The following is a 144179-nucleotide window of genomic DNA, read 5'->3' on the forward strand; positions in this document are numbered from 1 at the left end:
CTGTTGCACATGTTACTTTTCGGATGTGAGTCTATATGTAGCTACTTACCCACATAATATTTTAGGTTTATCTTGTATGTTTGGTCAAGGAAAGGATAATTGAAACAAATAATATAAAAAGTATAAATTGATTACCAGAAAAGGTTAAGATTTTGCAACTGTTTCACTTGTTCAATTTTTACACAATGCTGTCTGTGCGGCAAGCTACTTTCCATGACACCTAAGACTAATCAACATAGCATTCTTGGATATGTTTTTTTTTGTTGGGGGATAATAGTGTTTGAAAAAAACGAATACATAAAAGTAATAATAATTAGAAAACATTATACACTTTCTACTTTCTTACCTGTTGGATTTTACTACATTTTATTGCCATTTTCCTATGTCCTGGAACTTGTTAGTGCCTAGTCTTTTTTTGGCAAGGGAAATTAATCTGCTTAAACCAAAAATCTGAAAATAAATTATTGCACAAAATTAGGAAATTTACAATATATTGTGGACTATCAGACGCCTCGGACCATAAGACATAAGTCAAATTTTGGGATGTAAATAGAAAAAAAAGTTTTTAATAAAATTGGGTTCATCTTATAGTCCGAATTTACGTTAGTTTAACAGACGGAAGGCAGCGGTGGAGAGAGGTCACATGAGGTAGAGTCGTTGCTGCAGTAAGTCAGCAGCAAGAGTGGGGCAATGCTGCGGACCCCGGGCTCGGCACTGCCTCAGACAGTGTCGGACTGGGGTGCCAAGGGCCCACCAGTAGCACTAACTTTAGGGGCCCACCTGCATACAAATATTACACTTCCCTCGTTCACAAATGTATCTATGTCTCTGTATAATAATAAACTGGGTAGTTTGAGTAATGAATAAGATGTTGCCCTTTTCTATACAAAATCAATTGAATTATGCCAAGTACTTCTCATACAGTGGGGTTGGGGGCCCAGATCTGCCCAAGGGCCCACCGGGGGATTCTCCTGTTACCCTATGGACCAGTCCGAGCCTGGCCTCAGATGTTTTCTTGAAGCCCAAGGTCCATAGCCTCACACTGCCGGGACACTCCCTCAACCCAACCTGGGGCCATTATCACCCCATTCCTGATGCCGCCGCTGGCTTCCTGCAGCAGTGACCCATCCTCCTGTGACCCTGCTCCACCACTTCCCTGACTCACTGGTAAGCTACATTCGGATTCTAAGACACACTCTCATTTTCTTCCCAAATGCTGGGGGGGAAAAAATTATGATCTGAAAAATACGGTAACTATGCAAGTCTATTTAAATTGTCAAATTGAAGACACAAACATGAGACATAGATATTCTGGGCAGGCTGTTGTTAAATTAGCCTTTTTGGCCATCGCATGTATCGCGTGCATTTCTGACTGATGCATATTTTTTTCGGACTTCGATAAGTGTGATAAAATTATTTTTCAAACAATGTGAACATTATAATTGTGTCACAAATGTATTTTAAATTAAAGAGTGGCTCTGGCAAAAATCATAACAGTGTGTGAGAGAAAAAAATATACCAAGGAAAAAAATATGGTAGCCACTAACAGCATCAACACAACTGCTGACAGCAACTCTTCCAGAAATATTAGTACAAAATGCAGGTCATACTTGGCCTCCTTGACTTCTGGTAGGGGTACTGGCAGTGCCCAATGCAAATCTCATGAAGGAAAAAGGTTGGGGGGGGGATAAGAAGCCTAGGCTATGTTCCACTCAAAAGCAACTGTCAGCTGAGTCATGGTTAATGTTGATGATGACTGGAAACCAAATCTGAGTGCCGAAATGGTAATGTCATCAGTGAGGATGATGCTGGTGCTGGCATTATAGAGCAGAGCTGTTGGAATGTACATTCTGGCTGACATTAAATAGGAGCTATGTTAATCCATCAGAAAATAAAATGGCATCACCTGCTCATGTGGGGAAAGCAAACTGACCAGGAAGATGAGCAAGGCTCAAGGAGTCATTTTTCATCTCTTTGTGATTGTCTTTCTGGTAATAAATACACACCTTACGTTGTGATCAGCTGAAAAATCATCCTGATGTACTGCTTTCTGTAGTCTTCCTTACCTACCTCCATTGCATCATCAGTTATCCTTTTCTGTGGCAAAAAACGTGTTGAGTGGTCCATTTACAAAATAATTGCATGTGCTCAACCACAATGGATGATACCAAGCCACCACCAAGGGGTGCATGCGTGCGGGTTGGATGCACACGTCCTGCAGCAAAGTATAACTGCAGCAAAGTATACAGAAGCAGCAGTTATTTCAACAGCTGGGAATTAACATCCATCTCCTCTCTTCACACAGGTACAACTCTACACCTCTGCTTTCTGTCTCATCTGCTGCCTATCACCCTGCAATATATTTTAATGGTAAAACTCTACACCTCTGCTTGCTGTCTCATCTGATATATAATACATGTATGTGTTTGTGCCTACTAAATATTTGGTATAATTAATTTGTTGCATTGCACTTAATACTCACTACTGTATATCCATGCTGAGGTCACTCTAGATGTTATCTGGCAAAAGGTGTTACAGCATATAGATGTAGCCAGGCCCAGCATCTTTGATCATCTATCCAACCCAGGTTTGCTAGCCAACTGCTAATTTATCCCAAACCAGCTCCCAAAATCCCTTTCACCTGATCCTCTATGTAGTCCTAGAAGTTTAGTAGCATTCTAAGGGGTGCACGCATTTGGGATGGATACACGCTTCCTGCAGCAAAGTATAACTGCAGCTAAGTATACAGAAGCTGCAGTTATTTCAACGGCAGTTAGTCACGGCAGGAGTCAAGACCCCTCACTCTCTCTTTTGGGTAAGTCTACCGAGTAAGCACTTCTTATTACCTGGACTTAGCTTCTCTTTTAACCCATCTTACTCCTTCACCATGTTTGCATATGCCCTTACAGTGTTTGATCCACTAATCGTCACTCTCCTTGATGCCCACCCCCCTGCCGCCTCTCCCTGGAGCACTCTGGAATCCCCTCTCCATCTGCAATAAGTTTCATGTGATTCATGGCATCTTCCTCTCTCACAATCCTGCCTTCCTTGGCCACACAGAAACATGTCTGACACCCTCTGACACCGCCTCCCCTGCTGCTCTGTGTTATGGCGGCCTCCATTTCACCCACACTCCTCGCCTTGGCAACAGACACGGTGGAGTGGGTCTTCTCCTTTCTTCTAACTGCACCTCTAACCCAATCCCACCTCTTCCCTCTGTTATCCTCACCTCTTTTGAAGTCCACTCTGCCCACATCTACTCTCCCTCCAACCTCCAAGTGGCCATCATATACTAACCTCTGGGCCCAACCACTGCCTTTATTGACCAATTCTCTCCCTGGCTTCTTCACTTTCTTTCCACTGACATCACCACTATCATCATGGGTAACTTCAACATCCCTACTGATACCCTTCAGTTAACAGCCTCCGAATTCCTGTCCCTTACTTCATCTTTTGGACTTGCTCAGTGGTCCTCCTCAGCCATCCACACAGACGGACATACATTAGACCTGGTCTTCACCTATCTCTGCCCTCTATCTAACTTCACCACCTCCCGTCTTCCTTTATCCGCCCACCATCTACTCAAGTTCTCATCCCTGTCCTCCTCACCTGTCAACCATGTCCAGCAACATGCGCACCCCCGCAGAAACCTTGCACACCTAGACACCCACACGCTTTCTGACTCTATTCCACCACTGGTATCCATATCCTCACTCCATGACACAAACAGTGCCACTGATTTCTACAATGCCACTCTTGCATCAGCTATTGACCTGGTCGCCCCTCTCAAACATGGCAGAGTGCGAAGTATCAACAGACAACCCTGGCACAATAACACCACTAAAAAGCTCCGGTAAGTGTCCAGGGTTGCAGAATGGCGTTGAAAGAAAACAAATTTGCAAGACAATTTCACTGCATTCAAACAGGCAACACTCGCTTTTAAATCTGCCCTCACCTCTGGTAAACAGGCCTACTTCACAACCCTTGTATCTTCCCTATCCTACCACCCCGAACAGTTATTCAAAACGTTTTACTCCCTCCTCCTCCCACCACTGCCCCTCCAACCTCGCTCATCTCTGCTGAGGACTTTGCCACACACTTCAAAAATAAGATCGACCAACAAAGCAAGTCTTCATTGTTCAACCATCACAACCCCTTTTATACCAGACCAATGCCCAAACCCCATAACCTCCCTCTCCAACATCACTGAAAGGGAGCTTAATTGTCTCCTCTACAAATCACACCTCACCACCTGTGCACTCGACCCCATCCCATCCCACCTCCTCGCCAACCTCACCACCATGGGCATGGCACCAGGAGATGGAACAGGATCCTTGATGCGAACAACTGGCTCAGACGATGGTGCAGACAACAAGGATTCAGATTCCTGGACCACGGTGTGAATTACCACTACGATGGACTCCTCGCCAGAGACGGACTACACCTCAACAAACCTGGGAAACACACATTCGCCAGAAGACTCGCTACACTCATCAGGAGAGCGTTAAACTAGAAGATGAGAGGATGGGAAGAAAAACGTTAGACACGAACATGTAACCAGATATTATACTGATGAATGATATGAGGTGTGGCAAAGAAGATCCAAGACAACATACTCAGAAGGGAGGTAAGAAAATTTCTAAAACAATCAACAGGGAGGAGATTGGAACAAAGCAAAATTCTCTAAAATGCATGCTCGCAAACGCCAGAAGTCTGACAAACAAGATGGAAGAACTAGAAGCAGAAATATCTACAGGTAACTATGACATAGTGGGAATAACCGAGACATGGTTAGATGAAAGCTATGACTGGGCAGTTAATTTACAGGGTTAGAGTCTGTTTAGAAAGGATCGTAAAAATCGGAGTGGAGGAGTGGTTTGTCTTTATGTAAAGTCTTGTCTAAAGTCCACTTTGAGGGAAGATATTAGCGAAGGGAATGAGGATGTCGAGTCCATATGGGTCGAAATACATGGAGGGAAAAATAGTAACAAAATTCTCTTTGGGGTCTGTTCCAACCCCCAAATATAACAGAAATCATGGAAAGTTTACTACTAAGGCAGATAGATGAAGCTGCAACCCATAATGAGGTCCTTGTTATGGGGGACTTTAACTACCCGGATTTTAACTGGGAAACAGAGACCTGCAAAACCCATAAAGGCAACAGGTTTCTGCTAATAGCCAAGAATAATTATCTTTCACAATTGGTGCAGAATCCAACCAGAGGAGCAGCACTTTTAGACCTAATACTATCTAACAGACCTGGCAGAATAACAAATCTGCAGGTTGTTGGGCATCTAGGAAATAGCGACCACAATATTATACAGTTTCACTTGTCTTTCGCTAGGGGGACATGTCAGGGAGTCACAAAAACACTGAACTTTAGGAAGGCAAAGTTTGACCAGCTTAGAGATGCCCTTAATCTGGTTGACTGGGACAATGTCCTCAGAAATAAGAATACAGAAAATAAATGGGAAATGTTTAAGAACATCCTTAATAGGCACTGTAAGCGGTTTATACCTTGTGGGAATAAAAGGACAATAAATAGGAAAAACCCAATGTGACTAAACAAAAAAGTAAGATGGGGCAATTAACAGTAAAAAGAAAGCATTTAAACTACTAAAGCAGGATGGCACCGTTGAAACTCTAAAAAACTATAAGGAGAAAAATTATTTATCTAAAAAAATAATTAAGGCTGCCAAAAAGGAAACAGAGAAGCACATTGCTAAGGAGCGTAAAACTAATCTCAAGCTGTTCTTCAACTATATCAATAGTAAAAGAATCAAAAGTGAAAGTGTAGGCCCATTAAAAAATTGTGAGGAAAGTATGGTTGTAGATGATGAGGAAAAAGCTAATATATTAAACACCTTCTTCTCCACGGTATTCACGGTGGAAAATGAAATGCTAGGTGAAATGCCGAGAGACAAAGAAAACCCTATATTAAGGGTCATGAATCTCAAGAAGAGGTGCAAAACCGGCTAAATAAGATTAAAATAGATAAATCTCCGGGTTCGGATGGCATACACCCACGAGTACTAAGAGAACTAATTAATGTAATAGACAAACCATTATTTCTTATATTTAGAGACTCTATAGCGACGGGGTCTGTTCCACAGGACTGATACATAGCAAATGTGGTACCAATATTCAAAAAGGGCTCTAAAAGTGAACCTGGAAATTATAGGCCAGTAAGTCTAACCTCTATTGTTGGTAAAATATTTGAAGGGTTTCTGAGGGATGTTATTCTGGATTATCTCAATGAGAATAACTGTTTAACGCCATATCAGCATGGGCTTATGAGGAATCGCTCCTGTCAAACCATTCTAATCAGTTTTTATTAAGAGGTAAGCTATAGACTGGACCAAGGTGAGTCATTGGATATGGTATATCTTGATTTTTCCAAAGCGTTTGATACCGTGTCACACAAGAGGTTGGTACACAAAATGAGAATGCTGGGTCTGGGGTAAAAAGTGTGTAAATGGGTAAGTAACTGGCTTAGTGATAGAAAGCAGAGGGTGGTTATAAATGGTATATTCTCTAACTGGGTCGCTGTGATCAGTGGAATACCGCAGGGGTCGGTGTTGGGACCTATTCTCTTCAACATATTTATTAATGATCTGGTAGAAGGTTTGCACAGTAAAATATCGATATTTGCAGATGATACAAAACTATGTAAAGCAGTCAATACAAGAGAAGATAGTATTCTGCTACAGATGGATCTGGATAAGTTGGAAACTTGGGCTGAAAGGTGGCAGATGCAGTTTAACAATGATAAATGTAAGGTTATACACATGGGAAGAAGGAATCAATATCACCATTACACACTGAACGGTAAACCACTGGGTAAATCTGACATGGAGAAGGACTTGGGGATCCTAGTTAATGATAAAGTTACCTGGAGCAGCCAGTGCCAGGCAGCGGCTGCCAAGGCAAACAGGATCATGGGGTGCATTAAAAGAGGTCTGGATACACATGATGAGAGCATTATACTGCCTCTGTACAAATCTCTGGTTAGACCGCACATGGAGTACTGTGTACAGTTTTGGGCACCGGTGCTCAGGTAATGGAAATAGAGTGGGTACAAAGGAGGGCAACAAAATTAATAAAGGGGATGGGGGAACTACAATACCCAGAGAGATTAGCAAAATTAGGATTATTTAGTCTAGAAAAAAGACGACTGAGGGGCGATCTAATAACCATGTATAAGTATATAAGGGGACAATACAAATATCTCTCCGAGGATCTGTTTATACCAAGGAAGGTGACGGTCACAAGGGGGCATTCTCTGCGTCTGGAGGAGAAAAGGTTTTTCCACCAACATAGAAGAGGATTCTTTACTGTTAGGGCAGTGAGAATCTGGAATTCCCTGCCTCAGGAGGTGGTGATGGCGAACTCAGTCGAAGGGTTCAAGAGAGGCCTGGATGTCTTCTTGGAGCGTAACAATATTGTATGTTACAGTTATTGTTAGGTTCTTTAGAAGGACGTAGATCTGGAGATTTATTCTGACAGAATTTTATAGGCTGAACTGGATGGACTAATGTCTTTTTTCGGCCTTACTAACTATGTTACTATGTTACCACTATTATCCCATCCCTAACCCATCTCTTCAACCTATCACTAACTTCTGGTACCTTCCCTTCTGTTTTCAAACATGCCACAATCACGCCTATCCTTAAAAAGCCAACCCTCGACCCAACCGCTATGTCCAGCTATCGCCCAATAATGCTGCTCCCATTTACTTCCACATTCCTGGAGCAGCACGTCCACGCTGAACTTTCCTCCCATCTCTCATATAACTTGCTCTTCAACAATCTACAATCTGGTTTCCGCCCCCATCACTCCACTGAGACAGCCCTGACCAAAATTACTAATGACCTATTTACATCCAAAGCTAACGGACAATACTCTATACTCCTCCTTTTAGACCTGTCCTCTGCTTTCGACAAAGTTGACCACTGCCTCCTACTACAGATCCACTCCTCCTTTGGCATCAAAGACCTCGCCCTATCTTGGATCTCCTCATACCTTTCCAACCGCACATTCAGCGTCTCCCACTCCCACACAACCTCTTCATCCCACCCTCTATCTGTTGGAGTCCCCCAAGGCTCTGTTCTAGGACCCTACTCTTCTCAATCTATATACTTGGCCAGGGGAAACTCAAAGTCCCATGGATTTCAGTACCAACTTTATGCAGCTGACACTCACATCTACCTGTTGGGCCCAGACATCACCTCTTTGCTGTCCAGAATCTGAGTGTCTATCAGCCATATCCTTCTTCTTCTCCTGTCGCTTCCTCAAACTCAGTGTGGGCAAATCTGAACTCATCATCTTTCCTTCAATCTCACAGATCTTCCTTACCTGACCTATCTATCACAATTAACAACATCACGCTTTCCCCTCTACTGGAAGTCCGCCGCCTCGGAGTAACCCTTGACTCTGCCCTGTCCTTCAAACTTGCACATCCAAGCTCTTTCCACCTCCTGTCGCCTCCAGCTCAAAAATATTTCCAGAATTCGTCCTTTCCTCAACCTACTAAAATGATTGTGCATGCCCTCATGATCTCCCGCCTCGACCACTGCAACATCCTTTTCTGTGGCCTCCTTGCTAACACCCTCGCACCTCTCGAGTCCATCCTTAACTATTCTGCCTGATTAATTCATCTCTCTCCTGGCTACTCCTCCGCTTCTCCCTGCTGAAAATCTCTTCACTGGCTCCCATTCCCTCAGTGTATCCTGTCTCCTCCATATATCTCTGAACTAGTCTCCCGATATCTTCCCTCACATAATCTCCGGTCCTCCCAAGAGCTCCTTCTCTCTTCCATACTTATTCACTCCTCCCCCAACTGCCTCCAAGACTTCTCCCGAATATCCCGCATCCTCTGGAATTCTTTGCCCCAACACATCCGAGTATCAACCACATTCGAATCCTTCAAACGGAACCTGAAAACCCACCTCTTCAGGAAAGTTTATAACCTGCAGTGACCCCACTGCCTCCTCACCACTAGCGGAGCTACTGCATCACCAACACTGGAGCTTCTGCAACCCCCCAACTCACTGTCTCCTTCCTCACTATCTTGTAGAATATAAGCCTGCAAGGGCAGGGTCATCTCCCCTCTGTATCTGTCTGTGATTGTTAGTTTGTTTACTGCAAGTGATATCTATAATTTGTATGTAACCCCTTCTCATGTACAGCACCATGGAATCAATGGTGCTATATAAATAATAATAATTATGTATTAAAAAAAGCCATTCCTGTTTGGTCTGGACACAAAATGCAAACATTTTTCAAAACAAAATGTAATATGTTGCATGTGGCAAATTTTTGGTATGTTTTAGCTTCTTTATTATTGTAGTGAAATTATTTTTTGTGACTGCATCTGGGATGCATTTTAAAAATAACAAAAACGAAAATAGGCTGATGCAAAATGTTGGGTACCCATGGAGATTTGTGTGCTCAGATAACTTTGACCAAGGTTTCAGAACTTAATTAGCTTGTTATGGTTATGACTTGATCACTATCATTCTTAGGAAAGACCAGGTAATGCAAATTTCCCAACTTAATAAAAATCTAGCCTCCTCTAATCTGGTGCCAAAAAAACAGCAGCCATGGATTCTTCTAAGCAGCTGCCTAGCATTCTGAAAATAAAAATGGTGGAGGCTCACAAAGCAGGAGAAGACTGTAAAAAGATAGCAAAGCATTTTTAAGTTGCCCTTTCCTCAGTTCAAAATGTAATTAAGAAATGGCAGTTAACAGGAACAGTGGAAGTCAAGATAAGGTCTGGAAGAGCAATAAAATTTCAGTGAGAGCTGCTTGTAGGATTGCTAGAGAGGAAAATCAGAACCGCCACCTTACTGCAAAACACCTTCAGAAAGATTTAGCAGACTCTGGAGCTGTAGTACATTGTTCTACTGTCTAGAGACACCTGCACAAATATGGCCTTCATGGAAGAGTCATCAGCAGAAAACCTATCCTGCGTCCTCACTATAAAATACAGTGTCAGAAGTATGCAAAAGAACATCTAAACAAGCTTAATGCATTTTGAAAACAAGTCCTGTGTAGTTTAAATAAATACTCGGAGAACACCCAAGCATGCTTGGAAAACTCGAGTAACGAGCATACTCGCTCATTACTAGTTATATAGATTGTGCCATTTACATCCAGCATGGCCTGCTTAACAAAAATAAATAGTAAAATGCTCCCTTTAAGGGAATATATTACAAAATAACTATTACAACATTAAAATAAAAAGAGCATGTGGTTTGGCCAGCACAGTTGGTAATCACAGGTAAATACTATGCCTTGCTCATATTTTATGTTGAGTTTTTGCTATCACTATTCAAACATTTTTAATTGATAGATTTCAATCTTGATATCAGCTATGGATGCATTATACTTAAATGTCCTACTAATCTCTAGCAAGGTTGTACCTAAAATACCTCAAGGTGAAGTTGTCAGCAATTATTAGCTTCCAGCAATTATTCCACAAATACTATCACGTAAATCACTCTTATCAGCTGGATGCCCGAATGGATTTTCTAAACCAGCCAGATGAGGACTATGATTGGTAGAATTCTGAACAACAAAGAAACCATAGCGCTGTTAAAATACTATAAGAGCGGACTTTCAGATGATACTACTCCACTCTGAGAAAGGGAGAAGAGACAGAAAACATGAAGTGGGTGGTGTTCGCTTTTATCTGCCTCCAATTGGCAGAGGGGCTGGTAAGGTGAGTCCCAGCTATGTTATATATTTTTAAAGGAAATCTGTTAGAATGATCCAATCCATCACCAATCTTTTAGAAAGATAATGCCATCCACATCTTTACTGATGCAATATGATGTTCCCTGAATTAATGCTTTAATTCATATGCAAATGAGGCTTAAGTGCTTTTGGTGTGTCAAAGCACTTCCCAAGACTAGGCCTAGCTGATTCTTTTCCCCACAAAGGCCTACCTTAGTGTGCTTGACTGACTACGCACTCGCAATATTGTCAAGCCAGTTAGCTGTTAATCAAGCAGAGAAGGTGAATAGAGCTGGGGAGGCAGTAGCTTTGTAAGTGCTTTGACATGTCAAGAGCACTTAAGCTTCATTTGCATATTAGTTAAAACAGTGATTATTCAATAAGGGAGTAACAAATTGCATCAGTAAAATTATGGACGACTTTATCTTCCAAAGAGCAATAAGACTATATGAGCAGTTTCAGAATGGATTGTGCTGACATATTCACTTTAATGTACATGTGACTGTATACCAGTTACTGTATATTGTATGTGTACTTTCATTGGAATGTATCATAAAGAAATGATTTCCTGATGAGCCTCTTAATAGAGTCTATTCTGTTCTGTAGAGACTACAGAATCTAAGAAATTATCAAGAAATGTAGATGAAAGCAAAGCAAGAAAAGGGAAATTTAATTAGTCATTGGTCTTTAAACGGTAATTTGAATGGATTGGAAAATGAAAAAATGCACATAATTTCTACTACTGTAGAATTATTATATAATCTGGTACAAATGGAATTATGTTCTATATCCTAAAAAATTAATAAAATGTGTCTGTATTTCCATGTACAAAATGATAGATCAACTGTGAAAAATCTCACTATGCACTTGTATTAAGGGGGTTATCCGGGACTATAAAAATATATTTTGTCATGGGGCTAAGAACTACTGGTGATTCTGCTGCTTCATTTGACCTCACGACCACAGAGCTGCTCTTCCCCTTCCGGGTGCTCTGTCATCAGGCCTTGACTGCCGACGTCATGCTGGTTGACAATTAGGCAGTGGGGAGCAGGCTGTCAATCAGCATGGCTTCGGCAGTAATGCCCTCTCAACAGGGCAGAACCAAAGAGAAGCAGCTGCTCTCCTGATGTGACATCACCGGAAACTGCAGAATCGCAGACAGGAGTGGTCCATGACCGCTCAGAGCTAGCAAAGATCTGCACTGGGCAGAACAAGTAGGTTCATAGTGATAGTGAAGATGATCTGACTTTAAAAACCAATTTGCAGTTAATGGTCTGCTCTTAAATGGAACAGAGTATGTAGATCAGTGCATGTATTAGATGAAAATTCAGGTCTTAGCTGCATATTTTGCAGCCACGCACTCATCTAGCAGCACTTTTCACCACTAATGAAGTCCAAGAGGGTTCATGCACCATGCCCTTCAGATTACACAACCAGAGTAGCCCAAGAGAGTAAACAGGTCTAAGAAGGTTCGTAATCTCAGAAGCTATTCCAGCTACGTGGCCTTATACTGTATATCTGGATATGTGTGCCCTGTATATTAGACATAGTTGCCAAATTTTCCATAAGTGAGGTTCCTAGAACAAGGTATATCTGACAGGACAACTGGAAGAGTTGGCAAATCTCCAGAGTGTCACAGAAACCTCCCAGAACGTAGAGTTCCTCCAACCTTTATCATTGCCATGATGCCAAGCTCCAGAGTCCAGAGTTTAATTCTGGTGTCACTTGGCAAAATAGGTGGGGGAGAGGGGCATAGTTCTGTAACTACAAATTTGGTTGCATACGTTACACACCAAAAGATTCCATTTCTCAGCAGTCGATATTGAAAAGTCGCTAAGTGCTTTGCCGGATTGTTTCTACAGGCTCAGATTCACTGTGCCTAGTATTTTGATATTCAGAAACCAACACAAAATGTAAATTAAATCCAATACGATCCACCAACTCCTTAAAATTCCAAAATTTTTAACTTTCCGGTTCTTAGTTTTGAAAACAACTACCATGATGAAAAATTGAAAAATGTGAAATGCCTAGGTTATGCTACCCTACTGCTGAAATGTCGGCTGTATTTCATTGGATTTTTAAGGAGGAGCTGGATTGAGTGTGTTGTAATATCAAGCTTGCACTGCAAAGTCTAGCCTTACTTTGTTGTCAGCAATTTCAGCTTGCCGATCAAATAAAAAAAAGTCACATTTTTTCCAGAAGCACCGCACCTAAAATGTACCTAATTGTTTTTAAGAGCATTGACAACGTTATTTAAGAAACGGGTGAGTATAGAAGTAGGATGGAAATACTTATACTGGAAAATACTGCCAGGGTGGTATGAAATGCGTTTGTTCTCAAATTTGTGTTTCCATCCTGAGGAATGACGATGAAGTGAAATCGCTAAAATGTCACCTTGTGTTTTAGAGTCCCTCTACAAAGATACAAGTCTGCCAGGGAAACCATGCGAGACATGGGAATTCTGGACTCTTACATGAAGACGCACAAAAGAGACCCTGCACTTAAATACTTCAATCAAAAATTTGACTTTGCGGTAGCCTATGAACCCATGTACATGGATGTAAGTTGAAATTGGCATACATAGGGATACTTTTAACAGAATTAAAATACATTAAGAATTATATACATAGAATTATATACATTAACATTGATACTTCTTTTGATTTTAGACATATTATTATGGACAAATAAGCATAGGAACACCACCCCAAAACTTCTTGGTTCTTTTTGACACGGGATCTTCCAACCTTTGGGTTCCATCAGCATCCTGTGAAAGTGAAGCTTGTGGTGAGAATTATCATATACTAATCCTGTGTTACAGATATGTTTGATTTTGATGCCGTTTAATTAGATAATCATTCAACTGATTGGCTCATGAAGACTAATCCTTCTCATGTGCCTTACTGGGGACATGGACATCATAGAGGCATAATAGAATCTCCTGTCTTGTGAGCCAAAGGGTGGCTCTCACTCTGGTTGACCCAGTCTGCCTTTGTATTATGTGGCTGACCAATTATGTGAATACTTGACATGTAAGAAAACTGATTGCTGAGGTATAGAAGCTAAACCAGTAACATCCCAGTTTCATATTCCACATACGCACTGTGATTTTTGGCCTGGCCGTGGGTCTCCGAACTTGAACACAGCAGCTCCATAGGCTTTTATGAGAATGCTTACTTTGGGTCAGGAGACCCACGGCAGACCAGTATATGGTGGTCTGTACGCAGACAGTTCACAAACTTAGTGGTGTGAAGCCGACCAGCCAAAGAGCTGATTGCTTGACTGGATTTAATAAAAAAAGGAGTTGATTTCATGAGGCATACTGGCAGACAATATTATGTTAGATACAGTTGCAACCAAAATTATTCAACCTCATAGCAAAGTTTTATTAGCAAAATTTGCAAACTCTTTTTTGTTTGCAATAGATAAAACCAATGGTTTATGTAACACATTATACTTTCGATGATTTGCTCTTAGTCTACACTCCTATCACTAAATTTACAATATAACAGGACTTTTGTACAAGCACACGGCTCAGGACAGTGAGAGTCATTTATTAGTGAAACTGATGTGGGAGCAGCCAGTGCTGGGGCTGATGATTTTGCAAGATTGATAACAGCAGCTTGTCGCGAGCTGAGAGACAGGTGGAGGGAGGTGATCAGTTAACTGCTGTATAGAAACCAATAGGAACTACTAATGCGCACACTCGGGTAGGCTCTGGTGGCTGAGCTCCATAGAAACCAATTGTAAACTATGTAAGAAAAAATAATACTTCAAGAGAATAACAGCAGATAGAAAAAAAAGCAAATAAATTGCTGACTTGCTTATTTTCATGCTGTCTAACTTGCAGAAGCAATTTAATAACTTGATAATTCACCCTTAAGATACAACATCAGGTAAATATGACTATACACATAACTAATATAACAAAATCTTTATTTCATATAAGGAAATGCCAACATGACCAAAACAGGTAAAAATGAGGTCACATGAATGGGAGAAAAGCCGACATGACTGGAGGGAAAACATAACGATATGTAAACATAACTGAATAGGTCAAATTGATACTATAATATAAATCACTGGCAAAGAAAACAGACTAGATGAAAGTATTACAAATGGACACAAGAGGGCAGTACAAAATCAAAAAGTGCAATGTTCTATAGCAGCAGTAAATAACAAGTATGGTCAGCAGGGTCCTCTCTCTCTCCTGTAGAGTGTAAGCTCTCATGATCAGTGGGGTCCTCTCATTCTTTCCTGTAGAGTGTAAGCTCTTGGGGTCAGCTGGGTCCTCACTATCTCTTGTAGACTGTAAGCTCTTATGGTCAGCAGGGGCCTCTCATTCTCTCCTATAAAGTGTTAGCTCCTATGGTCAGATGGGCCCTCTCACTCCTCTCCAGTAGAGTGTAAGCTCTTATGGTCAGCTGGGTCGTCTCATTCTATCCTGTAGAGTGTAAGCTCTTATGGTCAGCTGGGTCGTCTCACTCTATCTTGTAGAGTGTAAGCTTTTAGGGTCAGAGGGTCCTCTCTATCTCTTGTAAAGTGTAAGCTTTTATGGCCAGCAGGATCCTCTCTCTCTTCCCTCTAAAGTGTACGCTTTTATGGCCAGCAGGATCCTCTCTCTCTTCCCTCTAAAGTGTATGCTTTTATGGTCAGCGGGGTCCTCTCATTCTCTCCTGTAGAGCGTAAGCTCCTATGGTCAGATGGGCCCTCTCACTCTCTCCTCTCCTGTAGAGTGTAAGCTCTTATGGTCAGGCGGGGGCCTCTCATTCTCTTCTGTAAAATGTAAGCTCTTATGGTCAGCGGTGTCCTCTTTCTCTCTCTCCTGTAAAATGTAAGCTCTTATTCTGTTCTTTCTGTTCCTCTCCTTTCCCACATGTGTATTTTACAAACAATTCCAATCTTTTTAGTATTGAGATTGGTGCAAATTAAATTTTGGGGGAAAATTCAGCAAAGTTGGCAAATTCAAATCTCAAAAGATCTGTTCATCTCTAGTATTCATACTATACTCTACTTTGACTTAAAGTATTATTTCCTGACACTTCCTGTCTATTACCTCACATTAATGTACATTTTTTAGGGGAGGGGGTTAAGCTACCAATGAAATTCCAACATGTATAATTACATGTGCCAATTTAAATATTCTACAATCCCTATTAATTTCCCAGTGTGCTGCTCCATCCTGCCTCTTAGCAGGTAACATTATGAATGAGAGCATACGTGTCTCTAGTCTTTTCGTGTGCAAATATCCTCTTCAGAGAGGAAGAGGACTTGAACTCTAGCGACACATATTGGCTGTAGTAATCCTAGAAGTGAATGTCGTCCCTTTCATAAGCTTTGCCACATAATTTAGGATAAGAAGCCAAACTAGAAACTCAATTTGCAGACACGTGTTTTGGGGTGTTTTCTCATCATCAGTACAAAGCAAGAAACCTGACTTGGCTAGATGAGAGGCCTCTGACATGGGGTCTAAGGAGTAACATTTCTTCCTGAGGACAGTGCCAAACTGGTGTAAGGAGACACATAGGCCATGCAATGCTCCTCTGGGAATTGAAATAGGCAAACAGCATCTTCAGACATGAAGAGGACTGGAACTCTAGTGCCACATATGTAGTGACTAAATCTAATTGATGGTTGGTTTGTCTTCTTATCCTACGTCATGTGGCAAGGTTTGTGACTTGTATCTGTATTTTTTCAGCATCCATTACTTTTTATTTACTGCTGTTACAGTACATTGCACTTTTGCTGTTCCGTCCATTTGTAATACTTTCATTAAGGCTGTTTTTTATTTTTATTATAAATGTAACCTATTCAGTCATGTTTGCATATCCTTTTCTCTCTTATCATTTTTTAACATTACACTGTTTTTTAGATCCCATAGCTGGCTTGAACCTGTGATTGTTGCTATCAGTGATCAACATCTAGGGGGTTTAAACAGCAATGATTGGACATCATAGCTTACTCTGTGTTAGGGATGGCAGAACGCACTAAATAATAAATAATAGAAAGTGCGTTTGCCGCCCGGGGTCCACCGTGCAGAGGTGTTGCACTGCTGCTATGTAATGGCAGATGCTAGATATGGCGGTATTGCGCACGCGGGTTGAACGTCACCCGGTGTGCGTTGGGCGGACTCTGTTAGTTCACAGAGACGCCGAGACGTTAAACACAAATGCTGAGCCCGTTGAACTCACAGGTCTCAGCGCAATGCACGAACGGTATATGGTCACAGGACTCGGGCCCCGACACAGGGTCAGCGTCCTTCTAGACCTACCATGCGTACGGCGTCGCAACTGCGGACACCAATAGGTGCCGCTGACTGCAGCGCGGCAACAGACACTGCCGCGAGATGACAATGTCCGGTAGCAGACACACTGTCGGATGCTAGTACCATGGATGATATGCACTGTGGCCTGTAGCTTGCCACTGACTGGCGCTGACTCTATCATTAGTTCCCTATTCACACACGTAATATCAGAGGGAGGGGAATCTTAATGAGACATTTGCAAGTCCATGCATCCGTCATCATTCACACAGGTAGCAACTAGAGTCTATACTAGTGCATGGCCGAGCGGCTATGCGAGCCTTTTATAGCCGGGACCTTCAGAAGCTTCCAGATCCCTGAGATGGACCAATCAGATCTGCAGAAGGACCTGTGCATGTGACTCTCGATCTCCAATGGGAGATCATCTCGTGAGCATGCTCAGTGGAGCAACGGAAGGACTTGGCCTCTGGAGCGGCTTGCTTCTGAGCAGCCTGCATTGCTATTGATGGCCCAGAGGTGGTAGCAACAACCAGGCCTACAGAGCTGGTCTGAGCAGAGCGTTGGAAACGACGGAACTGCCGAGCAGGCTCCTCTGAGGTCGATGGAGAATGGGAGACCGCTGAATGTGAGGCTCTGGATCCCTGCTGTGCAGTTGCAGGAACCCGACGCCTAACATTACCCCCCCTCCTAGGGCCCCCTCCCCTCTGAGCCTCGCTACGCTCAAATGCTGCAATAAGGAGCGGGGCGTGGATGTTCTCTACTGGTTCCCAGGTCTGGGCCTCTGGACCATGACCCTTCCAATCCACCAAATAAAACTTTTGCCACACACCACCCTGTGTCCCACAATGGCGTTGACCTCAAACTCATCCGAAGACAAGTCTGATGTCCCGGCAGATGACTCGGAAAACCGGGACATGTGAACAGGTTTGAGAAGGGACACGTGGAAGACGTCAGAGATGGCCAAGTGTGGTGGAAGAGCCAGGCAGTAGACCACGGAGCTGATCCGCTCAAGGATTTTGAAGGGACCAATGAATCGCGGCGCGAACTTGGTGGACCCGGCCCGCAGCCTGATATTTCGGACAGAAAGCCACACCAAGTTTCCAGGGGCAAAAGTTGGAGCGGGGCACCGATGCGTGTCGGCGGTTGCCCTCATTCTCTCCTTGGAGGGTAGAATGGCATGCTGGGTGCGAACCCAAATGTCGCGAGCCTCCACTGCCCAGTTCGCAACCGGCAAGGGATACAGTAACCCAGCCGGCTTCTGCCCAGAGGACCTGTTCCGAGCACAAGAGGCGCATGCCTGAATGTATTTTTTCGTGTCACGAGCCATGTGCGGCCACCAATAAGGCCTTGCCAGGAGTTCTGTGGTCTGCTTGTAGCCAAAGTGACCACCCACCCTGGACGCGTGTGCCCACGCGAAAACTCTTGGCCGCAGGCGAGGAGGGACAAAGGTCTTGCCCGGCTGCACTGACTCGAGAGCGACCGGAGCCACGGTCCTCAGATTCTCAGTGGGGGGCGCGGAGAGATCCGCGAGCACTTCTGTAGAAGCTACTTGGATGCTGCCCTCCATGCACCTTCCCTCACAGTCCTTGCTCCATCCTAGTATTCTCCCCGAGAACCACTCTAAAGTATATGAAGAGAATGGCCACAGAGCCAGGGAACTCCGAAGAGCACCTGGTCGATGCCCTCTGGCATAATGAGCAGGGACAATGTCTCATGGTGAGATGGTGGGATAGAGAGCCTAAGGGGTGCTGTGTGGTGGGTAATCTGGGACGGTAAGGTCAAACCATTGACCACCCTGATGACCACGGGGTGAGGAAGTGGCACCAACGGAATTGCGCGCTGTTGGGCGAAGGCCGAGGGCATAAAGTTCCCTTCTACCCTGAAGTCCACCGTGATCTCTACCTCCCAGGTGGAAGCACCGCTATTTAACGTTCCCCGGAATGCCAGTTTGGGGTGAGAAAGTTTCCATATCAAATAGACCCCCACCAACTACCACTGGATGTGATCGTATTTTCGACTGCTGCGGACATGTTAGCCAGGTGACCAGACTGTCGACACTGGTAACAGCACGCGGAACTTAGTGCCGGGCGCAGCTTGGGACCGGTGCGAGACCCCTCCATGGGCTCAGGAGGTACAATTTTAAGATGGGGGGGTTCAAGAGGTTCTGAGAAGTCAGGAGCCAAGTGAACCTTCTGTCTGGATTGAGCACGCTCCAGCCCGCGCTCAGAAAAACAGAGATCAATGCGGGTGGAAATAGCAATCAGCTCCTCCAGACTTACGGGAACCTCCCTGGTAGCTAGAGCATCCTTTACATGCTCCGCCAAAACCTCTCCAGAACACAGGGACGAGTGTTTTATCAGGCCATTCCAGCTCGGAAGCCAGTGTTCGGAAACGGACGGGGTACTGGCTAACCGAGAGGAATCCCTGTGTTAATGCTAGTAACTGGAGGGAGGTGTCATGAGTGACCAGTGGCCCCAAATATACCTGCTTTAGGGACTTTAGAAACTGAGTAGTGCTCAGAACTACGGGGTCACCACGCTCCCACAGTGGCGTGGCCCATTCCAACGCCCTGCCCGACAGGAGGGAGACGATAAACCCAAACTTAGCCCGTTCTGTAGGGAATCGCCCGGCCAGTAACTCGAGCTGGAGAGAGCACTGGCTCACGAAACCCCTACAGGTGGCGCTGTCACCAGAAAATTTATCGGGCAACGGGAGGCGGGATATTGTCAGCGTGGACGTGGACACACGAGAGACATCTTCTGCGACTGTCTGGGCAGCAGCCGCAGGAGCATTCGCAGCCGAGGTGGAACTCTCGAGGGCCGCCAACCTGCCCTCCAGCTGCCGAAAGTACCGCTGTAGCTGCTGCTGGTACGCCAATACTAGCCAGACCCTGGCGCTATCATAATGTTAGAGATGGCGGAACAGACTAAATAATAAATAATAGAAAGTGTGTTCGCCGCTCGGGGTCCACCGTGCAGAGGTGTTACACTGCTGCTAGTAATGGCAGACGCTAGATATGGCGGTATTGCGCACGCGGGTTTAACGTCACCCGGTGTGCGCTGGGTGGACTCTGTTAATTCACAGAGATGACGAGATGTTAAACACAAATGCTGAGCCTGTTGAACTCACAGGTCTCAGCGCAATGCACGCACGGTATATGGTCATAGGACTCGGGCCCCGACACAGGGTCAGCGTCCTTCTAGACCTACCGTGTGCATGGCGTCGCAACCGCCAATAAGTGCCGCTGACTGCAGCGCGGCGACAGACACTGCCGCGAGACAACAATGCCCGGTAGCAGGCACACTGTCGGACGCTAGTACCATGGATGATATGCACTGTGGCCTGTAGCTTGCCACTGACTGGCGCTGACTCTATCACTAGTTCCCTATCCACACACGTAATATCAAGGGAGGGGAATCTTAATGTCATTTGCAAGTCCATGCATCCGTCATCATTCACACAGATAGCAACCAGAGTCTATACCAGCGCATGGCCGAGAGGCCATGCGAACCTTTTATAGCCGGGACCTTCAGAAGCTTCCAGATCCCTGAGATGGACCAATCAGATCTGGAGAAGGACCTGTGCATGTGACTCTCGATCTCCAATGGGAGATCATCTCGTGAGCATGCTCAGTGGAGCGACGGAAGTACTTAGCCTCCGGAGCGGCTTGCTGCTGAGCAGCCTGCATTGCTATTGCTGGCCCAGAGGTGACAGCAACAACCAGGCCTACAGAGCTGGTCTGAGCGGAGCGTCGGGAACGATGGAACTGCTGAGCAGGCTCCTCTGCGGTCGATGGAGAATGGGAGACCGGTGAATGTGAGGCTCTGGATCCCTGCTGTGCAGTTGCAGGAACCCAATGCCTAACACTCTGAAAGTTTCCTGAAATGACAGATATGCTACAAGTTCTGTATTAGGGAATATGCATATGTGGCAGGGATGTTTCAGAAATTTCTGCAACTGAAAATCTGTTTCAGAGTTAGCAGAATGGGGTTGTTTCTGAAGGCAAATAGATTTGAATAGTCACAAAAAAATCAATCCATGGTTGACTAAAATCTCAAACCCTCAAGTAGGAGAACTTCTTGACAGTTCAGACGAGCAGCATGGTTGTGCTGCTGTACTTGTGCGCTTGACAGTGCTGCGGACAGAGGCAGCTTTGCTTCTGCAGCACCGTAGGAGCGCAGGGACACTGGATTTGAGCAGATCCACTAATCTGGCCAGATTCTGGGCAAACTCTGCAGCAAAAGCCTGTAAGTGCTGTGTTCTTTGCCTAGGAGGTCCTCAACGATGTTAGACAACAGTGGCGGCCGGTGACCTAAATAATAAGCAGTATAAAGTAGATTTAAAAATCCTCCTTCTTAAAGGGGGTATCCATGACTTTACAAAAAAAGTATCAAAGCACTAACAGCGAGGTAATAGCAACTTACCTGGCCGTTATGCCTGGAGCCTTTCTTCCCTAACATAGAGCGGTCACGGATGCTCCTGCCGGGATTCCTCTGTCTCTGCTGACGTGACAGGACTTCCAAGGTCATTCTAATTGACAGCTGGCTCCCCCAGTTAGGGAGCGGGGATCCAACTGTCAATCAGAATGACCTCGGAAGTCATGCCGTCTACAGAGCGGACCGGAAAAGAAGCCTCCGCTCTGTATTTGAGACGTCAGCAGAGGCTGGAGCATCTGTCATTGCTCTGTGTCGGGGAAGAACGGCGCCGGACACAACAGCCAGGTAAGTTGCAATTACCTGCCTGTTAGTGCTTAGATACATTTTTTTTTTAAAGCCCCAGATATCTTCTTTAAGAGAAGATAATTTTTAATTACAAGTAAATTGCAAAACTAATTTGTTTTACAAGCAGTTTGCAACTGCAAACTGAATCTGTCAGCAGGATTTCTCCCTCCATAACCAAACTATTTATATGTGCATGTAACTCTTGCAAAGACAAGTCCAGCAATACCTTTCCATGGCCTGTCTGTTCCTGAGAAATCAACATTTTAATTGATACGCCAAGCTGAAGGACTATGGTAGATCTAAAGCTTATGGCATATCAACCCAACGACAAAAGCAAAAGACCTTGTGAAGATGATGGTGGAAGCTGGTAAAATTGTATCAATATCCACAGTGAAATGAGTACTGTATCAACATGGGCTGAAAGGCTACTCTGCCAGGAAGAAGCCATTACTCCAAAAGAAAGATAAAAAGCCCTTTTATTGTTTGCAAATGAACACAGGAACAAAGACCTTAATTTCTGGAGACATGTCCTGTGGTCTGATGAAACTAAAATTGAACTATTTGGGCATAATGACCATCGTTACTTTTGGAGGAAAAAGGGAGAAGCTTGGAAGCCTAAGAATACCATCTCAACTGTGAAACATATGGGTGGCAGCATCATGTTGTGGTGTTGTTTTACTGCAGGAGGGACTGGGGAACTTCACAAAATAGAGGTCATCATGAGAAAAGAAGATTATGTGGCAATACTGAAGCAACATCTCAAGACAATAGCCAGGAAGTTAAAGCTTGAGCGAAAATGGGTCTTCCAAATGGACAATGACCTAAAGCATACTGCCAAAATGGTAACAAAGTGGCTTAAGGGTAACAAATTCAATGTTTTGGAGCTGCCATCACAAAGCCCTGATCTCAATCCTATTGAAAATTTATGGGCAAAGCTGAAAAGGCCGGAGCGAGCAAGGCAACCTACAATCCTGGATCAGTTACACCAGTTTTGTCAGGAGGAATGGGCCCAAATTCCGACCAACTATTGTGAGAAGCTTGTGGAAGGATATCCCAAATGTATGACCCACGTAATTCAGTTTAAGGGCAATGGAACCAAATACTAATGAAATGTATGTAAACATTTGACTTTGTAGTAAGTAATAAAAATGCCTTAAAACATTCTCTCTCTCTCATTATTCTGGCATTTGGCAAATATTAATAATTATGGTAATCCTAAGTGATCTAGAGCTGGAAAGGTTTATTCTGATTTAATGCCAGATACTGAGACAAACATGCATATGTATGCCTTTTTATATAGTGTATGTAAACTTCTGGTTTCAACTGTGCATGCGCATATAAATAGATTGGGAGTGAGGCAGTTAAAGTGATGCTGACAAATTAGCCATATCCATTAAAGAACTTGATAATAACCATAACAAGCACACTTTCACTAAAATGGGTTTTTGAAAAGATTGCAGGGGCAGTTTGTTGTAAAGAGCAAACCCCACTTTACTCACCCTTCCCGGGTCCATCAATGAGTCTCCACTGCTGCCGTGTACTCTGTTGTTTGTCGGCAGCGCTGCCTTCATATTGACTGAGTTGCAGCCAATCACCGAGCTCATCTGCCCTGCCAATGTAGACAGCACAATTCGGTGAGCACAATCATTGGTTGTAGCACTGTTTATGTGACAACAGACTAACAACAAATACCAGGACTGTGGCGGAGACTCTGCAGTTTTTACAGCAAGCTGCATCTAGGGCCACAACTGAAGCCGGAAAACCCCTTTGAAGTGGACGAGTCCATCTTTTCCATAAAACTCCATTTTTCTGAGATGTTTTAAAATTGTATAATTATTTTATTTTTTTATACAGGCAATCACAATGTATTTAACCCTAGCCAGTCCTCTACCTACACAACCAATGGACAACAGTTTACCATGTCTTACGGCAGTGGCAGCGTCAGCGGTGTATTTGGCTATGACACCGTTTCTGTGAGTAAACTAAGATTAATTTTAATGACTTACTCTATGTAGATAACTTTATTATACTTAGTACTAAATTTGGTCTTATTGTAAAGGTGGCATATATTGTGATAATTCTGTAACCTTCTAATACAAGTTCCTCTCATATAGGTTCAAGGACTAACCATCACTAACCAGGAGTTTGGACTGACCTATTCAGAGAGCGGCAGCAGTTTCTACTACTCTAAATTTGATGGGATCTTTGGAATGGCATACCCTGCCATGTCTGCAGGGGGCGCAACTACAGCTATGCAAGGAATGCTGCAGCAGAACTTGCTCAACAACCCTATCTTTAGTGTCTACATGGGCAGGTAAATAAAAATATGATGCAAAACTACAAAATTGTAAATGTGCTTGCCAAAATGCACAAAAGTCAACGGAGCTGTGAGATTCTGAGCAATAATAATAATAATAATAATAATTTGACTCTTATTTTCCTGTAGCCAGTCTGGAGAGGTGATCTTTGGTGGAGTGGATAACAGCTTATATTCTGGACAGATTCTTTGGGCTCCCGTTACTCAACAAGTTTACTGGCAAATTGGAATTGACGCGTAAGTTATTAAATTATTGTAATGGATCCGTGAAAAACACATGACATACGGACGGTAACCCGCATGGGATCTGTTTTTGTGCACCCATTGACCCGTAATGGGAGGGTCTGATCCAAAACACAGAATTTTTTTTTACACGTACACCATTGATCTGTGTGTAAAAACGTTTGTGCGAACTAACACACTGACTTGCATTGCTCCTTGTGCTGTCGGTATACTAATAGTTTTGCATACAGAGCACAACGAAGTTTTATACTCTAGTCTGAATGAGTGTTTATTAGCACAGAAAATTTTTCAGCACCCCAGCCCCTGAAAGAGGAGCCTAAGGCCTTGTTCAGAAGAGCGTATTATACAGATATCATTTTTATGGACACATTGCGGTTATTAACGTAGGAAGCACTGAAGAGCAGCCGAGGGCAGAACTTGGCGGTCCAATTAAAAATGGAGCCGCTCTGTGCTCTTCAGAGCCTCGATTCTCATGATCGGTGAGGGTCCAGCAGTGATCACCCAGTGATCAGGAAGATATCCACAGTCCTATGGATAAAGCATAACTTCCAATTTTTAATATACTCCTTTAAGGTCCATTCACTCCATGAATATCGTGAATGAGCATTTCATGATAATTGCGAAGTGTAAACAGGCTCCCGATCACCTCTCAAACAAGTAAAACACTGGTTCAATGGGTGAAATAATCTATTGGCTTGCACAAAAGTTCATCGTTCTTGGCAGCACAACGTCTTGTGTAAACAGGGCCTGTGCTGCTGAGAACAATGGCAGCCTATGCATGTTAATCGTACACATCTGAAGCAGAGACTGCCTGTGTCAACAGGCTATTAAATAAACACCAATCGGCAAACATTTACTTATTGGCAGTCGTTTATTGCCGCAACTCGTCGATAAGAAAAGCACTTTTACAGGTTAGATAAATTAAGGTCAATGTGGTGGATTTTATTGGATTTGGCTAACAACCAAATGTGTATGGGGGCAACCCAACATCCGTCACTGGGGAAAAACGCATTTCAACATTTGATGGGTCAAAATTACCCATACAAGTCTGTGGGTCCAAGAAAAAAACCATGTTTTAGATTCCAAAATACAATGGGGTTTGCATTCATGTATAGACGGGGTTAATGAGTCGTGGGTTATGGAGAATTGTGTAAAGTCTTCTTAACACTTATTCCTTACAGATTTTCAGTCAATGGACAAGCAACAGGATGGTGCAGTGATGGCTGTCAGGCTATTGTGGATACCGGAACCTCTCCACTGACCATTCCCCAGGAGTATATGGGCACTCTGCTCCAAGACCTCGGGGCGCAGCAGGGGCAGAATGGGCAGGTAAGCAGCAATAAATTTACTTCTTAGTTCAATCCTGCTGTGAAAAAAAATAGAAATCTGAAATATGTGCACTGTATGTGTCTGACTTGTATTTTTACAGAAAAACATATAGAAATTATTTATCTGCCATCCCCATTGCTTCTGATGGGATTTTTCTAGTGGTAATATTTTGTTAGTTCCACAAGATTTCTATAGCTTTTGACAACCAGTATACCGCAGCCTGCAACACTACTTTGAAAATGTAAAAGAAAGCCAAGTAAGAAAAAAGTGTAGTTTATTTTATCACGTGATGCACTGGAAAGTGGGGAAAAAAAGTCCAAGTGTGTTGAAATTGCAAAAAAAGTGCAATTTTACATTTTTTATTTACTATGTTCACTATATGATAAAACTGAGCTGGCAATATAATTCTCGAGGTCAGTAGGATTACATAACATATCAAACATAAATTTTTTTTATTGAAGTGGTGAAAAAAAGTTTGGAAATTTGTAAAAAAACAAACAAACCTTTGCTTGTGCTGCCATACCCATACCGCTTAAAATTTTCATGACATGGGGCTGTGTGAGGTGTTATTTTGTACTGATACCATTTTGGGGGAGATATGACGTATTGATTGCCTCTTATTGAATTTTATTGCAATGTTTAGGAGGCTAAAAAAACGTAATTCTGAGGTTTTGATTTTTTTTCTCATTATGCCATTTACCGATCAGATTAATTTACTTTATAGTTTGATAGATTAGACTTTTATGAACGCAACAATACCAAATATGTACTTTTTCAAAATTGTTTTACTTTCAATGGGGCAAAAGGGGTGTGATTTGAATTTTTGTGTTCAATTTATATTTTTCATTTTTAAAACTTTTTACTGCATTTAATAGTCCCCATAAGGGACTTGAAGTTGTGATCATATGATTGCTTGTGCCTTGTGCTATACATTGCAGTGCATCAGCACTGCTATATATAGTGAAAATCACGATCTTGCCAGAATGACGAGCCCCTTTGCTGGCACGCATAAAATGTCACCGTCAGATGTTGACAGCATAATTTAACAGGTTACCTGATAAATGGATACCAAGTATCCAAACACACCACTCACAAGAAGAATGTTTAAAGAGTAACAAATTTTATTGAAAAATGACATATCACAAGACATATTAAGAGGAAAGGATTTTTTTACCCCAGTATAACACACAAAGTGGGATAAAGGGAGTACATGCAGGCTCTGGGATCTTGTGAAGTTCATACAAGCACTAACACATCAACATGCAGTAAATAGATCATAGCCATGATAATCATAAAGTGCAAATGCATAGATATGTCAGCAAACATATAACGTTCAACACATACAGAGGATAGTACGCCTGTCCACAGTATCACAGATGCCCCGACCGATGCGTGTTTTGCGTACCGCTTTCTCAAGGGGGAAGTGTGCAAAAACATACAGACAAAACAGCAGGAGCTCACAGCTGCTATTTTCTGATGTACCACATTTCCCTGTCTGTTATATCACACAAGTGAGTGTTTCTGCCTACAGTTCTCTAAGTTCATCATAAATCAAGTCAGTGACATAAAAGGTCAGGGTCCACTGGAGCTCCTACATCACTGACTTGAGAAATGAAGAGCTCAGAGAGTTGGAGATGCAGCAGACACACTCACTCCTGTGATACCTGAGGCAGGGAAGTGTGTTACATCGGAAAACAGCAGCCGTGAGCCCCTGCTGTTCTGTCTGTATACTCACTTATCACTTGTGACTTATCCCTGGCCAGGAGCTCTGGTATGTGCCAACCATCAACTGGAGCTCTGTATGATCAGACACAACCATTACACAGTACATAACAGGGGCATATTTATAAGGTAAACTCAGCAAAGGAACTTTTTTTAACACATCAAGTTGTGAAACTTATTGCTCTGAGATCTATTAGTTAAAATGCACTTTATTCGTGAGATCAACCTTCTTAAGAAATTATCCAGTGCCTCTTAGGGTATGTGCACATGCTGCGGATTCTGCTGCAGATCCGCAGCGGATTTGGCCCTGCGGATCTGTAGTAGATCCGCAAGCAATGTACAGTACCATGTTAGCCAATGGTATTTCAAAACGACAGTGCCCACGGTGCGGATTTTTCCGTGCGGATTTGCTGCAGTTTTAAATCCATACTAAGGTGACACCTTGGAATCCCTCGTAAAGACTAAGCTGTATCCTGCCTATTTGCACCTTTATGGGACACAAGATATCGCAGCATCGGGCCTCCTGATGAGCCTAATAAGGCGAAACGCGTTGAGGCGTTAACTGGTTGTTGGCAGGTGGCAGAAAATGCAGATGAGTATCGCTGTGGCAGTCTTGCATTTTTTCTGTATTTATACAGCAATGGGATATAGCCTTTATCCGTTCTGTGTGTTATGACTTATTAGAGTCAGTGCCTTTTCTATATATTAAGAGATCATCTACATGAGATTGAGGCACTATTCACAAACTGTTTTTTCTATTATGATGTCTCTTGCTCTAATCTGACCACCGATTGCCATATGTGTTCTATTTAATTTTAACCTCTTTGCTTTGGGACACAGGGTCCTCTTTAGAGCAGCTTGGTCTCTGTCTAGAGATAGGGGTTCCCATATCTTGCATCGGGTAGAAGGGACCACTAGTGGCGGTAGGGCTTATCAGGGCCCCTAGGGACAGCCATCGTTGAGCGGGGGCGCCACAACGTTCCCCCCTAGGGTGCCAACCTCCGCGGACAGGCAGGATACAGCTTAGTCTTTACGAGGGATTCCAAGGTGTCACCTTAGTATGGGCTTGTTTGTTTGAACACTTTAATTTTTGTTTTTCATCTTTAGTCACGCTGTTACACCGCTCCGCCATACTCACCCGGCCTCCGCTCCCACGCCGCAGTCGCCCTCCGCTCCCACGCCGCAGCCTCTCTCCACCCGACGGCCGCGGCGGTCACCTGAGACAGACCCGCGACCGATGCCTTCCCTGCATGCTATGCGCATGCGCCATAGGCAGCGGCCGCGCCTCCTTCCTGCTTCTTATGCTCCGGCTGTGCCCTGACCCGGAAGCACATTTGGACCAATGGCTGACCAGACGGGGCCATATCAGGCCGCTTCCCCCTGAGGGAGGCGTCTGATCGTTGTGTTTCCTGACACTCTGGCCTCGCTCCATCGTGCACACTCTGCTCCTGCAGTTCCTGTCTCGGCTGCTCCTCACAGCAGCTTCTCAGTCCTGCTACCCGTGTTCCTGTCGTCCTACTCCAGTCCTGCCTTGTGTTCCTGCCGTCCTACTCCAGTCCTGCCTTGTGTTCCTGTCGTCCTACTCCAGTCCTGCCTTGTGTTCCTGCCGTCCTACTCCAGTCCTGCCTTCACTGTTCCTGCCGTCCTACTCCAGTCCTGCCTTGTGTTCCTGCCGTCCTACTCCAGTCCTGCCTTCACTGTTCCTGCCGTCCTACTCCAGTCCTGCCTTGTGTTCCTGCCGTCCTACTCCAGTCCTGTCTTCAGTGCTCCTGCCGTCCTACTCCAGTCTCAGTCTTACTCCGGTCCATCCTGAGCCGCCCCTCTCGGTACCGGCTACCGTGGTACTCGAACCCCTGGGCCTGCTCCTAACGGTCCCTGTATAGGGGTCGGTTCCACCTGGCAGCTCGCCCGGGGTCCCTCGGTGCCACGGTCCAGAGGGTCCACTCTCGGAGCTCCCGCTCCTGACCACCCACGCTAACAGTACGATCAGGCCATGGACTCCGCCGGTACTACGGCTGCTACCCAGAAAGAGTTGCTATTCCTACGGGAGAATCAGGGGCGCATTATGTCAATCATGAAGTCGATGGACACCCGTTTGTCGGCCTTACAGGTGGCCGATCCTGGAAATGCCACTCAGCTGGCCAGTCTCCAACAGGAGCTGGGCCAGCAGCAAGATACTCAAACCCACATTTTGTCCTACATGGCCTCCTTTGATAGTCGCTTGTCGGCCCTCCAGGCTGCCGCTGCAGTGCCGACTCCTCCCCCTGCGTCTGCTGCTCATCCGACGCCCCGCCTCGCCAAGCCGCCTCGTTTCACCGGGGATCCCAAGCTCTGTAGGGGGTTCTTAAATCAGTGTAGTCTCCACTTTGAATGGCTGCCGCAGCAATATCCCTCGGACCGGGCCAAAGTGGCCTTCATCATGTCCCATCTGGAGGGAGAGGCCCTTTCTTGGGTAAACCCGCTCTGGGAACGTGACGACCCGGTCGTTTCGAGTCTCCCGGTTTTCCTGGATACGTTTCGTAAGGTTTTCGATGAGCCGGGCCGGTTAGCCTCTCTCACTGAGTCACTCTTTAACTTACACCAGGGCTCTCTCACGGTCGGACAGTACGCTATTCGCTTTCGCACTATTTCCTCTGAGCTCGGCTGGAATAATGCAGCTTTGGTGGGGGCATTCTGGCGCGGTCTTTCTAGTAAAATAAAGGATGAACTCGCTGGTCGAGATACCCCGTCCACCTTAGAGGACCTTATCTCGCTGGCTACCCGCATTGACCTGCGCTTCCTGGAGCGCGCTCGGGAGTCAGTGAGAGACAGGCGCTCCTCCAGGTCAGTTCCTCCTTTCGCTCAGTCGGCCAGCTCACGTTCAGTCAGATCTTCTTCCCTCTCTTCGGGTGAGCCCATGCAGATAGATCATCTCAGGTTGGCCGAGTTACGTCAGAGAGAGAGACGGGCACAAGGTCTGTGCCTCTATTGCGGTCATTCGTCACACTATATCCGCACCTGTCCTAAGAGACAGAGAAACGACTCCACCTAGGTCAGGTAAGAGAGGCCTTCCTAGGTGATGATGATGATTCCTCTCAACCCCTTACGATTTCTGTGCTTTTGGTTTCAGGAGGGAGGCGTGGTTCCGAGGTGGCCTACGTGGATTCGGGCTCAGCGGGTAACTTCATTCGGCCGGAAGAGGTAGACAAATACCAAATTCCTGTAGTCACTCTATCTAACCCAATTCAGATTGCCACCGTGGATGGCAAACCGCTACAGGTGACCGTCACCTTGGTCACTGAAGAGGTGGAATTGCAAATCGGAGCCTTACATCGAGAGAAGATAGCCTTTTACGTTTTACCTAAGCTCTCTCACGACATTCTACTCGGTCTTCCATGGTTAAGGACTCATCAGCCTGTTCTCGACTGGTCTTCTGGGGAGATACTCCGCTGGGGGCACCCGTGCCAAGCTCGCTGTCTGACTCCTGTCCGCCTGGCGGCCGCTCCACGGTCACCTCCAGACCTCCCGGGTCTTCCTCCAGCTTACAGCTCCTACGCCGATGTTTTTGATAAGAAGGAAGCAGAGGTCCTCCCTCCACACCGGCCGTTTGACTGCCCAATTGAACTTGTTTCTGGTTCAACCCCCCCAAGGGGCAGAATCTACCCTCTGTCTCCCGTGGAGACCACCGCCATGTCCGAGTACGTCCAAGAGAACCTCGCCAAAGGCTTTATACGGAAATCCTCTTCGCCCGCGGGAGCCGGGTTCTTCTTCGTCAAAAAGAAGGACGGGACTCTACGGCCATGCATTGACTATAGGGGCTTGAATGAGATTACCATCAAGAACAGGTACCCTCTTCCACTCATTCCGGAACTGTTTGACCGTCTCAGAGGGGCTCGGGTCTTTACCAAGCTGGACCTCAGAGGAGCCTACAATCTGGTCCGTATCCGTGCAGGTGACGAGTGGAAGACAGCTTTCAACACTCGAGATGGCCATTACGAGTACCTGGTCATGCCCTTCGGTCTTTGCAATGCTCCTGCAGTCTTTCAAGAGTTCGTCAACGAGATCTTCCGGGATCTCTTGTACTCCTGTGTGGTCGTGTACTTAGACGACATCCTCGTCTTCTCGCCGGACCTCTCGTCCCACAGAAAGAGTGTCCGCCTGGTGCTTCAGCGTCTTCGGGAGAACCGTCTGTATGCAAAGATCGAGAAATGTCTCTTCGAACAGACCTCTCTGCCATTTCTGGGATACATTATCTCCGACGCTGGTCTAAGGATGGATCCCGAGAAGTTGTCTGCCATCCTCAAATGGCCTCGCCCCGTCGGATTAAAGGCGATACAACGATTCCTCGGGTTCGCCAACTATTACCGGCAATTTGTCTCCCACTTCTCCGCGATCACAAGACCCATTTCTGTGCTTACCCGTAAAGGGTCTACTTCCAAGGATTGGTCTCCTGAGGCAGAGGAGGCCTTTCTGTCCCTAAAACGGGCTTTCTCCACGGCTCCGGTCCTGCATCGCCCTGAGAGCGATCGACCTTTTGTACTCGAGGTGGACGCTTCCTCGACTGGTGCCGGGGCGGTGCTGTCCCAGAGAACCGCCTCCGGTCGCCTGCACCCTTGTGGCTTCTTCTCGAAGGCCTTTTCTCCATCCGAGTGTAACTACTCGATCGGTGACCGGGAACTTTTGGCCATCAAGTTGGCCTTGGAGGAATGGTGCCACCTCCTGGAAGGAGCTGTCCATCCTTTTGTCATCTTCTCGGACCACAAGAATCTGGCCTATCTCCAGTCTGCCCAGAGACTAAACCCTCGCCAGGCCAGATGGTCTTTATTTTTTGCCCGATTTGATTTCGAGCTCCGATTCCGTCCCGGCAGCAAGAATTCCAAAGCCGACGCCCTGTCCAGGGTCTTCCAACCACACGAATCCACGGAGGAACCGTCACATATCATTGATCCCACTAGGATCATCACCGTGGCTCCAGTGAACTGGCTTACTCCTCCGCCTGGCAAGACGCTTGTGCCAGAGAATCTCAAGCAAAAGGTTCTTCTATGGGGGCACTCCTCCAAACTGGCCGGCCATGCCGGAACTAAGAAGACCCTTGATCTTATCAAACGTCACTACTGGTGGCCCTCACTTCGCCAAGATGTACTCGATTTTGTGGCTTCTTGTCCATCCTGTGCAAAGAACAAGGTACCACGGAGATCTCCGTCTGGCTTGTTGCTTCCGTTGCCTGTCCCTACGGTTCCTTGGGAGAACATCGCCATGGATTTCATCACCGACCTACCCTGCTCTGCGGGCTGCTCAGTCATTCTGGTGGTGGTGGATCGTTTTTCCAAGATGGCTCACTTCATCCCTCTGCCCGGTCTTCCCTCAGCGCCGGAGCTGGCCGAGATCTTCATTCATCAAGTCTTCAGGCTTCATGGACTACCTCAACGCATTGTGTCTGACCGAGGGGTTCAGTTTACCTCCAAGTTCTGGCGTTCGCTTTGTAAGCTTATGAACGTTTCCCTCGACTTCTCCTCGGCCTACCATCCACAGTCCAACGGACAAGTAGAGCGTACCAACCAGACGCTTACGGGATACTTACACCACTTCTCTAACGCCCACCAGAACGATTGGGTCAGCTTACTCCCCTGGGCAGAGTTCGCTTATAACAACCATGCTGGTGAGTCTTCGGCCAAGTCTCCGTTTTTCATTGTTTTTGGCAGACATCCTGGTGTCCCTCTTCCGATAACCCCTGCCTCTGAGGTACCCGCGGCCAATGCCTTGTCCTCGGAATTTTCTAAGATTTGGGCTGAGACCAACACATCACTCAAGAGATCCGCTGATCAGATGAAGAACTATGCAGACAAAAAGAGGTTGGATTCTCCTCCGTATCGTGTTGGCGACAAGGTCTGGCTCTCCTCCAAATTCGTCCGACTAAAACTGCCCTCCTACAAGTTGGGTCCACGCTACATCGGTCCGTTTGAAATTCTGGGACGTATTAACGAAGTTGCCTACAAATTGAGGTTGCCTGCTTCGCTCCGGATCCCAAACACCTTTCACGTCTCTCTCCTGAAGCCTGTGGTGCTGAATCGTTTCCATTCCTCGCTTGATCTTGGTCCTCAGCCGGTGGGTGCCGACAACGTTTTAAGTGCAGGACATCCTCGCTGTGAAAAGGGTTAGAGGTAGGACTTTCTTTCTCGTTGATTGGAAGGGCTTTGGTCCTGAGGAGAGATCCTGGGAGCCTCGGGAGAATATTAATGCTCCCCGTATCCTCAAGAGGTTTCTTGTTAATCTCCGGGGGGGGCGGCTTAGGGGAGGGGGTACTGTTACACCGCTCCGCCATACTCACCCGGCCTCCGCTCCCACGCCGCAGTCGCCCTCCGCTCCCACGCCGCAGCCTCTCTCCACCCGACGGCCGCGGCGGTCACCTGAGACAGACCCGCGACCGATGCCTTCCCTGCATGCTATGCGCATGCGCCATAGGCCGCGGCCGCGCCTCCTTCCTGCTTCTTATGCTCCGGCTGTGCCCTGACCCGGAAGCACATTTGGACCAATGGCTGACCAGACGGGGCCATATCAGGCCGCTTCCCCCTGAGGGAGGCGCCTGATCGTTGTGTTTCCTGACACTCTGGCCTCGCTCCATCGTGCACACTCTGCTCCTGCAGTTCCTGTCTCGGCTGCTCCTCACAGCAGCTTCTCAGTCCTGCTACCCGTGTTCCTGTCGTCCTACTCCAGTCCTGCCTTGTGTTCCTGCCGTCCTACTCCAGTCCTGCCTTGTGTTCCTGTCGTCCTACTCCAGTCCTGCCTTGTGTTCCTGCCGTCCTACTCCAGTCCTGCCTTCACTGTTCCTGCCGTCCTACTCCAGTCCTGCCTTGTGTTCCTGCCGTCCTACTCCAGTCCTGCCTTCACTGTTCCTGCCGTCCTACTCCAGTCCTGCCTTGTGTTCCTGCCGTCCTACTCCAGTCCTGTCTTCAGTGCTCCTGCCGTCCTACTCCAGTCTCAGTCTTACTCCGGTCCATCCTGAGCCGCCCCTCTCGGTACCGGCTACCGTGGTACTCGAACCCCTGGGCCTGCTCCTAACGGTCCCTGTATAGGGGTCGGTTCCACCTGGCAGCTCGCCCGGGGTCCCTCGGTGCCACGGTCCAGAGGGTCCACTCTCGGAGCTCCCGCTCCTGACCACCCACGCTAACACACGCTTTTTCTGGTGTATACCACATTTGTGGTTTTTTAAACAATAAAGTACCATTTTTAAGGGATATATATGTATGATTTGACTTTGAGAACCCTTACAACATTGTAATTGAAATTGCAGTTTTAAATCCGTAACATATCAATTCTTTCTGCGGATTCCGCAGCGGTTTGACACCTGTTCGATTGTCCAGGTGTCAAACCGCAGGTCACTTTACCTGCGGTTTTACCGGCAAATCCGCACGGAAAAATCCGCAGGTGAATCTGCACTGTGTGCACTCACCCTTACATCTGCAGGTGAATTGAGCTGTCGATGTGGCGTCAGTTGGCCTATGCCTGATCTTCTGCACACTATTAGGTATCATGCACCTGTTCCATTGGTCACAATATGACGTGTGCGCAATATCTGTCCAAGCAAGTAGCTGAGTGCAAACATTTTTAATTGAAGGGGTTGTCCAGTGAAAATGTTGTTTGATCAGTGGGGAGTCTGACATTTGGAACCTGCACCAATTGGCAGACTGGAGAACTTTTATCCCTGTAACAATGCAGCTGTAGTATACATGCTCAGCTGCTGCCCCATTCCTTCCGTATGGGGCTGCAGTGCCGAACATGGTTTTTTCAGCAGCCCCATAAAGAATGAAGGGAGCAACTTTCAGATGTGCCGACCTGCCGCTCCATTTTGTAACGGATAAAAATTCCTCATTAAGCCGACTGGCACAAGTCCCAGCGATGAGGACCACCAATCACCAAGTTATTACCTATACTATGGCTAGGTAATAACATGCTTTCTCTGCATGAACCCCTTTAAGGTAATCACTAGCAAATATAAATATGTTTTTGTCCATGTCAAATGTATGCATATCCTCAAAAAAAAATCTTTTTTCTGGTTACTGAATTGTCTTACAATCTCTCATATTTGTCCTTCAGTTCCTGGTTGATTGTAACAATGTGCAAAGCATGCCATCTATCAGCTTCACCATCAATGGATACGAGTTTTCTATTCCACCCTCTGGATACATAAGCGAGGTAAATTGTCAATTGTACATCTGTATGACATGGATATTCTGTCTGTGGCGCCTCTATACATCAATTTACCAAAGAAACAGATTACCTAAGGCCACTGCACATCCACATGTGCAAATTAGGAACATTTTCTTATCTACCCAAAAATACTAAACTCCTTAATCCAAGGCCATAAACATCTCCCCTCATCTCGGTATTTAGAAATGAGATTCAAAGTGCGCCTTGGACCGTACTTAACCCTTTGAAGGGGGCGATAAGCTACAGCTAGCTGCTTTAAATGCCACACTTCCAATGCACATTTATTTCGCTACCTGTCGACACTTCACAAGTTTCATGCCACCGGAGCCTTTATAGGCAATTTTTAGTTACCTAAACCCAGAAAAATATTATTGTATGCCAAGAACATATTTTGGCTGCAGTCAGGGTAAAATTTATTTTACATAATTAGCTACTAGAAGAACCCCCCCCCCCCCGTTTTTGAGACGAAATGCTACTAAAGATGATCTGGGGCGGAACCTTCGGACATTTTGATGATATTTTCTGTGAACTGCTCAAAAATTGGAGGGGTGCACAGTCCCATAGAATATCAGAGATATGAGTGTTATCCACGAAAACCGTGGATAGCACTCATACGAGAAAATTGGATGTGTGAATGAGCCCTAAGAGATGCAAACCCCTTACTGCTAGTTTTAGGCCTGTCTTCTGGAGCAGATGCCAATACGATGGGAGGCATGTGTTTTTGTAGCTTTAGAACAGTGTTTCCCAAACTCCAGTCCTCACGGCCCCCACAGGTCCTGTTTTCAGGATTTCCATAGTATCGCAAAGGTGAGAGTCTTCCTGATGCCTTGATGATGCCTCCACCACCTGTTCAATACTAAGGAAATCCTGAGAACATGACCTCTTGCGGGCCGTGAAGATTAAGGTTTGGGACAACTATCATTACAATTATTTTGCATAATTATCACTTTAAAAAATGTATTTCTATTCAGGGAACAGAAATCTGGGAAAAGAGGTAGAACATGTGTCACAAGAGGTATTACAGGTAGCCCAGCTGTTTGAAGAATGAAAAATTAGGTCTTTCTGTTGGGTACAAGAACTGTTTAACCCCTTCAGGTTTTTTTTCGGTTTTGTGTTTTCGTTTTTTGCTCGCCTCCTTCCCAGAGCCATAACTTTTTAATTTTTCTGTCAATATGGCCATGTGAGGACTTGTTTTTTGCAGGACGAGTTGTAGTTTTGAACGACACCATTGGTTTTAACATATCTTGTACTGGAAAACAGGAAAAAAATTCCAAGTGCGGTGAAATTGCAAAAAAAAGTGCAATCCCACACTTGTTTTTTGTTTTGCTTTTTACTATGTTCACCAAATGCTAAAACTGACCTGCCATTAGGATTCTCCAGGTCATTACGAGTTCAAAGACACCAAACATGTCTATGTTCTTTTTTTATCTAAGTGGTGAAAAAAAATTCCAAACTTTGCTTAAAAAAAAAAAATTGTGCCATATTCCGATACCCGTAGGGCCTCCATTGTTCATGATCTCAGGTTGGGTGAGGGCTTATTTTTTGTCTGCCAAGCTGACGTTTTTACTGATACAATTTTGGTGCAGATACGTTCTTTTGATCGCCTGTTATTGCATTTTAATGCAATGTTGCGGCGACCAAAAAAAACGTAATTCTGGCGTTTTGACTGTTTTTCTCACTACGCCTTTCAGCGATCGGGTTAATCCTTTTTTATTGATAGATTGGGTGATTCTGAACGCAGCGATACATAACATGTGTATATTTGATTTTTTTGAATAGGGCGAAAGGGGGGTGATTTGAACTTTTATATAAACATTTTTTTTTCAATTTTGGCATGCTTTAATAGTCTCCAAGGGAGACAAGAAGCTGTCATAACCCAATCGACTCTGCTACATAGAGGCGATGAGCAGATCGCCTATATGTAGTAGAACACCTGACTTGCTATGATCGCCGACCACTGCGCGGTGCTCATAGCAATCTGGCAGTGACAACCATAGAGACCTCTGGTTGTCATGCCGACCCATCGGTGACCCGTGATCACATAACAGGGGTCACCGATGGGCGGATTTCCGGCATAACTGTTGGAAGCGCATTTTAAATGCCGCTCAGAGCTTTACAGCAGCATTTAACGGGTTAATAGTGGCGGGTGGATAGCGATTCAAAACAGTTGACATGTGCCGCAAAAGATGTGGGCTCACCGCCGGAGCCCACATCAAAGAGAGGGTGTCTGACATCAGCTTACTATTACGACTCGTCAGAAAGGGGTAAAAAATTAATATATAAGAACATTTTCTTCATAAATTAAAAGGTAAATCATGCTTGTACTAAACTCAAAGATAAGTAGTAACCAACTTTGGTTCTTTAAAATGAAATTCACCATTAATGGTGTCTGAGTAGGTCACTTGTATCTGGCCATACACATGTAGTTTGTCCTTATAGTGCATGGTCAGCTTTATTCACTCATGTCGCCACAAGTGGAGGACTAATTCATAACATTTTCTGTCTTCTTTTCCCCGTCTAGTATAATGGTTATTGTACCGTTGACTTTGAGGAAACCTACCTACCATCTCAGAACGGTCAGCCCCTGTGGATCTTGGGAGATGTATTCCTGCGGCAGTACTACTCTGTCTATGACATGAGCAACAATAGGGTGGGCTTTGCTCAGGCAGCATAAAGACGCCAGGAACTGACATCCTTCAGACGAAGACCTAAAAGTTTCAATCCTTCAACAAGTGTTACAAAAGCCATGAATGCAAATAAACTGTTTTACTGAAAAATGTTCTGAAATCTATCACTATATAAATCTCAAAAAGTTTAGATGCGAGCTATACATATACAATATATATGCGAGCTATACATACACAATATATATGCGAGCTATACATACACAATATATATGCGAGCTATACATACACAATATATATGTGAGCTATACATACACAATATATATGCGAGCTAAACATATACAATATGCGAGCTACACATATACAATATGCGAGCTATACATATACAATATATATGCGAGCTATACATATACAATATGCGAGCTATACATACACAATATGCGAGCTATACATACACAATATATATGCGAGCTATACATATACAATATATATGCGAGCTAAACATATACAATATGCGAGCTACACATATACAATATGCGAGCTATACATATACAATATATATGCGAGTTATACATACACAATATATATGCGAGTTATACATACACAATATATATGCGAGCTATACATATACAATATATAAGTGAGCTATACATATACAATTCTGCCTGCATAGAAATCAGGCAATTTCTGCTCACTAACAGAAGTCTAAGGGTATGTGCACACGCTGCGGATTCTGCTGCGTTTCCGCAGCGTTTTTGGCTCTGCAGAAACGCAGCAGATTTTGCTGCATTGTACAGTACCTTTATTTCCTATGGAAATAAAAAAAAGCTGTGCACATGCTGCGTTTTTTTCCGAGCGGTTTTGCTGCGGTTTACAATCCGCAGCATGTCAATTGTTTGGTGCAGAAACGTTGCGGTTTTACACCTCATCCATTATGAGGTGTAAAACCGCAGGGCAAGACCGCAGAAAAAACGCAGATAATCCGCAGATAAACCGCAGAAAAACCGCAGCACTTTGTCCTGCGGATTTCCTGCGGTTTTCTCTACAAAATCCGCAGAGACTAAAAACTACGTGTGCACATACCCTAATAAGGGTCTGTTCACACACTGTACTTTTCTTGATAACTTGTCTATTCATCTGAATAGAGCTTGCAGAAAAATGTATAGGCTCTGGTCAAGTGCCAGGTATGCCAGCAGGTAGGATGAGATTCGTAAGGCTCTGGTCAGGTGCCAGGTATGCCAGCAGGTAGGATGAGATAAGCAGGGCTCTGGTCAGGTGCCAGGTATGCCAGCAGGTAGGATGAGATTCGTAAGGCTCTGGTCAGTTGCCAGGTATGCCAGCAGGTAGGATGAGATAAGCAGGGCTCTGGTCAGGTGCCAGGTATGCCAGCAGGTAAGATGAGATTTGCAGGGCTCTGGTCAGATGCCAAGTATACCAGCAGGCAGGATGAGATTTGTAAGGTTCTGGTCAGGTGCCAGGTATGCCAGCAGGTAGGATGACATTCGCAAGGCTCTAGTCAGGTTCCAGGTTTGCCAGCAGGTAGGATGAGATTCATAAGGCTCTGGTCAAGTGCCAAGTATGCCAGCAGGTAGGATGAGATTCGTAAGGCTATGCTCAGGTGCCAGGTATGCCAGCAGGTAGGATGAGATTCGTAAGGCTCTGGTCAGGTGCCAAGTATGCCAGCAAGTAGGATGAGATACGTAAGGCTCTGGTCAGGTGCCAGGTATGCCAGCAGGTAGGAGGAGATAAGCAGGGCTCTGATCAAGTGCCAGGTATGCCAGCAGGTAGGATGAGATTCGTAAGGCTCTGGTCAGGTGCCAGGTATGCCAGCAGGTAAGATGAGATTTGCAGGGCTCTGGTCAGATGCCAGGCATGCCAGCAGGTAGGATGAGATTTGTAAGGCTCTGGTCACGTGCCAGGTATGCCACCAGGTAGGATGAGATTCGTAGGGCTCTGGTCAGGTGCCAGGTATGCCAGCAGGTAGGATGAGATTCGTAAGGCTCTGGTCAGGTGCCAGGTATGCCAGCAGGTAGGATGAGATTCGTAAGGCTCTGGTCAGGTGCCACGTATGCCAGCAGGTAGGATGAGATGAGCAGGGCTCTGGTCAGGTGCCAGGTATGCCAGCAGGTAGGATGAGATTCGTAAGGCTCTGGTCAGGTGCCAGGTATGCCAGCAGGTAGGATGAGATAAGCAGGACTCTGGTCAGGTGCCAGGTATACCAGCAGGTAGGATGACATTCATAAGGCTGTGGTCAGGTGCCAGCAGGTAGGATGAGATTCGTAAGGCTCTGGTCATGTGCCAGGTATGCCAGCAGGTAAGATGAGATTTGCAGGGCTCTGGTCAGATGCCAGGTATGCCAGCAGGTAGGATGAGATTTGTAAGGCTCTGGTCAGGTGCCAGGTATGCCACCAGGTAGGATGAGATTCGCAAGGCTCTGGTCAGATGCCAGGTATGCCAGCAGGTAGGATGAGATTTGTAAGGCTCTGGTCACGTGCCAGGTATGCCACCAGGTAGGATGAGATTCGTAGGGCTCTGGTCAGGTGCCAGGTATGCCAGCAGGTAGGATGAGATTCGTAAGGCTCTGGTCAGGTGCCAGGTATACCACCAGGTAGGATGAGATTTGTAGGGCTCTGGTCAGGTGCCAGGTATGCCAGCAGGTTGGATGAGATTCGGAAGGCTCTGGTCAGGTGGCAGGTATGCCAGCAGGTAGGATGAGATGAGCAGGGCTCTGGTCAGGTGCCAGCAGGTAGGATGAGATTTGTAAGGCTCTGGTCAGGTGCCAGGTATGACAGCAGGTAGGATGAGATTCGTAGGGCTCTGGTCAGGTGCCAGGTATGCCAGCAGGTAGGATGAGATTCATAAGGCTCTGGTCAGGTGCCAGGTATGCCAGCAGGTTGGATGAGATTCGTAAGGCTCTGGTCAGGTGCCAGGTATGCCAGCAGGTAGGATTAGATAAGCAGGGCTCTGGTCAGGTGCCAGGTATGCCAGCAGGTAGGATGAGATTCGTAAAACTCTGGTCAGTTGCCAGGTATGCCAGCAGGTAGGATGAGATAAGCAGGGCTCTGTTAAGGTGCCAGGTATGTCAGCAGGCAAGATGAGATTTTCAGGGCTCTGGTCAGATGCCAAGTATACCAGCAGGTAGGATGAGATTTGTAAGGTTCTGGTCAGGTGCCAGGTATGCCAGCAGGTAGGATGACATTCGCAAGGCTCTAGTCAGGTTCCAGGTATGCCAGCAGGTAGGATGAGATTCGTAAGGCTCTGGTCAAGTGCCAAGTATGCCAGCAGGTAGGATGAGATTCATAAGGCACTGGTCAGGTGCCAAGTATGCCAGCAGTTAGGATGAGATTCGTAGGGCTCTGGTCAGGTGCCAGGTATGCCAGCAGATAGGATGAGATTCGTAAGGCTATGCTCAGGTGCCAGGTATGCCAGCAGGTAGGATGAGATTCGTAAGGCTCTGGTCAGGTGCCAAGTATGCCAGCAGGTAGGATGAGATACGTAAGGCTCTGGTCAGGTGCCAGGTATGCCAGCAGGTAGGATGAGATAAGCAGGGCTCTGGTCAGGTGCCAGGTATGCCAGCAGGTAGGATGAGATTCGTAAGGCTCTGGTCATGTGCCAGGTATGCCAGCAGGTAAGATGAGATTTGCAGGGCTCTGGTCAGATGCCAGGCATGCCAGCAGGTAGGATGAGATTTGTAAGGCTCTGGTCAGGTGCCAGGTATGCCACCAGGTAGGATGAGATTTGCAGGGCTCTGGTCAGATGCCAGGTATGCCAGCAGGTAGGATGAGATTTGTAAGGCTCTGGTCACGTGCCAGGTATGCCACCAGGTAGGATGAGATTCGTAGGGCTCTGGTCAGGTGCCAGGTATGCCAGCAGGTAGGATGAGATTCGGAAGGCTCTGGTCAGGTGCCATGTATGCCAGCAGGTAGGATGAGATGAGCAGGGCTCTGGTCAGGTGCCAGGTATGCCAGCAGGTAGGATGAGATTCGTAAGGCTCTGGTCAGGTGCCAGGTATGCCAGCAGGTAGGATGAGATAAGCAGGACTCTGGTCAGGTGCCAGGTATACCAGCAGCTAGGATGAGATTCATAAGGCTGTGGTCAGGTGCCAGCAGGTAGGATGAGATAAGCAGGGCTCTGGTCAGGTGCCAGGTATGCCAGCAGGTAGGATGAGATTCGTAAGGCTCTGGTCATGTGCCAGGTATGCCAGCAGGTAAGATGAGATTTGCAGGGCTCTGGTCAGATGCCAGGTATGCCAGCAGGTAGGATGAGATTTGTAAGGCTCTGGTCAGGTGCCAGGTATGCCACCAGGTAGGATGAGATAAGCAGGACTCTGGTCAGGTGCCAGGTATACCAGCAGGTAGGATGACATTCATAAGGCTGTGGTCAGGTGCCAGCAGGTAGGATGAGATAAGCAGGGCTCTGGTCAGGTGCCAGGTATGCCAGCAGGTAGGATGAGATTTGTAAGGCTCTGATCAGGTGCCAGGTATGACAGCAGGTAGGATGAGATTCGTAAGGCTCTGGTCAGGTGCCAGATATGAAAGCAGGTAGGATGAGATAAGCAGGGCTCTGGTCAGGTGCCAGGTATGCCAGCAGGTAGGATGAGATTCGTAAGGCTCTGGTCAGTTGCCAGGTATGCCAGCAGGTAGGATGAGATAAGCAGGGCTCTGGTCAGGTGCCAGGTATGCCAGCAGGTAAGATGAGATTTGCAGGGCTCTGGTCAGATGCCAAGTATACCAGCAGGTAGGATGAGATTTGTAAGGTTCTGGTCAGGTGCCAGGTATACCAGCAGGTAGGATGACATTCGCAAGGCTCTAGTCAGGTTGCAGGTATGCCAGCAGGTAGGATGAGATTCGTAAGGCTCTGGTCAAGTGCCAAGTATGCCAGCAGGTAGGATGAGATTCATAAGGCACTGGTCAGGTGCCAAGTATGCCAGCAGGTAGGATGAGATTCGTAGGGCTCTGGTCAGGTGCCAGGTATGCCAGCAGATAGGATGAGATTCGTAAGGCTATGCTCAGGTGCCAGGTATGCCAGCAGGTAGGATGAGATTCGTAAGGCTCTGGTCAGGTGCCAAGTATGCCAGCAGGTAGGATGAGATACGTAAGGCTCTGGTCAGGTGCCAGGTATGCCAGCAGGTAGGATGAGATAAGCAGGGCTCTGGTCAGGTGCCAGGTATGCCAGCAGGTAGGATGAGATTCGTAAGGCTCTGGTCATGTGCCAGGTATGCCAGCAGGTAAGATGAGATTTGCAGGGCTCTGGTCAGATGCCAGGCATGCCATCAGGTAGGATGAGATTTGTAAGGCTCTGGTCAGGTGCCAGATATGCCACCAGGTAGGATGAGATTTGCAGGGCTCTGGTCAGATGCCAGGTATGCCAGCAGGTAGGGTGAGATTCGGAAGGCTTTGGTCAGGTGCCACGTATGCCAGCAGGTAGGATGAGATGAGCAGGGCTCTGGTCAGGTGCCAGGTATGCCAGCAGGTAGGATGAGATTCGTAAGGCTCTGGTCAGGTGCCAGGTATGCCAGCAGGTAGGATGAGATAAGCAGGACTCTGGTCAGGTGCCAGGTATACCAGCAGCTAGGATGAGATTCATAAGGCTGTGGTCAGGTGCCAGCAGGTAGGATGAGATAAGCAGGGCTCTGGTCAGGTGCCAGGTATGCCAGCAGGTAGGATGAGATTCGTAAGGCTCTGGTCATGTGCCAGGTATGCCAGCAGGTAAGATAAGATTTGCAGGGCTCTGGTCAGATGCCAGGTATGCCAGCAGGTAGGATGAGATTTGTAAGGCTCTGGTCAGGTGCCAGGTATGCCACTAGGTAGGATGAGATTCGCAAGGCTCTGGTCAGGTGCCAGGTATGCCAGCAGGTAGGATGAGATTTGCAGGGCTCTGGTCAGATGCCAGGTATGCCAGCAGGTAGGATGAGATTTTTAAGGCTCTGGTCACGTGCCAGGTATGCCACCAGGTAGGATGAGATTCGTAGGGCTCTGGTCAGGTGCCAGGTATGCCAGCAGGTAGGATGAGATTCGTAAGGCTCTGGTCAGGTGCCAGGTAAGCCAGCAGGTAGGATGAGATTAGTAGGGCTCTGGTCAGGTGCCAGGTATGCCAGCAGGTAGGATTAGATTCGTAAGGCTCTGGTCAGGTGGCAGGTGTGCCAGCAGGTAGGATGAGATGAGCAGGGCTCTGGTCAGGTGCCAGCAGGTAGGATGAGATTTGTAAGGCTCTGGTCAGGTGCCAGGTATGACAGCAGGTAGGATGAGATTCGTAGGGCTCTGGTCAGGTGCCAGGTATGCCAGCAGGTAGGATGAGATTCGTAAGGCTCTGGTCAGGTGCCAGGTATGCCAGCAGGTTGGATGAGATTTCAATGGCTCTTTTCAGGCATGTCAGCAGGTAGGATGAGATTCGTAAGGCTCTGGTCAGGTGCCAGGTATGCCAGCAGGTAGGATGAGATTCGTAGGGCTCTGGTCAGGAGCCAGGTATGCCAGCAGGTAGGATGAGATGAGTAGGGCTCTAGTCAGGTGCCAGGTATGCCAGCAGGTAGGATGAGATAAGCAGGGCTCTGGTCAGGTGCCAGGTATGCCAGCAGGTAAGATGAGATTTGTAGGGCTCTGGTCAGGTGCCAGGTATGCCAGCAGGTAAGATGAGATTTGCAGGGCTCTGGTCAGGTGCCAGGTATGCCAGCAGGTAGGATGAGATGAGCAGGGCTCTGGTCAGGTGCCAGGTATGCCAGCAGGTAGGATGAGATTCGTAAGGTTCTGGTCAGGTGCCAGGTATGCCAGCAGGTAGGATGAGATAAGCAGGGCTCTGGTCAGGTGCCAGGTATGCCAGCAGGTAGGATGAGATTTGTAAGGCTCTGGTCAGGTGCCAGGTATATCAGCAGGTAGGATGAGATTCGTAAGGCTCTGGTCAGGTGCCAGGTATGCCAGCAGGTAGGATGCGATGAGCAGGGCTCTGGTCAGGTGCCAGGTATGCCAGCAGGTAGGATGAGATTCGTAAGGCTCTGGTCAGGTGCCAGGTATGCCAGCAGGTAGGGTGAGATAAGCAGAGCTCTGGTCAGGTGCCAGGTATGCCAGCAGGTAGGATGAGATTCGTAAGGCTCTGGTCAGGTGCCACGTATGCCAGCAGGTAGGATGAGATAAGCAGGGCTCTGGTCAGGTGCCAGGTATGACAGCAGGTAAGATGAGATTTGCAGGGCTCTGGTCAGGTGCCAGGTATACCAGCAGGTAGGGTGAGATAAGCAGAGCTCTGGTCAGGTGCCAGGTATGCCAGCAGGTAGGATGAGATTATTATTATTATTATTATTTATTGTTATAGCGCCATTTATTCCATGGCGCTTTACATGTGAGGGGGGTATACATAAAAACAAGTACAATAATCTTAAACAATACAAGTCATAACTGGTACAGGAGGAGAGAGGACCCTGCCCGCGAGGGCTCACAATCTTCAAGGGATGGGTGATAATACAGTAGGCGAGGGTAGAGCTGGTCGTGCAGCGGTTTGGTCGATCGGTGGTTACTGCAGGTTATAGGCTTGTCGGAAGAGGTGGGTCTTCAGGCTCTTTTTGAAGGTTTCGATGGTAGGTGAGAGTCTGATATGTTGTGGTAGAGAGTTCCAGAGTAGGGGTGATGCGCGAGAGAAATCTTGTATGCGATTGTGGGAAGAGGAGATAAGAGGGGAGTAGAGAAGGAGATCTTGTGAGGATCGGAGGTTGCGTGCAGGAAAGTACCGGGAGACGAGGTCACAGATGTATGGAGGAGACAAGTTGTGGATGGCTTTGTATGTCATGGTTAGGGTTTTGTAATGGAGTCTCTGGGCAATTGGGAGCCAGTGAAGGGATTGACAGAGGGGAGAAGCTGGGGAATAGCGGGGGGACAGGTGGATTAGTCGGGCAGCAGAGTTTAGAATAGATTGGAGGGGTGCGAGAGTGTTTGAGGGGAGGCCGCAGAGCATGAGGTTGCAGTAGTCAAGGCGAGAGATGATGAGGGCATGGACTAGGGTTTTTGCAGATTCTTGGGTGAGGAATGAACGGATGCGTGAAATATTTTTGAGTTGAAGTCGGCAGGAAGTGGAAAGGGTTTGGATATGTGGTTTGAAGGAGAGATCAGCATCAAGGATTACTCCGAGGCAGCGAGCTTGTGGGACTGGGGAGAGTGGGCAGTCATTTACTGTAATTGATAGGTTCGTAGGGGGGGTCACGTGAGATGGGGGAAAGATGATGAATTCTGTTTTGTCCATGTTGAGTTTCAGATATCTAGTGGAGAAGAAGGATGAAATAGTGGACAGACATTGAGGGATTCTGGTTAGTAGGGAGGTGATATCTGGTCCAGAGATGTAGATCTGTGTGTCATCAGCATAAAGATGATACTGAAAGCCATGAGATTCTATGAGCTGTCCCAGGCCAAAGGTGTAAATAGAGAACAGCAGGGGCCCTAGGACTGAACCTTGTGGGACTCCGACAGATAGGGGGCGAGGTGAGGAGGTGGTGTGTGAGTGGGAGACGCTGAATGTCCGGTCTGTTAGGTATGATGAGATCCAGGAGAGGGCCAAGTCTGTGATGCCGAGGGATGAGAGGGTCTGTAATAATAGGGAATGGTCCACTGTGTCAAAGGCAGCCGACAGGTCCAGGAGGAGGAGGACAGAGTAGTGGCTCTTGCTCTTGGCAGTTAAGAGGTCATTGGTGACCTTAGTAAGGGCAGTTTCAGTGGAGTGGTGTGACCGGAAGCCAGATTGTAAGCGGTCGAAGAGGGAGCAAGAAGAGAGATGGGAGGACAGTTCAAGGTAGACGTGTTGTTCCAGTAGCTTGTTCCAGATGCGTAAGGCTCTGGTCAGGTGCCACGTATGCCAGCAGGTAGGATGAGATAAGCAGGGCTATGGTCAGGTGCCAGGTATGACAGCAGGTAAGATGAGATTTGCAGTGCTCTGGTCAGGTGCCAGGTATGCCAGCAGGTAAGATGAGATTTGCAGGGCTCTGGTCAGGTGCCAGGTATGCCAGCAGGTAGGATGAGATAAGCAGGGCTCTGGTCAGGTGCCAGGTATGCCAGCAGGTAAGATGAGATTTGCAGGGCTCTGGTCAGGTGCCAGGTATGCCAGCAGGTAGGATGAGATAAGCAGGGCTCTGGTCAGGTGCCAGGTATGCCAGCAGGTAGGATGAGATAAGCAGGGCTCTGGTCAGTTGCCAGGTATGCCAGCAGGTAGGATGAGATGCGTAAGGCTCTGGTCAGGTGCCACGTATGCCAGCAGGTAGGATGAGATAAGCAGGGCTATGGTCAGGTGCCAGGTATGACAGCAGGTAAGATGAGATTTGCAGTGCTCTGGTCAGGTACCAGGTATGCCAGCAGGTAAGATGAGATTTGCAGGGCTCTGGTCAGGTGCCACGTATGCCAGCAGGTAGGATGAGATAAGCAGGGCTCTGGTCAGGTGCCAGGTATGCCAGCAGGTAAGATGAGATTTGCAGGGCTCTGGTCAGGTGCCAGGTATGCCAGCAGGTAGGATGAGATAAGCAGGGCTCTGGTCAGGTGCCAGGTATGCCAGCAGGTAGGACAAGATAAGCAGGGCTCTGGTCAGGTGCCAGGTATGCCAGCAGGTAGGATGAGATAAGCAGGGCTCTGGTCAGGTGCCAGGTATGCCAGCAGGTAGGATGAGATAAGCAGGGCTCTGGTCAGGTGCCAGGTATGCCAGCAGGTAGGACGAGATAAGCAGGGCTCTGGTCAGGTGAAAGGTATGCCAGCAGGTAGGATGAGATAAGCAGGGCTCTGGTCAGGTGCAAGGTATGCCAGCAGGTAGGATGAGATAAGCAGGGCTCTGGTCAGGTGCCAGGTATGCCAGCAGGTAGGATGAGATAAGCAGGGCTCTGGTCAGGTGCCAGGTCTTCGGTACGTAACATTGTGATGGACATATAAGAAAATCACTGATGAAACTGATGGAAAACCTGACACTGATGAAAATCGCTTGTTTTTCTTCACGTGTGAATGAGCGCCAAGGCTGAGGTTTTCCCAGCATCCTGAGTATCCCTGTAGGAGCCAGTCAGCACTCATTAGTATCCCACAACCATATACTACACATGTGGAAAGAGGACGTCTTCTGATAAAATCCATGAAAAAGGAACAGCGCCTGTGTTGATCAGACCACCATGGCGCCATCCAATGAGGCTGTCATACACCGCTTCGCCCTCTAGGTGGCGCACGTCGCAGACGAACTTTCACCCACTTTTAACCCCTAAGTATTTCCAGCAGGTGACAGTGACCCTCACTGACCAACTGCGCATCTTTCAGGTGAAATACGCCATTCCCCATAAAAGACTTCCACATACAAAGCTGGTACATATTAACTGCGCATTAGACAGGGCAAGCGCCCTTGACAAATATGGCGGGCTCTGACCAGCCTAAACTTCAGCTCCCATGATCCTCCTGGACGGGGAACTCCATCCCAGTCTCCTCCACAGCTCTTGGGCTCCCCCTGCTGGTTGAAGCGGACTCCGTTTTGACAGAAGCCGGTGACAGGGGGCGGGAGAGTCGGCCGTGAGGGGAGCAGAAACCGGAGACCTGAGGCACAAGCGGCGCAGTTCTGGGCGTATTGGAAAGTTGTCGCAATACCGGGGGCAGGACGCTGTCGTCAGGTAACCATAGCCGTACTCGGTGACCTTCAGGGGGACACAGCGGAAAGCACGCCGGGGGCTGAGTGCCGAGTCCTGCCCCTCCGGGCACAGACCTGAGTGGCACGGGAGTAACGGGGAGTGCCCGAGGGGGAGGAGCTCCGGTGACACCTGTCATCTCTGCACATCCGGGCTCCAGGAGGTTATTGGGGTCACAGCTGGCTGCGGGGTCGGAGGTGACAGGTGCTGTCAGGCACGACTATCGCGATAGAGGGCTCACTGCTGGCTGTACACCTCAGGGCTTCAGTCACATTGCTGTGGGGGACGCTGCTGGGTACAGAGGGGATGACCCTGACCATCTGACCAGGTCTCAAGCAAAATCTCATCCCCCCCCCTCTAGAGACCTTTCATTCTGACAGAGATAACTCACTACTCACCTGTTCTGGATCTGTCACATAGCACCTGGGCAAAAAAGCCCCTTTAAGGGAACCCTGCCCCACCGCTCATGCCCCTGCCTGCAGCTGGACGGGCCGAACATCGGTTTGTGGGAAAACCTTGAAAGGGCTTTCCAGTAATGGGACATTGGTGACCTAGTGTTAGAGTGGGTCATCGATATCAGATTGGTCGCGGTCTGCCACTTGGCGCCTCACTGATCAGCGGCCACCAGCGCCATGTAACACGCCTGAAGAAGGATCATATCACTAATTAAGCTTACCCAATGGTACTGTACAATGCAGCAGGAACTGCTGCGGACCCGCAGCAGAATCCGCACCGTGTGCACATAGCCTATAAGACATTATACATTTCTAACAAGCCCAGTGAAGGAAAAGTCTTTGTTGTCCAACACCACATTCTAATGGGCACCGAATGGTCTTCGGACCGTGCCCCCCACCTGCCTGTCTTCCATGTTACCAAAGAGCTGTCAGAGCCTCTGCCAGCTGTGTGCCTGGAGGCAGCATTACAAGGCAGAGAGGGGCTGCTGAGCACGGCACGAAGGGGCCCAGCGGACCACTCGGTGCATATTAGAATGTGGAACAGGACAGTCGCTTTCTCTTTTTATCTATATCGATCGAATGAAGGCTGATGTCACGTGGAGGCTATATGGATGTCAAAAATGAGCTCGAGTTCACAATATGGATAAAAAGCGTCTGTTTTTTATCTAGATTTTCTGGACACAATCCGGATAACATCCAAGTGCGGTCCGATTTTTCACGGGCTGGCAGAATGGACAAATATTTTTCTACCGTCTTCTTATCCAAGAATATCGGGTCAGGCTGTGACTTATATAACGATCCGGTTGTCTCGGATGAGAGACGCTATGCTGGTGTGACCTTAACCTAAGAATGGGTGATTATGGATTGTGTGGTCATATTTTGTCCGGACTCCTGTAGCACAGAGGTGCATGAGTGCTGCTATGCTTAGTCTAGTTTATGGGAGAAGAAACACTCGCCTGGTCCAGCTCCTGCTATATACTACAATGGAGAGCGTGGAACACACGTTGTTTTCCTTACCTCTGCCTTCCTGATAGGTGGGATCCCTATAAAATGACCTGGCACGTATGAGATATTACTGCATATTGAAAGTTTGTGCCATAAATATCTAATAGGTAAAACTTCTGTAAAATTATGGCCAAGGGTTTGGTTAGATCTGACAGTGTGGCCATAGGGACCACAAAGGTTGTGCATCGCTCCATTAGGTGGTTGGTAATTGTCAAAATTTAGGCGACTTGCACCTTAAGAGGTGGTCCGAGCTTTGACATTTAGATGTGGGTCCTGCTCTTATGATGCAGAGCGCTATAAAAGGGAATCTGTCAGCAGGTTTCTGCTATTTAATCTGACAGCAGGATGATGTAGGTTCACCAGGTACTCTGATTCCAGGGATGAGACTTGTTAGGCCGGGATCACACATGCGAGGAATACAGCCGAGTCTCACATGGTAATCACCGGCCCTCGGATCGGAGCGTGCGGCGGCATGTATTACTATGCGGCTCCGCTCCTGAGTGCCGGTGGCAGTGCCGAGTATTAACATGTGAGACTCGGCTGTATTCCTCGCATGTGTGATCCCGGCCTTAGGCTGCTTGATGCAATGTTATATCAGCAGGAGCACTTGTGTCCTGCTCTGTAGAACCCTGCGCCCACCATGGATTGGCAGCTTTCTGTGTACAATCAGAGGTGGTGGTGGGCTTATACAGGGGTCAGTATTCAGAGAACTGCTAGATGTGCAGCACAGAAAACAGTGATTTTATTTATTTTTTTATCAGAATGACATCAACCAGTAAGTGACATTGTTGGGATAAGTCTCTGCCCCCACATCATGCTTCTCTCAGATTACATTGCAAAGACCTACTGGCAGATTCCCTAGAATGATAGGGAGGCTGCACATGCACAGGATCTCTATTCACCTCCATAAGAGGGTCTAAAATGGCTGATGAAGCATACATGGCAGAAGTGTTTCCCCCAATATTTATTTTACTCATATAGCACCATTAATTTCACAGCGCTTTACAGACATTATCGACACTGTCCCCATTGGGGCTCACAATCTAGAATCCCTATCAGGATGTCTTTGGTGGGGCGACCATGGCTGGCTTCATCTCTGGGCTTCGTATATCGCACCCAGTGCCATACGCTGGTGTGATTCCAGCCTTAGGGAGCCCCCATGTGTGGCCATGAGATCTAAGTCCTGTGTGAATGTCGGGCTAGGTTGATTTTTCTGATCTCTGCAATGTGATTTGGGTCTTGGACTGCGTTCCATGGTTGCTGTGCTGCCGCCATATTTGTATGAATGGGACTCGATGAGATGAAATGAGGCATCTGTGTGTATAGATGTGAGGAACATTTGCAGAACAGGACTGTTGTGCAATGTCTGTCCTGTGACTGCAACAGGCCTGGAATTATTCTGTGCGCCCCCTCAGTCTGCTTAAAGGGGAAGGAACTCGGTGAGGACCACTTGTCAAACAAACCGATATTAAAATAATTGTCCCTATCAGCAGTTACTCCACGCCGGCGTCACACGAGTGTATGGCGTACAATTCGAGCGCATCGGATGTGATAAGCTAAGGACCCCCAGCTCCTGCTCTGCTGCGACCATGAGCCGAGTGTCAGACTCTGTGCTCCGAGCCTTGTCAAGCATATATTTCAGGCAGTTTTTTGAAGGATCTTCCACCTTAAGGCCTGTTTCACACTTCCGTTTTTTCAAATCCGTCAAAATCCGTTGTTTTCCGTAAAAAAACGGATCCGCCATTTTTTGCAGGATCCGTTTTTTTTGTCCCATAGACTTCCATTACGGTTACCGCGGATCCGTCAAAAAAACGGATCCGTTTTTTAAAAAACGGATCCGTTTGCATCAGTTTCCGTCAAAAAAACGGAAACGGATCCGTTTGGCGGACACAAAAACGGAAGTGTGAAACAGGCCTAAGACATCACGTGCACATACCCTTTGAATTCAATAGGTGCGTCAAAAATAGTGGCTGTCATACAAATGTCCCGAAACGGATGGGCTTTTATTCACACTTCTCTCTTATTTAGGGGATGTCTAGAATGTCACAATACTGGGGAATATTGTTAAAAGTAAAGCCCTGCTTGAACTGTGCTCTTCTATCCATTGTACATGTAAGGCTGTGTTCACATGTGGCGTTTTTACTGTTTTTTTTTTTTTTTTTTTTTTCCCTGCAGCAAATCCTGTCTTGGCTGTGAGAAGCTGCAGGTTTTGCTTGGTTCTTGTCATGCTACACTTGTGCATTCTGATAGTTTAGTGACAAAAAGAAAATCCTATTCTACTTCATAAGGTTTTGGCATGAAAAAATGCAGCAAACCGCGACCCCTGCGTTTTATTCACCCATTACTTTCAAAGGGTGACAAGCACTGAACATGACATGCTCTATGCTGCAAAAACCAAGCAAAGCACACAATACTAAGACCAGAAAACCCAGGCTGTGTGCAGGAGGCTTCTGAAATGTCAGACATAGCTGGGACTGTAAAATGCACGAAAACCGCCAAGTGTGAACAGACCCTAAAGCCGCTACAAGCCCCATGTACAAGATCTGGTTTTACTGTATTTCACGTGTTTCCCCACATTTCCACTGAATTCTCAGTATTCTGGCCCACGAGGCTTCTCCTCCCTTCTGTAGTGGAGCATAAGATACGTACACCTGTAATGAGCCTCCGGCTGCGTACACCGCCTGCTCTGTGAGATCAGCCGTGCCGTGGAGCACACCCTCACCACCAACTGCTGAGGTCACACTTGCTGCAGCTGTCAGACACGCGTAGATATCCCAGCTAAGCTTGGTACTCACTGCCCCCCCCATGTAAACACAAGCTCTGCCATCCACTGTGCTAAATAGGACTAGTGAGTCATAGCCACTGAGCCGCGCGCCAGACTTCACAGGATGCCAGTGATAACCGGTGCCACAGATGCCAGGGAAGCCTCCGTATAGGGCACTGATGGCCCAGTAGCCTCTTCTACTCTTCAGAAAATAAGGTGCTTTTCCCAAATGCTGGGTAATTTCCCACTCTTTTATGAAAATGAATCAAAGTCCAGACATGCGAGAAATTAACCGTTTGTTACTTTATATAGTTAAGCACCAACATATTCCGCAGAGTGGTACGGAAGTTGGTACCAAATCCAATGGGGCTCACATCGTTTGGGTTTCTAGGAGAACGGAAAGTTCTAACACCAGGAGAACATCCAATCTGAGCGCTACATGGGAACCATATAACCACTGAGCCGAGGCACTGCTTGTGCTGTGGCGCTGTACACTGACCTCAATCCGTACTCTTGGATTAATATATACTTACACATGAATATTAGTGACTGGCCCATAATACCATTATTATTACTATTTCTATAGCGCCGACATATTCTGCAGCACTTTACTATTGTCAGTATGCTGTTCATTAGTGGACTCCTTGCCTCCCTCATCATTTTTTTTTTTTTTTTTTTGTTTTCTGGCTCTGCTCACTTCGGCATAACGTTGTGAATGGTACCACATTTCCAGATGCCTGCCGGGGTGTGTTTGTGATCGGCAAGTATCATGCGTGTGTTGTCGTGTAGACGTCATCGTTGCCGCTCACCTCTCAGAATGACTCGTGTAAAGCAGGATTCCAGCATGAAATGCAGTGTAAGAATCTCCCTGTTACTAGACATCTCCACTTGCCGATGGCATCTGCGTCTAACATTGCACAGTATAGGAGAAGTTTTATCAGTTATTTCTTTATCCATCCTTGAAAAATACTGATGGGGGAAAAAATGAATACACGGACGCCTGTTCCATTTTTTTTCACAGACGTGTGAAAATTTTGAATCTAGAAACTAAAGTAATTTCCTGGGAAATATCATTCCAAGTGAAAACTGAAGGTTGTTTTTTTTTTTTTTTTTTTTTCTCTCCATTGCTTTGCTTTATTTATATATTATTATTTTTTTTTTTTTTTTTTCTGTACTGAAATTTTTGATTTTAAAAAAAAAAACTATCCCTGCACTTCAATCTTCTGGGAGCGTTTGTGGGCACTACATTTCTTGGGCAGTGTTTACCCACTTTTGGGGACTTTTTTCTGCTTAAACGCATGGTATTAGTCACTAAACTGTGTTTCATTAAAACATTTTGCACAGTTTGTAACAGTCATTCTCCTGAGTTTACCAGCACATTCATCTCTGTGGTCATAAGTCAACTGAGGGCTCAAAAGAGAAAATGAATATAGTTAGAAACTCTTCAATTGGACCGAGCTCACTAATGGAGTCTCAGTTAACCCATTCTGCAGTCAACAATGGGCTGTAAAACAAGCAATAGAAGTCAAACAATGCAATCTTCTTAATGAAGCGCAGGTATGTTTTTGGCTAAGTTGCCCTAAAAGTGGATCACCTCTTTAAGCACACAGTACTGTGATGACTACACGGCACTGCCACCTTCAAGGAGCCATGAGCTTGATGTTGCCATATGTGCTAATATAGGCAGCATCAGTAATGGAGAAACTTTGTCTACTCCTAATATCTCGCTTTGGTTTGTCACGATTACCCTTTTCCCTTCTACAATCTTTTGTAATCTCTTAACTTCTCCTTGGTTTACCCCTTTTGTTTGCTTTCTCAGTTCTTGCTATAGTTATGACCCCCCTACTGTTGCATACTTCATTGCCCTGGCTTGGCAGCCACACTACATGCAGCACTATAAATCTGCTCCTGGGTACAGGGCATTGCCCGCTAGCTGTGCTGCAGACTTCGAGTTTCAGAGAAGTGGTTTAGCAGGGAGCTATCGCACAGGCTCCAGCATGCACACTCACAAGAACCTGGGCATCCTCCCTAAGAAAAGAGGTGGTTGTAACCCTGACCAACTGAGTAAGCCATGAAGGAGTCCCTGGATGCAGAGATGACCATGGGAGATTTTGGAAACATGATTTTGAGGCTGATTGATCAGGCAGTCTTACGACATGTATTTATTTTTTTTTTTTTTAATACTGTAAAAATTTGGACTTTTGACATTTTCATACCAGTTGCAACCAGCTCTCAACCTAGAGGGGATGTAGCTAGCTTGCCAACAAATGTAACATAGCATGTGCCATAAACTAAGACCGAATTCTACATCAGAGTACGTTTCTTGTGGTGCACTGCAGCCGAAAGATGGGCCAAATGAATTAACAAGTGCACGTCTTGTTCACCGTGACCTGTGTTTAGGTAATTCCACTGGTTATCACACTATTAGGGTGTGTGCACACGCTGCGGAATCTTCTGCGGATTGATCCGCGCGGATTTTGCAAAATCTGCAGGTAAATCCACAGGTCAAGAGACATGCGGATTGGCCTGCGGTTTTGCCCTGCGGCTTATCACCTCTACAATGGGGGAGATGGTAAACTGCAGCGGAATCCGCAGAAAAGAATTGACATGTCAATTCTTTCTGTGGATTAGAAACTGCTGAAAAATCCGCACCGTCTGCACAGCAGTTTCCATTTCCCATAGGATATAATGGTACTGTACACCGCAGGGCCAAAGCCGCTGCGGATCCGCAGCGTGTGCGCACACCCTTAGGTTTGCTCACATGTGGTTTCTCCTTAATTCATTGTGCATATGCGTGGGTGTATTCACATGTCGGGCTGGCTGGATACATCCTAATGTCTTAGGCTGTATTCACACACAGTGTTTTTTTTAGCGTTTTTTTACCGCGGTTTTCACTATAAAACCACTAAAAATAAGCTTCCCAGTCATTTCTATGTATTTTGCACTTTTTGTGCACATTGATGCTTTTTTTTACCGCGAAAAAACCGCATGGCGGTAAAAAACGCAGCATGCTAATTAATTTTGCGGATTTTTCCGCGGTTTTGGCTTCTTCCATGCGTTTTGAAACCACTGCGGAAAAAAAGCATCAAAACCGCCGCAGAAAAATAGGTGTGGTTTCTGGGAAGGGAGTCAGGTTTTCAAGCAGAAATTTTCTGCTACATGTGCACTTAGCCTTACACTGGATGTTTCTTATGTGCCACATTGTGGACTTCTCCTGATTCTGCTTCTTCCAGGCTCCATAATGTACAATGCTATTTCTTTTATTTTGTTCAGATTTGGGTGTGTGTATGAGTAACTTCCTGGTAACACAAATTGAGGAAGCGGCGCGGTCTGCGAAGTGGGGATTGCCCAGAGACATGCATTGCAGTCCGGTTCATGAGCCTGACTACATGGAAATTCACGCCATGTTGGTTTGCAAGCCAACTATCTCCAGCCAAAAATCAGGAGCAGGACCAACTCACATCATGCACATATACTAATCTTTTCCTTTCATTAAAACTCGAGTGCAGTCAAATCTATTCTATTATATCTAAACACTGTTTTTCGGTGACCACTTTGTATCTCCATTCATACTGCACCCACACACAAATGATACACCTCAAATGGTAAACTTGCCCCCTTCAGCAAGAAAATAGCCAAACATCCACGATTTGATTACAAAATACAGTTTAAACATTTAATTTTCTTAAACATGCAGTAAGGAAAAAATGACCTGCAGGTGGCACCACAGTACCCCAAAGCACACTACCACAAAGCTGCTTACAGACATCACAAACAAATACAAACATTTGCCTTGGGGTCTTTCCAGCTTGCTCAAGCGCTTGCCCAGCCTATTTCAGGCACATTGGAGGATTGCACACACTTCACTGCAGGTGAGTCTCGTATGCAAACACATTTGTATACATGCACTGCTTTTTCGGTGGTTACTTCGCCCCATGCACACAAATGATACACCATTTGAAAGGTAAACTTGCCCCCTTCAGCAAGATAAAAGCCAAACAAACCACACATTCACGATTTGATCACTAAATACAGTTTAAACATTCCTTTTCATAAACCTACAGAAACACACAATGACCAGCAGGTGGCACCTCAACCAGAAGAACTTTTTTTTTTTTTTTTTTTTTTTGGCCTCTACGTATCAAACCAATTTATTGTATTACCAATCTACATATATAAATACCTGTCTGTGTTCATCAGCTCATGAAATACATTTACATTTGACCAGCTTGCTTTTTCTGAAGTTGCCTGCGCTCCCGATGACCAATGTGCAAAAACTTCGGACGGGCCAAGCTAGTTACATATTATGTGGTGGTTTTTTTTTTTTTTTACCCAAATTCAGGCTTTCAAAACTCAATGCATAATGGAACCACGCAGTGTGAATACAGCTCCCAAAAGATATGCTACAAATTTCTGATGTCATTTTTAATAATAAAGGTGTTACAACAATGACTGCTTATCTCAATGTGCTTTTTTGCCACTTAAGTGACCAGAGGACATTTTTTAGTTGAAGTATGTACAGCAAACTTTGACTTTTTGCTGCAAAATTTGTTATAAATCCATGTTTTATAATGGATTGATAGTGATGAGCGAGTGTGCTCGCATAAGGTGTTATCTAAGCATGCTCGGGTGCTAACCAAGTGTCTTCAGCGTGCTTGAATAATATGTCCGAGTCCCCGCGGCTGCGTGAAGGGACTGACTAGCAGCCGTGGGGACTCAGACCTTGCTGATTGCTTCCAAATGGGCCAATCCCCTGTGAGCCCAACCGTCTGGGTTCCGGGTGCTGCGTATTTCCCAGTCTGTACTGATGATGTATACACTGGTGTATCGATGTATAACCTTTTTCTGCAGCAGAGGCCTGTCTGTGGGGTATATATGGGGAAAAAACTAATCACTAATCTGAGAAGGTGACATGAGGACACGGATATTAAAGTCCCTTATTTGTAAATTGACCCTGTGGTCATTTGAGCTGGTGTGAGACGACATGGAGAAGCGTTTGGTGGTCTTTTTCGAGCTGACGCTGTGTCTGACGGTGCACTGGTGTCGCACTGAGTCAGACAGAAAGCAGAAGTTGCACGCAAACAAGCTGAGCTGAAGCCGAAGAGCTATTCCTGGCCATGGACTCTCCACCCATAGCTACATCCCCCTCCTACGCAGGGGGACTGACACACGTACACGAATATATAGGTGCCTACATAGAAAAGCCAAGGGATCCAGTATACTTTTCTGTATGGTCGCAGCAGGCACCTTATGGATGTGCGTTACACTGGCACTCGTCTGCTCTTGTGGAGGGTGGGCATGTGGATTGTGACAGATGATGGCCCCCAATGCAAAAGGAAAGGGCACTGGTCCCAGATAAACATATCAGCTACCCCGCTATGTGCGCACACAGCCATGTTGAGTAAATCTAGTCTGCCTCAGACCTATTTAGTATTTAGGAACACTCTCAGGTACAGATGTTCTGCTTCATTGAGCAAGGAAACAATGCTTTTTTTTTTCTTTATTTTTTTTTTTTTTTCTTCTTGCAGTAGGAACAGAACCTTCTGGATAAAATGTAACTGGTCTGGTGCAGCAGGGTCACATTCTGTTCTGTCCTTAACTTCCCTTGCTGTAGACATGCTAATGCATAGTGATACAGCATTCTCACTGCGACGCGCGTCTGTTAGGCTGGGGTCATACCTCCATTAATATTTCTGGTTTTCTGTTCTGTGATGGTGGGGTGAAAAAAACTAAAATGACCCGATAGAAATAGCACCCAACAAATATCTACCTACTGATGAGAGATCCGATTCTCATTAAAAATATTTTTCAGAAGCTTTTTTTTTTTTTTTTTTTTTTTATTTCCTTTTCATGTCACTTTTAATCTAGATAAACGTATGTTCCCACCTTAAAAACCAATGTCAGATCCAGGGTAAGCCATAAATTCCTGATAGGTGCAAATTTTGCCTTGGTCATTCACTTATGAGAACTGGGGCTCCATTGTAATGAGGGCACCTGATCTTTAACCATGCCCTCAGTATTAATGCTACTACTGTCCTGAAAACTCAACAATTGGCATTTTATACCAACCAGTTAGGAAGCCCTATGTCACAGGGTTACCGCAACGGAGCGAAGCCGGAAGATCGCAGCGTCTGACTGCTCCTACTATGCTGAGAAGAAGCTTTTCTCCAGTGTATTAAATGTGTTTATTCCAGCAGGACAGGGGTTAATCGGCCATATTGGAAAACTCCTACTTTCAGCTGTGCTCTGTTAGCCACTCTTTTTCCCTATAAAATCTGGGCTCGATTTAACAAGTCGTTGTCAGAGTTAGCATTTGCTGCATGATATTGGAGTGGGAGAAGCTGGTTTGGAGAAGGAGAGCTGGAGGAGTTTATTAGCAACTGTTTTCTGGCTTGTATGCTTGGAAATTCCTTATTCTTCCCTGTTTAACTTTCTTCCCCCTCTCTACACACCCTGGTGAATACCTCTGTTATATGTGAGTGTATATTTTGTGTGTGTGGAGTCTTCAGTTTTCCCTTGTCTTTGTCCCCCTGTCTGTCGGGTTGGTGTACTGCGGTGCACAGTAGCGCCTCTCTTCCCCAGACGGGGGAAGGGGACAAATGAAGAGTTGTTCTAGAAGATAGGGCAGGGAGACCCAGCGTCTTCGTCATGTGAAGTATCCCGGGGAACAGGGCAAGCTAGAACGCCCCCTAGTGTTAGGGTCAGGAAAAGTGCCCCTGGTCCCATGTCACTCACCAGTCAAATTGTGACACCCCACTTACTGTAACCCCATGATCCTGAGTGCCCACTGATATAAGGAGCAGTTTGAATGGAGCATTGGTTGACCGTGAAACTTGTGCGTCATTCAATGTCAATGGGGCTTAAGACAAAAATTAAGCATTGTCCTCTACTGTACTCACTATTCTCATAGAGATTGCATATGCAAATAAAGTCCGTGTAGCCTCATTTGAGTCTCAAACACGGGACTAGCCAGATCTTCCTCCAGGGAAGGACCCAGCCAAGGAGTGTCTCTTTTAGGAAACCACCATTATCACCATATTAAGTGGCCCTTTAAGTCAATATCCAGCTCTTTACGAGTTTACAGATATGACAAGGGAAACACCAAGGCCAGGTATTCATCCACAGACAGCTGTTTCGGGGTGTTGCCCCTCATCAGTGTGGAGTAGGATTCTGGCTAGGTGGGAGCAATGCCTAGTAGACCAACATCACGAAACAATCACTGACCTCAGGGAGACCAGTCAAAGAAAACACTGCGGCAGCTGGCAAAGGCGCTCAATCAGTGAAATCCTAGGTGCATTGCTCCCTGGGAAATACGAATATGCAAATAAAGTCCGTGGAGCCTCATTTAAGAGTCTCAAACATGGGACTAGCCAGATCTTCCTCCAGGGAAGGACCCAGCCAAGGAGTGGCTCCTTTCGGAAACCACCATTACCACCATATTAAGTGGCCACTCCTTGGCTGGGTGCCTCCCTGGAGGAAGATCTGGCTAGTCCCGTGTTTGAGGCTCCACGGACTTTATTTGCATATTCGTGTTTCCCAGGGAGCAATGCACCTAGGATTTCACTGAGCGCCTTTGCCGGCTGCCGCAGTGTTTTCTTTGACTGGTCTCCCTGAGGTCAGTGATTGTTTCGTGATCATAGAGACTGCATGGCGTGGCACTGTGCTTGCTACTGGCTTGTCTTCGCAGCCGTTGTATAGTCAGAAAGAATAGAAGCTCAGGTCTCCTGTTCTATTATTTGGTGGGGGTCCTCACTCAAACCTTTTATCACTTATCCTGTTGGTGATAAAATTCAATCATGGGAAACACCCTGTAGGCCTCTTTCACACGTCTGTGTTGACTGTTTTGTCTTCACATATACCGGAGAGACTTACAAACGTAGACCCATTCAAGTGAAGAGGGGTATGTGCATGTCAGAGTGTTTCTGTGGACAAAATATGCTGATGTCCGTGGTTTTTTTTTTTTTTCAGCAACACTGGTCGCAAAACATCCCGCATACGGATGACACACATCCGTGTGACACGCACCAGCCCAAGGGAAGCAGCGGTACAGTTAGTGCTGTTCCCTGGCACTGAAGACAGCTTGCATCATTCTCCCCTGCTCTGCCGGCAATCAGCGCGAGCAGGGGAGAATGGTGAGACTTGTATTCAACTGATAACAGTGACAGCAGATGGCAGCTGATGGGACTGCTACTTCCATCAGCCTACATCTGTTGCCGGTAATAGTGAGAGCAGGTTGGGGCTGATGGGAGCTGCTGACACTGTTATCAGTTGGATATAACTCCTCAATCTCCCCTAATCACCAGCAGACCAGGGGGTGAATGATGCGAGCCATCTTCAGCGCTGACGAACAGTACTAACTTTATCACTGCTTCCCTGGTGCTGGTACGTGTGGTACTGATACCTGCACACGTGTGCTGCAAGTATTAAACGGACACTGATCTCTCAGGTACTGGTTTTTCCAGGATGTGTGAAACCAGTCTAAGGCTAGTTTCACATTTGCGTCTTTGTGCGCAGCGCATTGTGCGCAAGTAGAAACGCATGCAAAAACGCACATGTGTTTTTGCATGCACTTGCGTTTTTTGTGCGCTTGCATTTTAACCAGTTTCTAGCCATGTTTACTCTTGAAACGAATGTGTATGTATGTCCATGTGCACGCCTGCGTTCCCATAGACTATAATGCGTTGTTTTGACGCATTCCGTGAGCAAGCGTACGTGTGCTTTTTTTATGCCTTTGGACGGACATAAAAATGCAACAGGTTGCCTCTGGTGCGCCTAGACACACACCTTGAAAAAAACTCATGCGCACGAAAACGCAGACGAACGCATGCAAACACAAGACAATGCGTACACCATGTTAAACATAGGTACGGATGCGCTGCGCAAAAAAAAAATGCTAATGTGAAACCAGCCTAAGAATACTTTCACCAATATGGCAAAAAGCTCAACTGCTGCTTTTTTTTAATTTTTTTTTTTTTTTTTTTTTTATTTATTTATGATGAAAACCCTTGTTAAGACGAACATGAAAGCACCTCTAGTAATTGAAATTAAACGTTTACCTCTAGTAAGTGATGTAGATGGTGGCACAACCTGTTGTTGAGTTTAGGATTGCACTGCTTACTCTGTAAATGAATGGCCTAGATATTAAATAACCTTTTTCCGGTTAATAAATGGGATGATCCTATAAATCCTGGACCCCTGTTACAGCCTTACAGTCTCCACAATGTACGGAGTGTTCAGAATGACAGTACACACTAAGGGAATGTGATGGATGATGACACCAGGCGTCTAGTCTTGATTTGTATTCCTCCAATACACGGGTGTGAGGTTCATGGATCACAATGGAGACTGTCCTGATATGATCGCTGCAGAGTCTGGCAGTAAAATCCTATTGTATGCCTCTTTGGGTTATTGCATAGAAAAGGTGGCAAGTCCGTGGCACAACCAGACACTGGAATACCTGACAAGTAGACATGCTAACTCAGTGGTTATCTGCGCTCTCCTGTATTAAAGCTAGAAAAGAATGCGAAACGGAAGTAAAAACAAAACCTTTTTACAACCTTCAGGCACCTACATCTGCTCCTGATGTCTATTCATAAATGCTTGTACTTCCATGAATTAACAATGCTGGGGCATCTTTACTAAGATCTCAGCTTTGTGCTATCCCTATGGAAAATTAATGAATAACTGACCGCTCTTTAGAGTTTTGTCCCTGTCCGTATCCACCGAACTTGCTACGTAGCTTTGACATGTGAAAAGGTAACACCCATTTGTCAGTTTTTTTTCCCATACATGTCCAGAAAAGGGGAATGACGCAAAATGCTTCTCGTAGTTACTTCGTATCTAATGCAAGTTCTTCCTAAAACTTAAATTTTTGCCCAGATTACTGGAAATGTTTTCAATTTTCTCCTTGGTGCTACCCAAACCTCATTTTTACTGTTTGAAGACTTCTAATTCACAAATGCATAAGCTAAAGGAGTTTCCATGAGATCATCTGGAGCTCGTGATTGAAGCCCGCAGATACATCTCCTTTTTGTTTTTTTAACAATGTACACACTTACTGTACAATCAGAAAGCCATGTATAGTTGGACAACCTGTTTCCCATCTCAGATCTCTGAACATGTGGAGGATCATCTACTTATTTCATAGTAAAACCCTTTTATTATGCTTGTTCTTTAACCAGCTTCTTAATCTTTTAATTCTGTATTGCATGATTTATATCTATATACCATATACAAAAATGAATGTATGTGTGTATCTCTAACCAATCACGAAGCGTTTTTCATTTCACCAGAGCTTTTTTAAAAGAAGCTGCGCTGTGATTGGTTGCTATGAGCAACAGTTTTCCCACTCCACAACACCTCAGCAGACACTGACCGGGTGGGAGAAATCTAGCATCTCCCGGAACATAAGCTCCCAGCCATTGTCTGCACCCCAGAAAGGAGCACAGAGCACATGACAAAAATGAATTCCCCCCCCCCCCCCCCGCCCATATACCCATCACACATCCTCCATCCTGTAGGCACATCTTCCCTCTTAACCCCTTCACTACCAAGGGTGGTTTGCACGTTAACTACCGGGCCAATTTTTACAATTCTGACCACTGTCCCTTTATGAGGTCATAACTCTGGAACGCTTCCATGGATCCCGGTGATTCTGACATTGTTTTCTCGTGACATATTGTACTTCATGTTAGTGGTAAAATTGCATTCAAATAACTTGCGTTTATTTGTGAAAAAAACGGAAATTTGGCGAAAATTTTTAAAATTTCGCAATTTTCCAACTTTGAATTTTTATGCCCTTAAATCACAGCGATACGGCACACAAAAAACTTAATACATAACATTTCCCACATGTTTACTTTACATGAGCACAATTTTGGAACCAAAATTTTTTTTTGTTAGGAAGTTATAAGGGTTAAAAATTGACCAGCGATTTCTCATTTTTGCAACACCATTTTATTTTTAGGGACCACTTCACATTTGAAGCCACTTTGAGGGGTCTATATGATAGAAAATACCCAAAAGTGACACCATTCTAAAAAATGCACCCCCTTAAGGTGCTTAAAACCACATTCAAGAAGTTTATTAACCCTTTAGGTGCGTCACAGGAATTTTTTGAATATTAAAAAAAAAAATGAACATTTATCTTTTTTTCACAAAAAAAATACTTCAGGTTCAATTTTCTTTATTTTACCAAGGGTAACAGGAGAAATTGGACTGCAAAAGTTATTGTGCAATTTGTCCTGAGTACGCTGATACCTGATATGTGGGGGGGAACCACTGTTTCGGCGCATGGCAGACCTCAGTAGGGAAGGAGCGCCGTTTGACTTTTTCAATGCAAAATTGGCTGGAATTCAGATCGGACGCCATGCCGCGTTTGGAGAGCCCCTGATGTACCTAAACAGTGGAAACCCCCCAAGTGACCCCATTTTGGAAACTAGACCCCCCAAGGAACTTATCTAGATATGTGGTGAGAACTTTGAACCCACAAGGGCTTCACAGAAGTTTATAACGTACAGCGGTACAATTAAAAAATCATATTTTTTTCCACAAAAATGATCTTTTCACCCCCAATTTTTATTTTTCCAAGGGTAACAGGACCTTAAAAGTTATTGTGCAATTTGTCCTGAGTACGCTGATACCCCATATGTGGGTGTAAATGACTATTTGGGCGCATAGCAGAGCTCGGAAGGGAAGCAGCGCCATTTGACGTTTTTGGCTAGAATTGAGATCGGACACCATGTCGCGATTGGAAAACCCCTGATGTACCAAAACACTAGAAACCCCCCACAAATGACACCATTTTGGAAACTAGACCCCCCAAGGAACTTATCTAGATGTGTGGTGAGCACTTTGAACCCCCCAGTGCTTCACTGAAGTTTATAACGTACAGCAGTACAATTAAAAAATCATATTTTTTCCACAAAAATGATCTTTTCACCCTCAATTCTTATTTTTCCAAAAGTAACAGGACCATAAAAGATATTGTGCAATTTATCCTGAGTATGCTGATACCCCACATGTGGGTGTAAACCACTATTTGGGCGCATGGCAGAGCTCGGAAGGGAAGCAGCGCCATTTGACGTTTTTGGCTGGAATTGAGATCGGACACCATGTCGCGTTAGGAAAGCCCCTGATGTACCAAAACAGTAGAAACCCCCCACAAATGACACCATTTTGGAAACTAGACCCCCCCAAGGAACTTATCTAGATGTGTGGTGAGCACTTTGAACCCCCCAGTGCTTCACAGAAGTTTATAACGACCGGGCGTGAAAATAAAAATATCGTATTTTTTCAACAAACATCATCATTTAGTCCCCAATTTTTTTATTTTCCCAAGGGTAACAGGAGAAATTGGACCCCAAAAGTTGTTGTCCAATTTGTCCTGAGTACGCTGATACCTCATATGTGGGAGAAAACTACTGTATGGGCACACGTCGGGGCTCGGAAGGGAAGTAGTGACGTTTTGGAATGCAGACTTTGATGGATTGGTCTGCGGGTGTCATGTGCGTTTGGAGAGCCCCTGATGTACCTAAACTATTGAAACTCCCCACAAGTGACCCGATTTTGGAAACTAGACCCCCCACGGAGCTTATCTAGATGTGTGGAGAGCACTTTGAACCCCCAAGTGCTTCACAGAAGTTTATAATGCCTGGGCGTGAAAATAAAAAAAACATTTTTTTCCGCAAAATTATATTTTTGCCCCCAATTTTTTATTTTCCTAAGGGTAACAGGAGAAATTGGACCCCAAAAGTTGTTTTGTAATTTGTCCTGAGTAGGCTGATACCCTACATGTGGGGGTAAAACACTGTTTGGGCGCATGGCAGAGCTTGGAAGGGAAGGAGCACCATTTGACTTTTTCAACGCAGAATTGGCTGGAACTGAGATCAGACGCCATGTTGCCTTTGGAGAGCACCTGATGTGCCCAAACAGTGGAAACCCCCCAATTATAACTCCAGCCCTAACCCTAACCCTAGCCCTAACCCTAGCGGGAAAATGGAAATAAATACATTTTCTTTTAGTTTTATTATTTTTCCCTAACTAAGGGGGTGATAACGGGGGGTTTGATTTACTATTTATGGCGGTTTTTATGTTTGTCGGCTGTCATACGCTAAAAGACGCTTTTTATTGTAAAAGTAGTTTTTGCATCACCACATATTGAGAGCTATAATTTTTCCGTATTTTGACCCACCGAGTCATGTGAGGTCTTATTTTTTGCGGGACGAGTTGACGTTTTTATTGGTACCATTTTCGGGCACGTGACATTTTTTGATCGCTTTTTATTCCGATTTTTGGGACGCAGAATGAACAAAAACCAGCGTTTCATGAATTTCTTTTGGGGGAGTGCGTTTACACCGTTCCGCGTGCGGTAAAATTGATAAAGCGGTTTTATTCTTCGGGTCAGTACGGTTACAGCGATACCTCATTTAGGTCGTTTTTTTATGTTTTGTCGGTTTTTTGCAATGAAAACAATTTTATATAAAAAATAATTATTTTTGTATCGCTTTATTCTGCGAGCTATAACTGTTTTATTTTTTTGCGGATGACGCTGTATGGCGGCTCGTTTTTTGCGGGACAAGATGACGTTTTCAGCGGTACCATGGATATTTATATGTGTCTTTTTGATCGCGCGTTATTGCACTTTTTGTTCGGTGGTATGATAATAAATCATTATTTTTTGCTTCGTTTTTTATTTTTATTTTTTAAGGGGTTCGCTAAAGGGGTTAACTAATGGGACAGTTTTATAGGGCAGGTCATTACGGACGCGGCGATACCAAATATGTGTACTTTTATTGTTTTTTTTTTTTTTATTTTGAAAAAATGGATTTATTGGGGAATATATATATTTTTTTTTTTTTTACTAATTTATTTAGCGATTTTTTTTTTTTTTTTTTTTTTTTTTTTTTTTTTTTTTTTTTTTTTTTATTATTATAACACTTTTTTTTTTTTTTTTTTTTTTACTTTATTACCTTGTCCCAGGTGGGACATCACTGTCCTGTGACAGATCGCTGATCTGTCACATCACAGATCACTGTGACAGATCAGCGATCTGTCACAGGCACTGCTGCAGACTTCCTCATGCCTGCGCTTTGCAGGCACTGAGGAAGCCAGCTTCCTCAGGCCCCCGAAGGCCCCCGTCGCCATCTTGGATTCGGGGGCCTGGAGGAAAGGAGCCCCCCGCAGCAGCGCTGCACATTGCGCTGCTGTGGGGGGCTCAGGGAAGCACGGAGGGAGCCCCCTCCCTGCCGATGCTTCCCTTTAACCCCCGGTACACCTTGATCGCGTTTGATCGCGGTGTGCAAGGGGTTAACGTGTCGGGGGGCGGTCCGTGACCGCCCCTGACACATTGTGCCGGGTGTCAGCTATGATAATTAGCTGACACCCGGCCGCGATCAGCGGCGCTCACCACGTGGGCGCCGCTGATCATGGTGACGTAATATTCCGTCCATGGTAATTAGGTCCATGGTCACATGGACGGAATATTACGTCAATTGTAGGTAAGGGGTTAAAGGTATCTCCGGTATGGAAGTTAGGGCAAATCCCTCAGCGCTCTGATTCTGATCCCAGGCTTCTATTAAAGGGATCATTGGTATGCAAGTCAGGGCAAATCCACTCAGTGCTCTGGTTCTGACCCCAGGCTGATGGGATATTAGGGGTAGTAGTCCGGTGGCTCTGGCTGATGGGGATGATGTGGGATATTAGGGGTAGCAGTTCCCTGGCTCTGACGGGATGATGTGGGAGATTAGGGGTAGTAGTCCGGTAGCTCTGACTAACAGGATGATGTAGGATATTGGGGGTAGTAGTCTGGTGGCTCTGGCTGATGGGGTGATGTGGGATATTAGGGGTAGTAGTCCAGCAGCTGTGACAGGATGATGTGGTAGTTGTCCGGTGACTCTGTCTGACGGGATGATGTGGGATATTAGGGGTAGTAGTCCGGTGGCTCTGGCTGATGGGGTGATGTGGGATATTAGGGGTAGCAGTCCCGTGGCTCTGACGGGATGATGTAGGATATTAGGGGTAGTAGTCCGGTGGCTCTGGCTGATAGGGTGATGTGGGATATTAGGGGTAGTAGTCCAGCAGCTGTGACAGGATGATGTGGGAGATTAGTGGTAGTAGTCTGGTGGCTCTGGCTGATGGGTTGATGTGGGATATTAGGGGTAGTTGTCCGGTAGCACTGGCTGACAGGATGATGTGGGATATTAGGGGTAGTAGTCTGGTGGCTCTGGCTGATGGGTTGATGTGGGATATTAGGGGTAGTAGTCCGGTAGCTCTGGCTGACGGGATGATGTGGAATATTATAATAAATGTGGCTATGTGGAGTGTGCGGGGCTCTACACTCAGATAAATTATTTATATATATATATATATATATATATATATATATATATATATATATAAAACAGTAGTTGGTTACTATGCCTGGGCAACCTCGGGCTCTTCAGCTAGTGCTTTATAAAACTATATAGTTACCAGCCATTAGAGATTTTGTACGGCTAGGAAGAGCACTTGGTAAATACAGATTCCTGTCTGAGTGACTATTGCCATTCTGTAACCAGCGAGGTCTTTGCTGCTGGAGGAGGTGCATATTGGTTGCTGTATACGTTTGTCTGGGACCGGGAGCCACAACCACCAGCAAAAATAATTGCTCAGCTTGCTCACACCTACAGTAAGGCTATGTGCACACGCTGCGGTTTTTGCTGCGGATCCACTGCGGTTTTGGCCGCTGCGGATCTGCAGCAGTTCTGCAGACAGTGTACAGTAGCATGTAAGTCTGTGACTTACAATCTGCAGTGCATATGCTGCTGACTTTTAACTGCGGAAAAGCTGCGGTTTTGAATCCGCAGAAAGAAATGACATGTCACTTCTTTTCTGTGGATTCTGCTGTGGTTTACAATCTCCTCCATTGTAGAGGTGATAACCGCAGGGCAAAACCGCAGGTCATTTTACCTGCGGTTCTGCAGATACCAATCTGCAGCGTGTGCACATAGCCTTAGATGGAATAGAAGCACAGGACTGCACAGCACAGTAGCTTAATGGCAGTGATGGCAAACCTTTTAGAGACGGTGTGCCCAAACTGCAACCCAAAATCCGCTTATCGTAATATGCCAGCACAACAATTGAACCTGAATACTGAGGCTCAGTTTAGAAAAGAACTGATACATAATGTATTTTCTCTTAAAATAAAACACAATAGCAGAGCTTTCAATTATACATGCAACTTTAGTGAAAAGTAAAAGTTTGCTTTTGGCATGCTTCTCTGGAAGGCACTGTTATGGGTGCTCTCCAGAAAGCACTGTATACTGAGTCCATGGCTCCATCCAACGTCGCTCTGGTGGTATCCAGCTTGGCAGGGAGCAATGACGTCTTATTTTTTGGCCACGCAGATCGTTCTCCGAATGAGACTCAATAGGGTTACTTGCTGTCAGCAGCAGGTATGAGCATGAGAATTTCCGTGCCTGATGCTGAGTGGGAGTGAACCATGAAGTCTCGTTCTGAGGGGCTGCTATTTTTAGGCCCAGAATGGCCCAATAACCATGGATCTTCCCAGCCTGAGAATACCAGCCCCCAGCTGTCTGCTTTATGCTGACTGGTTATCAAAAAAAGGGTGGGGGCAAATGAACCCCAATTTTTTTCTTCATTTAACTTAAAGACTGGGGGGCTTCTTTTTTGATAAGCAGCCAAGATAAAGCAGACAGCTGAAGGCTGCAGTTAGCAGCTGTCTGCTCTACCTGCGCTGGTTATCGTGTGTTTTATTTATTTAATTTTTTTTTCCACCCAATCCATATTTGTTTGCTGGGCAATTGTCCTGCTCTTACACCCATTTTGCTTCCTTTTTCTGCTCCTTTGTGTTGTGGTTACTACAAACATTTTATAGCCTGAAGTTCGGGTCTCCATTGACTTTTATACTGGTCAGATCCGGGTCCCAAACCTAACTTTTTTTTTTAAGTCTGGTCAAACCCAAACTTCTGTAGGTCTGCTCATCACTACCTATAACTTTGTGAAATGAAAATTCTGGGGTTAAAACATTTTAGTGGTAAAAATTTCATTTTTCAGTGGTGAAATATGTGAATTCATTGAGGGGTGTAGCTTGTTAAATATGGTCAGTTTTGGAAGTTTCTGGCTCTTCAGGGGCTCTGCTAATGTGATGTGCCATCTGCAATCCATTCCAGCAAAATCTCACTCCAAAATGGTGCATGTTCCCTTCTGAGCTTTGTACTGTGATCAAACAGTAGCTTCGGACTACATATGGGGTATTGGCATATCAGGAGAAAAATTTACACCACAATTTCTCCTTTTACCCCTTTTGAAAATGACGAAAATTTGAGGATATAGCTACATTTTAGCCAACTTTCATTTTTACTACCAACTTTTATAAAATTCAATGAATTATATGTGGGTTCAAAATGCTTACTATATCCCTACATAAATTACTTGGGGGGGGGGGGGGGTAGTTTCCAAAATGAAGTCAACTGCGAGTAGCCATGCTGGTTTGGCACCGTTGGGGTCCTGCAAACGCTATCTATTTTAGCCAATATTGAGCGACAAAAGTTAAATTGCGCACTTCTTCCTTTTCCAAGTCATACTGTGTGCACAAACTAGCTTCCGAACACATATGGGATCCATTTTCTCGTATTACCCCGTCTGAAAATAAAAAAAAAAAAAGGGACTAAAGCACATCTAGGTGAGAAGGTGTTGTGTTTTTTTTTTTTTTGGTATAAAATTATTTAACCCACATGTTAATTGACATAGAGGGCTTTTTAAAAAAAAAATTTCTTCTTTATGTACCCCAAAATTGTACCCTTAACTTTCTCACGACCTTCAGTTTACATCATGTTCGAGAAAGGATTCACTACCTATGACGTAAACTTGCGCTCCCCCGGGAACACTGTGTAAGTTTTAACTGAGCGCCCTCTGTTACAGCAGAAGCGGTGCCTGGGCCACCCCAGGACATTTAGCCCCCTAAATGCTGCAATCAATATTGATCACAAGATTCAGTAGGCTAGGAGATGGTGATCGCTCCCTCTCCCTTCTGATAGGTGCCCCCACAATGTCATCGCGAGGGCCTGGTCGTTGCAAGATCATCATGACTACCTCTGGGTAGGCCAGCTACAGCGATCTGTTGGACCATGTGCAGAGCATGGTCTAAGAGGTGTTCTGTCAGTGCAGCACTGATTGGTATAATACATTATACCAGTGATCAGGACTATGAAACGTAAAGTCCCATAAAGGCACTAGGTACAAAAGTAGTAACAAAGATTTTTAAAATCACAAAATGCCGGGGGTGTGGCTATGCCGTGAGAGAGGGAGGACGCTGGTAAGGAGAGCTCCTCATTATCCTTGCAGATCCTGAACCCGGGACCCCCTTCCTGTGGCTTACATACAGCTGGCTGGACATTCTTGGATATCGGGTACCCCGCGGCAGGTCGAGAGGCGGCTTATGAGAGCGGGCGGCGGGGGAGACGGGAGCGGGCGGACGGCCGGCTTCCCCACGAGGCGGCAGCCATCTTGGGCGCACGGCTCAGCTACAGAGAGCTGCAGCGCCGGTTCACGTTGCTGCACTGCCGCCGGGCAGTGAAGAAACTCACAAGCAATCGGAGGAGACGCGCGTTGAGTGCCCTGAAAAAGTGGGCCCTGCGCGGTACTCCTCTCCTATAACCCTCTCACTGTGCCGGCTGGCGCCATAACTAGAGGAGGCTCAGTACACCCTTCCCTACTGCAGCTGCTTTTGTGGGGCCCCCCTCTCCCTCCCCCGGCCCTAAAGACTTGCACCGTACTTAGTTGCCGTCCTCATAATCTCTGAGGCATCCTTCTGCAGCCTGATATATAATTAACTGTTTCCAGCCCTGCTGCATTCTCCATCTCTGGTGGTGATACCTAGGCCACACATTTCAGCTGCTCCATCTGACCGCGCTGCAGATAATCATAAGCCGACTAAAAGGGTCAGGAGCGGCAGCGGAGAAACTAAAGGAGTTTGCTAGACCGGACCCCGCTGAAAGTGCATGACATAATAGGAGCACTTCCTCTCAAACACAGCGCAAAAATCGCCATTCTGGGGGTGAGGAGGAGATGGAACAGGAGGAACTGACCTTTAAACAAGCATCTGAGCAATTGATGCAGGCTATCTCCTTGACCAGGACATCCCTGATGGAGAAAATTGAGGATGTTTATACGGAGGTGGGGAGACTTCGTCAGGACATGCAGGCCATGAGGGGACGCATTACAGAGGTGGAGACGAGAGTGTCCAAGGTGGAGGATACCATTACACCCATGGAAGCTAAATTAACAAAGGTGGCGGGCTCCATGAATGCTTGGAAGCAAAAGGCGGACGATTTGGAAAACAGAATGCGCCGGAATAATATCCGTATCGTTGGTCTGCCTGAGCGCTCGGAGGGTCAGCATCCTGAGCAGTTTTTGGAGGATTGGCTTAAAACCTCTCTGGGGGATGAATTCTCCTCATTGTTCGCTGTTGAAAGAGCTCACAGGGTCCCTACAAGACCGCTGCCTCCGGGGGCCCCACCTCGACCTTTCCTGGCTCGCTTGCTTAATTGTAAGGACAGAGATACCATTCTGCGTCTGGCACGACTGAAAAGTCCTATTAAGTTCGACAATGCTGTCGTTTCCATCTTTCCGGATTTCTCTATGGAACTGCAGAAACAGCGGGCACAATTCACCGAGGTCAAGTAACGACTCAGGGACAGGAACATTGTATACTCGATTATATATCCGGCCCGACTTCGGGTTGTTCATGAGGGTTCCTCCGTATTTTTTACAGATCCAGCGGAAGAGTGGCTGCGGTCCCACAGGGGATCCCCTGCGAAAGAATCCTAATGTGGAAGCTGTTGCTTCAGATCCTCTTAATTAACGGTCTAATTGGAGCTCTCTCGGTGAGTTCCCAGATACCAGCTATACCAGACGCTGTACTCAGTGATGGTATCCCCTTGTTTATCTTTTGATGGGGGCGTAAGACTGTACGCCTATGTTACTAGGTTCCTGTTTTGCTTTTTCTTTTTCAAAAGTTTTAACTTTTATAGTTGTTTAGATGGAGGCCGCAGCCGACGCCAAATTCTGCTATCTGTGTGGGGTCTCTGCACCTGGATTGGGCACCATTATGCATCATATACAGATGCAGGGGAATGGGTTCTGAGCTGATTTGTATGACCTGGAATGTAAGAGGCATAAAAACCCCTCGAAACAAAAATTAAGGTGTTCTCACAAATTAGACATTATCGTCCTCACATTGTGGCTATGGTAGAGATGCACCTGACCAGAGATACGGTTCAATGGGTACAGAAACCGTGGGTACATGCTTTTCACACCAGCTACTCAAGGGGGGGTTTCACTGTTAATCCATAGGGATGTTCAGTGGGAGGCCCGCAAGGACCCCGAGGGACGATTTGTGTTCGTGCATGCGCTGATTAATTCTCAGAAATATGTCATTCTTTGTATTTATAATCCCCCTCCGGCCAATATATCAATTAATCAGAAGGCAATGAGCTTTGCTTTAAATTACCCAGACGCACATGTCATCTGCATGGGAGATTTTTAATTTGGTCATGAATAGCCGTCTTGATAAATTGAGGCTAGGTGATGGAATACAGGACCCCCCCCCCCCCCCCCCCCCCCCGGGCACATCCCCAACTGTCACAATTCATGGCGGGTAGTGGGTGACTGGATCTATGGAGAATGCGCCATCCAGAGATGAGGGAATACACTTGCCATTCCTCCACTAAATGCTCTGTCTCGCATAGACTACATTTTTGGGTCTGGCAGCGTGGGTGGATGATATTAAACATGGAAGTAGGGGGATTTCGGATCATAGTCCAGTTATTCTCAGGCTTGAATATGGGCCATTGAGTAATAGGATAACATGGAAGCTGAACAGTTTTTGCCTGAAGTTGATGACGTCCCCTGATAGAACGATAGATCAGTTACGTTGCTTCGTCTCGTCCCACCCCGAAATATTAATGTATTTTGGGATGCTCTTAAAGCCTATTTACGGGGTTGTCTATCCTCTACGACTTCTCACATTAAGCAGGTGACATCAGAGGAGGATGGCGAGATGGAGCGACGTCTGAAAGACTCGGAGGCAGCCTATATATCGGATCAAACTAATAGTAATAGGGTAGAATGGCTGACCGCTCAAAGGTTATATGCTCAATACACTGACACCAAGACGAAACGTAAATTATTTTTTGCCCGGCAGTCTTATTTTGAAATGGGGAATCGGGCAAGTAGATTTCTGGCCTACTTAGTACGACAACATAATGCAACTAACACAATTCTACAGATTTGTGATTCGGGTGGTACTTTGGTTTCCTCAACTGAGGAGATACTAAAATGCTTTTCTGACTATTATGGTTCATTGTACAATTCTAAAACTGATGTGGATGGCCCGGAGTGTCTAAATTATTTGTCAGATATATAGTTTCCTACGCGAAGTTCTTCCCAACAGGCCTTTATGGATGCAGAGTTTACTCTGGAGGAGGTAGAGGACTCCATAAAAGACATGGCCTCCGGGAAGGCCCCTGGGCCGGATGGCTTTCTTGTGGCGTTATATAGGAAATATCAAGATATACTGGCACCCCTTTTGCTGACGGTGTTTTGTGAGATTTGGGAGGGGGGATGCATGCCGGAGTCCTGTTATGAGGCCAATATAATAGTTCTTAAAAAGGAGGGGAAGGATCCTTTTAGATTGTGGATCTTACAGGCCTGTCTCACGAGTAAATGTGGATTATAAAAATTTTTACAAAAATCTTGGCCAAAAGAGCAAATTCAGTTATATTAGATCTTGTACACCCAGATCAGATGGGTTTTATGCCGGGGAAGAGCACCTCCATAAATATCAGACGAGTCCAGTCAGTGGTCCAATATAGCTCTCTGGTACCAGATAATGAATGGGCACTGGCATCGCTGGATGCGGCTAAGGCCTTTGACTCGCTTGAATGGCCTTTCCTCCGTGCATGTTTGCAGTGGTATGGATTTGGTGATAGATTCAAAAAATTGGTCAACGTTTTATACATGAAGCCCAAGGCACGGGTCATCGTGAATAACTCCATATCTGAATCATTTTCACTACATAGGGGAACTCGTCAGGGGTGTCCCCTTTCCCCGGCCCTTTTTGCTCTTGCTATTGAGGCGCTGGCAAATTCGTATAAGATCTTCTCCTGATATTGCTGGTATAGAAATAGCAGGTCGGACGGATACCATAGGCCTATATGCTGACGATATGGTGATATTTATGGACAAAGCGGAGGAGACCCTGACAAGAGTGATCACTACCATAAATAAATTCAGTAGATATTCTGACCTATACATAAACTGGGAGAAGTCTGCTCTGATGCCTCTTTCCCATGCTCCAATGCCGCGACTTGAGACTCTCTCCTTACTGCCCATTGTAACCAGTCTTAAATATTTGGGTGTTCATATTTCGCAGGGTAGTAAATTTGATCTGCAACTCTATACAACCATTGCTGGAGACGGTCAAAGGTAAATTCGCGATTTGGGGTAAACTTCCACTGTCTGTAGCCGGACGTATTAATCTAATTAAAATGATATTACTCCCCAAGCTTAGCTACTTTCTTCAACACAGCGCGGTGGTGGTGCCCAAATCCTTTTTTGCTAATCTGAATTCCCAAACCACATCCTTTATTTGGGGGAAAGCCAGGCCCAAACTTAAACTAACCACTTTGCAGAGGCCCAAGAGGGAAGGAGGGGCAGCGTTACCTGATTTCTTTCTATATTATTTAGCTGGACAGGCCAAGGCCATAAGTACTCCTCTCCTCTCTATATACATATGTTGTCAGTGGGGACTTAATGTTCCTTAGATTGCGTTAAGAAGAAAAGGGAGAGGCTCATCCCAAATACACAGGGTGAGGAATGGGAAGAAATCCTGGAGTCACCAATCTGGGTATCTCCGTCGGCCAACAGGATGATACAATTGTATATTATTAATCAATCATATTTGACTCCAATCCGACTCTTTAAGATGGGCTGATATCCGTCATCGGAATGTTTGAGATGTCATTCAATAGATGCAGACTTTATTCATATGATCTGGTGCTGTCCTGTTGTTGCGCAATACTGGAGAGGGGTGACGTCATTATTAACATCCTTGGTACAAACCCCAGTTCCCCCTTGAGCCACTGATTTGTTTGTTTGGAGTGTGGGATGAGGAAACATGGGGTCATTATGTTGTAATTTTTCTACGGGAGACACTGTTCATGGCACGGAAGATACTAGCATTACGGTGGATGGGGAATTCACCCCCTACTCTTGGGTCTTGGATCACTCTGGTAAATTCGATTATCCCATATGAACGCACACTGTATCAGAATAGAGGGTGCCCGGGCAAATTCAGGAAGATTTGGGAGAGGTGGAACTCCTCTCACTTTGCAGAGCGGAGGCCCGCACAGTAAACTGCTCATTATATAGACGTAGGCTGCGGAGTAGTTTATGTTTTGGTAGATGTAGGTACGGTTTAGAAGCTAGGCAGGTTTTATTACTGGTGTAATAACATAACACAACATTACTGTGATTCAATTGATATTATGTCTGCTTTATTTACACACAACTGATGTATATATTATGCTTCACGTTTTCATGTTATCGGAGCATGTATATACTGTGTATCAAGCTTAACATCTTGCACTAAATGTGTGTTTTATATAACTGCTTACGGTTTAATAAACGAATTTAAAAAAAAAAAAATCACAAAATGCCAAAATGAGCAATTATTCCAATAAATACATATATATGTAAAAATAAACAAGAGTGCACATTTGGTATCGCGGCAATGAACTATTAAAACTGTTAACCCCTTCAGTGAACACAGTAAAAAAAAAAAAAAAAAGTGGTAATCTATGCTTTTTCATCATACCATCGAAAAAAAGTGGAATCTAAATAAAAACGCTGAAAACGTCATCTTGTCCTGCAAAAAAAAGCTTCCATATCGCTTCATCAGCGGAAAAATAAGTTTGTGCTCACAAAATACAGCAATGCAAAAATGATTCTTTTTTGTAAGTTTATTGTGTAAAATCATACAAAATGATTAGAAATGTGGTAGCGCTGTAATCGTACGTACCCGAAGAATAAAGTGGTCTCACTTTTACCACTTAGAGAATGGCATAAAAAATCCTGAGTTGCTGGCTTTTGTTCATTCTGCCTCCCAAATATCAGAATAGAAAGCGATCAAAAAATGTTGTGTGCCCGAAAATGGTACCAATAAAAAAAAAAAAAGTCTTTGTCCCGTAAAAAAGCCCTCACATGACTGTCGGCTGAATTATAGAAAGAAAAATAGTCTGACAGCAGCCAAACTTAAAAACAGATATGAATCTGATATCGCTGTAATCGCACCACAACCCGGAGAATAGTCATCTAATCACGAATACCGCACAAGGAATTGCATAAAAAAAAAATCCAATTCTTCACCTGCTGTTAATTTGTTCATTCTGCCTCTCAAAGATCGCATTATTTCTCGACTCGCATTTATCCTGCGCTGAACGCTTACACCGGTGTTTCTGTGTAAATCTCTGAAATACGTGATTTAGACTGAACCCCGGGCAGAAGATTCCCTATAAGGAGGCAGATGAAGGCACTGTGGATGCTGTCTGGCCTATGATACGGCAGTTGACCAGTTTTGGGCAGTGCTGATCAGAGTCCAGATTAATTCTGTTGCCACATTATAGTGAATGGATCCCTCGGGGGTTTCATCTGAATCACGACATTCGGAGATTTAGATGGAAACCACGATGTAAGTGCTCAGCATAGAGCGCCGGATAAATGTGATTTAAATGTTGCCAACAAAATCTAAGTCAATCCACCTGTGTTCCAGAAGTCAAAAGGTGCCCCTTCCCTTCCAAGCCCTGTCATGCGCCCATGAGTAGTTTTGTATCCCATATGGGGTATCGGTGTACTCAGGAGAAATAGCGCAACAAATTGTATGGTCCATTTTCTCCTGTTAGGGCTCATACTCGCGAGAAATATGGACAAGTGCAATCCGACAAAATCCATGTTATTCATTGGGTCACATCTCATTTGCGATCCCTTTTTTTTTCTTTTCTTCTCCCCCCCCCCCCCCTCAACTGAAATCGGACTGAGGGAAAAAAAATTGCAGCATGCTGCGTATCTTGGACGGGACTCGTTAATGGGTGTGAGAAAATCGCACAGCACTCGCACCATTTTTTTTTTTTTTTTTTGCACCGGTGTCCTTTGAAAAGCCGGCAATTCATGTCCGGCGTACGGTAAAATCACACTGTAGTATGTGTGTAAAATTTGGGACCTGCATGTATTTAATAAAAGAATGTTTTCACGGAATGAAATGGTGTGTGCTCCTACCCAATTTTCTGCCCCAGAGAGGGAAAACCCCCCACACCATCACACAACCTCCTCCATGCTTCACGGTGGGAACCAGGCATGTAGAGTCCATGTGTTCACCTTTTCTGCGTCGCACGAAGACACGGTGGTTGGAACCAAAGATCTCAAATTTGGACTCATAAGACCAAAGCACAGATTTCCACTGGTCTAATGTCCATTCCTTGAGTTCTTTAGCCCAAACAAGTCTCTTCTGCTTTTTGCCGGTCCTTAGCAGTGGTTTCCTAGCAGCTATTTTACCATGAAGGCCTGCTGCACAAAGTCTCCTCTTAACAGTTGTTGTAGAGATGTGTCTGCTGCTAGAACTCTTCGTGGCATTGACCTGGTCTCTAATCTGAGCTGCTGTTAACCTGCGATTTCTGAGGCTGCTGACTCGGATGAACTTATCCTCCGCAGCAGAGGTGACTCTTGGTCTTCCTTTCCTGGCGCGGTCCTCATGTGAGCCAGTTTCTTTTTAGCGCTTGATGGTTTTTGCCACTGCACTTCGGGACACTTTCAAAGTTTTCCCAATTTTTCGGACTGACTGACCTTCATTTCTTAAAGTAATGATGGCCACTCGTTTTTCTTTACTTAGCTGCTTTTTTTCTTGCCATAATACAAATTCTAACAGTCTATTCAGTAGGACTATCGGCTGTGTATCCACCAGACTTCTGCACAACACAACTGATGGTCCCAGCCCCATTTATAAGGCAAGAAATCCCACTTAATAAACCTTACAGGCAGGGCTGTGGAGTCGGAGTCGGTGCTCATTTTGGTGGAGTCGGAGTCGGAGTTGGAGTCGGTATAAAATGGACCGACTCCGACTCCTAAAATATATAATAAATTGGGTACAGTAATTCAATGCAGGATGTGCTGAATATTTTTTCATAGGAGTTTGGGAAAGTTATGAAATGTCCTATAAATGGCTGTTATATTCCTGATCTAAGGCTACATTCACACACAGCATTTTTCCTGTGTTTTTTGAGGATACGTTTTTCAGCTGCAAAAGCTGATCATCTTTTTAAAAAAAACTGCATCACCTGAAAGGTTTTTGAGCTCATAGATAATGTTTTCAATAGCAAAAGCAGATTAGAAATCTGCTCTATCTATATATCCATTTATCCATATCTGTCTATCCATATCGTATCTGTACCAAAAAGAATGAAAACCGGGTAGTACACCAATATATATTCTGTTCTATCTAAATATCTTGATTATTGGATCATAAAAATGATTAAATGTCTGAGGTTCACATTGTACTACAATAAATTTTTCACTTAAATATAAGCAATATGTGTGGGAGTCGGAGTCGTGGAGTCGGAGTCGGAGTTGGAGTCGGAGTCGGTGTAAGGGAAATTGAGGAGTCGGAGTCGCAGGTTTGGCTTACCGACTCCACAGCCCTGCTTACAGGGCACACCTGTGCAGTGAAAACCATTTCCGGTGACTACCTCTTGAAGCTCATCAAGAGAATGCCAAGAGTGTGCAAAGCAGTAATCAAAGCAAAAGGTGGCTATTTTGAAGAACCTAGAATATAAGACATATTTTCAGTTGTTTCACACTTTTTTGTTAATTATATAATTCCACATGTGTTAATTCATAGTTTTGATGCCTTCAGAGTGAATCTATAATTTTCATAGTCATATAGTCATGAAAATAAAGAAAACGCTTTGAACGAGAAGGTGTGTCCAAATTTTTGGTCTGTACTGTGTGTGTGTATATGTAATATATATATATATATATATACACTATGACTTATCTCAGCTAGGACAGCCTAGATCCTCAGGCTACATTCACACTATGGGCGTAGCCAGGATCAAACCTGGGGGGGGGCAGAACCTCATACTGCTCTGCAGAATTTCATACTGCACACCTCAGCTGCTGCAGAACCTCAAGCTGCACACCCCTAGACTTGAAGATAAAGCCTGCACCTAAGGCCTCTTTCACACATCCGTAGTTGGCAGTCAGCTAAAATCCGCTAAAGGGGGGGGGGAATGATCCGTTGCCGTTCAGCGAAGATTGGATGACAGCGACCTACGGATCCGTGAAAGGAGGAAAGCGCCATGAATTAAAGTGTCCTTTTAAAGTATGGCTGCGATCTCGCAGGATTGCAAGAGTACCTCCATGAACGAATGCGGGGCTCGATCGCCGCGGGCATCTTTGAGATCGGGCAATCTCGTGGTGACTGGCGGCGAGGAGAGATCGGGCAACGCTGCGGGGACTGGCGGTGAGATCGGGCAATCAGGCGAGAGAGAGTTCTCCAGCAGCCAGATTGGATTTAGGGTTAAATATGTAGCAAAAGGCAAAAATGCAGATCCGGCTACAAAAAAAAGTTTCATTGTCTGTCCGGTGATGTCAGCGGGCGCCAAAATTTTGGCGGATCCACAAAAATAAGGATGCAACGGACGACCGTCAGTCAAAATCCTCCGATAATGCAAGTCAATGGGGAAAAAAACGGATCCGCCAAGAAAAATGGTGGATCCGTTTTTTTTTTGCAAAACGGCAGATTTTGACTGATGGTGACAAACGGATGTGTGAAACAGGCTTTAAGAAGATGTGGTGAATGCAGTCTATTTATTCCAACTATCAATTGATGTTGATGTGTTACTGAAGACGAGCAATGCCTGTCCTGGGCGTCCTTTTGGGCAGCTATGAGGTGTACCTGACTGGTGCTAAAAAAAAAAGGAGTGTTAGTCTGTGTGCTACCCGGCTTTCATTCTTTTTGGTACAGATATGATGATATGGATAGACAGATATGGATATATAGACAGAGCAGATTTCTAATCTGCTTTTGCTATTGAAAACATTATCTATGAGCTCAAAAACCTTTCAGGTGATGCAGTTTTTTACAAAGCTGATCTGCTTTTGCAACTGAAAAACGTATCCTCAAAAAATGCAGGAAAAACGCTGTGTGTGAATGTAGCCTTAGATCAGGAATAGAACAGTCATTTATAGGACATTTCATAACTTTCCCAAATTCCTATGAAAAAATATTCAGCACATCCTGCATTGAACTACCGTACCCAATTTATTATATATTTTAGGAGTCGGACCATTTTATACCGACTCCACCAAAATGAGCACCGACTCCACAGCCCTGCATTTCGGATTTGAAAATCATTTTTCAAGCTGATGTTATAAAGTAATCTAATTTACTGAGATAACGACTTTTGGGTTTTCATTGGCTGTAAGCCATAATCATCAACATTGCCTAAAATGTACTTTTTGATAGTCTAATTTAGTGAGAAGCACTAATTATTTATAAATTCTCATTTGTGAATTTAGTGACCTCTAGTGGTAAAAATCAAGACTGACGAGTTATAGATGGAAGCAATGACTTGATGGTTTCCTTATCTTTTCACTTCAATGGCGAGTTAAGCAGACGTTCATATTAGTGGTGTTTACCCGAGTGATACCAGCTAACTTGTGATCCAGATCCTTTACAGATTATACCAGGATTAACCTATGCAGAATTAACAAAATATCTCACTTATTTTTCTATTTTGCAAGCACTCTATTGCATGTGGTGGCTCTTGTCTTTTCAGCTGCATTAGGGGGAGTGGACCAATTTGACCACACAATTTATATATTATTTTTTTTTTTTTTTTTTTATAACAAAAAAGTTAGTGTAAAAGTAATTTAACAAATTTATAAATGTGTACTTTTTTTTTTTTTTTTTTTTTTATCAATAATCGTACTGACCCATAGTATGAAGTGAAGATGACAACATTTATGTAGCACTGTGCATTCCTTGAAAAAAGTAATTGTCTCTTGGTCTTCCAAAGTGTGAAGTAGTATGAAAATCGATCCAAATGTCATAAGATCTTAAATGCATCTGTTCTCCCTCTCCATCACCCCCCCCCCCCAAAAAAAAAAGTCATGTACATTAGCTCTAAAAAATAACCAATTTTTTTTACATCAGTCTGTTAAGAGTGGAAGAAGAGGGTTGCATTGACTATCCAACACAATGGGCAGCAAGATAAAACTGTGTAATTACCGTGGCTAGTACTTCAGACCAACTCCTAGCCCTTCATATAGTGGAGAATGTGCAGTACCCGGGCGTTGGAACATCTGGCTGTCGTCAGCACCGAGAATAGCAGATGGTGGTGGGTACAGGGTGCCAACTGATAATGATGACCTATTGTTCATATATCCTTATTAAAGAGTTACTCCGCTACTTTACATGATGTGCGGCTAAATCCTCTCTGGGGTAAAAAAAATAAAATAAAACTTCAAAGGGATTTCCAGGAAAAATAAAACTTTAATAATCTATATAATTTCCAAGCGGGTAGAACGAGTGGTTTTAGAAAACCTGAATCCTTCTCAGAAGGCCTCTTGAAAATCTAGTTTGCATCATTTTTTCCTACCTTAGGTCATATCAGTTGCTGGTGGACTTGGCTTGTGATAGTCACATGCAAAGCGTTTTAGTACCAAAGATCAAACTTCTAGAAAAAGCACAAACCAAGTGCTTCGCCAGACTGATCAGTACCGGTCTTGTGGTATATGACTGTTTTTTTTTTTTTATTGCCATTGTTATTTGAACCTAATAAGGAAGGTACAAACTGCGTGCCAAGACCAGTTATTGTCTTCCCAATAAATATGCTCCATCTGCACGAGTTGCACTTTGGATTACCGGTACTTTCTCTTCAGGATTGCCCAACTTATCTACTTGCTATATGTGACCATTTGGATTTCGGGTTAAACTTCACTTTTTGTTGACTTTCCTCCAGCAAGGAACAAACTGATATATTCTGCAATTTTTCAGTACCTCGTGATTGTTTGCTGAATTCCAGTGGCATTGATTTTGCAATAAGTGAAGGTTTGCGCTTTCAGTTTATCAATCCAAAATCCCAAACTTCAAAGCTAGCAAGCTCAGGCTTCGTTTAGATGACCGTAATGCTGGTGAATTTTGGCATCCTTATTACAACCATTTAGTTCGAGTGCCGCATGGCTCCCCATGCTAATGTTAGTTCATGTTATTAAAAGCCACCTTATGGACCCACCTTGCGCACATAAGGCCTCTTTCACACCTCAGTGTCTCCACTACGTGTGGTGACAATTTTCACACGTACCGGAGACACTGACACTTCAAATGAATGGGTCTGTGCACATGTCTGTGTCTTCTCACGGACCGTGTGTCCGTGTGCTCCACACGTCATCACATCCTTTTTTGTGCGTATGTACTGATCACACAGACCCATACAAGTCAATGGGTCCGTGTCAACACGTACTGCACATGGATGGCGTCCGTGTGCCATCCGTGTGCGTTTTTAAAGTCTTAGGGTTAAAATTGAAACAAATTGTTTCAATACTAGGCTCTGGTGCGTATCCACACGGATATGACAAATGGACACACAGCTATCTCCGGTACCGTTTTTCCGGTATCGGAAATATCAGGACGTGTGAAGTCAGCCTAATACAGATACTAAAGGGAGCCCGCATTACGTCTGTCTATATGAGGCTTTAGTATTCCGTTTTAGGAACTCTTTCCCATCATCCTTGCAGAATGCTTCTTTGCTCATAATGTAGTGTATGTATAAGCTCTCAGTAATATTCAAGTCTAAGGACTGTGGAGGCCAGTCTAAACAGTAATCTTTGTTTTTTGTAAGTACCGTAGCTCAAGGTTGCATTTGAAGTTTGTTTTGGGTCCCTCTCGGAACAGTCAACATATTTTTCAGTTTACTAAGTGACTGTAGGATATTATCAAAATCCATATTTAGCTCTATCCAAGTGTCACACAACCGCAAAGCATTACAATCTTTTCTTTAAAAAAATAAAATAAAGAAAAGCAACACATTTCTGCTCTTTTTCTTCCTGTTTGTACCACAGACAGAAGCAGCAGAGGCATGGGGAACATTTATACAGCAGTGCTGAGCTATGTTGCTGTGAATCCAACTCTGTAATGACATAAAACAGTTACTTGAAGCTGCAGCACAGTCTCACTGCTGAGTGTTCCTTACTCTTCCTCCTCCCCCTGCTCCTTTCCATGGAGTATAATAGAAGCTGTACCCTGTTAACTTGCTGTGCTTGCAGGCTGTATTGCTTTGTCCAGTATCGTTTTGTGCTGTTTTATCAGAGTGGATGATAAGTTCAGGAGGCAGGAAAAGAAGTGTGTAAAAATATATATCTTGCCTGTGCTATTAATTTATGCAATGTTTTGGTTCCTTCCATAAATTTCCTATTGGATTCAGGTCAGGTGATTGACTGTGCCAGTCTAGCCGCTTTATTTCCTTTCTCTGAAACCACTTGAGTTTGCTTGGCTATGTGTTTAGGATCATTGTCTTGCTGAAATGTCCATTCTCGTTTCATCTTCATCATCCTGGTAGATGGCAGCAGATTTATTTAAAAAAAAATCTTGCTACATTTGTCCATTAATCCTTCGTTCAATTACATGAAGTTTGGAGGTGACGTGTGCTGAAAAACCACTCCACACAATGTTCCCACCTCCAAGCATCACTGTTGGTATGGTGTTTTTGGGTTGATATGCAGTGCCTTTTAGCCTTCAAACATGGTGTGTATTATGGCATTCAATTTTAGGCTCCTCTGACGAGACTGTATTCTCCCATTATTTCAGTCTTGTCTAAATGTTGTTGAGCAAACCTTAAACTCAAACATGCTTCTTGTCCAGCACTGGAGTCTTGCATGGTGAGCGTTCATACAGAGGTTGCGTGCATTACTTTTTATAGTTTTCTTTGAAATGGTTGTTGATTCCAGGACTGTCTGTAGCTCTCCACAGGTGGTCCTTGGCTCTTGGACATCTCTGATTCTTTCCAATCCTGAAACCCTTTATGGTGAAATTTATTTTCTTTACACTTCTGGATTATGGCCCCCACAGTGCTTACTGTAAACATCAGTAGTTTGGAATTTGTTCGGTAACCAATGCCATCAATATGTTTTGCAACAATAAGGTTGCATAAGTCATGAGACGGCTCATCATGAGAGGTTTCTTGTGTGGCACCTTGGCAATGAGACACCTTTTTATAGGCCATTAGTTGAACCAGCTGATATTATTTTTCACTAAGTGGCAGGCTTGTTTTCTATTTACTAATGGATTTCATTTTGTCATGATTTTCCATGGATTGTTGCACCTTTTTCTGCATCTGTTCCATACATTTTCCTTGTACCTTTTCTCATTACTCATAATTTTGATTTCTTTGTGGATTGGATGGGTTGTTACTAGTGATGAGCGAACGTGCTCAGATAACGTCTTACCCGAGCATCTGGGTGTGCTCATATTATGTTCGAGTTCCTGCGGCTGCAAGATTTGCGGCTGTTAGGCAGCCTGAACACGTGAGGATTCTCTAACAAACAGGCAATACTTGCACGTGTTCAGGCTGTCTAACAGCCACAAATCATGCAGCTGCAGGGACTCAAACATAATCTAGGAGCACTCCCAGATGCTCGGATAACTCCTGAGCACGCTCGCTCATCACTAACTGTTACCGACATCTGGTCTGAGAATTTCATGTCAATAGCACCTTTAGAGAAATATTTACTTAGAAAATTGACATATTTAATACTTTTCACCTGCTGTACAAAGTCACATATTTTTGTACAAGTGTCTTGCTTAACAATGTGAAACCTCATAGTGCTATAATGGTGTATAGCCCTTGTGCGACCTGAGTAAATAGGTAAGGGTATCGTGCACTTTTGCTGACACCGTTCTGACATTATGATTGTGCTGAGATATTGGGGTTACAAATAACTAATCTGTTTTCACTCTAATGATGAGCTACAAATCTTTCTTGCAGGGGTTATTAAGTGGCCTTCCACCATGGCATCCAGAATTGGTCTTCGTATGCAGCTGATGAAAGAACAGGCTCAGCAGGAAGAGCAACGTGAACGAATACAGCTACAACATCAGCAGCATTTCATGCCGCATCACATCATGCCTTCCACTTCTTCGCCGGCCATCAATACACCTGCTTCTTTTCAACCTCCACCACCAGTTCCGATGGAGGTCTTGAAGGTAAAAATTTCAGTGCTAAATTTTATGCAGAAGTAAAATCCATGACAAAATTCTTCTACAGAACTCCTTAATGGGTATTTAAAAACTGATCTGTGACATGCGAGTGGGTTTTCGAGAACCTCATTTGCTTGCAGAAAGTTATTGTTTTGTAAAATATATTTATTTAGTATTTATGCCCTTGTTGTGCAAAAGTTTTAGGCAGATCTAAAAAATGCTGCAAAGTAAGAAGGTTTTTTTAAAATAGAAGTGTTAAAAGTGTATTCTAATGTTATGCAATGGGTAGACTGCATAAAAGTCAGCAAACTTGCAACTGACTTGCCTTTTCTATGTGCTGTCATTCTCCTCCTATCTTGTCTAGTCTACCGCTTGTTGCCAAAGGTCAGCAACCAGAGCATGGTCAAGTATGCGCAGTAGCTACAGTCCAGGCATAGACGTTATCCTGGTTGTCCAGTACTTTTTATGTTGATGGCCTGTCCTTTAAGATAGGTCATCGCTATCTGATCAGGGGGGAGTGCCTGATGCGGCCAAATGGGATTATGAGCTGAACAGCATAGCTCCAGCCAGCATTGGAAACAGCTGATCAGTGGGCGTGCCGATTATCTTACCCCTATTGATCTGATATTGCTAATCTACCTTAAGGTTTAGGCCATCACCTTTATCTTATGAGTTACCGCAGTTAGCTGCTCACTTTCCACTCGTTCTCTGCTCTGGATGGAGCTCTTATCAGTCCTGCAAAATCACAATACCTTGGCCTGCACTATCCGCATTTTCCAGATTATCTCTGAAGCACTGAAAGACCATTAATGTCTCTCAGTACCTTTAAAGGGAATCTGTAAATTAAAAAAACACTTAACCTGCATTTATGGGGTCAATATGCAGATTAACAGCAATTTGAAGCCGTTTGACTGCACTTTCAGCAGCCTCTTGCTTTGTCATAGAGACGTGGCTTCAGTAACCACTCAGTACTTGGTGAATGGCAGCTGGAACTGACATAGTCAACTCAGTACTGATATACTGCAGAGCCAGCTGTCAGTTCTGGTGCAAGGTTACAGCTGCCGCTCACTTTGTGCTGAGCTATGACTGACGCTCCACCAGCCGCTCATCTATGACTGAAAGCTGGAGGGTGCCGAGAGGAATAAAACTAATTTCCTCTAAGCAGCCAGGCTTTCAGTACTGCAGCCACACTGAAATGCAACAGTCAGACCAGAACTATCAATCAAGGCAAAGTGTCAGCCTACCAACAATGAAGTAAGGAGACTGAAATGCTGTGTGCTGCTCAAGACACAACTTGAGAAAAACACTTTAATAGTTTGCATTTTGTTAATTGATAAAAAAGGAATAAACAAGAGAACATTACATCCAAACCAGATTTGTTGTGGTGACCACCCTTTGCTTTCAAAATGGCATCAAAGCAAAAATTCTTCTAGGCACACTTGCACACAGTTTTTGAAGGAACTCGGGAGGTATGGTAGTTCCAAACCTCTTGGAAAATTAACCACAGATATTCTGTGAATGTAGTTTTGCGCAGATCCTTCTGCTTCTTTATACAATCCTAGCCAGAGTCGATGATGATTATGTTCATGGCTGTGTGAGGACCATATCAGCACTTCCAGATCTCCTTGTTCTTTCTTTTGCTGAATATAGATTTTAATGACATTGACTTTGTTTGGTGGTGTTATCCTGCAGCAGAATAAATTTGGAGCCAATCCACAAAACCCTCCTGATATTGCTTGATGAATAAGTATCTGCCTTCTTTGCTCGGCATTGATGAAACAAAAAAATAGGCAACTTTGAGGTTTGAAGATGCAGTTTGCCCAGGAAATTTAGTATGGCAGATGAAAGACCACATACTTATTTCCCATAAAAATCAGAAGATATTCAGCAGTGTCAGGTCAGATCTGGCATCAGCCAGTGAGGTCCAACTACGCCCAAATACTGTTGAGTGGCAGTGAGGTCGGGTATATGCACTCCGCCTTCATCGGTGCACCGCACATGCCCAGGTAGGCAGTAGTAATGTAGGGCACAGCCAGCTGTCAGATTTGCAGAGTTGGTTGAGTCCTGAGTCACTGCCTCCACGTGGGCATGCACAGTGCGCTGATAAAGCCGGGGTGCATATAGTTGGCTTCTCTGTCCATTGCCAGGGAGGCAGAGGTTTCCAAAAGCAACTTCAACACTATTCTTTGCAAATAATGTCACTGCAGTTCTCAGCAATGGCCAATAGATCGTGAACAAGGCAATTTAATTAAAATGCTTGCTTTTATAGTGCCACAGCACTTTACAGACATTGTCATCACCAAATGTTTCCATTGGGATTCTTAAAGTTCCTGATCGGTATGTACGGTATGTTGGAAGAAAACTTGCTAAGATACTGTCTTTGCTAAGATACTGTCTTTGGTCATACTTAAACCCAGGTCCCAAATGCTGCAAGGCAACACTGAACCACCATGCTGCCTTGCTATGCTGTTTTATCTCCAATGCCATAAGGTTGTTGTGTGTGTGTTGTGGTTTTTTTTTTTTTATAACCCATTTTCCCTGTATCCATTTTTGAGTCTTACCGAGAAACTAACATCTCAGACATTTGTTTGTGGCCTATTCCTGGGTTTGGCCTAAAGATGTAATGATGTAGGTCTCGCATGTCTTGAAAACTGGGGTCCTGTGATTGCTTCTTGCTTCCCCTGTGAAAGGAGAGGAGTCGGCACATGTTTTTCTCAATTTTTTAGAAACATTTATAATTTAAAAAAATACAACAAGCATCTTAAGATAATTCTAACTATTTAAATCTTTTGTCTACCACAGGTTCAGAGCTACTTGGAGAACCCAACTTCTTACCATATACAACAGTCTAGAGACAAGAAGGTTCGAGATTATCTATCAGACACTTATGGAAACAAATTTGCCTCCCAAATAAATCCACTCAGACTATCTCCAAAACCCCCTCCTGCTCCATCCTCTCCTGCCCACCGCCAAGCACGCCTTTCATCTTCAGCAGGAAACAGTGCACCTAACAGTCCCATGGCGAGAATGAATCTATGCTCTAACCCGGAAAGAGAGGTGAGCAATTGCTGTGTATTGTCTATCAGTTAGTGTTTGCCTGGGTGCCACTTATGCTGCCTCATATGATAACTATCTCGTTCATATTATCTGCAAGCAGGGCTGTGGAGTCGGAGTCGTGGAGTCGGAGTTAGTTTTGGTTGGAGTCGGTAGAAATGTACCGACTCCGACTCCAGCTTTAAAAAAAAAATGTATTAATATTTCATAATTGAACTTTCATATGAATTTTATAAATGTTACTCAAATATATATATGTTCTATCAAACTATGAACAACAGTGATAAGCAGTTCTGCTGGAGATAGAGACATTTCTTACTTCTTGTGTGTCACTGTTCTCCACTGCCCTTATCTAATCTTATACTTGGTTAACCTCATGCTGCCCCAACCCCCCTACTTACAATGTATGAAAGTGAAAATGTGTTGCAAATTCTTAGTAGTAAAGCTCCTCCTCTAGACTAGATCATACTAGGTGTGCATCTTCCAAGCATCTCACAGCTGCCTGCTACTCAGAAGAGGAAGACTGTAAGAAGTATTATCCTTTCAACAAACTTTGCATCAGTTAACTGTGAGTACATGAGGAATAATAACAGTATTACTGACCACTATATCAGTTGTACGACCTGGCAATAATTTTGTACAATTGTTTTTAGGAAAAACAATTGTCATTTGGATTGTGAATGCAGAATTAAAAACCTGAGAATGTCAAAGAAGCATCACATTAAATCAGCTGTATTTGAACATTTCACCATCACTCAAGATAGAAAACATTATGTCTGTCAGTGTATGACAAATGATCCAGACGAAAACAAATGCTGTGAAGCCAAGATGAGTGCATATTCAGGCAAAGATAAAAATGCTCCTACCAGAGCTTCTAATCTAAAGAGACATTTACAGCGCTTTCATCCAGAAGTACTGAAAGCAGTGGATGAGAAAGACTGCATCCAAACCAATGAACCAGTGCCCAGCTCTTCCAGCCAAACAAAGGAGCAGAGAACTTTGCAGCCATCAGTTGCAAGATATTTTGTCAGTGACAAAGTTACTGTGACAATGACAGTAGATACGTTTAAAAAACAGATCATAGAGCTTGTTGTAAAGGATAGTGTGCCTATTTCATTATTTTCACGACCAGCTTTTATGTGTCTGAATGGGGAAATGGCCCGCAAGCTTGGTGTTTCTCTGGAGAGAGAGAGTATTAGAAAATTAGTAATCGAAGAAGCTTTTAAACAAAAGGAAGAACTTAAAAAAACTCTCAAGGGACGCTTTCTGTTTCTTAAAATGGATGCCTGCACACGTCACAGAGTGAACTATTTTGCCATCAATGTCCGATTTGTTTGTGACAAAAATGAAATGGTTACCAAGACATTGGCAGTAAAAGACACCAAAGCTCTTCACACCAGTGAGTTTCTCCAGGTCTTGGTGGAAAAGGTTCTGCAAGACTATGAACTTAAAAAAGAGCAAGTTCTTTCTGTCGTAACTGACAATGCTTCAAATATGATAAGTACTATTAAGCTAATGAATGAGAGTAATGATGGTGACCAGCAGCTAGAAGAACATTCTGGGTCCACAGACACAGAAATGTTTGAAATAGAGGAACACAGTATTGTAACTGAGGAGCAAACTGAAGTTGCTTCAGATGAACAGCAACATGATAGTTTAGATGATCTTGTTGAAACTGTGTCAATATGTTCTTTCATTCATCACATGCGCTGTGTTGTGCATACGCTACAGCTGGCTATAAGAGACAGTCTGCAAGAAGGACATGCTGCTGCACTGATTGGCAAGGTGAGAAAATTGGCTACTGTTGCCAGAACCCTTAAAGTTGACTCAATTTTGAAGAGACGTGCTGGAAATGGGCAATTATTGATCAAGCCACACGATGGGGCAGTACGTACTTAATGATTCAGCGCTTGGTTGAACTGAAAACCTTTCTTGTAGACATGGCTAACCCTCAACTGACGCTAAATGAAAGTCAGTGGAATCAGGTGACTGAGCTGGAAAAATTGCTAGAGCACCCATTTACAGTGACTAAAAAATTACAAGCAGAGGACTTAACTCCAGGTATTTTCTTAAAGGAGTGGAAGAACCTGATGTTTCGCCTGTCCCAAAGAGGAGGGTTAATTGCAAGTGGCATTGCTACATCAATGAAACGGAGAGAGGAGCTACTATTACAAAATAACATTCTTTTGGCAGCTGTTTATGTAGACCCAATGCATCGGATTCTACTAGATGATCAACAGCTAAGGAAAAGAAGCTCTGTTTGAAATAGCAGTAAGGATGAAAGGGCTACAGAACAGTCAGGAGGAACAAGAAGAATTTGGTCGTCCTGCCACATCTTCACCCTCATCAACTGATGAAGAATTTAATTTCGAAAAATATTTGGATCACAAGGACCGTGCAAAGCGTTCCCGCATAGAAGAAGAGTCATCCCCATCAAGGAACACAGCCAGTACATTTCAGCAGAATTTTTCATGTGCACTAAAAGAAATTGAGAAATTTGACCGTTCATCAAAAATAACAGTGCAACAAGCGATTCCTCTGAATCCTGACATTGTCAGAGATGTTGCCCGAGTGGTTACTGCTTTGCCACCAACACAAGTTAGTGTAGAGAGGTTGTTCTCTGCTCTCAAAATAATTAGATCAGATTTGAGGGCATCCATGAAGGAGGATCTGACAGAGGCAATACTTTTTTCTGAGGACAAATTTATAGATTTCTTCTTATTAACTGCATAAAAGTGTTTATTGCATATTTACTTACAGTTTAGAAAAGTTTATAAAAGTTATTTGCTATATTCTAATTGTATTCTAATAAATGTAGTTTTTGCTCTAAGTGGTCTGATTACTTATATGATGGTGAGAAACTGAATAAGCACGATGTTTATTTTACAACAGTAAATTTGTTGTTATGAATTGGCCATTTATGAAGGAGCCGGAGTCGGAGTCGCAACTGTGGCTTACCGACTCCACGGCCCTGTCTGCAAGTTTAGGTGAACTACACTGCTGGAAATAAAAGGAGCACTAAAATACCACATCCTAGATATCACTGAATGAAATATTCCAGTTGCAAATTTGTACTCATTACATAGTGGAATGCATTAAGAACAATAAAACCTAAAAATGATCAATGTAAATCAAAATTAATATCCCATGGAGGTCTGGATTTAGAACGATACTCAAATTCAAAGTGGAAAATCAAATTACAGGCTGATCCATCTTTAGTGGAATTGCCTCAAGACGAAGAAATGATGTGCAGTAGTGTGTGTGGCCTCTACGTGTCTGTATGACCTCCCAACAAAGCCTGGGCATGGTATTGATGAAACTGTGAATGTTCTCCTGTGGAATCTCCTCCCAGACCTGAATGAAAGCATCCGTCAACTCCTGAACAGTCTGGTGCAATGTGGTGTTGGTGGATGGAACGAGACATGATATACTTCATTGGATTCAGGTCTAGGAAATGAGCAGGCGAGTCCACATCATCAATAGCTTCATCATTCAGGAACTGCTGACACACTTCAGCCACATGAGGCCTAGCCTTATAATGCATCATAAGGAACCCAGGGCCCAGTACACCTGCATATGGTCTCACAATGTGTCTGAGGATCTCATCCCGATACCTAATGGCAGTTGGGGTGCTTCTAGCTCGCACATGGAGGGCTGTGCAGCCCTCCAAAGAAATGCCTCCCAACACTATTACTGACCCACTGCCAAACCGGTCATGCTGAAGGATGTTGCAGGCAGCAGAACATTCTCCACTGCGTCTCCAGACTCTCAAGTCTGTCACACGTGCTTGAATCTTCACAAATCCATGAAGGGCACTGGCCGCCAATGTTGAGTCTGCCAATCTTGAAGTTCTCTGGCAAATGCCAATTGCCCTGCACGGTGTTGGGCTGTAAGCACAACAACTATTTGTGGATGGAGCGCCCTCATTCCACTCTCATTGAGTCTGTTTCTGACAGTCTGAGCAGACACATGGCTGTTAGTGGCCTGCTGGAGGTCATTTTGCAGAGCTCTGGCATTGCTCATCCTGTTCCTCCTTGCACAAAGGAGGAGGTAGCAGTCTTGCTGCTGGATTCTTGCTCTCCTACGGCCCTCCTGGTGTACTAGCCTGTCTCCTGTTATCTGCTTCATGCTCTGGACACTGTGCTGACACACAGCTACCCTTCTTGCCACATCTCGCATTGATGTGTCATCCAGGATGAGCTGCACTACCTGAAAAACCTCTGTGGGTTGTAGACACCACCTCATGCTGCTGTACAGTACCTCTATGGGCGAGAGGAATGACTACATGCAAAAGTGGCCAAAAAGGATGAGAACAGAGAAATGGTCTGTGGTCACCACCTGCAGAACCAATCCTTTTAAAGGGGTTGTCTTGCTAATTGCCTATAATTTCTACCTGTTTTCTGTTTCACTTGCACAACCGCATGAGAAATTGATTCACAATCAGTGTTGCTTCACAACTGGACAGGTTGGATTCACAGAAGTGTGATTGACTTGGAGTTACGTTGTGGTGTTTCAGTGTTCCCTTTTTTTTTTTTTTAGCAGTGTATTAAAGTGGTGACCAAGTAATAAAGGAGGCCAGGATGATATCTCATTCACTCACTAATAGAAATTTAATTTGTGTAATGTCTTTTAGAATATTGACCCATTGATTATTATTTTTATTTTATTTATTTTTTTTTTTGGGTTCTGGCCATGTGTAGAACTTTTAAGGTATCAAATGTCATGGCTATAAGCAGGCATAGTCTCCTCCTTCATTACTTCACGATGCTTTTAAGTCTTCACAATATTTTTTTTTCTCTCATAAAAACAAGCAGTTTCTTTTTCTGCACTCCACAATTTAAGGGTATGTGCACATGGTGCGGATTCTGCTGCGGATCCGCAGCGTTTCTGCAGCTGCGGGTCCGCAGCAGATTTAGGTGCGTTGTACAGTACCACTGTTTCAATGGTAAACTGGAAAACGCTGTGCACATGCTGCGGATTTTTCCGCGCGGTTTTGCTGCAGTTTACAATCCGCAGCATATCAATTCTTTTGTGCAGAAATGCTGCGGTTTCACACCTCATCCATTATGAGGTGTGAAACCACAGGGCAAAACCACAGGCAAATCGGCAGATAAACCGCAGGACTAAACCTGCGGATTTTACTACAGAATTCGCAGATCCAAATAAACTCCGTGTGCACATCCTTTTTTTTATATTGAAATATTTTTTTTTTCTTATTTTTCCCCTTTGTTCATCTTTTTCTTCTTTCCTTATCAAACTCCCCCTTACCACCTCCTTTTTTTTTTTCTTGCAGATTTTTTTTCTTCACTTAGTTACTCCAGCTCTAGTAGCTCATACCACTAAGGCACAGTCCCAGCATACTAGTATAATAAACACCCATATCCACCTCTAATTCTGCTCCTTTTTTATTTCCTAACACCAGTATTCTTATTTTTCATATATCTTTTCCCTATTTCAAATTGACTTTTCTATTCAATTTCTAAGTTTGCGCAAAGGTGTTATCCCGACAATATAACGCGATGTGCTGGTCATATGACCATGGAGGAGCGTTTTTTTTTATTTTTTTATTTTTTTCTTATTTCTTTCCGCATTCCTACAAGTTGTACCCTATCGTTGTGGTGGATGACTAGGTGTGATCACCTCAAAACGCGTTGACAAAACCACATCCATACAGCATCCTGTATAATTTGGATATTCAGCAAAACGGGTTTCCATCTTCAAGTTTAAAAAAATTTAAAAGGCAGAGGTAGAACTCCATTGTAGAAAACTGGCTACATTTCAGGATATTGCTTCTCAACAAGGGCAAAACACTTGAATCAAAATTGTACAGAGGTGCATCTCACAAAATTAGAATATCATCAAAAAGTTTCTTTATTTCAATTCTTCAATACAAAAAGTGAAGCTCATATATATTATAGTCATTACAAACAGAGTGATGTATTTCAAGTGTTTTTCTGTTAATGTTGATTATGGCTTACAGCCAATGAAATCTCAAAAGTCATTATCTCAGTAAATTAGAATACTTTACAACACCAGCTTGAAAAATGATTTTAAAATCTGAAATGTTGGCCTACTGAAATGTATGGTCTTGATAAAACACAGTGGACCTTCACTAGCAGATGACATGGCTCCCCAAACCATCATTGATTGTGGAAACTTCACACTAGACCTTGGAAATCAAGGTCCTAGAGTCTGGAGGAAGAGTGGAGGGGCACACAATCCAAGGTTGCTTGAGGTCTAGTATGAAGTTTCCACAATCAGTGATGGTTTGGGGAGCCACGTCATCTCCTGCTGTAGGTCCACTGTGTTTTATCAAGACCAAAGTCAGCACAACCATCTACCAGGAAATTTTTAGAGCACTTCATGCTTCCCTCTGCCGACAAGCTTTTTGAAGATGGAAATTTCTTTTGCCAGACTGACTTGGCACCTGCCCACACTGCCAAAAGTACCAATACCTGGTCTAAAAACAACAGTATCACTGTGCTTGATTGGAAAGCTAACTTGCCTGACCTTAACCCCATAGAGAATCTATAGGGTTTTGTCAAGAAGAAGAGAAACACCAGATCAAACAATGCAGACGAGCTGAAAGCTGTTATCAAAGCAACCTGGGCTTCCATAACACCTCAGCAGCGCCACAGGCTGATCGCCTCCATGCCACGCCGCATTGATGCAGCAATTGATGCAAAAGGAGCCCCGACCAAGTATTGAGTGCATTTACTGAACATACATTTCAGTAGGACAACGTTTTGGATTTTAAAATCCTTTTTCAAGCTGGTATTCTAATTTACTGAGATAATGACTTTTGGGTTTTCATTGGCTGTAAGCCATAATCATCAACATTAGCAGAAATAAACACTTGAAATAGATCACTCTGTAATGTCTCTATATAATATAGGAGTTTCACTTTTTGTATTGAAGAATCTCCTTTTGATTGCCTTTTTTTTCTTCTGTTTATTAAGATTGTGAGTATGTGTGGAAAAGCATGGAACAAGCTTGTTAAATTTTGGATTTGATATATGAAAAACTGTGTAGTGCTTAAACAGTAACAAATACATTCATATAAGGAGTAAAATCCAAACCTTTCTTATGGCTTGGATCTGGCAGAGGAGTCATCGTGTAAATTAGTATAGATCTACAATTTGCGTTCTCTCCTGGGTGTGACAATCGTTTTTTTTCCTGGATGAGAGAATCATGCAGGCTTTCAGCCTGGAAGATATATCACATTCTGATAAGGTTCCCAGCAAAGAAGGCTACCTTGTTGTTGGGCACACATGAATTGGCCAAATTATTCGCAAAGTTTCTTCACTTTAACTTTGTTTTTTGTTTTTTTTCTAGAGCAGCAATGCAATTCTAATTTCATATATTCCTTGTTTGCACGCTATATCGTTAGAGTGCAGCTTTAGTTTGCTAGTTACATATGGAAGTGGCTCTTAACTTCCACCTGTTCACACCTGTTTTCTGTTTGGAAGTGACGGTCAGTCTTTGAGACTTGTTTTCACCCAGTATTAAGCCTCATACACAGATATTGCCGTTTCAGTTAATGATTGTATATCATCCCACACATGAAAGTGGTAATTGATCACACCAAGTGTACCTAGAAGAATTGATGCTGTTCTGAAGGCAAGGTTTGGTCACAGCATATAGTTTATTTTTATCAATCGAAATCAAATCAATAACCTTCTACTTTTTTTATTTTTTATTTTTTAAACATTCTTACATTGTATGGTTTTCTCCGCACCTGCCTTAAGGGCCCGTTACACGTAGCGATATCGCTGTAACGTCACTGTTTTTTGTGACGCAGCAGCGATGTTGCTAGCGATATCGCTATGTCTGATACTTGCCTCCGACCGGCTCCCCCGCGATGATAGCTGGTCGCGCGAGAACGGCCAGGGCCATTTCTCGTCGGGCAAATTCCTGCTGGGCTTCCTGTGGCGCCGACGAGCGACGGGCCTCGTCTGACAGGTAAGTAGCGACCCCCGACCACTGCTATGTCGCTGGTGAGATCTGCCTGTGTGGCAGCTCACTAGCGACCACTTAGCGATGCACCAGCGATCCATATCGTTATTGGGATCGCTGGTGCATCGCTATGTGTAACGGTACCCTAACACTTTTGCACAGTATTGTACAAGTGCATATTGTAAAATCCTTTTTAGAGTGTTCCACACAAACATTGATGCCTCAGACTTCAAGGACCATTCTTCAGCTTTGGATTAGATGATTGTACAAATAATTATTCTTTATTTTAATAAAAGATTGGTGTGGATGCATACTTGTACATTGTGTGGATGCATATTTGTACATTGTGTATAAATATGTGAATATTGACCGAGTACGGTAAGTGACCATCAATAAGTCTTTGCTGCCTCTTTTCAGATGGATGAAGTCCTTGATAACATCATCGGTCTAGATGACATGTTTGTGTACACAGAACCTGCCCTGTCCATGCCAAACACGGTATGTCTATTCCTGAGTGAATGAGTCTGGGTATTTCGCATGTCTTGGTCTATTTGCATAAATAATTTATCTTGATTGTTACATTACTTCTGTCCTCATTCTTCTTGTTTGCAGCTTTCTTTTTCCAGTAGCCACTTGGGCCTGTACAGTGATACTTCGCAGCTAAATGATACTGTTGTAGGTGTCACCAGCAATTCCTGCCCAGCAGACCTTGCTTTAAAGAGGGAACTTACAGGTACTTTAAATGAGTATGCATTATATCTAATACTGTACATAAACTTACATCAGCGCTATAACATTTTATCATAAGAAAATACTTTGTGCACAGAACATTTGACTGCAAGCAGAGGTGTTAAAACATTGAAATCAATTTGTGTCTGATGAATGAGCCGGCATCTAGGCATTACTTGTAGTAATTGGTTTGTCATCAAAGTGCATTTCATTGTGGAAAACACGTAAAAATGGTTATTTCTCCTTTGCCTCATTGGGGACACAGGTACTGTGGGTGTATGCTACTGCCGCTTGGCGGCTGACACTAAGTGAAAAAAAGAGGTTAGCTCCTCCTCCGCCGTATACATCCTCGCCCCGATTGCGGGCGGAAACCAGTTTTTTGCTTAGTGTCTGTTGGAGGCACACGTCGGTCTGTCTCAAGACTGACCTTTTTTTTTTTTTTTTTTTTCCTTTTCTTTTCCCCATGAAGATAAGACAGGGGAGACAGACCCTATTGAAAGGGTCCGATCTCCCCAAACCAACAACGGGTGAGCACGTGCGAGTGTCCCTCCACGTATCCTCTTCCGCAACGGGGATTTTTTTTCCGGATGTTCCCTTTTTTCACATGAAGATGAGATAGGGGTGACGGACCCTATTGAAAGGGTCCGATCTCCCCAAACCAACAACAGGCGAGCACGTGCGAGTGTCCCTCCACGTATCCTCTCCCGCAACGTGGGACATGATGCCGGACTTAGCCCTGTCCACCTGAGGGTATGGAAACTCCAGGCTGCACAGAGGCACAAGCGTAGTTCGTGCGGCCCCACTGCCCCACCAATGCTAAGGACTGCGGGGGGGGCAAGGTGGCGGACGGTCCCTCTCCTCACCCCTGCAGTGGGTTAGATGGAGTTAGGGTGCCTACACCGTCCTGATCGTTTAGGGCCCCCCTCCCCTCTACCTGAGCTGGACGGAGGTGGATGGCCAAGGAGGGCTCCTGCAGCGTCCAGGGATCCGGTTCCGGAGCATTTCGGGAGGTCTGGCCGCCCCTAGGATCCTTCTTTTTCTTCCGGGGGCCAGCCTGCACTATTGGCAGATTAAAGCGGCGCCTCGCACGCTGAGGACACAGGGGACACAGGACTGGGGTAAGTGCTGCGCCCCAGCCCCGCGGACAGGCCGTGCTATCTGGAACAAAGTGCGCCCTCCCCCAGCGCTTTTGTTTGTCAGCACGGAGACCTGTCAGATACAGCATGTCAGGAAAATCTAAGACACATGCGTTCCTGTACGCTGCATGCATCTCCTGTCAGTCGGCTTTTCCGCGGGCGCAGACCAAACGGGTATGCGAAGCCTGCGAGTCCGAACGCGCTCGGGAGCCCTCCCCTGCGACCGAGCCCAGTATAACAGGTCCCCCGGAATGGGCATTGTCACTGTCGCAATCTATGGCGTCACGAGAGCAATCGAGTCCCTTCGAGCCCCAGATAGGGGCAGAGACAGTGGCTCTCCTGTCTTAGAGGGGTCCTCTACCTCACACGAGCCTCCGGCCTGCAGGGGCCACTCTCACTCCAGCCAGACCTGGGGGAAATGAACCCGCTCGGTGTCTCCCGGTCCAGCTGGTGCCTCGGCATCCGTGAGCTCTGCTTCTCGCTCCCCGTCACCAGCAGTCGATGGCGAACAAGGCTCGGACTATGACTCGGATATGCCCCTGGACCTAGATATGCTAGGTGGTCAGGAAACGGTTGACAGTCTCACAGAAGCCGTCAACCAAGACTCTGGGGATTGAGGATGAGTCCACTCTGGCTGCGGGCCATAAGGTGTCATTTAAGCGTGTCATGCGTCCCCATAGAGTATTTTGCACTCACCCTGAATTTGAGGACATAATGCAAAAACACAGAGAACGGCCGGACAGGCAGTTCTCTGGTCAGAAGGCACTCGAGGCGAAGTACCCTTTTCCCCCGGATCTCCGTAAAAAGTGGACGGAATCCCCAACGGTGGACCCACCGGTGTCGCGCTTGGCTACTAGAACTTTACTGTCTGTGCCTAGTGGTTCTTCTATTAAGGATCCCACTGATCGTCTCATAGAGACCTTGGCTCGCTCAATGTTTGAGGCATCGGGATCAGCGCTTTCTCCCTCGTTCGCAGCAACATTGGTAGCCAAGGCCATGATTTCTTGGTCAGAAACTTTGAATAGAGCCTTGCAGGACCTAGGCCTGCCAGCGGAGGTATCAGAAATCCCGAATCAGCCATGGCGGCGGACTACTTGATTGATGCATCTTTAGATGCGGCCAACTGTTCAGCACTTGCAGCCGCAAATGCAATCTCCATTAGGAGAGCTCTATGGTTAAGGACATGGCGGGCTGATTCAGCCTCAAAAAAAGTCCTTGACAGCGCTACCTTACCAGTGTGGCTACCTGTTTTGGAGAGAGGCTAGATCAGCTTGTCTCCGACTCCACAGGAGGCAAGAGTGGTTTTATTCCTCAGCAAAAGGCCAAGCCGCCGTTTCGTCACCAGTTGCAGGCGCGATTTCGGACCTTTCGCAACCCCGGGTGGACGACAGCGGCCAACTCCACCGCATCAGGGCGTCCCAATCACAATAGGGACCGACAGGTCTCATATAGAGCCAACCCATTGGGGAGGATGCGTGCTAACCAGTCTAGGTCGAGGGGATCCAGGTCCCAAAGATCCTCAGCCAAATGACTCGGGGCGTTTGTCAGTCGGCTCCAGCGGGGTAGGCGGCCGTCTACTCCGGTTTCACTACGCCTGGCTCATTTTCATGCACGACGCATGGGTGACAGAGCTGGTTTTTTTTTTTTTTTTTTTTTTTTTCTTTCCCAGCTTCCCAAAGTGGATACCGGGCAAGGGCTCTACTAGAAGCCATCGATTCGCTCTCTCGCAACGGAATTATCATTCCAGTACCGGAAAACGAAAAGGCGCAGGGCTTCTATTCCAACCTGTTCGCAGTTCCCAAAAAGGACGGGACGGCCAGGCTCGTTTTGGATCTAAAGTTCCTGAACAGATTTATCAGGATCAGACATTTTCGGATGGAATCTCTCCGTTCAGTCATAGCGGCAATGAGGCAGGGAGAGTATTTGGCCTCTATCAATATCCAGGACGCCTATCTGCATATCCCCATTTTCCCTCCGCATCAAAGGTTTCTACGTTTCGTCATCAACTGTCTACATTTTCAGTTTGCAGCGCTGCCCTTCGGGCTAGCCACGGCCCCCAGAGTGTTCACAAAGGTCATGGCAGTCCCCATGGCCATCCTGCACTCCTGGGGCATAGTAGTATTCCCCTACTTAGACGACCTCTTAGTCAAAGCCCCTTCAAGGCAGGCATGCGAGGAAAGTGTCAGCATTACGCTAGATACTCTTGCCCGCTTAGGGTGGTTAGTCAATGTGAAGAAGTCATCCCTTGTTCTAGCTCAGAGAATTTCCTTTTTAGGGATGACCTTCAACACTTGTCGATGGTTGGTAAGTCTCCCTCGAGACGAGGCCCTAGCCCTCCGGCAAGGGGTGCAAGTACTGCGTGAACTAGTCCCGCACACCATCCGTTTCGGCATGAGGATTCTGGGGAAAATGGTGGCAGCGATGGAAGCGATCATGTTCGCCCAGTTTCATCTTCGTCCCCTGCAGCACACCCTCTTGTCAGCCTGGGACAAGAACCCATTCACGCTCGATCATCAGTGCTGGTTGTCCTCTCTGGCCACCACTCTAGTGACTGCCTGACCTATCAGTTCCTCCCTGCTTCAAGGGAAACCCTTCCCCCCCCCCCCCCGATCAGTGGCTGGTGGTCACAACCGACGCCAGCCTTTTCGGCTGGGGAGCGGTTTTTCGCCACCACATGACCCAGGGACGGTGGTCTCCGCAGGAGGCAACCCTTCCGATCAACTTGTTGGCGATACGGGCGATCCGGCTGACTCTGCATCGATTCCATCACCTTCTAGCAGGCCGCCCCGTCCGGATTCAGTCGGACAACGCCACGGCGGTGGCTAACATAAATCACCAGGGGGGCACCCGCAGCAGGGAAACCATGCGCGAAGTAGGGCACGTGCTTCGCTGGGCCGAGAGGAACCGCTCGCTGATATCGGCGGTCCACATCCCGGGGGTAGAGAACTGGGCGGCAGACTTTCAGCAGGCAGGGGCTTGCTTCCGGAGAATGGTCACTTCACTCAGAGGTTTTTCAGCAGATTTGCCAACGGTGGGGAACTCCGGATGTGGATCTGATGGCGTCCAGGGTGAACGCCAAGGTGTCCATGTTCGTCGCGCGGTCCCAGGACCCGCAGGCAATCGCCGTGGATGCGCTGGTTCTGCCATGGAATCAGTTTCGCCTCCCATACCTGTTTCCCCCGCTGCCTCTGCTTTCGAGGCTCATCAAGAAAATCAAGGCAGAGGGGGTGCCAGTGATTCTGCTGGCCCCAGACTGGCCTCGTCAGGCGTGGTACACAGATCTAGTGCAGCTGCTCGTCGACGTGCCATGGCGCCTGCCAGAGCGTCCAGATCTACACGTTCCCGGGGCCCGATCTGCCACCCGAACACGGGGGGCCCTGTGTTTGACGGCTTGGCCGTTGAATCCTGGATTCTGACACAGGCGGGGTTCGGGCGCAAGGTGGTTGCTACGATGGTTAGCGCCCGAAAGCCTACCTCGGCACGAGTTTACCACCACACCTGGAAGGTTTTCTTTGCATGCTGCCGGGGCAACGGTTGTTCGCCACTGAAATTCTCAGGCCTGTCTCCCAGTTCTCTCAGAAGACAGATATCAGCTTTATTCGTCCTCGTTCAGCGCAGGATTGCTACCAACTTGCAGGTTGACTTTCATCCAGGGGGTCTCCCACTTGGTACCTCCCTATAAGGCACCTTTGGACGCCTGGGACCTTAACCTGGTCCTAAGTGTTCTGCAGGAAGCTCCTTTTGAGCCGCTGCAGGATTTCTTTGTCATACCTTTCCTGGAAGGTGGTGTTTCAGGTAGCCATAACATTGATCAGGAGGGTCTCGGAGCTGGCAGCGTTATCTTGCCGGGCCCCGTTCCTGACCTACAAAGACAAGGTGGTTCTTAGACCAGCTCCCCCTTTTTTACCAAAGGTCGTTTCATATTAATGAGGATATTGTCTTGCCCTCTTTCTGTCGATCACCGGTGCACCGTGTGGAAAAGGCTCTTCATACTTTGGACCTGGTGAGGGCTCTCAGGAGGTACGTGTCGCGGACGGCACCCTTTCGTCAGTCAGACGCGCTGTTCGTGCTCCCTGAGGGTCGCAGGAAGGGACTCGTGGCCTCAAAATTGACCATAGCCAGATGGATTCGTTCGGTTATTCAGAAATCCTACCGCGTCAGGGGAGCGCCGATTCCAGCAGGGATCAGAGCACACTCTACTCGGGCAGTGGGCGCCTCTTGGGCGCTTCGACATCAGGCTTCGGTGGAACAGGTTTGCAAGGCAGCAACCTGGTCCAGCCTGCAAACGTTTACTAAACATTACAATGTTCATACTCAGGCTTCGGCGGATGCGAGCCTGGGTAGAATGATTCTCCAAGCAGCAGTGGTGCACCTTTAGACAAGAGGTGCATGTAGCTTGGATCGGTGAGTCAACTTCCCACCCAGGGACTGCTTTAGGACGTCCCACAGTACCTGTGTCACCCAATGAGGTGAAGGAGAAACATGGATTTTTGTGATAACTCACCGTAAAATCCTTTTCTCCGAGACGCTCATTGGGGGACACAGCACCCACCCTTTTAGCCAAGTGGCTTCTGTTTATTTAATTAATATAATTTTGGTATGATACTAGGGTGGCTATTTTCTAGGCATGTTACCTGTATTAAGGTTGATGTTGTCTGATTTTTGTTTGATCTCCTACTGCTTTTGCACCAAACTGGTTTCCGCCTTCAATCGGGGCGAGGGTGTATACGGCGGCGGAGGAGGGGCTAACCTCTTTTTTTTTCACTTAGTGTCAGCCTCCAAGCGGCAGTAGCATACACCCACAGTACCTGTGTCCCCCAATGAGCGTCTCGGAGAAAATGATTTTACGGTGAGTTATCACAAAAATCCATGTTTTAATTTTTTTTTTTTTTTTTTAATCTAAAATTTGTTGGCCAAAACAAAAGTGAAGGGTTTTTCTGGTGTGTTTACTGGGGTATGTTGACGACTTGACTACCGATGGATCTGGTAAGATGGCTATGTTCATGGCTAGGAAATGAATGACTGAATATTGGCTAATGGATCATGTCCCTTCACTCCCAGAGCTTATAAATAAAATCAACTGGTTACTGAATTTGGAAAAGGGCCTTTATGTAAAAAGGAATGTTATTACAAGGTTTGGGCCCCATGGATTGATGGATTCGGGTTGACATCAAGAGGGTTAAACACTGGGCCTGTGTAGTACATTAATTCAAGATGCATTGTATTTCTTTGTTATTTCCAGCATGTTGGTATTTCCTGTATTTAGTCTCTCCTAACAAATTAACAGTAACCAACAATATTTTCTCCTTTTTATCGAACTGTGGTTCATCTTTTGCACTTTCTTTGATATGACCTGTTATACTGTCGGAAGGGGGGAGGGCTGTTTTTGTAGCACTGTCTCTTCCACTCACTCAGTGCCCTTCTCCATAGTCTTGCTTGAATTAAAGGAGTTTTCCGCACAGTTGTAAAATTTTGAAAATTGAATGTTCAAATTTAAGGACATTTACAAATTTTTTTTATTTTTTTTTTTTGTAAATGTCCTTAAATTTGAAAATTTTCAGTTAAGAATTAAAAAGGTGGGTTTCTGGGTTAGTCTGCAGGCACTCTGTTACCGCGGACTGCTGAATTGTGACATTGTGTAATATTCTGTATTTATAGCGTGAGTGGGCAATACCAAGACTGCATGTTTGCGATTTACATAGTTGCGGGTATGTGACAACAAGATTCTAACCTGCTTCTCTCGATAGAACATTGAGAGAAGAGACGGAGAATCTATTTATGTGATTGCAACTGTGGGGAAAACTCCTTTAATTCAAGCAAGACTATGTAGAAGTGCACAGAGTGAGTGGAAGAGACGGTGCTGCAGCTTTCTTGCAAGTGTTTATCTCCCTCCCCCAGTGCTGGATTTACAGCTACACTGCTCTGTACTGCTGTATAGTGTCCTCCATTTCTTCACATATGCTACACAGAGATGGGTGAGCAGGAATTCCTCATGTCTCCACTTCTCTGTACACTGTGTATTGGAGACCACATAGCAGCTAAATCTCTCCCCATTGGCTTGGAGACACCTGAAAATTAGAATTGGAGCATACAAAGGTGAAATCACATTAAAAATGTGTATTCAAGTTATGTAATGGCACGAAATGGTGTTCTTTCATGTACACAAACTTCATACAGTATTCTGTTAAGTCACCTGGATCTACAGGTTGGCATTAAGTGGGTCACACATTAGCTAGCAGTCATTTTCCCCAATTCACACACACACACTAAACATGTTTCATCATTCGTGGGCCCTGTATAAGGAGAGGATGTAAACTGCTGTGAGACATCTCCAGTGGCAGCTTCTCTCCAGGAGGAACCAAAGGATCAGGCATTTAAATTCAAATTGCTCTCCTTTTCTCCCCTGACGTGAAGCTTTGGGCAAGATTTAGGAGTCGCAGTTCACATCAGGTGTTTGAGCTTTCCTGGCAATATTGGCAGATTCATGTAAATTTACTGTAATGTGTTTTAGAACTGTTACCTATTAGCACCTTAAATTTCTTGCCTCAATAGATATAGATATATATTTATTTATTTTCAGCTATTAAGCCAGAATCTGAAATGCTGTCTGCTAGTAAAGAGTGCAGCAGCCCACTCCCTGGCAGGCACTTAAATTTACATGAACATCAGTTTACAACACGATGTTTAAAAACAAACTATTAACAATCTGTATCCCTTTAACCTAGACATAACAAACCATTAGACCCGCAGTATTGTCTTGGCTAACTTGTTTGTTATGCTTACAGATGCTGACAAGCGCGCCCTCGTCCGTGAACGTCAAAAGAAGGACACGCATAACATGAGTATGTCATACCCTAGCTTTTACTGCATGCCAATTGATGAGCATTTAGACTGCTATTGACTGCAGTTTTAAAGGGGTTGTCCACTACTTAGACAACACTTCTCATTTCTCAGGTTTGGCCCCCTTAAAATAAAACACCTATACTCGCAGCTGACGCTATTCCACCGGTGTCAGCGCTCGCGTTCCCGGGACTCGCGTGAGGTTGTTACGTCACACGAGTCCTGTGCCCAGTCCGCACTGGCTTCCCTATCCCCGCCTTTGGACATATTGAATATCAGCAGGAAGCCAGGGCTGCAGTTGCTCTGACTTCCTCTTGATGTTTGTCTGAAGGCGGAGACAGTGGCGTCAGCGCTAATTGGGAGCAGGGATCACATATCATAACCGCACGCGAGTCCTGAGAACACAAGTGCTGACTTCAGCACTGGAGGGTGAGTAAGTGTTTTTATTTTAACAGGACCAAACATGAGGAATTAGAAGGGGTTTTCTGGTAGTAGTGGACAACCCTTTGTAACTGTTTTTAAATAAAGATGGATGAAAAGCTTTAATAATTACTGAATCACTTTTTGTCTGTTTTCAGTTGAAAGAAGACGACGCTTTAACATCAATGATCGGATAAAGGAGCTTGGAACTTTAATCCCAAAGACGACTGACCTGTACGTTGCTTAATAAAACTAAAACCAGTTGCAATGTAGATAAATATTTGCCTATCGTAACCTGCTTAAGAGGTTAAGAAGGTCTTTATATTTGTAGAGATTGGGGCGTACAGCAATGTTTATGATGTATAGGAAAACCCCTTTTTTAAAAAGAAAAATCTATAAAGCAATTGCCTATAATGAAGACCTGCTAAACAAAGGCCACTGACATGTGCTGCTAGGGTCTTCTTTTACTTGGATTTTTGGTGTGTCTCTGGACATATATTGGATATGGGATTGTGCTACCTGTCTTGTACTTCTATGATATGCCATCACTTTTTGATCAGTGTGGATCGACCTCTAGTTCTGAAGACTCCTGAGACAACTACACACTGCTAATATAGTGCTGCATCCCCTTCTGATTTTTTTGCCTGCTCAACAATACTCCATGCCATGTAGGGAACTGCCCCCAGCCCCATTTATATAGATTGGACAGTGCTGTAATTCCCTGAACAGCCATGTAGAGGGGGACTTCTGAACAGTAAGATAACAGTGATGGCAACTTGGTGCTGAACTTGGCTTGAGGCCACTTAACTCTCAAGTTCAGTAAAGTCCCAAAGCTCACCATAGGCTATCATTTTCTGAAACTGTAACATCCTTTCAGCCTTTTCTACAGCAGTTTTCCTGCGGAATGATTTCATTTCTTTAAAAGAACAATTGCAAGGTCATTTTAAAACCTTAAGTTGTTGTCAACATTTTTGGCACCTTAAATTAATTACACAAGACCCAAAAAAGTGTTTTAGAACTGAAACAAAGAAATTGTGCAGATGGCACCCTTTGTTCAGTTTGATACAGATGACAAACTAAATAAGAATGACCTGTGATTAATTTGAAATTAGACCCTCCTATCCCCACCTTGTCATGTTATTTTAATTCGCCTTTGAATGATGACTTTGCTTAAAAAGCCAATTTTGTTTTCTGCTCCGTGCTCTCCTCATGAAGCACAAGCAGTCTAAATGGTGGAAGACTCCAAAATCATTAGCATTCTAAGCTTCAACAGAAAGACCTTTTCTGCTCGTTGAACGGTAGAGAACCTTCCACGGTGTGGTTGAAAGAGAACCCTATGAAACTTGGCGTGAAATGTCGCATAAAAACACAACACCCCGAGATCTTCAGGCAGAGTTCAACCCATTCCACGTGCTTAACAAAACGAGGCCAGGGAGGACCACACGGCTTACAGAAAAAATGGGAAGAAAAAAATACAAAAGTTCAAAAGGCCACCCTTTTTGCCCCATAAGAATGAAACCATAAAATTGGATCATTAGAATTTTTTTTTTTTTAATACAAATTTTTGAGCATGTTTCACCACTTACTGCAGAATCATATTGCCAGCTCCGTTTTATCATATTGTGATCATAATTTAAAAAAAAATAAAACACACAATTGTGGAATTGCACTTTTGTTTGGTCAACTTTGACTCTCTTGGAATTTTTTCCCCACTTTCCAGTGCATCACATGATAAAAATAAATGGTGTCATTCAAAAGTACAACTTGTCCTGAAAAAAAAAAAAAGTTATGGCTTTTAGAAGAAAGGCAGTTAAAAACAAAAATGGAAAATAGCCCGGTCATAAAGGTGTTAATATTCATCTTGTAGTTTACATTTCTCAGTCATCCCGCAACCACTTTAATTTTGTAGTCCACTGTATTATCGGTCTCCTAAAAGAGTGGACACATGGGGCCTTTTTATTTGGACGTTAGATTGTCATGACAGCTATCAGCATGCTGCAACTGTGAGAGGTGTCAGAAGCGATCTTTAACTCCTTCCCAAGCCCATTCTTATATCAAATGCCACTGTCAATCATCAGACGACATTGAATAGGTTAAAATGTTGCAATTGGAGCTAGCAAACCGCACTTGCGATGTATGCAGCGGGCTCAGCTCCTGAGCCTGTTCCATCCACTGGAAATGTACGGCAGATACCACTAAAGAATTAAAATATTATTCTAGAGACAGAGTTGCTAGTTATCCACTTATTTCTGTATATATTTACTTAAAGTAATTCTGTTAAGATAGCCAATAATGTTGATCAGAACTACATACAGTGGCATGTAAATATTACTGTTATAGTGAACAGTTAAGCAAGTTGAAGATGAAATAATCTCTAAAAGGCCTAAAGTTAAGGAGGACACATATCTTTTGTGTATTAAGCAAGAAAATATATTTTATCTTTAACAATTTAAAAAGTACACAAAGGAAAATGGGCTGATGAAAAAGTTTGGGCACCGTTGGAGATTTGTGTGCTCAGATACTTTGACCAAGGTTTCAGACCTTAATTATCCTGTTGGGGTTAAGCTTGTTCACTATCATCGTTAGGAAAGACCAGATGATGCAAATTTCCCAGCTTTATAATAACCCAACTGTCTCTATCCTTGTGCCCAAAAAGGCTCCAGAGGAAATAAGACTTTTATAATTTTCCCATCTGATTCTAGGGTGCACTGTTGCGTTCCAGTACAAAATGGAGCCATAATACGATCACGTGCATAAAGGTGAAAGAGTTGATGCATTTGTTGCTGGAGAACTCCACTTAAGGGGGCTTTACACATAGCGATATTGCTAGCAATATCACTAAAGCCTGTTTCCCACATATGTTTTTTTATGTCAGTTGTAATCCGCGAAAATGGTGGAAAACGGATCCGTCTCCGTACTGACATCAACGTGTGCCACCGGACCGTTTGGTTTTAGGGATCCAGAGAGAGAGAGAGAGAGAGAGAACGGGATATAGGGTTACATTTCCAGCAAAGGCATTTCTTCCGGGCATGCACAATGTATCTGGCCAGGGAAAAAAACGTTGCATTGTCCGTCCAGTCATGTCAGCGGACGCCAACATTTTAGCGGATCCATAAAAAAACGGAACCAACGGATGACCATTCGTCAAGATCTGCCGATAATGCAAGTCAATGGGAAAAAAAACGGCAGATTGTGACTGATGGAGACTAACGGAAATGTGAAACAGGCCTAAAGCGTCACCGATTTTGTGACGCAGCAGCGATATCGCTACATGTGATACTTACCTCTGACCAGCTCCCCCCACTGGTTATCGCTGATCGCGCGAGATCGGCCTGGTCCATTTCTCGTCGTTGGCTTCCTGCTGGTGCCGACGAGCGAGCCATGGACGCAGGCGGAAAACTGACACCCTTGACGCGTCTGAAAGGTAAGAGCGAGCGCTGCTGCATCGCTAGTGACATCTGCCTGTTTAGCAGCTCACTAGCGACATTTAGCGATGCACCAGCGATCCTGACCGGGTCATATCGTGGTCGGGATCGCTGGTGCATCGCTAAATGTAAAGGGGCCTTTAGTGTTAGCTGACCTTCCTTCTGTTGAGTGCAAAAGTTCAAATTTTAAAGACCGCTCATGCAATTCAGTGCTGTATACACAACAAGCAAAAATGTACTAAGGTTCAGCTCTGCACATCGCCACCTGGAAGACTAGTCTCATGACGTCCAGAGTCAAAGGAAGATTACTGCATTGTAAGGAGCATCTTGATTTAAAAAAACAAAAACAAAACGCAGTTTCATTAATACTTACATCCATAAGGCCAGGGCTTCTTGGCAACAGTGGCTACACTAGCAAATTCATCACTGTGCTGCAGCCAGAAAAAAGGACAATACAAGTGAATAGGGTCATACTGCAACCCAAAGGGTGCTACAACAAGCAAATCCCAAGAAGTCCAACTTCCCCAGTTTTTTTTTTTTTTTTTTCTTTTCTTGTTAGACGCAGTCGTGGTTCCCTCAGGGTTGTGAAGCGACGCCATTTATTTGTATTTCTCTATGATGTAGCAAAAACACCTGAGTGAACCTTGGTCACCATATAGATATAGCTTTATAGAAAGATTTTTGCCCCAAGAAGTTCCCTGCAGTGCTCTTTACGCAGCTCCCTGCGGTGCGGTGATCTTTTACGCAGCTCCCTGCGGTGCGGTGATCTTTTACGCAGCGCTCTGCGGTGCGGTGATTTTTTACACAGCTCCCTGCAGTGCAGTGATCTCCTTTTACGCAGCTCCCTGCAGTGCGATGATCTTGTATTGTAAAGCCTTTGTGCTTTTGTAAACCAAAACATATTCAAGATGCTATGTCCAGCTTAAACACATTCTTGTAATGAGTTTGTTTTGAAGAAGGCAACGTTTACATACCCGTTCTCTTGTTCTCAGCAGTGATACCCGCTGGAATAAAGGCACCATCCTCAAGGCATCAGTGGACTACATCAAACACATGCAGAAAGAGCAACATCGGAGCCGTGAACTGGAAACCCACTCAAAACACCTGGAACAAACAAACAAGCAGCTGTGGCTTCGGGTCCAGGTGACGTTTTCTGCCATAGACAGGCTATGCACTGGCTTCTTGCCATATTCGGCTTGTGTACCAGGCGAAAGTGTCTCTTATTAAAATTTCCTCTGTCTTTCAGGAACTTGAATTACAGGCACAAGCACACGGCATTCCAACGATTTCCCCTCAAAGAATGAACACCACTGAGGCAGTCAAGCAGGAACCCGAAGCAATGCCGCCTGTTCAGCACCAACTTACAGTCCCACAGCAGGGACCATACCAACAGCAAATGGATTTTTCGTCAGGGCTTGGTTTCCAAGACAATGCCTGTCCAGATACTTCTTTTCCTGCTCTCTCGAGGACAGAGCTAGACCTCATGCTAATGGAGGACACTATGTTAAGTTCTGATCCCATGATGACTTGTGACCCTCTCCTCTCAACCCTTTCTCCTGGCACGTCAAAGGCCAGTAGCCGAAGAAGCAGCTTCAGCATTGATGAGGTGGATGGCCTGTGACATTGTAATCTAGGAATGAATAACCTATGCTACCCTGTAGCGTAAATGGACTGTAACTTAACTCAACCTAAACACAATTTTCTGAAATCACACTGCCTTATTTATGGGACAGTTTTTAGCCAGAAAGTCACAACTGCTAAATGATATGCATGGCCATTTGGTGCAGATATACTCAAACTGTGCTCGTAATCATACAAAAATGTTGGCCTTGATGGATTCCTCATAGTTGAATTATTTGGAGAACCCGCATTGGCCTCTGTATACATCTTCATGATGTCGCCTGACTACCTAAGAAGTACCCAATGCCATATTGATCATGTCCATCAGCGCGTATCAAAGTGAATTATTTTACAGATGCCAAGGATATATCCCTGCCTCTGTTTTTTCTGAGATATATGCAAGAAATATTTGCCAAGAAACCAAAGTGCCTTTTACATGTCGGCCGGAGGAGGACCCGTGTGCTTAGATGTTGATCGGAATGAGAGTGGTTATGAGATTAGTGTAAAAATGGGTTTGTAATTTCTAAATTAAAGGGAGTCTCTCACCAGGTGTTTGCTATCCCATCTGAGAGCAGCATGCTGTAGGAACAGACCCGGATTGTAGTGATGTATCACTTATGCTAGTTTCACACTAGCGTATGGAGGAGCTGCGGAGGGATGCGGACTTCCTCTGTGAAGCTCCGCCCATGGCCCCACCTCCTCAGGTCAGCTCCGCCTCTGTCTGCATGTGGCCTGCGTACCCTATCTTTAGCATTAGGTACACAGGCCGTGCCGATGTATGCGGATGCCTCCGCATGTGTCGTTTTGACGGTGCGGCGACCGCACCAAAATGCAACACGTTTCCGCACCGTCAAAACGACACATGCGGAGGCATCCGCATACATCGGCACGGCCTGCGTACCTAATGCTAAAGATGGGGTACGCATGCTGAGCGGAGGAGGAAGTCCGCAGCTCCTCCATACGCTAGTGTGAAACTAGCCTTACCTGGCTGCTTGCTGTCCTTTAAACAAAAAAAAAAAAGCAAAATCATTGCTTTTATCTGCTGCAGATCTAGCAGTTCTCTGAATACTGAGCTCTGTATAACCCCCACCCACATCAATGATTGGCAGCTTTAACCCATGTATAGTGTACACAGAGCCAGCTGTCAATCAATGGTGGGGTTATAGAGACCTCATGATTTATACTTGACAGCAGGCCAACTAGTCCTCTAGTGATAATCTCCTGCTGACAAAACTACAGCCAGCAGCCAAGTAAGTGACACATCGCTGGAATTGGGGTCTCTGGCTCTACATTATACTACTTTTAGCATAGGTGGCAAAAGACTGATGAGATTCCCTTTAACTATTTGGCTTGGTTTGTGATTGGGGAGAGAACAGCGATTACAGTTATGTTATGCTGTATAGGTCACCATGAGAATGGAAGTGTGCATGTGTGTGTGCCCGGTCTTTGCTTGTCCACTAGACCACTAAAATCTTTCTTTTGCCAGGGTCTATAGTGACTTATTATATGGAGCCTTTTATCATGAATGGCCTTTTTCTTGGACACTTTTGTATTATTACTAGCTCATTACGATCTGCTAGGATTGTGAACTGCTCAGGTTACAGGTGCCTTCATGTTTCTGCCTGACCGCAATACTCTCAGGACATTTGCCTTCACGGGTGTTTTGCTAAATTATTTTTCTCCAAGGCATCCAAGTGGGAGGCCAGCCTCTTAGTGTTTGCCATATTGGTGGCCATACAGGACTTCAGCGTCCCACTCTTGTTCTCAATGGATAGAAGCTGCCACAAGTGATGTCCGAGCATGGCTTCTTATAAGATCGTGAAGTTGGGGGGAGTAGCTGTCAGACAAACACTGTGTTTGGACACTTGTTTGTTGTGGGTTTTTTTTTATAACATAGAGATAATGAAACACTGCCTGTATGTACATAACTGGTCATCTCTGAAGAAAACGAGAAAATGACTGCCTCGCATGCTGAGGGCAGATTCAGCCACTGGATCAAAACTTTGATTTATGCTTATGATGCCATAAGCGTTTCTTCTCGTTTAGATGTTGCAGAATCAGAAACTCATTTTGGCCAACAAACTGTATCTTTGACATCTGGAGGGAATGGTCACCTAAGATAAGGGAATCGGGCTTTTCTGGATCTGCACTATCGGAGAACATAGTAGTTAGTCCTTACCACTGCCGCCTCATCATTTTATGGTGGGCCTTCTTACAATGCAATTTATCACAATCTCTGGTGTCTAGGGTGCAATCCTATATGGTTTTACTTTAGCTGTGTCAAGTTATTTTACTAAAAAAAAATTTTCCTCTGGACTCGTTAGTATGGTTTTGCCTGATTCTTACCCACTGTAGATGGAGTCCATGTACAGGTGAATGGTAGTGTCCTCTGCCAGCACCTGCCCTTCTGCAGCATTGGATTTGTGCTCTTGGTCAATAAATGCAATATAGTGTTAAATACATTAATACTTTTAATCCACCTGGCAAATCACAGGGAAGGCAGTCTTCCAGACTTTATGGTCATCATCTTGGTGCCCACTGTTGGTGATGGAATTGATCTTTATTAGAGTGCTCCTACTCCTTGACCGAGGGTTGCGTTTCCTGGATATTCTGCACTGTAAAACTGTTTGTGCCTCTATTCACACTGCTGCTGGTTGTGTGCATCTATTCATAATGCCGCTTTATAATCTGTTTTAATCTTGTAATTTTTTTCCCATTACCTTTTTATCAAAAGCCACCAGAGGGTGCTGCTTGTATTAAAGAAATACTGAAGAAAGCACATTGGCTTATTTATTCTGTGTAAACATGACCGTATGTATTTCAGTGCTATAGGTAGAGTAGAAACACGAAGTTTTCATACACTATATAAAGACATACATGCATGTTTTTCTCAATATCTGACATGAAATCAGAATAAACCTTTCCCATTTTTTTAGGTAAATTAGGGTTACCATAATTATTTGCCAATTGTCAGAATAATTAGAGAGAGAGAATGTTTTCTGGCATTTTTATTACTTACTGCAAAGTCAAAAGTTTACCTACACTAAGATTACTATGCCTTTAACCTCTTGGCGTCCAATGAGGGACACAGTCCGTCATGGCCGGGTGTAAGTTCCAACTCCAGGCCCTTGCCGTCGGTCCCCGCACCCAGATAGCTGTGATTGGTCAGTCAATCTGACTGACCGATAACAGCATGACCGATAACTGCATGATGCAGTGGCTGAGCTTCTACACTAGCAGCCAAGAGCAGCGTCCATGCCATCCCTGGCTATTAACCCCCTAATTGCTGCAATTGAGCATGATCGCAGCACTCAGGGGGGAGGGTAGAGGGAAGGGATCGCCCTTTGTTTTCAGATCGGTGTCCCCGCAACGTCATTGCAGGGGCCGATCGTTGCCATGGTGACCCGGGGTCATCATGACAACCCCCGGGTCGTCATGACATCCCCCGGGTCATCAAGGTACGGAAAGCCTCTGAGACCATGCTCAGCTTGGTGTCAGAAGCTTTCAGCATACGTATAATGCACTGCAAAGCTAGTGCATTGCAATGTATTATACCTGCAATTAAAGTGAAAGTCCCATAAAGGGACTAGGTAAAAAAGAGAAAAAAATATGTAAAAGAAAATTACATAATAAAAAATCCACTAATACATTTTTATGTAAAAAAAAAAAAAAAACTAAACAAAAAGTACACGTTTGGTATCACCGCGTCCGGAAAAATCCAATCTATAAGTGTCACACTAGTTAACTCCTTCAGTGAACGCTGTAAAAAAAACAAAACACACAAAGTAGCAAATTATACTTTATCCTCATACCACTTGGAAAAAGTGGAATAAAACGCGATCAAAAAGATGACTATAAATAAAAGTAGTATCAATAAAAACGCCATCTTGTCCTGCAAAAAACAAGCCACCATACAGCTCCATCAGCGGAAAAATAAAAAACGTTATAGCTCTCAGAATAAAGCAATGCTAAAATAATTTTTTCTATAAAAGTTTTTATTGTGTAAAAGCGCCAAAACATAAAACAATATAAATGAGGTATCTCTGTAATCATACTGACCCGAAGAATTAAGCTGCCTTACCAATTTTACCACACGCAGAACGGAGAAAAAAAAATCCTGACTTGCTGGTATTTGTTCATTCTGCCTCCACAAAAATCGAATAGAAGGCGAACAAAAATGTCATATGCCCGAAAATGGTACCAATAAAAACGTCAGCTTGTCCCGCAAAAAACAAAACCTCACATGATTGTGGGCTGAAATATGGAAAATTATAGCTCTCAAAATGACTATGCAAAAACTTGTTACAAAAAAACGTATTTTCGTGTGTGACAGAAGTTAAACATAAAAAAAGGTTAAATCTGTAATCGCACCGACCCGAAGAATAAAGTCGCCTAATCACTTATACTGAAAGAGGAACAGTGTAAAATATAAAACCAATTAGTCACCTTTTGTGGATTTGTTCATTCTGCCTCCCAAAGATCACAGTTTACCCCTACATATGGGGTATCAGCGTACTCGGGGGGGGGGGGGAATTGGACCCCAAAGTTGTGCAATTTGTCATATTACCCTTGAACATAAAAAATTTGGGGCAAAAAGATTTTTTTGGGGAGAAAAAGATTATTTTCATGGCTCTACGCTAACTCCTACGAAGCACTTGGGGGTTCAAAGTGCTCACCACACCTCTAGATAAGTACCTTGGGGGTCTAGTTTCCAAAATGGGGTCACTTATGGAGGGTTTCCACTGTTTAGGCACATCAGGGGCTCTGCAAACGCAACATGGCCCCTGCTCTCTATTCCATCCAATTTTACATTCAAAACCTCAAATGGTGCTCCTTCCCTTCCGAGCAGGGCTGTGGAGTCGGAGTTGGTGCTCATTTTGGTGGAGTCGGAGTCTGTATAAAATGGACCGACTCCTAAAATATATAATTGGGTACAGTAGTTCAATGCTGAATATTATTTCATAGGAATTTGGGAAAGTTATGAAATGTCCTATAAATGGCTGATCTTAGGCTACATTCACGTAAGAACAGGTTCTTGCTATTGTAACGGACAATGCTTCAAACATGACAAGTACAATTAAACTGATGAATGAGGGTAATGAACAACAGCTAGAAGAAAATTTAGGATTCAGTATGTTGGAGATGGAAGGCCACAGTGCTGTTCATGTAACTGAGGAACAAACAGATATTACAACAGAAGAACAGCCAAATTATACTTTAGAAATAGATGATCTTGTTGAAGGTGCTTCAAAACACTTTCATATTCATCACATGCGCTGTCTTGTGCACACGCTGCAGCTGGCAATAAGAGAGAGTCTGCAACAGGGACATGCTGGAAATCTGATTGGAAAAGTGAGGAAATTGGTTATTGCCGCCAGAACCCCTAAAATTGATTCCATCTTGATGAGACGTGCTGGGAAAGGGGTAATTGTCGATCAAGCCACTCGGTGGGGCAGCACTTATTTAATGATTAAGCAATTGCTTGAACTAAAACCGTTTCTTATAGATATGACGAACCCTCAGGTAACCCTAAATGAAGGTCAATGGACACCGGTGGCTGAATTGAAGGAATTGCTTAATCACCCATTTACAGCGACTAAAAAATTACAAGCTGAGGATTTAACTCCTGGCACTTTCATAAGGGAGTGGAAGAACTTGCTATTTTGCCTGTCCAAAGAGGAGGTTTAATCGCAGATGGCATTTCTGCTTCAATGAAACGGAGAAGTATCATTTTACCTTGCGGAGAATGACATGCTAAGCATGTCGAGATGAGGAGACTCAAAGCCGCAATGCTCCTCAGGGAAATATGCTAATTATGTAAATTGTCTCTTCAGAGAGGAAGAGGACTAGAACTCTAGTGCCACCTATTGGAAGTAGCAATCCTAAAAGTCAATGTCGACCCTTTAACGAGCCTTGTTACATGACTTAGGATAAAAACCAATCCTGAATCTCAATTTGCAGACACTGTTTCGAGGTACTGCCCTCGTCAGTGCAAAGTGTGAGATCTGGTTTGGCTGTGAGAGGCGTCTGACCGATATCCAAGAAGTATCATCTCTCCTTGCGGAGAATGACCTACTAAGCATGTCAAGATGAGGAGACTTAAAGCCGCAATGCTCCTCTGGGAAATATGCTAATTATGCAAATTGTCTCTTCAGAGAGGAAGAGACATGTAACAAGGCTCGTTAAAAGGTCGACATTGACCTTTAGGATTGCTACTTCCAATAGGTGGCACTAGAGTTCTAGTCCTCTTCCCCTCTGAAGAGACAATTTGCATAATTAACAATGAAATGGAGAGAGACACAGCTTTTGGAAAATAATTTTTTTCTGGCAGTTTTTTATGTGGACCCAAGTCATCGTATACTGCCTGATGATCAACAGCTTACTAAAAGAAAAGAAGCTCTGACTGAGGTAGCAGTTAGGATGAGTGGCCTACAGGAGGACTGCCAGCCACAAGAGGACTTGGGTGCTGCCAGTGCTACTGCTGCCATATCTTTATCCTCATCAGATGAGGAGTTTGACTTTGACAAGTATTTGGATGACATGGAGCAAGCAAAGTATTGCCGCAAGGAAAAAGATTTCACTCCGTCTCCTATAGCAAGCAGATTGACCATATTTCAGCAAAATGTTTCACTTGCTCTCAAAGAAATAGAAAAATTCAACCGTTCATCAAAACTGACTGTGCATGAGGCAATTCCTTTATACCCGGAAATTGTTAGAGATGTTGCCCATGTGGTTACGGCTTTGCCTCCAACCCAAGTTAGTGTAGAGAGGTTGTTCTCTAGCCTTAAAATTATTAGGTCAGATTTGAGGTCATCTATGAAGGAGGATCTGATGGAGTCAATTCTATTTCTTAGAACAAATTCATAGACTGCACAATTGTTATTTAGTATGTTTTTGTTGAAAACTGTTTTTTGCCACTTACATAGTTTATTACATAGTGTTATATATACTGTGTGTGTGTATATGTATGTGTGTGTATATATATATATATTCGACATTTACATAGTTTATTACATATTTACAATGTATTAGTTTTTTGTGTTCCAGTAAATATATATTATGTTCCATCTAAATATCTTGATTATTGTATCATAATGATTAAATGTCTGATGTTCACATTGTACTACAAAAAATTTTTCACTTAAATATAAGCAATATATGTCGGAGTTGGTGTAAGGGAAATTGAGGAGTCGGAGTCGCAGGTTTGGCTTACCAACTCCACAGCCCTGCTTCCGAGCCTTACCATGCGCCTAAAGAGTGGTCCTCCACACATGGGGTATCGGTGTACTCAGGAGAAATTGCACAACAAATATTGTGGTTTGTTTTCTCCTGATACCCTTGACAAAATAAAAAAAATTGTCTGAAGTAAAATTTTTGTGAAAATTAAATGTTCAATTTTTTACCTTCCACATTGCTTCAATTCTTGTGAAGCACTTGAAGGGTTAATAAACTTTTTGAATGCGGGTTTGAACACTCTGAGGGGTGCAGTTTTTAGAATGGTGTCACTTCTGGGTATTTTCTGTCATATTGACCTCCCAAAGTGACTTAAAATGTGAGGTGGTCCCTAATAAAAAATGGTTTTGTAAATTTTGTTGAAAAAAGAAATGCTGGTCAACTTTTAACCCTTAAACCTTTAACTTCCTAACAAAAAAAAGTTTCAAAAATTGTGCTGATGTAAAGTAGACATGTGGGGAAATGCTATTTATTAACTATTTTGTGTGACATAACGCTCTGATTTAGGGGCATAAAAAATACAAGTTTCAAAATTGTGAAAATTTTCTAAATTTTTGCCAAATTTACACTTTTTTCACAAACGCAAGACATTTTGAAGACATTTTACTACTTTTATAAAGTGTAATATGTCACGAAAAAACAGTCTCGGAATCAGTGGGATACTTTGAAGCATTCCAGGGTTATAACCACATAAAGTGACGGTCCGATTTCAAAATTAAGGCCTGGTCATTAAACCTACAAACTTTCTTGGTCCTTAAGGGGTTAAACAATTCTGGACTGCCCATACGATAATGTCATGTGTTTGGAAGCTTCTGATAGGTTGTGTTTTTTTGCAACATCTGCATTAGAGACACATCTGTGTATGTATTTTAATGCACATCTGAAGCACACTTTGTGTAGCATCATGGGAAAGTCTAAAGAAATCAGCCAAGATGTAAGGTGGAGAATTGTGGACTTGCACGAGTCTGGCTCCGTTGGACCCGTTGAAGCGCTCGTGTAGCGCGAAACGGCCGTTGTCAGCCTTTCTGCACTCCTTATGTCACTCCCCCGGCCCGACATGTGATTTATATGTCAATAAATGGATGAAGTTTCTACAACTCGAGTGCTACCTTTTTTCTTTTGTGGATTATTAATGGGAAAATCTTACTGAATACAGTGAATTGCGTGTGAAAGATTGTTCTACGAGGATTCCTCCTCTATGACATATTACAAAGTTGCTTAGTTTCATGTATACTATTTAAGCTATGAAAAAAAAGAAAAAACCAAACTGTTTGCGCTCCATTTGCCCAGTACAAATGAATAATTGAATAGGTGTTTAGGGGAGAAAGAAAATCAGTGTTTAGTTTTCCATTAGGAAAAATGTCTGTCTAAGGCTAGTTTCACACTAGCGTTTATTCGACACGGCGCCGCTAAGCCCCGCCCCCTGCCGGCTCCCTGCCCGCCCCATCCGGTCACCTTCAAAAGTGCGCAGCGCACGCCAAAATTCTAGCGCACGGCCAGTGCACGATCTGCGCACCCTATGCTAAAGATAGGGTGCGCAGATCGCAAGCGTCCATGTGCGATAGTAGGCGGCGATGACCGGATGGGGCGGGCAGGGAGCCGGCAGGGGGCGGGGCTTAGCGGCGCCGTGCGCTGCGTCGAATAAACGCTAGTGTGAAACTAGCCTAATGTAGTTGTATGAGGTTAGAAAATAGGAAACAGCTTGGTTCTTGTACGTCGGCTCCATCTTGTGCCCGCAATACCATTTTCCGCCTATACGAAAGAGTGGTGCTGTTTTTTGGGAAACCGGTTTCCTTTTTTTTTTTTTTCTAATCTCATGCCACCGCTTTAAGATATGCAATTAAGCCTATACTGTAGAAGATGAAACTGTGTTTCGATATCTTAATTTGTTTTGGTCCTCCAGAGACAGGCCGATGCCTCAGAATGGCAATATTTACGCCTCGGGTTCCTTTGAGATTTTATTAGCTCTCGGCCCCATAATAGACGGTGAGATTTTAAAGGTCAGTAAATGCACAAAATTTTTCTGGGCCAGAGGATGATATGGAATATTTTATTAGGAGACAAATTAATTAAAATCTTCTAATCGGCCGCTGCGTCTTAGTCCTCGGTGGTTTATGTATCTGATTGGTTTGGGAAAAGCAGAATTCCACCTGTTATCTCGATTTAGATTATCTCCATTTAATTTCCAACACTTGAAAAAATAAATTAATGGGCTTAATTATTAGAGTAAAGTAAAATGCTTTCAAGAATGTTTACAATGTTGGAATTATTAGAGGTTAAATCAAATTTGACTTAATATGATTATGAAACAGAATATTTGCTGCCAGGCTTTCACATACTGTCTATTATGCAAGTATTCTGGAGCGAGCGCATGGCATGGTGAGTAAATAGCATTATGGCCCAGTAACGTGTACAATGAGATCGCTGGTACCTCTCGTATGGCGGCATTTACTGGATATTTCACTGCATCGGTGTCAGCCAGCCCCACATGTACGCAACATTACATTTTCTGGCTTCATAGGGGATGCTAATGAATTCACAGCTTACACTAAGCTAATTAGCTGCTTAATTACTTGGCATAACATAATTAGCAGGGTGCTTAACACTAATTAGTAATTAGTGTAATGAAATCTGTTGCCAGTTTTTAGTCCTTACAAGCCGTATTGATGCAACACGCTGAGCTATGGTGTTGCCGTCCAGCTACGGTGGAGTAGTTTTTACTAGACGAAATGGAGTGGAACAAAGGGTTACTATTGGGATCCATAACACTCGTTATATACGTGTGTAATGGTGTAGTGGTATCGCACTCTAAATGCTCATGCATGTGGCCAGAATACAGCTACAGGCACCATAGATTTCCATGGGACTCTCGTACCCCTTTATGCCTTTTATTCCATACATTATATTCCGTATTGTGGACCACCATGTGTTTCTGTAGTATGAAGTGACAAAAGAAAATTCTGATTGCCCCAGTACAACCTTCTGCACATGTCTTGCTCTGCATTTCAATGTGGAAAAGCAAAGACTGCTCAAAGCTCCTAACAATGGTGTAAATATAGTCCAATGGGCCCTCCTCCTGCATGTTAGTCAGATGTATGGGCCCTTGTAGCATTTTAAATCATATAAGGACAAACTTGTTGCCCCACCACTCCTCCATTATGTAGATAGTAATGTCCCCCATCCTGCACCTCTTCCTGGTATACATACATCTTGGTTTATATATTCCCCATCCTGGTATATACACTCCCTTGCGAAAGTATTCGGCCCCCTGGAACTTTTCAACATTTTACCACATATCATGCTTCAAACCTAAAAATACCTAGTGTAAAGTTTAAAGAAGAATCAACAAGTGGGACACAATTGTGAAGTTGAACGAAATCTATTGGTTCTTTTAAATTTTTGTGGAAATTCAAAAACTGAAAAGTGGGGCGCGCAATATTATTCGGCCCCTTTAACTTAATACTCTTTTGCGCCACCTTTTGCTGCGACTACAGCTGCAAGTCGCTTGGGGTATGTCTCTATCAGTTTTGTACATTGAGAGACTGAAATTCTTGCCCATTCTTCTTTGACAAACAGCTCAAGCTCAGTGAGGTTTGATGGGGATCGTTTGTGAACAGCAGTTTTCAGCTCTTTCCACAGGTCTTTTGCAGACTTCAACAGGTTTTCTTCAAGAATGGTTCTGTATTTGGCTCCATCCATCTTCCCCTCAATTTTAATTATCTTCCCTGTCCCTGCAGAATAAAAGCAGGCCCAAACTAGGATACTTCCATCACCATGTTTGACAGTGGGGATGGTGTGTTCAGGGTGATGAGCTGTGTTGCCTTTACGCCAAACATATCTTTTGGCATTGTTGCCAAAAAGTTCGATTTTAGTTTCATCTGACCACAGAGCACCTTCTTCCACATGTTTGGTGTGTCTCCCAGGTGGCTTGTTGCAAACTTTAAACAAAACTTTTTATGGATATCTTTGAGAAATGGCTTTCTTCTTGCCACTCTTCCATAAAGGCCAGATTTGTGCAGTGTACTACTGATTGTTGTCTTATGGACAGACTGTCCCACCTCAGCTGCAGTTCATCCTGAGTGATCATGGGCCTCTTGGCTGCATCTCTGATCAATCTTCTCCTTGTTTGAGATGAAAGTTTAGAGGGATGGCCAGGTCTAGGTAGATTTGCAGAGGTATGATACTCCTTCCATTTCAATATGATCACTTGCACAGTGCTCCTTGGGATGTTTTAAGTTTTGGAAATCATTTTTTAACCAAATCTGGCTTTAAACTTCTCCACAACAGTATCACGGACCTGCCTGTTGTGTTCCTTGGTCTTCATGATGCTCTCTGTGCTTCAAACAGAGCCCTGAGACTATCTCACAGAGCAGGTGCATTTATACGGAGACTTGATTACACACAGGTGGATTATATTTATCATTAGCCATTTAGGACAACATTGGATCATTCAGAGATCCACAATGAACTCCTGGAGTGAGTTTGCTGCACTGAAAGTAAAGGGGCCGAATAATATTGCACGCCACACTTTTCAGTTTTTGCATTTCCACAAAAATTTAAAATCTAATATATAAAGCTCAATGTGGGTGTGTATGTATGTATGTCCGGGATTGGCATCCGCACCGTCACAGCTACAGCCACAAAATTTGGTACAGTCACACATCTGGACCCTGAGAGCGTCATAGGCTATGTTGTGAGGAGAAATTTTAACCCTACATGTTGTGAACTCATTTTCTGGTTTACCTCTGGCTTCTGGTGAGGGTGGTGGAGCTGGCTGTGTTGACAGAGGAGTCGTGAGTTCTCCATCTGGGCTCCCTCTAGTGGTGACAGTAGGTAATGAAGCTGATCTAAATGGCAGAGATCTGCCACCTGAGGAGGAGGACTGTGAGTGGACATCAGGAGTCTCTGACTGGATTTAAGACAGCCGACTCCCTAATTTTGTGCTGGTGATTTTCCTGCCCTGAGGTTCTGGTTCCAGTCCTGTTCCTGCCTTCTCAAGCTAAGTGTGCTCTGCTATTTTTTCACATGAGATTCTCTGGTTTACTCAGTTTTTGTGGTCAGCCAGCCCCTGCTGAGGCTGTGCTGAATTTCCATTCTTATATGTCTGTTTATGCCAGTTTACTTTTGTCCCTGATTAGATTGGTCTCTTTTGCTCTGTCTTCAGAATATACCAGAGTGCGAGATATAGGGAATTGAAGTCTAGCGACTTCAGGGTTTTTGTTATCACAAAGTGTTGGACATTTTTTGGCAGGGTTTTGTGCGTGATTGCAGACAGCATCTTTCCTTTCCTGTCCTTTCTAGTTAGTGTGGGCCCCCATTGTTTGCTCAGCCTATTTTTCTATCTGTGTTTGTGTTTTCATCTTGTCTCACCGACAATACATGTTTGGGGGCTGTCTATTGCTTTTGGGTCTGCTCTGGGGCAGTTTAGATTTCCCCTTTTCTTGTTTTAGGCTTTAGTTCTCCGGCTGTGACGAGGCGTCTAGGATCATCGTAGGTACGCTCCATGGCTACTGCTAGTTGTGTGGATAGGATCAGGGGTCTGCAATCCGCTTGGTTACCAACCTCTCTGGTTTTCTGTGGCTTAGCTTGTTTTTGTTTCTCCTCCTTGGTGACTCATTCATAACACCCGCGCATTCCAATTCACCAAACAATTTTACCCCTATCTACATAATGGGGGAAAAAGTGCATGTATTGGCATCTGCACCGTCGTAGCTACAGCCACAAAATTTTGCACAGTCACACGTCTGGACCCCGAGAGTGTCATAGGCTATGTTGTGAGGCGAAATTTTAACCCCGTGTTTGGTTACTATGCCCAGGCAACGCCGGGCTCTTCAGCTAGTAACCAATAAATTTTGTTCAACTTCACAATTGTGTTCCACTTGTTGTTGATTCTTCACCAAAAATTTACATTTGGTATCTTTGTTTGAAGCATGATATATATGGGAAAAGGTTGAAAAGTTCCAGGGGGCCGAATATTTTCGCAAGGCACTGTATCATGCTCATCCGGTTATATATGTTGCCCATCCTGGTATATATACCATGTTCCAAATTATTATGCAACTGATATTTTTCTCTGATATGAAGAATTAAAGGAACTGTAGCCCGGGGGGGGAGAGAGAGAGAATTTTTCCGTCTGTCCGAAATGATTTCAGGGTTAAATTTCCGGCTAACTTCCTTCCTCCGGGCATGCGCACTCTATAATGCGGATCCTGCAGGAAAAAAAACATTGCATGGTCCGTCTGGGCATGTCGGCGGACGCAAAAAATTTGGCGGATCCGCACAAAAACGGATCCAACGGATGGCCATCCGTCAAGATCCGCCGGTAATGCATCTCAATGGGGAAAAAACGGATCCGTTTTTTTTAAAAAACGGCGGATTTTGACTGATGGTCAAAAACGGAAGTGTGAAACAGGCCTAAATGGTCAGTGCAAATGACAGTCAGTCTAATAAAAGTCATCACCCGTTAAGAGCAGGGGTCCCTAACCTGTGGCTCGGGAGCCACATGTGGCTCTTGGGCCCATGATGTGGCTCATGACTGGCTGCCAGCTTGGTGCATTAGCATCAGGTCTAGCAAATAATTATGAAGTGCAGTTTTCCAGATGGTGAATTTTGGGAGTAGCCCAGTACAGAAGAGCAGATCTGAATGTGCATATTCTGGCCTTGGTGGTGTGGAAATAATTTAAGTATGGTAAAGTGGAGACCGGATGATGTGAATTGTCAAGAGGAGATGCTTAAAGATGGATGCGACAGTGTGGTGGGGGTGGTTGATGCGAGAATATTGAGTGAGTGTAATGTGGGTACCTCTTGCTCTTGGTATACTGCCTTTGTGTAATTTCAGTGAAAAAACTTTGGCTGTCGTTATACCAGTAATAGGGGAAATGTGTCTCGCTATTGTGAGGTGGGCGAGAGCTGGATGTGGCTCATGACTCTCTCTTGGACCTAAATGTGGCTCGTGACCGTCTCTCAAAGCTTTAATGTGGCTCTCAAGGCAGAAAGGTTGGGGATCACTGCGTTACAGTATACATCGAATTTTATTGAAGAAACCTCCCAATAATAACCGTATAATCTCCAAAATGAATCAAAACTCAAATTGCACTGTTCCAAATTATTAGGCACAGTAGAATTTCTAAACATTTGATATATTTTAAAGAACTGAAAATGCTCATTTGTGGAATTTGCAGCATTAGGAGGTCACATTCACTGAACAAAAAGCAAATTAACTCCAAAACATCCTAACAGGCCAAGTTACATGTTAACATAGGAACCCTTCTTTGATATCACCTTCACAATTCTTGCATCCATTGAACTTGTGAGTTTTTGGGGAGTTTCTGCTTGTATTTCTTTGCATGAAGTCAGAATATCCTCTCAAAGCTGCTGTTTTGATGTGAACTGCCTCCCCCCTCATAGATATTTTGCTTGATGATACTCCAAAGGTTCGCTATAGGGTTGAGGTCAGGGGAAGATGGTGGCAACACCATGAGTTTATCTCCTTTTATGCCCATAGCAGCCAATGACTCAGGTATTTTTTGCAGCATGAGATGATGCATTGTCATGCATGAAGATGATTTTGCCCCTGAAGGCACGTTTCTGCTTTTTATTCTATGGAAGAAAGTTGTCAGTCAGAAACTCTATATACTTTGCAGAGATCATTTTCACACCTTCAGGAACCTTAAAGGGCCCTACCAGCTGTTTCCCCATGATTCTGACCCAAAACGTGACTCCTCCACCTCCTTGCTGACGTCGTAGCCTTGTTGTGACATGGTGGCCATCCACCAACCATCCACTACTCCATCCATCTGGACCATCCAGGGTTGCTCGACACTCATCAGTAAACAAGACTGTTTGAAAATTAGTCTTCATGTATGATAACGTATCAGCTGAGTTATCAGCTTTCCCCCACAAATCCCAAAACAGTGGAAAATCACGACTGACAATTACAGAATACAACAAGTTTTTGACTATTCCCACTTTGAAAGTCACTGAACCAGTCTGTATCAATGTTGACCCGACCCACAGGAAATTTCTTGGCGTCTCCATGGATAAACTGGATATCGAGCTCCTTCCCAGGGAGTGGCACATGTCTGAGTGTGGCCTTTACCAGGTTCACCAAGCTTCCAGAGTTCAGGAGAGCAGTCACTTTCATCTTGTTCAGTTATTTGACACACCTGAGACCCTTTGCCAGGAGGAGGAACAGCGCCAGTCCATGCTGAAGTCCATCAGCTCCAAGGTCAAGTGACAATCGGCTTATATATAACCTAGTGAACGATGCCTCCAACAGACAATGTGATGAGGTGCACACCTTGAACCCCGCTCTCATCCTTGCTGGGACCTTGTGTGCCCCTCACAAGTTATCGTGGACCACTTCTGACTTTTGAACTCATGCTCCATTGACTGCTCTTGGAGTTCTCTGCAGCCAAGTATCCTCCAGACTCACCAGGGCATCTGCATTCTGGGGATCTCCTTGGGCAACCCAGCTTTGCGTGGATTTAAGTAGTGAGTGGATAAATTGGTCACTACCACACTTTCCACTATCTGTGCTGGAGAACAGGTCTCAGGCTGCAGCCATTTTTGCACCACATGTAACCGGTCGAACATCTTGCATCAGGGAGGCTTGTCCTATTAGTAGTGCCAGAGGTGCACCCACTGTGCCCATGCTACCAGGGCTACACCCAAACGTGCCATAATCTCAGCCTTCAGCTTATCATACTTCTTAGCATCCTGTGGGCAAGATCATAATACGCCTTCTGTGGTTCCCCAGTAAGATATATTGCCATGACCTCCACCCATTACTTTAGGGGAAGTTACTCCCTGTCTGTCAGCCTGTCAAATACAGTCAGGAAAGCTTCAACGTCATCATCCAGAGTAATTTTCTGCAAAGCCCTCCCGTACTGTTCGCCTCACACGGATACCATCCCTTTGACTGTTGGAGAGTGCAGTCTCCCTGACTCGGACAGTTTTGACCAATAAAGTCATTTGCTGCTGGACCTGATGCTGCTGCTGCACCTGGACTAATTGCTGCACTAGCTCCTCCATACTCTCTTACCGTGTTTACAATGCTGATGCTGCATTAACCCAGGACATACAGACTTTATCCAACAATCTCCTGTGCTTCTTGGGATTCTGTGACTACATTCAAAACACCAATTTGTAGGGATTTGGCTCTTTGGCAGTTGGCATTGTTCACACAGGCATGCAGTTTCTTAGAATCATAGAATCGTAGAGATGGAAGGGACCTCCTGGGCCATCTGGTCCAACCCCCTGCTCAAAGCAGGGTTCGCTAAATCATCCAAGTCAGATGTCTGTCCAGCCTCTGTTTGAAGACTTCCATTGAAGGAGAACTCGCCACTTTTCATGGGAGCCTGTTCCACTCATTGATCACTCTAACTGTCAAAAAGTTTTTTCTAATATCTAATCTGTGTCTCCTCCCATTCAGTTTCATCCCATTGCTTCTAGTCTTTCCTTGTGCAAATGAGACTAAAGATGATCCTTCTACAATGTGACAGCCCTTTAGATATTTGTAGACAGCTATTAAGTCTCCTCTCAGTCTTCTCTTTTGCTAACTAAACATTCCCAAATCCTGCAGCCTTTCCTCATAAGACAGGGTTTGCAGACCGGTCACCATTCTGGTCGCTCTTTTCTGAACTTGCTCCAGTTTGTTGATGTCTTTTTTAAAATGTGGTGCCCAAAACTGGACACAATATTCCAGATGGGGTCTGACCAAAGAGGAGTAGAGGGCAATAATGACTTCATGTGATCTAGACTGTATGCTTCTGTTAATACATCCTAGAATTGCATTTGCCTTTTTTGCTGCTGCATCACACTGTTGACTCATATTCAGTCTGTGATCTATTAGTATACCCAAGTCTTTTTCACATGTGCTGTTGCTTAGCCCTATTCCTCCCATTCTGTATATGCTTTTTTCATTTTTATTGCCCAGATGTAGTACTTTGCATTTTTCCCAGTTAAAAACCATTCTGTTAGTTGCTGCCCACTGCTCCAGTTTATTTATATCTTTTTGAATCCTCTCTCTCTCTCTTCTCTAGTATTAGCTATCCCTCCTAGCTTTGTGTCATCAGCAAATTTAATCAGTTTACCCTCAATTACTTCATCTAAATCGTTGATAAAGATGTTGAACAATACAGGGCCCAGGACAGAGCCTTGTGGTACCCCACTTGAGACATTCTTCTTGTGCAAAAAGGAAGTTTGAGTCCATAAAATTCCAGCAGAAAGTAAAACAGTCTTTCCCTCAGGTGAAAAGGTCCAACACAAAATAAAAAATCCCACAAAAGGTACGAGCTCACCCCTTTAACTGTCGATCTTGCTCCAACAGCCTCTGGCAGAGACTGAGCAACATATCTCAGGGCTTTTCACCTCCACATGCAGACATTGCTCCTTACTCAGTTTTCGTCAGTAACAACACACTTCCTGGTTCTATATAAAACACTGCAGGTGCATTCTAATCAAGGCCTGCAGCGCTAGGATTTAACCCTCACCAACCACGGCTTGCTACAGTATATAATATAAGATTCACCAACCACTCTTATAGAGAGGTTATGGATTAGATAAATAAAAATCCAATATCACTGAACAGTTGGCAACACCTTACGACAACAACCAGACTCACTGACAACTTTTAGTAGTTTAAAATGGGCAGTAATGTAGTAAATTACTACCATTCTTGAATCAAATGCCAAAGAGTAAAATTAAATTGGAACTTATGCCTTAGCTCCATTAGTTCTGGAATTTTGACCCAAAAACTGATATTAAGCATGCCATGGGAAATTGCATAAGTTTTGAAAAATAAGAGCGAAGGCTGTAAATATTTTGTCTTTGCATAAAGTTGATTTTGTTTGTTAATAAAAGTTTTAAGGATTTTTTTCCCAGAATAATATTAATTTTCACAAAACACAGCATGCTTATTCTTAATATACAGACTAAGCCAAACATAATTGTTCTGTCTCCAACATCTAATTCATAACTTTTGATTATCTGTTTGTTAATGTTTTCATTGTTTCTGGCTCCCTCTAGTGACCAGAGTCATAACCGCAGTGTTATTGTGTTTTACTTTCACTTTGCTTGTACTTTTCCCTCCATTGCAGTGGATTCTGGTAAGCCTTTGCAGTGCATTCTGGTAGGGTTGCAATGCATCCTAGTGACCTTTGCAAAGGATTATGGTTAGTTCCGCCTCCATTTCCCTCCAGTTCTCCATTTTCCTTCTGCCTGCATTCAGGAAGCATCTCATTTCTCTTCTCCCCTTGTGATAGCATCGCTGGTATGTATTTATGCTTCCTGCATCTAATTCTTGTCCCATATTAGCCTGCTTAGTTCTCCCCTGGTTAGCTATTATTGCAGATGTTGATTTATATTGTATTATGTATATAAGAATTTCTGAAGTATCCTGTATTGACTGAGTGTATATAAATGTTTTACTTGTAGTTTCACCCCGCAGATATACCATCACGTTCAATAAAGCACAGATTCAACCTACAGTCTCCTTATTAGACCCCAGTATAGCGATTTAGCTGGCTGTATGGCTACATGAATTCTGCTTTATTTAGTGAGGACAGAACAGTGAAACAGCATCCATCCAGCTAGTGGGAACTCAGAGAAAGGACAGCCTTCCACCCTGCAGAGGCCAGTGAAGCAGCGGCCATCCAGCTAGTGGGAATTCAGAGAAGAGACAGCCTTCCATCCTTCAGGGGCCAGTGAAACAGCGGCCATCCAGCTATTGGGAACTCAGAGAAAGGACAGGCTTGCATCCTGCAGGGGCCAGTGAAACAGCGGCCAGCCAATTCAGGGAAAAGACAGCCTTCCATCCAGCTTGCAGGAACTAGTGAAACTGCAGCCATCCACCTAGTGAGGTTTAAGTTACCGGCTACACAGAGACTAAATACAGCTACAGCAATCTCTGCACAGCATTCCTCCAAAACATCATGTCCTACAACTGTCACGGGTCAAAATCTGCTACTTCCGTCTCCTCAAAGACAGTATCCATTAGCAGCGCGGACGCCATTGCCCATGCAAATGCCGAAGCTGCCAAAATGCGAGCAAGCTTTGCTGAAGAAGAAATGCGACTTAAGTTAGATGAGGGACGCATAGATGATGAGAGAGCCGATCAAGAGAGAAAGGCACAGTTAGAGAAGGCACGTGTGGATGCCGCCTTAGAGAGCCTAGCAGCAAATAGAGAAACTAATGCAGCCCAAGCTGAAGCAGAATCGCTAGAAGCCGCACACAACCCTGAGCTGCATAGCCGAAGCAGTACGTTAAGTCTGAAGTTGCCACTGCAAGATTCGCCACAATGAACATCTCAGTATGTTAATGAACTTCCTGATCCAAATTATAACCAAGAACACGACACATCCAGTGAAGCGAATGAGAGTCATCATGAGGCTCAGCTCCAGGAAAACGTGAAGCAAAACAATTCTGCTAATGACTACCTTGCCCCTCACCAGGTAACCAACATGAATCACCTTGCTGACACACCGCACGACAGACTGAAGCAATATGACACCGGCTGGCGCCACCCTGAGGATACTAACAGGTATGAACGCACCTGACATCACTATCAGGGTGACTCATCACCAGTATACTCTGCTGACAACCGGTTCACAACAGAATTTGCTAAGTTCTTCACACGATGTGAACTGGTTGCCAAGGGACTCATGAAATTCACTGACCACGCTGAAGATTACAGAGTTCGGAAAGCTTCCTTCCAAAATGTCACTAGAGACATGGGGCTACATCACAGGGAAGAGAGAGACCTCTTAGTCAAATACCTAGGAGAAGAGTCAGTCAAACACGCAGTAAGGATCAGAGACATTAATATAAATCACCCTGAGATCGGCCTCAAAGAGATCTGGAAGAGGCTAGATGAGTGTTACGGCTCAGCGGAGGTAAAAAAATAGAGCCTTGTTCAGAAGAATCAATGACTATCCTAAAATATCTAGCAAAGGTCTCCAGAAACTTAGAGAACCTGCTGAAGGAAGTCCTAGTTGCCAAATGTGAAGGTGACCTACAAGAACTTGCATTCCTTGACACAGCCAAAGGTGTTAACCTTATAATCCAAAAGTTGCCCTACAATCTACAGGAGAGGTGGCTCACACATTGTGGAGGAAACAGGACCCGTTTCCTCCCACGTCACCAATGTGACGTAACTACACGGGCACAGCTCTCCGGCGCCCCCTTTGTCTCAGGTCAGTAAGGGAACTGCACCTAGAGCAAATGGCCGCCAGGGAGGATGTCCTGTTACCCACTGGGTATTCTAAGATTCGTAATCAGAGTAAAAGCATCAGCCCAAGATTAATTTTATGGTTTAATTGCCTTAAGGGAGCACTAGATAATTACAGAAATATACAGTAAGCTATCCAATGGAATTACAGTGGATTTGCAGTCAGAGTAAAATAGAACAATAAGGGTACAAGAATTAGAGATATTAAGCTGGATGTCAATTTACCAGATTGTAGGTTGCATGTGGGTGCCGGGAGCTCTGCAGTCCACAGGTACAAGAATCTTAGTTGCCGGACAGACCCTAAAGCATGGGCCGCTGCTCCCCTTGGCAGATCTGTCCCCAGTTCCTTTTTAGATCATCATCATCTGATTCTTCAGTGAGAGTGACTCTCTGCCATGGGCTGCTAGTTCTTAAGCACGCTAGGTCCCTCCCCCTGTGTCAGAGGGTGGGCTAATAATCTCCACCCTTTTGCTCCCTGCAGAACTTATTCCCAATATCTAAGGGGGTAACTTTCAACAGCATGATCGGATCAGGACATGAGAGGTACCAGTGAATGCGGTTTGTTTTGCCTGTCGTGTGGAGAGCAAACATGGCCCCATTGGGTCGCTGTGGAGGGCCAATCTATGTATCTCAGGTCCCAGAACCCTCACCAACTCAGGAGTCGCATTGCCAGATGTGCGATTTCCTCAGGGTCACTCTGATATTTTTCAAGAGTCCATAACTCGACAGATGTGCTCATAATCCATGATCCTAGGATGTAGTCGGGGCGGCTGGGAGAGACAATGGATGTGTATTTCTGTGTCTAGCTGACAGTTATATTCTAATTGAAGCCCCCAGGCGCCTTCCTGCCCCATGCTGACGTGGCTCCTACTTAAGCTTTGAAGTTCTGTTTTGGGCCTTATCTCATTAACATACTAAAAGACCTTGCTATTCAACATTGGAGCACTAAATCCTGTTTTCTTCAATATGCTTAAAGGCCCTGGGGGGGTAGGAACAGTTAACTCCTTCATCACACACATGGTTCCACGTACAAATACAAACACAGTGTTCCATCCCCTCCCTTCTCCGTTTTTGTAGACTTTATACACGAACAAGCGACAATCAGAAATGATCCCAGCTTTGATTTTGCAATGTCATATGCCACACCGTCACCAGCTGCAAACCCATGCAGAACATCTGTGGCAGTGCACAAGACTTATGTTTCTTCTCCAAGTTCCAATTACAGGTCTGCTGGCTGCTCCCAATCAGAGATTAAGGTGCAGGACCCTAACAAGCAGTGCCCGCTCCATCAGAAACCTCATCCTCTCCTGAAATGCAGAGCCTTCAGAGGAAAATCTATGCCAGATCACAGAAGCTTCCTGAAAGAGAACGGTATCTGCTACAAATGCTGCTCATCCACCACTCATCTCACCAAGGATTGCAAGGTCATTGTAAAATGTTCAGAGTGTGGCACCACAGATCATAACACTGCTCTACACCCTGGTCCAGCTCCATGGAGTTCACAAAACACACCAGCTGACAGTGAGCATGCCGGGGAGAAAAGGAACACCAATGCAGCTATGCCAGAGTTCACTTCACAATGCACTGAATTCTGTAAAAGAACAATAGACAGTAGGTCCTGTTCAAAAATATGCCTCGTCAGAGTGTACCCAAAGGGACATAGAGACAAAGCTGTAAGACTGTATGCTATCTTGGATGATCAAAGTAATCGATCCTTGGCTAGATCAACATTCTTTGACCTATTCAACATCAAAGGGCCAAGCGCCCCCTACTCATTAAAGACATGTGCAGGTACTGTAACAACAGCAGGTAGGAAAGCTACTGACTACCAAATTAAGTCCTTAGATGAACGATTCTACCTACCACTACCTACAATCATCAAGTGTAATCAGATCCCAGACAACAGATCTGACTGAAATACCTATGCCGGATATGGCAATCCAACACGCTCACTTGAAACGCATAGCACACCTTATACCGGAACTCGACCATTAGGCACAGATAATACTGCTGTTGGGAAGAGATATCTTACAGATTCATAAAGTGAGAAATCATATCAATGGACTCCACAATGCTCCCTATGCCGAAAAGCTAGATCCAGGATGGGTCATAATAGGAAACGTATGCTTGGGACATATGCACGACCCATCTTCTGTGACTAGTATGCTAAGAAATACATTGGAGAAAGGACTCCCATCTCTGTTTCAACCTTGCAACAACGACTTCCATGTCAAGGAACTACCACACAGCATCCAACTATCCAATCATTTAATAGACTTTACTCATGACAGCGGTATGGTGTCAGGAAGCTATGAGAATCAATTGGGATGCACAGTATTCCAGAGAACTAAGCAAGACAACCAAGTGGCAAGTTGTTCTTAGAGGTAATGGACAAGGGACTTGTAAAAGATGAGACCAACAGCTGAGTCGCACCTCTTCCCTTCAGAACCCACAGACCACGTCTACCGAACAACATAAATCAAGCATTAAAACAATTCTCTTCTCTCAAACATAATCTGCAAAGGAAACCGGAGATGAAAGATCACTTTTTCTCCTTCATGTCAAAGATTTTTGGAAACTGCCATGCAGAACTAGCTCCCACTTTCAAAGACTCTGAAGAATGCTGGTTTCTACCCGTGTTTGGAGTATACCACCCTAAGAAACCGGGCCAGATTAGAGTGGTGTTTGACTCCAGTGCTAAGTTTAATGATGTCTCCCTGAATGATGTTCTACTGACAGGACCAGACCTCAATAACAAACTGCTGGGAGTACTTATGCGCTTCCGTAAGGATTCCATTGCTTTCATTGCTGACATCCAGCAAATGTTCCATTGTTTCCTTGTGAGAGAGAGAGACAGGAACTTCTTAAGATTCTTCTGGTACAGAGACAATGATCCTACTAAAGAGGTCACAGATTATCACATGAGAGTGCACATCTTTGGCAATAGTCCTTCACCTGCAGTCGCCATTTATGGACTCAAAAGGTCAGCTCAAGAAGGAGAAACAGAATACAGAACAGATGTCAGATAGTTCATATAAAAGGACTTTTATGTTGATGACTGTCTGAAAGCCATGCCTTCAAATGAGACTGCCATCAGTCTTCTCAGGAGAGCCCAAGAGATCCTTGTTTGCTCTAACCTCAAGCTTCACAAAATAGCCTCAAACAGTCAAGAACTCAAGAAAGCATTCCCTTCACAGGACTTGTGTAACGGTCTCGGAGACCTGGACCTGGGGTCAGACCCCACACCATTAGGAGGAATTAGGAGATCAGTTCATCTAAAACAGTGGCTTTACATTCCCACGGACCAAAATCCTGCAGATCATGCAACTAGAGCAGTTGACGCAAGTCGACTAGGGAGCACAACATGGCTCTCAGGATCAAAACTATTGTACACTGAGGAATATTTTCCAGGCTCCTTTGAACTAGTGAGAGAGGACTCAGATGCTGAAATCTGCCCTCAGGTGTCTACACTTCATACATTGACTCCAGCTACTCTCCTACCCAGATAACAGGAAGATCCAGTGCCCCTCCAGGAGGATTCAATGTTAAGGGCCTCTACAAGCGCCAATGGAGACAGGTACAAAGTCTTTCAAACACATTCTGGGACAGGTGGCGCAAACAATATTTGTCTACCCTGCAGCCACGGATGAAGTGGCAATCTACTTGGCCTAATCGGAGGATTGGTGACCACGTCCTTGTGAAAGATTGTCAAGTCCTCCAAAACCAGTGGCCACTTGGTCTAGTGACCGCAACATTCCCGAGTAAGGATGGCAACACCGCAAAGTTGAACTGTGGATGGCCAAAGTGAATGAACTTAAGACATTCTTAAGACCAGTAACTGAAGTGGTCCTATTGTTGTCTTCGGAGAAAAGGATAGTGACATCCGTTTGATGTCAGGCGGGGAGTGTTCTGTCTCCAACATCTAATTCATAACCTTTGATTATCTACTTGTTAATGATTTCATTGTTTCTGGCTCCCTCTAGTGACCAGAGTCTTAACCGCAGTGTTACTGTGTTTTACTTTCACTTTGCTTGTACTTTTCCCTCCGTTGCAGTGCATTCTGATAAGCCTTTGCAATTCATTCTGGTAAGGTTGCAATGCATCCTGGTAGCCTTTGCAAAGGATTATGGTTAGTTCAGCCTCCATTTCCCTCCATTTCTCCATTTTTCTTCTGCCTGTATTCAGGAAGCATCTCATTTCTCTTCTCCCCTTGTGATAGCATTGCTGGTATGTATTTATGCTTCCTGCATCTAATTCCTGTCCCATATTAGCCTGCTTAGTTAGTTCTCACCTGGTTAGCTATTATTGCAGATGTTGATTTAAATTGTATTATGTATATGAGTTTTACATCATTGCTTGTTCTAGCAGAGCTCAATTATCATCCTCTACACTGACAGTTTCGAATTTAGTTTGTTGCTTGCTACAGACTGAGCAATTATGTGAAACTGCAAGTTCAAGTTCTGTTTCATTGATGCATACAGCAGAAGACATTCATCTGTCATATGCAAAAATAGAGTGACATTTGCAGTTTCTCATCACTAGTCTCCCAACGGCAGGCTACAAACAAAGCTCAACTAATCTGAGCCCCTGTATGCAGCACCATCCTGCAGTATACAGTGGCTTGCAAAAGTAGTCACCCCCTTGGCTTTTTATACATTTTATTACATCACAGCTTGTGTTTAAAAAATGTTTGTAATCTGATTTGTGTGTGATGCATCACCATTAAATAGTCTAAATTGGTGAAGTGAGAAAATATACTGTGGGCATAATTTAAATTTATGGAATCAAATAACTAAAAACTGGCATGTCCATATGTATTCACCCATTTTGCAATGAAGTTCCTAAAAATTTCTTGTGCAAGAAATTACCTTCATAAGACACATGCTTAGTGAAAAAAAGTCCACCTGTGTGCAATCTAAGTGTCACATGGTCTGTCAATATATACACCTTTTCTGAAAGGTCACAGAGACTGCAACAACACCATTAACAAGAGGCACCACTAACCAAACAAGACCATGAAAACAAAGGAGATCTCGAAACAAGTCAGGGACAAAGTTGTTGAGAAGTACAAGTCAGGGTTGGGTTATAAAAAAAAAAAAAAAAATTCACAATCTCTGATGATCCCCCAGAGCACCATTAAATCCATTATCATCAAATGGAAAGAACACGGTACACAAACAACCTGCCAAGATAGGGCTACCCACCAAAACTCTCATCCCGGGCAAGGAGGGCAATAATCATAGAGGCAGCACAGAGACCAAAGGTAGCCCTGAAGGAGCTGCAATGTTCCCAAGCAGACACCAGAGTCTATGTCCGTAAGACCTGTACGATGGCTGCAGGACATAGATCATGGATATAAAGGAACTTCAGCAGATGACCATTGTTACTGAAAATAAATCTCTACACAAACACCAGCACTGATATTACCATATGGTGACCATATAGTGGTAGATAACAGTCCTGCAGATCATGCAAGTAATTACAGTACAGTTATATATAGTAACTTACAGCTGATGTTCTTTCTGGTGGAGTAGCTCATTTTCCCGTCATTTTTCCTCATTTGCCCAGACTGACATGACAACTTCTTCCAGTCACGACTTGTCTGCAGAAATTACAACAAAACACATTTAACTTCTTACATTTCCTGCTCCATCCCCATCTATATCCAACCTGCACAAACGTCTCATCCTGCTGAAACCCCAATATTGAGCCGCTGCTGCCATATGCGTCCCTATCACTGCACCTGTTATGTGGTACAAATATAGGGCTCCTCTTAGTGCTCCACATGATAATGCCACCACTGTGCCCCTTACTAGTTAAAATGTCTCATTTTTGCCCTCTAGATCTTAAAATTGCTCCCTTGAAAAGGTTAATGCCCTATGTTAATGTCCTAGAACAGTGTCCACATTTTACCCCTTTGTTGGTTACAATACTCTGATTGCCCCATAACAATAATGCTTCTTAAGTGGCCACTTAACATTTAATAATGTCCACTGGGTCCCCCATTATACGGGTCCTCTACATACAGTATATTGGACCTAAAGCTCCCTTAGGCTAAGTTCACATTTGCGTATATGTGAGCAGCGTATCATCTGCATGCCGAAACGCATGCAAATGCATGCTAACGCAACGTTTTTTTATCCGCATCAGCTTACGCATGATGCCAAAAAACGCTGCGTTTGCATGCGTTTTGGCTTGCGTTTGCATTATTTATGCACATGCATTCAATAGGACAATGCTTTTCCAGGAGAATTTCCTTGACACAAGCCACGTCCAATAGGCGTGTCTCATGGAAATTCTGTATATAGACCCTTGTACAGATGAAATTCTCAACTTTTGCTGCTGTATCCAGCTGCAAGATGGATCTTGGCATGGAGAGCTTCTGTCATAGTCTGGATTTGGACCTGGCAGCACCCCATCATTGAAGTCCGAGAGAGCCGTGGATCCTACCACTCGTGCACCGAGCTGCGTGCAAACCCTCAGAAGTTTATCGACTACATGAGGATGTCAGAACAGAGCTTCAATAACTTGCTGCTACGTGTCCGAGGATCCATCACCAGGCAGGACACACAACTACATCGAGCAATTCCTGCTGGGGAACATCTGTTGGTGACCCTAAGGTACGTAATTTTGAAAAAGAAACACCTGTCATTAATATTATTAATGTTATAAAAGCCATGTACTGATTTTTTGTTTTCCCATTTTCTGTTCCGCAGATTCCTGGCTACTGGAGAGATCTTATCATCTCTACAATTTCAATTCCGCATTGGAGTGTCCACCCTTTCTGGAATTGTTGGAGACACCTGCCGTGATTTATGTGACGTGCTGCGTGAGGAATTCCTCCCCCAACCCACAACTGAACTCTGGCTGGAAAATGCTGCAAAATTCCAGGACATTTGTAATTTTGCTGCAAAATTCCAGGACAATTGTAATTTTCCTAACTGTTTGAGGGCTGTGGATGGCAAACACATTCGGATTAGGAAACCTGCTGGAAGTGCATCTGAGTATTTCAATTACAAAAAAATATTTTTCTATTTGTTCTCAAGGCGATTTCAGATGCTGACTGTCGATTTGTCGCCATTGATGTTGGCTCATTTGGACGAGACAATGACTCACAGACTTTCAAAACCTCTGACATGGGCCTACGTTTGTATGGGAATATTTTAAATTTTCCATAGCCACGACCTCTTCTAAACACTGAAGGACCGCCAATGCCATTTGTTGTGGTTGGGGATGAAGCGTTTCAAATGTGTGCCAACCTCATAAAACCATACTCAAGTCGTGACTTGAATCACACCAAACGGATTTACAACTACCGACTGACAAGGGCACGAAGAACTGTGAAGTGTGCCTTTGGTTTGCTGGCATCTAAATGGCGCATTTTGGGAACAGCCATCAATCTAAAAATTGAGACAATTGATGAGGTTGTGAAAGCGTGTGTTATGCACAATTACATCCTGGCAAAAGAGTGACCCAACTTAGAACTTGATGAACCTGTTGCTACCACATTGCAAGATTACCAAGATCACCCTCTGAGGATTACAGTGGAAGTTGCCCATATGAAGGATACATTTGCTGCCTATTTTGTTTCAGATATTGGACGTGTGGCATGGCAAGACGAAATGGTTTAAGCCGTTATAATGTACCTGTAATGTTAAAATGTACCTGTAATGTTATGTACCTGTAATGTTTGCTGACTTTAATAATAAAACACCTCTAGTGAAACACCCGTTACAAGTTGCCTCAACAATAAAATACACACGTGTGTGTTTGCAGCGCATAAAGAGACAAAGAAAACACAGTGATTGTGTAAACAAAAGCAAATTTTTATTGAACAATAAAATCAGTAATTAGCTTTGGGGTATGTAGGAGGGTGAGATATTGTGGATGTTGGGGGTGTGGAGCTGGGATGAGTGGCTACCATGAGTGGATGATGAAGGGGTTCCAGGCGAAGGGCCTATAAAATGCATGGGGTCTGGGAGGTCATGGATGGGAGTAGACACATTAGGAGTGGAATCGTGGGAATGGAGAAACACATTGGAAGGGAGAGACACATTGGAAAGGAGAGACAAATTAGATAACAGAGACACATTGGAAGGTGAAGGTGGAGGTGGTTAGACAGTTTTGGGGTGACATTTGGCGCTCCTAGTCTTCCTCTTCTGGCGGTGCTGAGTAGAGCTGGTACTGGGCATCTGTTTCCTGCTTTTTTTCCTTCGGTGTGTGGGAGTGGTGGCTTCAGGCTGGTGTGCTGCAGGACTCACTATTGTGGTGGCTTCAGACTGGAGTGTTGCAGGACTCGGCATCATGGTGGCTTCAGACTGGCATGCTGCAGGACTATACAGCTTTGTTTTGGGAGTGGCTGAATCCAGTTTCTGGACCTGCTCATTCTGAAGTACGCATGCGTATCGAACACATGAGTACGCACATCCTTGCGTACCAATGTGTTCCTATAGACAGTAATGCGTTGTTTTGACGCACTTCATCCGCACTCATCCGCATGTGTATGGCTGCGCATATTTGACGCCTCAAAAAATGCAACATGTTGCGTTCGCCGCACACCGCCAAACGATGCATGAGTATGCATCCACAAGCGAATGCATGCAAACGCATGTCCCTGCGTACATCATGTTAAAGATATGTACGCATGATACATGTGGATCTATGCAGATGAAGCGCTGCGCTGAGATGCGCAAATGTGAAATACAGCCTTATACATAGTATGATGTTCCCACAGCTCCCCTAAACACAAACCATGGTCAGTACATGAATGCAGCAGCAGAACCACTATTGTTAAATGAATGCAGTGCCAGAAACATCGTCAGTAGATAAATACAGAACTAGAACCACACTTTTGCTCCTCTGCATATTGTCCATGTGATACTGTGCCTTTACATTAACATCCCTCATACACAATAAAAGTATCTATAACCTTCGGCTCTATAAGGTGCTTACCTTTCCCACTTCTGCAGTAGGGCGACACAGTGTCACGCTCGCGCCTAGGCTGGTTGGCGCGAGCCGGGGGGTTGTGGCCCCACTGTGCCATAGATCAGACTACCCTGAAAGGGGCGTGACTAAGACCGCTGCCTTGGTCTTCTCTGGAGCCTCCAATGGTGAGGTCAGGGTTGTGCGGCAGGTAGCTGCCAGGTGCCACTCCAGGGTGGTGTCTAGCTGTGACTTCTGTTCCCACTTGGGAACAGGACACCTGGTCAGGTGCAAGTGACAGGTAGGCCGAGACACAGAGCAAGCAGGCTCGGCTTGGAAACACAGGGCAAGCAGGCACGGCTTGGAGACACAGGACAGGCGGGCACCAATGGCGGATCTTAGTAGGGGCGGATGGGGCAGTCGCCCCGGGCCCAAGGTTTTTTGGGGGCCCAGGGGCAGGGGCGGGCTGGGCCGGGTGGCAGAGAGGCAAATGCCCCCCGGACCACTCCCCCAGCACCTGTACAGGGACGGCCGTGCCCTGTGCTGTGACGCCGCCGGCAGCAGACAGCCACCCGCGTCACATTCTATGAGGGGCCGGGAGCTGTGCACGGCCGTCACCTTGACGGCTGCTCAGCTCCGGCTGTACTTCCGGGTCAGATGTCGGGCGTGCGCGATGACGTCATCGTGCACGCGCCGACATGTCCCGGAGGATGCTGAAAGCAGAGGCGCTGCTGGGGAGCGAGCCGGCTGTGAGGTAAGTATGGGCAACTTTTTTTATTTTTTTTTTATTTATAAAATGAATTAAATGGGGGAGGGGGTGAGTGGGGGCTGTACACAATGAAGGGGGGGTGACTGGGGCCTGTATATGATGGAGGGGTGACTGGGGCCTGTATATGATGAAGGGGGGTGACTGGGGGCTTTATATGATGAAGGGGGGTGACTGGGGCCTGTATATGATGAAGGGGGGGTGACTGGGGCCTGTATATGATGAAGGGGGGGTGACTGGGGTTGTACAGGATGAAGGGGGTGAGTGGGGGCTTCACAGGATGAAGGGGGGATGAGTGGGGGCTTCACATGATGAAGGGGGGTGAGTGGGGCTGCACATGATGAAGGGGGGGTGAGTGGGGCTGCACATGATGAATTGGGGGTAAGGGGGACTGCACATGATGTGGGGGTAAAATTAACTGCACATGATGATGGGGTAGTGGGGCTGCACATGAAGTTGGGGGGGAAGGGGACTGCACATGATAAAATGGAAGGGGGGCTAAGGGGCTGCAAATGATGAAGCGGCACTGCAGATGAAGTGAGTGGGTGATAGGGGACTGCAATGGATGAAGTAAGGGGACTTCAAATTAAAGTGGGGACATTAAAGTGGATCCCCTATGGCCAGGATCACGTTGGGCGATTTTGTGCGTATTGGCCGTAGGCCTACAGCTTATGTGCAACGTCTTTTTAGGCCATGTCCACACGTGGTGGAATGGTGGCGGGTTTTCCGTATGGACCCGCAGCAAACCAAGTGCTGCGGTCCGTACGGCTGTCAATTCCCGCACGGGGACCGCAGCGCTCAGGTGGGAAGGGGGGTACAGGGGCCCAGGTTTTATGAACAGCCCCGGGCCCATAGTCCACTTAATCCGCCACTGGCGGGCACTGCTTGAGAAACAGGACAGGCGGGCACGGCTTGGGACACAGGACAGGTGGGCACGGCTTGAGACAGAGCAGGCGGGCACGGTTTGAGAACAGGGTGGGCTGACTTGGTATGAGAAGCAGGTAGGGACCTGTTCACACAGCAAGTGCAGGTATGGGTATAGACAGGAAGGAGTGGAACATGAAGGAACAGGTTTGTACCTGTTCACACAGCGGGTGCAGGTATGGATACAGGCAGGAAGGAGTGGAATGTGAAGGAACAGGTTTTGGACCTGTTCACACAGGAGGTGTAGGTATGGATACAGGCAGGAGTGCGGAGCCGCAGTAGTGCGGAGTAGGCGGAGCCGCAGGAGTGTGGAGTAGCCGGAGCCACAGGAGTGCAGAATAGGCGGAGACGCAGGAGTAAAACTGAACCACAAGGTCTGCGGAGAGAAGCTGCAGCAAGAGGTTCTGCAGCGGCAGCAGGAGCGGAGCAAAGCTGAACCACAAGATCTGTGGAGAGAAGCTGCAGCAAGAGGTTCTGCAGCAGCAGGAGTGGAGCTAAGCTGAACCACACGGTCAGTGGATAGAAGCTGCAGCAAGAGGTTCTGCAGCAGCAGAGCAAGCTGAACCACAAGGTCTGTGGAAAGAAGCTGCAGCAAGAGGATGTGCAGCAGCAGGAGCAGAGCAGGCAGAGCTGCAAGGGTGCAGAGCAAGGATGGGGATGACACAGGGAAAGGAACAGCAGGGAAGGAAGCCAAAGACAAGGAGGCAGGGGAAGGACAGAGTTCAGACAAGGTACAAGGGACCAAGACTCAAGGACCAGGATATTCTGCCTCCTGGCAGGCGGAAGGACAAGTAAACACAAAGCTAGGACCAAGACACTGAGACCAGGATATGCAGTCTCCTGGAGGGCAGACAAAGAACACAAAGCAAGGCTAAGAGTATTCCTACAGAGAAGGAGATACACATAACAGGGCCTGGCTTCCTCAGCAGCAAAACACTGAGTTTAGATATTGCACAGGCAATGTTCCAGTGGGTGTGATGGACCTAAATCGTCGAGGGCTCTAGGTAATTTGTCAGGGACAGATTAGACAGGTGCACCCTGACTGCATAGGAACCAGAGAGTTCTGGCACCGCCCCCCTATACACACATGTCCAGGAAGCATGCAGGAGAGCAGAGGAACAGAGCATAGGACTGGCAGCAAACAGAATTCACAGCGTGACCCGGAGCAGTGAGTAAGTTGGTGTGCAGGGGATGGGAGGCCATGCAGTGATGCCAGCAGGGTTGTTACAGTACCCCCCTTTACGTCCCCTCTTCCTCAAGCCAGCCAGAGTGAATTGCAGAAGAAGGATAGGAGCACACACAGTCCAGGCTGACAGGGCATCCTTCAGGTGAGATGAAGTAGGCGTGCCATCCGGAATCACAGAGTGCCAAGTTTCTTGGTGCCCGACAGAGTCAACCTCCACAAAGACCTGGCCCTCCTCCTCTAGACTGGTGGAAAGCAAAGAAGAGCAGACTTCAAATTTGAGATCTTCACCAGTCGGCCATGTGGAAGATGAAGGCATACATGCAGGGAGCCGCTTCAGCTTGTTACTCAGAAAAAACTGGGCCACCTCTTTCAGGCTAGAGGATGAGCAACCCTTTGTCTTGGCATCTTCACCAACCGGCCACCTGGACGCAGAAGGTATACATTCA

General features: G+C 44.9%; 2 protein-coding genes across 3 annotated transcripts; both read left to right on the forward strand.

Annotated features, from left to right (window-relative positions):
* Positions 1 to 10651: 10651 nt before the first annotated feature.
* LOC141047402 (gastricsin-like) lies at positions 10652 to 38401 on the forward strand. Its single transcript, XM_073542468.1, has 9 exons — positions 10652 to 10723; positions 13144 to 13297; positions 13407 to 13524; positions 23575 to 23693; positions 23835 to 24034; positions 24167 to 24274; positions 25462 to 25609; positions 35405 to 35503; positions 38040 to 38401. Exons 1-9 carry the CDS (start codon positions 10668 to 10670, stop codon positions 38190 to 38192), a joined length of 1155 nt encoding a protein of 384 aa, XP_073398569.1. The 5' UTR covers positions 10652 to 10667; the 3' UTR covers positions 38193 to 38401.
* A 10050-nt stretch (positions 38402 to 48451) lies between these two features.
* Positions 48452 to 111899, forward strand: TFEB (transcription factor EB). Of its 2 annotated transcripts, none has more exons than XM_073542470.1 (9): positions 48452 to 48745; positions 86083 to 86300; positions 89097 to 89351; positions 97722 to 97802; positions 97917 to 98037; positions 105955 to 106011; positions 106588 to 106663; positions 110850 to 110997; positions 111101 to 111899. In XM_073542470.1, exons 2-9 carry the CDS (start codon positions 86106 to 86108, stop codon positions 111473 to 111475), a joined length of 1308 nt encoding a protein of 435 aa, XP_073398571.1. In that variant the 5' UTR covers positions 48452 to 48745; positions 86083 to 86105; the 3' UTR covers positions 111476 to 111899. The 2 variants fall into 2 exon arrangements, with proteins under 2 accessions (XP_073398571.1, XP_073398570.1); XM_073542469.1 differs by having other exon boundaries at positions 48454 to 48745; positions 110847 to 110997.
* Positions 111900 to 144179: the final 32280 nt, after the last annotated feature.

The sequence above is a fragment of the Dendrobates tinctorius genome, unplaced genomic scaffold (genome assembly GCF_039654945.1).
Source record: "Dendrobates tinctorius isolate UK_male_01 unplaced genomic scaffold, ASM3965494v1 ptg000127l, whole genome shotgun sequence".
Lineage (NCBI taxonomy): Eukaryota > Metazoa > Chordata > Amphibia > Anura > Dendrobatidae > Dendrobates > Dendrobates tinctorius.

Bases quoted from the DNA above. Each gene is read 5' to 3' on its own strand.
- TFEB (XM_073542469.1), top strand. From the start codon at position 86,106: ATGGCATCCAGAATTGGTCTTCGTATGCAGCTGATGAAAGAACAGGCT. The intron at 97,803-97,916 runs GTATGTCTATTC...TCTTGTTTGCAG, and splicing joins CCCTGTCCATGCCAAACACG to CTTTCTTTTTCCAGTAGCCA. The intron at 106,664-110,846 runs GTACGTTGCTTA...TCTTGTTCTCAG, and splicing joins ATCCCAAAGACGACTGACCT to CAGTGATACCCGCTGGAATA.
- LOC141047402 (XM_073542468.1), top strand. From the start codon at position 10,668: ATGAAGTGGGTGGTGTTCGCTTTTATCTGCCTCCAATTGGCAGAGGGG. The intron at 23,694-23,834 runs GTGAGTAAACTA...CCTCTCATATAG, and splicing joins TTGGCTATGACACCGTTTCT to GTTCAAGGACTAACCATCAC. The intron at 24,275-25,461 runs GTAAGTTATTAA...TATTCCTTACAG, and splicing joins TGGCAAATTGGAATTGACGC to ATTTTCAGTCAATGGACAAG.